The sequence below is a fragment of the Thunnus thynnus genome, chromosome 10 (assembly GCF_963924715.1).
Source record: "Thunnus thynnus chromosome 10, fThuThy2.1, whole genome shotgun sequence".
In the NCBI taxonomy this organism is placed as follows: Eukaryota; Metazoa; Chordata; class Actinopteri; order Scombriformes; family Scombridae; genus Thunnus; species Thunnus thynnus.
Window position 1 is genome coordinate 3,031,481 of NC_089526.1, and position 144,179 is coordinate 3,175,659.

The window sequence follows — 144,179 nt, forward strand, 5'->3', positions numbered from 1 at the left end:
ATGAAGATTTGACACAATGGATAATATAACAAGCTTTTAAAATACAACACATTGTTAAAGATGAAACCAGTGGTTTCCAACCTTTTTGTCTTTTGACGTCTTACAAAAAGCAGTGTGTAGTCGGGGTCACATTTCACATGTCTATGAGTTGTTAACAGCTCCACCAAATAGTGATTTTTCCCTCTAAACTTCTCACATGCTTTCATTTCAATAAATGTTCAAATGATCCAATATTTCACCAAACATCAAAGATTAGAGAAAAAGTCCAAAAACTGAAAACAGATTTGTGTATCAGAACTTTGTTTTTTCTTCTTTCCTCTCCCATTAATCATCTCACCACCCCTCAGATTTATCTGCTGACCCTTTGGAGGGGCCCGACCCCTAGGTTGGGAACCACTGGACTAAACTAGCTAACTGTATATAAAGTAGTGTAAACTAGCTCCACCTCCAGCAGCTACAACAGTAACATGCTGCTCTAACACTGATGCTTCACTATTAATAATCTAATGATGTCATATATAATAATATATCAGTCAGAGGGACCAAACCACTACTTTTACTGCAATACTTTAACTACATCAAGCTCATAATACTTATGTACTTTTACTGCAATACTTTAACTACATCAAGCTCATAATACTTATGTACTTTTACTGCAATACTTTAACTACATCAAGCTCATAATACTTATGTACTTTTACTGCAATACTTTAACTACATCAAGCTCATAATACTTATGTACTTTTACTGTAGGAGGTTTTTCATGCAGGACTTTTATGTGTAATGAAGTATTTTTATATCGCTGTATTGATGCTTTTACTGCAGTAAAGGATCTGAGTATTTCATAATCCGCTGGTGGTTACTGGAGGGAGGAGGTCAAATCAGATTCTGCTTTGTTTCCCAACAAGTCTTGAGTTGACTAATGTGGGAGTGAGCTGGTATGCAGAGCCACTGCCTTGCTCAAGGGCACAGCAACAGCAGCGGCAGCACTTTTACTGTCTCTCTGTTTGGCTTCCTGAAAAGTTTAGATTCACATATCTTGCCTGGAGCAGGAGGAAAAAAGTATTTCAGTGAAGAAAACATGATTCGAAACTAAAGATGACAAGTGATTGTTTAGAAGAAGTGACTTTGCGTTTTTTTCCCTGGTAAGCCGCAGCGTGTCCCGTCCTGTTTACTACTCTGATCCAGAGGCAGGTCTCCTCCCAACAACTCAGCTTCTGGCTCTGCTCATGATGCCTTCACTGCACTGTGGGAACAACAACCACATGAACGACTTTTCACTGTGGAAAACAAAACAACGTGGTTGGGTCACGCCACTTGTTGAAACTCGTTTGAATGCGTCAGGATGGAAGGATTGGAGATGTTAAGCTTTTTGCACACATACACGTTAAGTAATACAAAGTCATGTTCTGGCCTGAATAAAACTTATTTTTTAGGTAGTATTTACTCTTTGAAGGGTCATATGATAGATATGAAATGATGTTTACTACCTCAATGCTGAGGTGAAAGGTCTTTTCTAGTTAAATCACACAAAATCTAAATGACAAGGTATTAGTTTAATTTAGTTTAGTTCAGATTGTTTAAATAGAAAACATTACATGTCACGAACCAGAGTCAGAAAAAACAGTTTTACAGCAGTTCTCCTGTTTTCTCTGAGAGTTAACATAATAAAGAAGACAAAACAAGACAAGTCAGCAAAGATAATCATGAAAAAAGACAACAAAAATAACCAGCATCAACATACAACCCCCCCCCCCCCCCCCCCCCCCCCCCCCCCCAAGAAAAAATAACAATACGTCATTAAAAACAAACGACACGAAGACGACAGAAAAGCTCAGATGGTGCATTTAAGTATGAAAGTTCAATCCTGCCAGGAAAATATTAGAAGAAGTAGAAAAACTACTGTGGAAATTTCATGAGTATATCATAAGGCATAGAGATTAAATCAACATAAAACATGCAGAAATATATAATGAACAAAATTAAACAAACTGCAAACACACATAAAGCAAAGTATGAAACTGAAACACGACACAGGATAAAACACTAAAAGTTAAAATAACTGAGCTGTGACATGCAGATTTAATTACAGCAGATACATTATTACTTACATACATACTTTTACCTTCTATCTTCTTTTCATTTTATGAAATAAAAAGCTTTTAAAACTGTTTTAAAAACTGTAATAGATCCTGAAGATCTCATATAATCTGGTCCTCGCCAAGATTCAATATATCATGACTTAAAATCTTATAATTGTGACTTGGAAAGTCATAATTACAAGATACCAAAAGTATGTAGAAGATACTAAAACACTGTTGTAAGACACTGAGTCATAATTCATGTACACTGCAAGACACATCATCGGTTTCCTGTGCAACATGTAAATTTAGCACAGCGAAGTTACAATTACCAGATAAAATGATAACGTCATGCAATAGTGAGAGATATAGGAGAATTTTAAATACATATATATATTTATATACTTTCTTGGTCAGAATGAGCTGCAATGTTTGTTGCTCAGTCATGTGTAAATTATAAATAAGTGAGTTTATTTTACTCTGTGGTTAGCGGTGGTGGAAGTAGTATTCAAATCCTTTACTGTAAACAATAAAAGTGCTGCCGCTGCTGTTGCTGTGCCCTTGAGCAAGGCAGTGGCTCTGCATACCAGCTCACTCCCACATTAGTCAACTCAAGACTTGTTTGGAAACAAAACAGAATCTGATTTGACCTCCTCCCTCCAGTAACCACCAGCGGATTATGAAATACTCAGAACCTTTACTGAAGAAAAACTACCAATACAGCAAAATAAAAATACTCCATTACACATAAAAGTCCTGCATGAAAAACCTCCTACAGTAAAAGTACATAAGTATTATGAGCTTGATGTAGTTAAAGTATTGCAGTAAAAGTACATAAGTATTATGAGCTTGATGTAGTTAAAGTATTGCAGTAAAAGTACATAAGTATTATGAGCTTGATGTAGTTAAAGTATTGCAGTAAAAGTACATAAGTATTATGAGCTTGATGTAGTTAAAGTATTGCAGTAAAAGTACATAAGTATTATGAGCTTGATGTAGTTAAAGTATTGCAGTAAAAGTACATAAGTATTATGAGCTTGATATAGTTAAAGTATTGTAGTAAAAGTACATAAGTATTATGAACTTGATGTAGTTAAAGTATTGCAGTAAAAGTAGTGGTTTGGTCCCTCTGACTGATATATTATTATATATGACATCATTAGATTATTAATAGTGAAGCATCAGTGTTAGAGCAGCATGTTACTGTTGTAGCTGCTGGAGGTGGAGCTAGTTTACACTACTTTATATACAGTTAGCTAGTTTAGTCCAGTGGTTCCCAACCTAGGGGTCGGGCCCCTCCAAAGGGTCAGCAGATAAATCTGAGGGGTGGTGAGATGATTAATGGGAGAGGAGAGAAGAAAAAACAAAGTTCTGATACACAAATCTGTTTTCAGTTTTTGGACTTTTTCTCTAATCTTTGATTTTTGCTGAAATATTGGATCATTTGAACATTTATTGAAATGAAAGCATGTGAGAAGTTTAGAGGGAAAAATCACTATTTGGTGGAGCTGTTAACAACTCATAGACATGTGAAATGTGACCCCGACTACACACTGCTTTTTGTAAGACGTCAAAAGACAAAAAGGTTGGAAACCACTGGTTTCATCTTTAACAATGTGTTGTATTTTAAAAGCTTGTTATATTATCCATTGTGTCAAATCTTCATCTGAAAAGTAACTAAAGCTGTTAAATAAATGTAGTGGAGTAGAAAGTACAATATTTCCCTCTGAAATGTAGAAAGTAGCATCACATGGAAATACTCAAGTAAAGTACAAGTACCTCTTAATTATACATAAGTACAGTACTTGTGTAAATGTATTTCCCACCACTGTAACAAGACTAAACTTTTTGCACTTTCACTGTATTATTGACAAAAAACTCAAGGTTCACTCAGTAGCTTTTTCTGAAGCTTTCACACAGTCTTTGTGAGCAGTCTTCTTCTTCTGGGGAAACTATATGTGCAGATAAAGACTGTATGATACAGTTGAAAGCTCCGGAAAAAAGCTTGTAAGAGGACCTTGAGCTAGGATTAGTTTGTCAAACTACTAATTTCAAGGTCAGGATTGAACGTTGTAATCTTTTTTAGGTTTAAAATTACGCAAATATGCACATTGACTACATGATGAAATGACAGACAGATAGACAACATATCACTGTAAGCTCAAACTCAGGATTATTTGTATTTCTTCATCTCAGTTCAAAGTGCTACAGAGTAAAACAAACAACAAACAAACATTTCTTTGCTTTCTGAAAGGTTTGTGGATTTATGAATGTTTCAGAAGCTACGTTTCTTTTAAAGCAGTATTTAATCTTTGGCATTTTTACAAATTTATGGCCCTGAAAAAATATTTTCACCTGTAAAAAAAAAAGAAAGAAAGAAAATTAAAGGAGAGATGGATAGAAGGAGGAATTTCTGAGCAATAAACACAAACTTGATTTAGTTTTCTGACTACTTAACTGCTTATTTCTTGAGTTGAAACTGGATTTTGAAAAATTATTTTAAGGAGGATGACACTGGAAAAGATAAAGCAGGAAAAAGGGGGGAAATAAATGAATGAAAACGGGACCAATGAAGGAGAAACACACAGGCAGACAAGGGTGGATATGAAGAGGAGAACAGATGGGAGATATGATTTATAGACTGAATAGAGTGTTGGAATCATTAAAAGTACTTGTAAATAAATAATAATAATTTACTTGAGTAAACTTATTTAGTTCCCTTCTTGCAGCAGGAGTTATCCGCTGAATTGAACAACTCTATGTTCCCAACTGTCCGGTGTTCCCTGAACGCGGCGCTCCGCTGCCATATTGTTGTTGTATTTTCGGGCAGCGGCGGAGTTTCAGCTGCTTGTGAGTTGGAGACACTGCTTTGCTCACTATCTGGACTACAACCGAGCTTCAAGTCACTGTAAAAGTCTCCGGACAACGACAAGTCCCCTCGGGTATGTAGTTCAACTGATTTAAAAGTTGTCTTCTGTTGATGTTCTGTCATACTTTTGCTAGCCTAGCTGAAGCTTGCTACTTTTTTTTCTCATTCGTGCTAACGCTCGCCAGTTGGCTAACTTACTGAACAGTAGAAACTGTACTTTGACTTTCTCAAAGTCATAACTCAGCGATAAGACAGACGGCTGTTTGAAGTGTTTAACACATGCAAGCAGAGTTGTGTTAACCTCGGCAGAAGTAGCTACGAACGAGCGGTGTTTTGAAGGCTAACTTGCGAGCTAACAGGCTAAAGCTACCGACTGACTCCAGTTTGCCAAACTTGGACTATAACTTGAGAAGTCTTTGATGTATAATAGAGGAAACTTTAAGTCATGCTGCGAACAAGAAGTGTTTTAATATTAAAGGGAGAAAAGTCACTAAGCCTCTGTTGGCTCTTTGAAGCCTGTGGGATAAAGTCATTGAGCTTTATTTATTTATGTCAGGTCAGGACGGACTGGAAACGCACCATTAATCAAGTGTTCCTCAGTTATGCAACGTTAGCTGGATGTATGATTAATATATTACACATTTCCAAGTAGTAGAAAGTGTAAAAATGAGTGGGTTTTTGCCCCACCCACCTGTACGTCTGTGCACACATAACCTCTCATCAGCCAGATGTCCTGACTCAGTTTTGTGGAAGTGAATATGTGTGATCCTGACTGCCAGTGAAACTGCTTCTCCCACAAAAAAGGGGAAGTCTGCCTTCACTGTCAGGTTTGCTGCAGGGTCACACTGGTCGAAATGTGTCAGGACTCTCTAGAGCTGACTGACAGACAATTAATCAGAGGTGTGAAAATGCTAAATATATGCTGGTTTCAGCTCCTCAAATGTGAAGCTTTTCTGTAACGTAAATGACAATAAACAGAATATCTTTTAGATCAGACTAGAAAACTAGAGCTGCAATGATTAATTGATTAATCTGCAACTATTTTGATAATTTAATAATTGTTTTAGTCTTTTTTTAAAAAGCAAAACTGCTGGTTTCAGCCTCTCAAATCTGCTGATTTCATGCTTTTCGTTGTCATAAATGATAATAAACTGAATATTTTTGAGTTTTGGACTGTTGATCAGACTAGAAAACTAGAGTTGGAAAGATTCATCAATCAGTTGATTGATAGAAACTTAATTGGCAACTGTTTTGATAATCTAATTATTCTTTTAGTTATTTTTTTTAAAGCAAAAATGGTATAAATCTGCTGGTTTCAACCTATAAAATGTGACGATTTAGTGCTGTTGTTGTTGAACGTGACACTAAAATGAATATTTGAGGCTTTGATGGAAATTATAACTTTTTCACTATTTTATATTTCATAGACAAAACGATGAATGGTGTTTGTGCCTTTTTAAGGTTAAAGGTCGTTCACATGCAGTCTGCCCTGGTGGTTTTAAGCTTATTATCCATTTACATCCTGTAACATGTTCTAGTTCAACAGAGGAATTCTTCACCCTTTACCCTGTTTTCTTATTCCTGCATTGAAGCTGCCAGTTTATATCAGATCAGAGCTGCAACTACTAGTCGACTGATTGATTAGTCGTCCATCAGAAAGTCCATCTAATACTTTTGTTAACTGAATAATTGTTGTTGTCATTCTTTGAAGAGAAAAAGGCAAATATTTGTCAGTTTCAGCTGCTTGAATGTGAGGATTTGAAGCTTTTCTTTGTCATATGTGATAGTAAACTGATTATTTTTGGGCTGTCGGTCGAACAAAACAAGACATCTGAGACGTCAGCTTTGACTCTGAGAACATTTTTTACTATTTTCTGTCATTTTACAGACCAAACGATTAATTGAGGAAATAATCAGCAGGTTAATTGATAATTAAAAGAATCTTTAGTTGCAGCACATGGATTGGTTGATTTACAGAAAATTAATTGCCAACAATTTTGATGTTCAATAAACTATCTGGGTTGTTTATCAAGATGATCTCAGACTACAACTAATCATTATCTACTAATCTGCTGATCATTTTTTGATTAATCAATTCATCAATTAGTCTATAAAAAGTCAGAAAAATCCCGTCATGATTTTCCCAAAACCTTAGTTAACATATGAAAGTGTTTGATTCGTTAGAAAGTTGAAACCCCCCCTGAATACTGTGTTTATTTAGATTTATTGATAAGGAAGCCGCTGTTGGTTGCAGCTCAGGTTAAAATGACTCAACAGGAAACCTCACAAACTTACAGCCTGAAATGTGGGCGCTGCTTTTAAACCGTGATGATTCTGAGGAGTTCTGAGAGCAGAGAGACACTTTCACAAGCTGAAGTGAGACCGATACTGAAATGTTAGTTTGATAAATAACTAAACACACTGTAGGAGCACATCAGAAACAACCAAACTGATCCGTTTGAAATAAAATAGATACGACACGTCACCTGGAGGAACTGGAACACTTTAAAAAATGTCCTTTTATAAATACATAAACAGACTTTAACAACAGCTATTCATGGCTGATATGCTTTCAACAGCAACACTAAACGTTTAACGCCGACGCTGAAATTTCACATTGTTCATAATAACCATGACAAATGCAAACCAGCGGCACTTTCTGCAGCCTCCTCTCCCTGTCCTCTCTTCTGCTCCCTGTGTCTGCACACACACACACACACACACACACACACACACACACACACACAGACAGCTGCAGAGAGGCCAGTGAATCAGGTAAAAGTGAAAGATAGTTTTTAGAAGTTTTAATCAAGTTAACAACAACTATGTTCATTACTGTAAATGCAGTAAAACCTTTTGTGAGTGAAAAGCCAGTATGTTCTTTATTAAAACACCTGTTCAATGAGCAGAAACATGTAGAAAAGAGACACTTTCATCTGCTTTGCCTGCAGTTTCTGTCCACCGCCGGTATGTTTTACACAACCACGGCTAGCTGGTTAAGCTAATAGCTAATTAGAACTAAAGCTGTCTGTCTGTAGTCTGACTGTTGAGCTCAGTTTGCCACGTATCTTTAAAAAAAATCTTTTAAATTTAGCTGCTGGTTGAGACAAACCAGCAACTCCTCTCCAGTGAATCACAGCAGCATTTAGCAGCAGAGGGAGGAGGAGGAGGAGGAGGAAGATACTGACTGATGTCTGTGTTCTTCTTTCTCTCTAAACTTCAGTCAGTATTTCCATTTCCAGAAATATGATTTATTTTATTGACATGTTGTTTTTGTCTCCAGTGAGATATTATTGAGTTTATATGGTGACTTTGCTGTTGCTGCCTTGCAAACAATATTTAGTTATATTTAAAATATAAATCATTTCTAATCCTGTTCTGAATGAGGATTACTTCAGGACGTAACGTTTACTTCATCAGTGAGTGTAAAAAACTATAACCAGTGTTGTTTTTTGTCCAAAATGATGTGAAAATGCAGCGTTTTTAGTCAAATAACATCTGCTGTCAAAACTTCCTTTACATTATCACACACGGCTCGATGTATATTATTAATAAACCTAACTGGAATATTTCTGAGTTATTTCACTGCTGATGTGTGTAAATATGTCTCCTGACATCATGGACTCTGCTTGATGTCACTTTGATGTAGAAACGTTTATTATATAAAAAAAGGTCAATCATTCATATATTTTATGTATCAATATATTTCCAATTAGTCTATTTTTTATTGTATTCATGTTTTATTCTCAGTGTTTTGTTATTTTTACTTTGCGTTACAACCACTGTATGTAAAACGCTTTTCAAAGAAATAAACTTAATTAGCTGATCGACAGACAATTAATCTTCAACTATTTACTTCCAGATTCTCAAACGATGTTTTTCTTTGTCACACAGTAAACTGGATATCTTTTGAGTTTGGGACTATGAATTAAATCAAACAAGCCATCTGATCATATATAACTTATTATTTCGGGCTGCAGGTATTTTTCCCATAACTCCTGACATTTCATACATGATAGTAAACACAATATACTTCACATTCGTCTCATAAAGGTAATTATTTAGTCGTTAAATCAAAAAGTGCCTGCAGCCGCTGCCTTTTTATTACCGTCACGTTATTAACTAACATTTAGAAAGTCGACTTATTGACATTAGTGAATTGATTGAGAATCGTAAGTGATGATAAGACTCAAGATTCTTACATGAATCCATTGTTTCTTCAGCTTTAAGACATTAAAACAGACATTTTTTACTCTATTTTTTGATGTTTTTTATAGACAAAACAATTAATTGTGAAAATATTTTGCAGATTAATCAAAAATGAGAATAATTGTTAGTTGCAGTTAAGAGGCAAAGTGAGCCTCTCAGAGTCAAACTGATCACGTCCACAGGAAGAAAAGGTGAAAGGAAACGGTGGTTGAGATAAGATCTTAGAATCAAATGTTTTTACATCAAATGTCAAGTTAGTTCAAGTCAGTTCGATTTATAAAGTTACTGAATCATTACAAAAGTTATCTCATGGCACGCTTGTGTCACAGATTTGTCTTCAGGTGATCAGGTCGGCTGCATCATGAAGGGTCTTGTGTTGCAGCTGCAGTGAAAAACTAAACCTGCTTACGGTAAACGTTTGTGTTTGAGCCTTTTTAGCGATGAAGCTTTTATCCAGAGCGACTCTGAAGAGTTCAGAGGCTCTTCATGAATGTGAAACTTGTGACCTTTCTGATAAGGAGACTGTTTATGACACTGAGGTGCTGCTGCTTCATATGGCAGAGTGTCAGATCGTAATATTGAAATGTGTTATCATCATCTCACGCCCACCTATCATAGACCTGTTTTATGCTGTGTTTAGAGGAAGATAGCAGGTCTACAGTATATGTCACATAGATGTGGTTTACATTATCTGAAAGCTGGAAGCCTGAAGATTAATTAGAGTTGTTTTTCTAGTCATAAATCTGTAATAAACATGGTGTTTTGTTAGGTGCAAAGTGTATAAGGGCTTAGAACTTTATGATGAAAGTATATGATGGACATTTACATGGTTAATTATGTCTCATCAGTTGTTGCAGTAATTTTTTGGGTTGATACCATTTGTTACACATATTTGGTGCAAAATTTAACCATTTTTGACCAGTTGAGAATTGATAAAAATGGTCAAAAATCCCTCAGAACGTCACATTAAGACACCAACACCTTGAGGAACACCACAGAAAAATTCATGTTATGATTTGGTATCAAAAACTTTTGATGGTTGGAGATTTCTGTAAGAATTGCATTTTTCGATGATTGGATGGCAAGCACTTCTGGAAACTGCTCAGACACGACTCTTATTGTCAGTGTACCTATGAAAGCTATACATCCTCTGAATGCTCTCAGTCTCTAGTTTGTGGTTGTAAAGTTTCATGAGGCTGTGATTATCTTAGAGGTCACTATAGGTCATTTTATACAGTGAGGTCAAGTTTCACTACACAATGAAACGGCTACTGGGGGGACAAACCTCATCACACATGAATATAATTGGGCTCATTGAATCCACAAGAGTCTCAACTTTACAGTCAGACCAAATTTATGCAACTCCAAGACTGTTTAGGGACCCCAGTATGCAGAAATATTTAAGTACACCATTTTTAGAACAGGCGAAAATAACACATTTACATTTAACACATTTATTCTCCTTTGAAAATGACGATGCCAGTTTTTCATTCACCAAATTTTAACCTAACTGTGGAGCCTTATTTAGCCCCCTTCCTGACAAGCTAGCATGACATGGTTGGTACCAATGGGTGTCTAAGGTTGTCTAGTTTCATATGAAACCAGTATCTTCACTGTAGCTTTAAAACTTCAAAACGCTCCAACCTCTGAAAGACAGTAACGTCGCCCACGGACGCCGGTGTTCTCCGGGAGGGGAAGACGTTAATACGTCATCTTTCAATTAATTGTTTTGGTTCTAAAACTGTATAAAATTTTCCAGAGTCCAAGGTGACCTCTTCAAATGTCTTGTTTGCGCTCCAACTAATGATTATTCTCATTATTATCAATTAATCTGCCAATTATTATTTAGTTTATAAAAAGTCAGATAATCTAATCTGCTGTCATTTCTGTCTGTTTTGTCCGACCAACAGTTTAAAACTCATAGATATTCATTTTACAGTTATATAAAACACAAGACAAGCACCAAATCTCCACATTTGAGGAGCATGAACCGGAAAAATGTTGGCGTTTTTGCTTAAAAAAAAAGACTAAAACATTTATTCAATCATCAAAATAGTCGCAGGTTAAGTTCCTGTTGATGGATGAATCAACTAATCGTTGTTTTGTCCGACCAACAGTCCAAAGATTGAACGTTTTCATCAATGCAAGCAAAAAAAAGCTGCAAAGTCCCTCAGTAGAGATAACAACTCTTCACATTTCAGATAAACGACTGAAATGCGAAGCTGATGATCAAAATCGTCGTTGGTTTTAATTTTACGACAGTCGCCCGAACAGTTAACCGATGAATAACTTCAGCACTAAATGGCACCTTGTATTAAAAATGGAAAGTTTAAAGTAGGTCTGCAATGATAAGTCGATTTAATCAATCAGTTGCCAACTATTGAATTAATTGCCAACTATTTGTATAATCAATTAATCGTTTGGAGTCATTTTTCAAGATAAAAATGTCCAAATTCTCTGGTTCCAGCGTCTCAAATGTGAATATTTTCTGGTTTCTTTAGTCTTCTATGACAGTAAACTGAATATCTTTGAGTTGTGGACAAAACATGACATCTGAGGACGTCATCTCAGCTACCATTTCCTGACATTTTAAAGACCAAACAACCAATTCCAACTAAAGATAATGAAAATAATCATTAGTTGCAGCCCTAGTTGAATGTTTACTTAACCTGACACAGTTACACATATCATACGCTTATCTTATCTTATATTATCAGTATGGTGTGGAAATAGTTACAAAACCCAGGAATAGGTGCCAGTTTTTTTTTTTAATTTTTGAATTTACTCTGCTGTGTTTGGCAGCAAATCACGGTCTTCACCTAAAACTGACTCAGAAGGAGAATGAAGCGTAGTTCCCTAGAAGACCGAAAGCAGGCGGCTGGCACTCAGTCGTTTGTTCCTGGGTGGGAAATAACCTTCAGCTTACTCAGATGTAAATGAAGAACTAACAGGGAACCTCTAGATATCGACTCCAGGAAAGGAAACTTATCACTTTCCATTTCTAGTCCCTGACCAGAGCAGCTGGGACGTTACAACACACACTTTCCGGCAGATAATCAGCCGTACTTTATGATTTAACAGCCGCTTTAGCTGTCAGACGAGGCTGAGAGTTTCCCACTGACGTCTTCTTCTTCTTCTTTGTGTGTCAGCGAAGTAAAACTAGTTCTCCTAGAGCTGATGAGGGCGAGGCAGAGATAAATGAACTACTTGACAGGTATCACTCCCCACCTCCTCCACCTCCTCCTTTCACTCTCCCAGTACAGGATGTGTGGTCTGGCTTCTTGTGTAATCCAACACCAAGCCCCATAATCCAATGTCTCTGTTTATAAATGGATGCGGATTACAAGCATAAGAAGAGCAACAGCACACGTCACCTAGCTCGCAGGTAAACAGCTTACCTGTGAGTAGGGAGCGCTTGATTGATGAAGTCGTTTTTCAAGCGAAGGTGCCAAATATTCTCTGGTTTTAACGCTCCGATGTGAAGACTTTCTGCTTCTCTTTGGCACATATGTCAGTACATGGATATCTTTTGGTTTTGGACAGTAGTTCCCAACAGGTCTTGCCTCAGGGTCCAGATATCCTCTTAGACATCAGGTCATGTCCACATATTGAACTCAACACCGTCCTCCATCCATTCTACCCGTCAGAGGATTCAAACCTACGACCTTCTTGTTGTGAGGAGACGGAGCTAAACACTGCTGCTCCTATACAACATGAAGCTTCAGACTCAATAAAAGAAGCTTTGCAGCAAATGAGTGACAACCAGGCATACGAAGAACTAAGGCTGCAACTAACGATCTGTCGATCATTTTCTCAATTGATAGATTAGTTGATTGGTCTTTAAAAAGTCAGAAAATGGTGAAAAATGTCAGTCACTGTTTCCCAAAAAGTCAAGAAGACGTCCTCAAATGTCTTGTTTTGTCCATAACTCAAAGATATTCAGTTTACTGTCATAGAGGACTAAAGAAACAAGAAAATATTCACATTTAAGAAGCTGCAATCAGATAATTTGGACATTTTATCTAAAAACAAATTACTCCAAGCAATTAATGAGTTGTCAAAATAGCTGGTTATTAATTTAATAGTTGGCAGCTCATTGATTAATTGACTAATAGTTGCAGCTCTTTGAGGCAGCATTTCAGCAAGAGTGCGACATCAGGGCTTAAAAACCAATAACAGAACACGTAAACGAAAATGATAAAGAGAAGAAGAGTCAAAACTTTACAGCAATCAAAAAGTGTCTTCTTCTTTTGTTGTGTTCACTGTCAGTTTCGTTCAGCCTGTTGTGGAGTAAACTTCTTCTCCGTCTCTGGAAAGATTGCTACAGTCACCGGACATGAAAGGCGAGCAGTCACATGACCCACAAAGCCGGCATCGATACGTTACTTAAACTGTAAAGCTGCTTGTTGTCGCGGCGCTACCAACTAGGAAGCAGGAAATGGTACTAAAAATAAAATAAAAGTGTTCTTCTGGAAACTTAATTTATTTATTTGACCTACCAGTTGGGAACCACTGCTCCAAGAAACTGTGAATGACTTTTTTTTTCACAGTTTTTATTTAATCATTTTATCAACTGCAACCAATGATTATTTTCATTATTGATTCATCAGCTGATTTACTTTCACAATTAATTTCTTGGTCTATAAAACATCAGAAAATGGTGAAACGTGTTTATTACAATTTCCAATGTTTCAGATGTCGTGTTTGTCCAAACCAACACTCTAAAACCTGAAGATAAAACTTTTTAAAATAATGTAAAGAGTAGTAAAGAAAATGGCAGAAAATTCTCAAATGTAAGAAGCTAAAACCATCAAACAAAGAGTTTCCCATATATTCATTCTGCAGTGTCGCACCGCAGAAAAGTGACTGTGAACGTGAGCGAAGGAAAAGGTTAACAGGAAGTTATCAGTCAGTCAGTAAATGTACAGTTCAGATGACAGCGTGTCAGTTAATTAATGCTGCAGCTCCTCAAGACCAAGCGGTAACCTCCGGGGCTGTAAAACGAAGCCAATGTGGAAGTGCCAAAAACTGCAGTTCCTTGAATGGCCACTTGAGGCTCCAAAAGTGAGTCAATCCTCATAGACCCCCATGTTAAAATGCCCAACTTTACAGCTGAAATAAACATGTTTACAGCCTGGTGCAAAAACGGTTTTGGTCTCTGTAGCTAATTTCCTCTTTCATGACAACTGTACAGGGGGTGAATTTTTTTATAACTCACCCGTTTAAATTTTATTAAGCCGTAAAGTTCTGCATAATGAAGGACATGGCTGCTTTGAGTGACAGGTCCGCCAGCCACTAGGTGGCTTGTTTCAGCCATTCGGCCCGCCTCTTTGCCCATTTTTGATTGGCTGGAAGTTAAGCAGAGTCACGCACTGCCAAGATGGCGACGGCCAGAGCGGCTCGCTTTGAGCTTCAAAACCGCTCTTCAGAAACCAACGGGTGACGTCACGGTAACTACGTCCATATTTTTATACAGTCTATGGTCCAAACCAAGAAAAGTCTGTTGTTTCCTCAGCTGCAGGAAAAGTGAAGGGGATTAGCCTAACCTGAGGAGGCTCGCTTAAGGTGGACTGGACTTTAAGGTGGACCAGCTATTCTCATTTCAGTGTCAATCTCAGTTGCTCTTACACAGAGAACAGAGAAATGTCCGGCAGCCTCCCGTTCAGTATCTACACTTCTCTTTTTTTTTTATATCTGGTCACGTTCAGCATTACTCAACATTAATCTAAAATGCAGCATTTCATAGTATGTTAGAGTTTCATTTCTCTGTTTCTCACGTTGCCTCAGAAGAGTTTTTCTTTTGTTTTGGTTTGTTTTTGTAGCTTGCCTCCTTTCTGTTGTTTCTGCTGATGCACGCCGTGCCTGTTTCCTTTCATCGTTTCACAGCACACACTCTCTCTCTCTCTCTCTCTCTCGCTCTCGCCTATTGGCCAACATTCAGTCTGACAACGAAATGACTTTTAGCGCCTGTGTGGCTCCGCTGGATCTGCACGACTGACGAGACAACGACAAGTATAACCAGGATATGTCACAGAGCTTTCAAAGGAACAGAGAGAGAGGTTTAATGTGGAAAATGCATATTTATTAAAGAGATGGAATATATATATTTTTATATTATGCCATACATTGCCATAATGAGTCCAGTTTCTGTCCATTTGTTTGTATATATGAGGCACAAACAAAAAAAATTACCAAGTTTAAAGTGAATAAAAAGTGCTCACCTGAACATCCACTTTTTTGTAACTTTTAATCATCCAGGGAAGTTTAATTGAAATGGCATGGTCGTAACTGGAGCTGCAACAATAAGTCCATCGCCAGAATATTAATTGGCAGCTATTTTGATAATCAAAAAATCAAAACCCAAAAAAATCTGCTTTTTGCAGCTTCTTGAATGTGCAGATTTCAAGCTTTTCTGTGTCCTACGTGATCGTAAACTGAATACTAATATATGAAAACATTTTTTTTAATAGTTGACCAGACAAAACAGGACATTTGAAGACGTCACCATCAGCTCTAATAAATTATAACAGGTGTTTTTCACTTTTTTCTGATATTTTATAGGCAAAACAGTCAGTTAGTGAGATTACATCTGGAGGAGAAAGTGTTTCTAGCTGTTTGTGAGAAGGAAAAGGACACGTCTCATTCGTACGTATGAAAAGTGACTGAAGAATTAAAAAAACGTTCTCACCTCTCCCCACCTGGACAACCACTGTGTGAAGTGATCGTTAGTTGGGAAAAATTACAGCTTGTCAGATAAAGTCCCCCTCAGTTCTGACGTGTGCAGCAGGTTTTAGACACTTTCCAACCACCTGCAACCTTTAGGAGACAGTGTCGACATTTTCTGACATTTTATAGATCAAACGACTAATCGATTAATTAACAGATGAATCTATAATGAGAATAATTGTTAGCTGCAGCTCTTAGATTCATTCATGAATATCTTTGGACTGTTTCTGACATTTTTGTAAATAAAACAGTTCTTTAATTAATTGAAGAAACAATCAGTTGCAGTCCAGGTCAAATACTTTATTTGACATTTCATACGTTAAATATCATTTTAAATATCGCAATTAAAATCACATAACAGTATCACATATTTGACTATATTTAGCCAAATCTCTGGTGTCAGTTTGGTTTCCTTTTGCGCGGCGGTGATGTGTCACAGTGAAAACTTAAAAGAGCAAAATCAGAGAACAGAACCGGTTGAAGGAAGTTAAGTAACGAACTCTGATATTTCAGCCAATAGAAAGTCTTGACTGCTGAACTGGAAACATGCAGTTAACAGGAAGCTCATGTCTCACATGACTACATCTGTCTGCAATTCTATTGAATTACTTCAACCGTGACTGTGACAACTCTGGATTTGTGTCGTAAAGACTCTCTCAGGTAGGAGCTGACTGATCAGTCTATAAATTATTAAGGTTGACAGATGGAAAGAAGTCACAAACTGAACTTTATCATTGTTTAATATTTCTAAAAGTGAAGGTTTTCGGTCTATAAAACAAAAAAAATGTCCGTCACAGTGTCCAAGAGCACAAACTGATGTCTTCATGTCTTGTTTTATGTGACCAACAGTCCAAAAACGCCAAAATATTCAATTTACAACAATAAAAGCACCAAGAAAAGCAGCACATTGGGACATTTGAGAACCAGGAGCCATCAAATGTTGTTTTTGTTTGAAAAATATCTTAAATGATTATCAAAATTGTTGCCGATTAATTTTCTTTTGATTGACTAATTGATTAATTGCAGCTCTACCCAACAACTCCAGCAGAGTGATGCATCTTCTTTGTAGCAGATCGTTAATTTTAGATCTTGTTTCTCCTAAAATTAACTTTTGTCAAGTGAAGACAATCGTATTGTAAGTAGGTTGTGGTGAGAAGAAGTAGGTGTCAAACCACAGCAGCTTGACATTTATGTCCTTCTCTGGAAATGCAAAGACTTATTTTGAAAAGGTGTGAAGTGTTGTTGGTGTCTCTGGTTACAGCAGATGCAGTTTGAATATTTTTTAATGGTTTGATTGTACAACTGGAGTTAAAGTTAGAGAGAAAGTACAAAAGAAAACAGTACAAATAGTAAAAAACTGGATGTTTTACTGATTCACAGCATCAATAACATAAAGATTTGTATGATTTAGTGTTTTACACTAACATTTCCTAAACTTTTGAAGGTGAGGATTATCAAGGTAATATCATTAATCGCAGTTATTTTGGCAGGATAATCATGACATGAAATTTCAATTTCAATGTCTAACACTCACAGAACTAATAACAAGAAAGTGCAGCATGAGAGTCTAAACTGTTTTGAGGTAAATTAATCATAAAATACAGTAGATTTTCCACCAGAGAGCAAAAACAGGTTGATTTTTCATCAGTAAAATGTCACTTAGCTGCATCATGGTCGCAATTCTTTATAAAAAAAAACAAATCTAAGTGATGTATGTATGTCAGTATGAAGATTGTTTATGTATTTACATTTAAAAACAATGCTATCAGCCAATATATCGTTATCAGATGTCAAATATGTTTATCAGCATCGGCCTTAAAAACTACAGTATCAGTCAGGCTTCAGTTGTTAGATCTTCTTCTGCATTTTTAACTGTGTTAACAGATCAGCTTGTTGCAGGTTTAAATATCTTTAATCATAATTTTTATCCTTTAGCTGCTATAATTATTTCATTTTTACTGTCATATTGAAATCCAGAAGATTAGAGCTTGTTGGACTGTTGGTCAGATTAAATTAGCAGTTTGAAGACGTACCTCCAGGCTCTCGGCTCAGATGGTCACTTGTCATTACTTCTGAAATAAATAGTGAATATATGATGAAAATAATTATTAGTTGCAGAGTTAAACATAACGTTTTTTTCCCCCACTGGCCGACTTGGTCAGAAGATCAGAGTTTTACCGGCCCGGCAGTCAAAAGATGAAAATAACTCTTTTTTTTCCCATAATTTTGGTGATTTATTAGACATAATATGTACAACAGTGATAGTTATTTATATTAATTATTAAGATTTGATGTTGATATATTACACAAATATGCAAAATATAAAATCAGGCACATATTGGATCAGTAAATGAATGGTGTATAAATGTAAGTTTCTCCATATTTTGTGTACAGAATTTATGATAACATTACAGGGAGTATGTATGTCCTGGATAATAAACTCAATTAAACAAATTATTATTAACAACATTAATAATTAATAAATGCTGAGCGATCTGCAGAAATGTTCTAACAGTGAGAGAAAGAACATCATGTTTTTTGTTTGTGTTCACTCTGGGTTAAACTGCCGGTTAGTTACTTAAGGTTTAAACCTTTATTAACCACAGTTAACAGACAAACAGAGCAACAGCTGTAATATCTGCACTTCAGGAGAGATTTCAGAGCCGCAGAGATGAAATCTACACCTCAATAATGTCATAAAAACCCTCCTGATGATCAGCAGCAAACATTTCGTTAGTTTTTAACTAAACTGTACATGGTGTCATTGATAAACCTTTGTGATTAACACTTGAACAGAGAGCTGTGTGTCTCCTGCTGAGGCTCACACAGAAAACATAAACATAACTACGCAGCGAGGATGCTAACAGGCTAGCGAGTTAGCCGGCAAACTGTACAAAACAAACCACAGTCGCTGTTTTCCACCCAGGAGGAAAGTAGAAAGCATCTCTTCATTTTTGGAGCTTTTGCTGACATTTTTTTCAAGCACAGGTGTTACACCGTGTTTGGTGACCCATCAGATTCAGCGGTAAGAGGCTAGCAGGCTAAGAGTGCAGCCGTCCCCATGTGTATTTCATAGGGCAGTAGTCTCCTGGTCGACTGGTCGATTAGTTGGTCAATATGCTCCGTCCACCTGCGACTAATCGATTAGTTGAAGATTATGTACGATTTCAGTTGACCAAGATTTTCTTTGGTTGACTACAGCCCTGGTATTTCAGCGAATAACGAGGCATTTCATTGGCCCACGTGTCTTAAACACATCCACTAAAACGTGCTCATATCGCAGACTCTGATTGGCAGATTGGCGGCTAATTAGCTCGCCCTGCATAAACTTTTACTGGCTCCTGTCCATCGGGTTGTTGGTTATGTTGAACCCTGAGTTGAAGCCACTAATATAAAACACTGAACATGTTAGATCATCAGAATTCAGTTTTTGTCTGAGTTCAAAGCCTCCAGCTGTGTTTTCTCTTGTATTTGGATTGAGTGGGAGTCAACAAGCTCGAGGGATTGAGCTAAAGTGATTTTTGAAAAATATTTGTTTTCATGGTGAGTGCAGAAACACTCTGAAATGACCATAAAGTGGTGGGAAAAAATGTCCGGTCCAAACTCTCTGCTACCTGTCGGGTTATTTGCATTGGAAAGGCTCAAAGTCTGATCTGCTGCACAGAGAACGAGGGAAACAGATGGAGGCCTGTTCAGAGCGCATTCCTCTGAAACGCCACCCTGTTAGTCTCGTTTTTAACACACACTGAGCTACAAGCTGTGCCACTTTAATGTTGTTAGTCTGTGTGTGTTTTTAATCACAGACCAGGAAAACCTCTTTGCTCTGAAAGGTTACAGAGGCTGCTAAGTTTTACCGTTTACTCACTGGAATGTTTTACCAGCCAATTAGCTTCCTTTCATACCTGGAAATCACTGTGACACATCGTGTTCAGCTCTCTGATTAATATGTCAGATTAATTCTTGACTAATATGAGCATGTTTTTAGACTGAAATCTATATATTTAAACATGTAGTTACGTCATGGATTATTAAGTTTCCTCAAGCATTTTGTCAGATTGGGAACATCTGGACAGCTTGAAGCACAGATCAACAGTAAAACTCAGATTAGTAATCAGACTTCTGGGTTTAATTAGAGCTGAAACAGTTTTTCAATTAATCACCAACTATCTAGATAACTACGGATGTGCTGATCAACTCTGATCTGATTTATATTTACTTAAATGTTGATCAAATGTGTATCTAAGACATAGAAATAACTTTTTTTGTTTCAATAAAACATCAGAAAATAGTGAAAAACACACATCACAACATCCTGGAGTCCAAGGTGACGTCCTCAAATGTCAGATTTTATCCAACCAAGTAGCACCGAAAAACCCCAAAATATTACATTTACAGTAAGACCAAGAAAAGCATCACGTTCTCAGACTGAGAGCCTTTAACAACCAAATATTTGGCATTTTTGCTTGAAAAACTATTATTCAATTATCAAAATAGTTGCTGATTAACTTTCTGTCCATCTTATAATCAATTAAGCGACTAATCGTTGCAGCTCTAGCTGACACATCTTATTTTTTACGAGCTACTTGATCCACATAATGAAGAAAATGAAAACTATTACGTATATTAGTGTCAATTTGACATCACGATCCGCTAAAAAGAAGACATCTCACTCTCGTGGTGATTCAGTGATGTAACAGAGTGAAGGTTCCTCCCGCACAAACACTCTCTGACAGGTTTGAACGATGGCTTGCAAAAAGCTTAAAACTGACAACAAACACATTTTAATTCTGGCCAGTCATCAAGTTACTGATGGCATTAACATTAATGAGTGACAGCTGATATGACTCAGCTAAAAATGAGAAACTGCTACTTGTATGTTTTCTACACTAAACTAATGATTATTAGTTTTTCAACCTTTTTCACATTCACACATCAAGTTTTTAGCTCTCTACCAACTCCTGAGGGAAATATCTGGCTCTTTAGCTGTTAAATGCTCCACTATGTTCACCAGCTAGTCTACAGCTAACTGTGTCTGTTTGCCGTTTGATGCTGAGCAGGTAGTGTACAGTGGCTTTTTACAGCTTTTGCTCTGAAAACGACGCTATGAGAGCGCTGAGAGTGAACCAAAACAGTAAAGTTGCAGCCAGACAGATAAACAATGAGCTGAAACTCACTATAAAGCTCCGTAAAGCTTCAGAGAGGAGCTGCAGAGTCACTGATAATTCTCTGTAGGTTCATCACTGAATTTTTTGATAAAGGTCTTGCGAACAACAACAAAAAAAACTTGCTGCTTTCTTAATATTAGTAAGTGCTTACGTGAATTCTGACTTATAGCCCCATTTTTCCCAGAGTCTGGAAAAAATGACTCATATTGGTCACTGGATTTGTGACCAATATGAGTCATTTTTTCTATATATATATATATATATATATATATATATGTGTGTGTGTGTGTGTTGAAGGTTTTCAGTTGTTGCCCCAAAACACATACAACACACCCACACACACAGAAAGAGATCATTTTTTTGACAGCTATATTGTATTTTTCCTGACTTTCACACATAATTTGAGTCAGATTTGTTGTAATGTATTGATCTGTCATTGACTCTTTTCTTTACATGCCATCTCTAGTCAATATACTTGTCCAGGCTGCTGAAGTTTTTTCTATATCTGGGAAATAAAGGATGAAACTTTCAAGATAGAATACTCTCTGGAAAACTAGAGAACAGGAGAAATGATCCTCTGTGGTTATATTTCACCCAATCAGTCTTCCTGGGAATCCTCTACACGTTTTAACATGTTTGACCAATCAGATTGCCAGACTGCCCAGCTCATACAGTTAATCTGTTTGAACCTGTACATATGAGTGACTGATTAATCCGCCCGGCTGCTGACAGTGAAAACAGAAGCGAGAACGGGACTGAAATACTTCTTGCGCCGGCTGCAGCTTTCCCCAGACTGAACAACAATCTCAGCAAAATAAAGGACTGATACTATGGCGAGATAACTTTATCATTTTGGCTTATTTTCCCCCCACAAAACCTGCAGTCATAATGCTCAAGTGCTCAAGTTATTGTAATGATTAAGTGTCCAGAAAGCATTTATTTTGGCACCACGCCCTGAAACTGAAACTAACAGCTGCCTGCAAAATGTCCTGATTGTGATATTTGCAAATTCCTGTCACCGACAAAAAGGGTTTTCATACTAATTTTGAGCAGAAAGACAAAAAATCAGAAGCTACAGCTTGTAACCTTCATACAGTTACAGTTTGATTTGGTTGCTACAACTAACGATTCTTTTATCGATTTTAATCTGTTGATTATTTTCTCAATTAATCGATTAGTTGTTTGGTCCTTAAAATCTCAGAAAATGGTGAAAAGTCTCAATCAATGTTTCCCAAAACCCAAGATCACATCCTCAAATGTCTTGTTTTGTCCCGACCAACAGTCCAACAGCCCAAAGATATTTAATTTATTATCAAAGGAGACTAAAGAAACCAGGAAATATTCACATCAGAGAAGCTGGAATCAGAGAAATTGGACATTTTCTCAAAATGATTAATTTGTTATCAAAATAGATGTCAATTAATTTAATAGTTGGCAAATAATCAACTATTACGTGTGTTTAAAGTCATCTGAAGCCGTCATTGTCACAGTGACTCGACTCGGCTTCGGTCATGAATCATTGATTTATTTCTGTTCACATCCTTAAATGACGATGATGACAGTTTGCATCAATAAACAAGGACTTTATCGCCTCCTGGTCTCCTATTGGTCAATGATTAACCAGAAATGGACATGACAACAAAGTTATCATTAACTAGAGTTTTGTCATTTGACAACTTTCCAGCCTCTGAAATGTGAATATTTTCTGCTTTCTCTCTTTAATATCATTGTAAATTGCTTATCTTTGTGTTTTGTGCTGTTGAAGACATTTGAAAGCATCGATTAGGAAGCTGTGATGAGCATTTTCCATCATTTTCTAACATCATGTAGACTAAACAAAAAAAATAATTGACAGATTAATTAAGGAAAATAATAATATATTCCAGTTTTACTGTCTGTTGTCTAGTGTAGGAAATGGATTACATACTTAAATGATTGATTATCATCCTTAGAGTCTGCAGGCAAAAAAGTAAAATTTCGAGGAAGTACAGACAGTTGTGACCTTAGATTTCTGAGTTAGATTTTTATTCAGCCTATTGAAATGTGTCTCTTTCATCTACAAAGTCTACTTTCATGAAGAGGAAGGTGCGGATGAAGATGAGGACGTTTGTATTTAAGCTGTAAGTCAGTTTAGACAGATTTTACTGTGTGTCAGTGCAGGAAACTGGAAACAAGCGCAACATATTAAAACAGTGACTCCGAGTACTTTGTCACAGAGGGTTTGGCAACCAGATATTTCATCAAAAGTTGGTGTAAAGATTAGTCCACTTCCAGTTTCCTCATGTCTACTGGAAGTCATGGTTCTCATGAGGTCAGCGTGTGGCCTTTTTAAAAGGTGAAGGATTTCATTAGGGAGGCGTTTAATCAGGATGCTGGTCAGCGTTTAGACAGCTGAGGTCACGAAGGAGCAACTGCTCTTAACTTCTGAGAAATGTAATGTATTTTTATCCATGCAAATATATGCAACTAATGAGTGTTTTCATTATCGATTAATCTGCCACAGATCACATAATTAATTATATAATTCCTTACAGCCTAAGCTCATCGAATGTCCAACACTTCAAAACCCAAAGATAAGATATTAATTAATTAATTAGATATTAATTAATTTTAAAACCCAGAACCATCAAATGTTTGGCTTTACTTGAAAAAATGACTTAAACTATGATCTGATAGTTGCAGATTAATTTTCTATAGATCGATTAAGGGCTGCAAGCAGCCAAGTGGAACACAGACAGGTGTTCTACTGTTTTTACTGGACTGTTTCTTTTCACACTCACTTCCTGTCATAAGTATTTAGTCTGTGGCACCGCCTGAGGCTGCTGATTGGCTAGTTTTCCTCTCACAAAACCTGTAAGAGATGCACAGGGCTACATAGGAGGAAATAGTTTGGTAAACAACTGTCTACCTCAGTCGAAAACTTAACTACCTTGTCAGAGGAAGTAGGCCAGTTGTTGTTTTTGTTTTGTTTACATTTTTATTGTTATTTGCACTGCTTTGTGTTTTGTTTAGCAGGCGAGGAGAACCTGTAATTCTTCTCTATTTTAATCAGTCAGTTATTGTTGTTGAAAACTGAGGGAGCATTGTCATAGATAGGCCTATTTTTATCTGTTTTTATGAAATGTAGGCTCATCCTCATCCAGCCCAGACACCACTAATCGCTCTTGATTGATTAATAGACTACTCTTGTTGCAACTCCAGTATATTTGCAGCATTTGTTTTGTAAGAGATATTGGGAGCATTAAGGTGAAATAACTGACATGGTAATTATTCCCTTCTTAGAGCTCATATTACACTAACAACCCTGACATTTCAGAAGTAGAGAGAGCACTGATGTCTCCCTGTAGCTGAACTGTCATTTATCATGAGGTTTGGTCTGTTATTACTCTGATTATTACCCTGGACCTGCCCCACATCACTCTGGTTTTTAACCTGTGTTAGACGCCTCTGTGGACTCTTTGAGAGCAGAGTGTTAATGTGATTCGAGGTTGAGAACACCGTTTTCATTCTTCCTGCATACCAGTGCGACAAAGTATGAAAACAGGTCAGGAACTGATTAGAGTGAAGAGAAAACCTTGTGTCATTCTCAGTGCGTATATCATATCATCTCCAGATGTGTCTCTCAGATGCTCCCAGACCTGCATGAAGCCTAATATCCTCTAATTGAACCTTTCTCCCAGGTTAAAGAGTTGTCGCAACGCAAAGTAGTCATATTACACGCTGTTTAATTAAAGAGTCAAAGCTGCTTGTGAAGAAAGACGTGTGTTATTTTCCCATCCAGAGCAGGAAATTACCTCCAGCCAGATACCAGTAAATGAAATATGTCGTCCTACAGGAGGAAGAGTTAATCACCGTTATTATGAGTCCGTGTGAAACTGGACAGATGAGAAGAAACTCTCTCTCTCAACAGTCTTAGGCTGCATTTACACTACATGCCTTGATGCCTATATCCGATTTTTCTGACCGCTTGTTTACATCTACGTATACAAGCTTAACATTTGAAACAACTCGCATGTGTAAACGACGACGTGAAAATAACATTATACGTCATTAAAATGCGAAAAAGTATAAGACAGTCGCATTTTCAGTGACGTGAATATCCGATCTGTCCGTTTAGATGACAGTCGCATCGGCAGATATCCGATTACTATCAGATTTATTTCCACATATGTTTTAGGCTCGAAACGGATCTGAGAATATGTGATTCCATGTGCTTTTTCTCCTGTTTACACATTCATAATACATATCTGATCTGTGCCACACGGAGGCAAAAATGGTGGCCCAAGTGACCAAAGTGTATCAAGAGAAAGACTGCTGTAATCAAAACTCAATATGATGGTGTTTTTGATGCATAAATGTCATATTTTTGTTGGTATTCCTAATAGAAGCACTAGTAATAAGTCATAGTAATAATAATAATAAGTGCAGCAAACATCCTGTTTCCAGTAAGCAGATTTTGTGCCACTGGTTTCTGTTATTTGTTGCGTAAAACCACAATAATCTGTTTGTTTGTTTTTGTTTTTTTTAAAGAAATCCAATTTCAGCTTGGTTAACAGGTGGGAACATTGGTTCAGTTTTCATACCGTCACCTCTCACAGCAGATTAACCTCCAATCCGTTTATCTGCGCCCGTCCTCACACCGCAGCTGCGTAATCCTGTGTATAGACAGAAGATGTTGTTGACACATTGCGGCGGGGCGGTGAGTTCGGGTCGGTCACAGGCTGATAAGAGCTTCTTAAAGGAGGATCTCTTTTTATCAAGGCCTGTCCAGATTCATTTTAGTCAGATGCTGTATGTTTGTGTATCTATAAATACTTGACCAGGAGTGAGATACTTCATTATTAATCATAAAAAGTCAAGTAAAACCCCTCCGAGTAGAATAATGCTCCTTTATTCTCACTTCACAGCAGAGCAGCAACTCTAGAAATACCTGTTTTTATCCATGCTGGCAGTGTGATGTTACTCTGTTTGGCACATTTATGTTCAGAATGAACTGTAATCACTTTGATGATCCTCTGAAATTGTGACCCGATGGCCTCTAGAGGGGAAAGTCAATTTATCCAATACTCAAAACTAATGACATCCCTTTACTTAGTGTTAAATGCTAATTAGCAAATGTTAGCATAAAACCTAGAGGTTTTCATGGGTCTATTCAGTGCCGAGAAAATGAGAAAAAGGGGAATTTGAATCTCACACACATTAAATTGGTTAGAAGATTATTATCCCCAGTCTGTCACTGTGGTGACATGCATGTAAGTAACTGGTTTACAGTCAACATTCCCCAGTAAGATGACAAACCTGGTTACTGTAATCGTGGTAGAGGATTAGAGAAACCTTTTATTCCTCAGGTGGATTTCTCTGTCATGTATAACTGGGTTCCTGATCTACTTTGTACACATGTGCGTAACTAAAGACCGCAGACATCGGAGCAGCTGGTTGAAATGAGAGGTAATAGACCCAAACACAAGTGTAAATAATAAGACTAACGATTGTTCCGTTCAGTTGTTCCAGTAAACCATGTCAGTGAGTGAGCTTGCACAATAGCAGAGTCCTGGATCCGGCTCCTGATTGGAAAAGATCCATCCTTAATTAAGCAAAGCAAAGTTTATTTATATGGCAACTTTCACAGACGGCAGCCACAAAGTGCTTCTTAGTCAAAGAAATCAAACCAAATCAAATCAAAATAAAATAAATAAAAACACCAGATAAAATATACAAAGAGAACAGACATAATTAAAAACATAAAAATACCACATGCGACCCAAAGGCCTGTCTGATCAGATGAGTTTTTAGCTGCTTTTTAAAAGAGTCCACAGTATCCAAGGACCTGAAGGCTGCCGGCTGGAAGTATGATCTCCCCGAATCTTAAAATGTGTATGTGGTACACTTAGAAAGCTCTGGGTGCAGGATCTCAGAGCTCAGTTTGTGGTGTTGGGGTGCAGAAGGTCTGTAATGTTCTGTGAAAGCCATGTAGGGCTCTATAAGTGAGCACCAACATTTTAAAATGAATTGTAAAATGAACTGGAAGCCAGTGCAGAGAGGTGAAAATAGGAGTAATATGTGGCAGAGAAAAAGAGAATTACAGTCGTCTGAATGTGATGAAATAAAAGCACGTATGAACATTTCCGTTTCACTTCTTGACACAACAGACTGGAGTTTGCACCTGTGATTGTCCTGCTTTGACAAGTCAAAATGTCTGCTGTGAAGAGGTCAGATTACAAGAGTGAAGCATCCTTGTATGATAATTGCATCCGAAGTTCAGTTAAAACTGAAACTAACACAAATCAGCATTTAGAAGCCAAATAAATCATTTTCTACTGCTGAACATTTGACTGTTAAATTCAAACATCCGCTCTGAGAGAAAGCTCCGTCTGCTCCGTCTGTACTCTCACTGTGCTGTCAGTCTGCTCTGATGACTCCAAAAACAACTCAAAACAATTAATTGATTATCAAAATAGTTAATGTTCTGTTATTAACTAATGGACTTATCTCTGCAGCTGTAGATCACACTGCCTTTATCACTGTAGTTGGTTACAGAACGTTTTATTCTTGGTGCAAGAGGTGAAAACAAGACTTATCTTTATATAAATTAGCTTGAAGCATATATTGGAATTAGTTGCTATGACTTCACATTTGTTCTGAGAACATTATTATTATATTATATTGGTTTATTTCTGCTTATTTGCAGCTGCTCGTCGTTCTCACAGGTCTGTTTAGGGGTTGACCAGGTAAACCACATGTTGGATCAGGTTTAATTATCCTCAGGTTCGCTTTGGAGACTTTAGTTCAGGAAGGTTTTCTATCGTATCCAATATTTTGGACCCATGACGACTCTAGTTCTTAGTCCTCATGCAACTTGGAAAAACTTGAAAAATGTGTCCATGATAAATAAATGATGATATATCTGCACTAGATCAATTAGTAGAGATTTGTTTTCACCTTTTTAAAGTTAAGAGTCTTTGCATTGATCAGTCCCAGAGAACCAGTTTTATTACATTTTAGAAGTTTAGTTCTCTTTCTGTCTTTTATAAAATGAGAGCAGCAGCAGTTTAAACTCAGAAATGTACAGAAGAGAAAAGACCAAGAACAATGACGCTGCCTCATCCTCGACAGCATCTGCCCTCACATTACCTCCTCAGGATAAATGGGTGTCCTTGTTTTTGCGGCTGCTGTTGACAACCCACACAAACGCTCTTACTCTCTGTCATCGCCGCCGCTTTCTCCATTTGTCTTCTGACTCATTGCTTCCTTTCCTCTCCGGGCGTCCCAGTGTGGTGCTGCTGGAGGTTTCAAACGCAGGTCAAAAGTTTCTGTGATAGTAGAGCTGGATTTTCACTTTGTTTATAGGCAACAGTAGATGTTTTTCACACAGAGAAACCTTCCTGATCCTCTCTGGTCTTATTAACTTGTCGCACTTGCTGCACAATTATTAAAATTTCACACCATCATTAATATCAATGGACTAATGATTTTCACTCACACACTTTACGAACATGATGACACCCGAGTTACTGTGGCATTTAGGGCCCGACAGACTCTGGATTTTTGGGGCTGATGCTAATACCGATATTAGAGAGTTATATCAATATATTGGCTGATAATCTTATATGTACATAAACACACATTTATTGCAATGATCCCTGAAATGTGGTTATGAAACACTTAATGGAGGTCTGATATTTTACAGTTTAACAATAAACTTTATTGTATAAAACAACGTCAGTGAGCTCAGACAGTAAACATCACTGGGAATTTAATCATTATAAATTACTATGAATAAAAAAAAACACATGAAACAAACAAAACATGTATAAACAGAAGGGTCAAAAAGTCTGAGACCATTTGAATAGGAAAGTGGTCTCAGAGTTTTTGACCCTTCTGTTTATATCAAACTAAAAAAAAAAGTGAAGAGTTTATCTGTTAGTTAATAAATGCTGCAGCTTCTCAAGACCAAGAAAAGTCTCGTCTGTTGCTTCCCAGACTGCTGGAAAAGTGAAGGGGGTTAGCTCCGTAGTTAGCGACAGCAGGTTAGCCTGACTAGGCTCACTTAAGGTGGACTGACCTTTAAGGTGGACCATCTATTCTCATTTCAGCTGCTTCTAAACAGAGACGTGCTGAACTGATGAGCCTCTGGACGTAGGGGAAACACTGCGACATATTGACGGCAACAGATGTGTAATTTCAGGATGTCTGCTCGCTTTTTGAGATGTTTTCATTTTCCTGAAACTTAAAAGAATAGTTTGACTTTTTTGGGAAATTTCACTTTCTTGTAGAGAGTTAAGTGTGAAGATATTTACATCACATGTCTGTTCAGAGGATATGAAGCTGGAGCCATGAGGTGCTTAGCTTAGCTTAGTTTAGCTTAGCTTAGCATGAAGACTGGAAGCAGGGGAAAACAGCTAGCATGTCTTTCTGAAGTTCAACACTTACAAACATTTCTAAAGCTGATATATCTTGTTGGTTTAATCCACGTTAGAGTTGCAACGATTAGTCCACTGAAAATATACAGCCAACGATTGTGATAATTCTGTTCTTCTATGTCAGTAAACTGAATATCTGTGTTGTTGACTGTTGGTCGGGACAAAAAGAAAATATATTTTAGTTGCATCTTGGACTTTTGGAAATAATGACATTAACAATAACATTTTTCACCACTTTCTAACATTTTATGGACCAAACAACCAATCAATGAATGAAGAAAATAATTGAACAAATTAATTGAAGATGAAATTAATTGTTACTTGCAGCCCTAACTGTTTACAGTTCTAAATTTTAATGCTTTTCTTTCTCACACTTGACATTTAAAGACGTAACTATTGACTGATAAATTATAATGGGCATCTTCACCAAAACGATTAATCGAGAAAATGATCAGCAGATTAATAGATAATGAAAATAACTGTTAGTTGCCGCCCAAGAAATAATAAAAACCCACAACTCTTCATAAAATCACACATGAAATAAACAAACAAGCTGAAACGTCTTCCTTAATGAACTCTGGTGTTGCTGATAGGTGTCACATCTCTACTTAACATATGAGTGGTATCGATCAGCATATTTCCCAAAATGTTGAACTATTCCTTTAGTTGGAGCTGTGTCAGAAAGTTATAATGACGCCTAGAGAAGAGCTGAGACAAGACTAATAGAAATACAAGAATGAGGAACTTGTGTAAAATCAATCATAACGTTTAATTTATAGACTTTGAGATTCTTTTATTGACGTTCAGCAACCTGACTGAGGAAGACGAGCATCAATGTGGCTGCTTTAATACCACAACTCTGCAGAGAACGACCTTGAGAACGGACAGTTGATCAAATTCATGACATGTCAGCACTGTTTTAGCACCTGCAAGTAAACTGAATGTGTTGTGGGAAACATTTTTGGCCCAGCATCATCACCAGTCAATTTTTAGAAAGTCGCTGGAAGGAACTGAGTCACAGAGGTGCGTTTAGTTTCCTTTTATAACTGACTCAGGTTAACAACCTCTGTCCTCTTGTGCTAAAAGTCAAGTTATTCAAAGTGACATCTCTCTTTGTTTTTTCCTCCCTGTGCTCTAAACCTCTGTCTCGCCTGTTACGGTGAAGAAACCTTTTATCTGCAGAGGTTTTTCTTGTTTTTTGGGGGGTTTAATCTGACTCTGCTGTCCTGGCAGTAAATGACTGGACCTTGAAAGCTGTCGGCGCTCCTAATGAATTAATCATCGGGTTTATCTAAAGCCGCTGCTGTCCCTGTAACCTAAGGTAGCACAGCCAGTCGTCTGGACCGCATTAACATTCAAAACAACAAACTCCAGCTGAGCGTAACCAAAACTCCCCGCGTACAGAAATAGCCTTTCATTCTCTCTCTCTCTGATTCGTATGCAGCATTTCCTCATCATTGGTAAATAATACAGTCAGGGTCATATTTCTGTAGCAGATTAAAACAGATGAATATAAATTTGCTTATGATTAAATATATAATTTACCTTTTTTCCCTTTTGATCATGGTAACATTTATATTTTGGGGTTTTAGACTTTTGGTTGGACACAAATTTAAAGATGTCAACTTTGACTCTAAGTGACTTTCACAATTTTCTATTTTAAACAAATAGTCAAAAAAATAATTGACAGATTGATACTTGAAATAATAGTTTGTGTAATGCTTATAGTTGCAACGAATAGTCGATTAATCCATCAATTAGCTGCCAACTATTAAATTATGTGACAACTATGTTGATAATCGATTAATGGTTTGAATTCAGTTTTTAAGAAAGAAATGTCCAGATGTCTTGGAAATGAAACTCTCTTTATCATTTGTGTTTACATGTTCTGTTATTGGTTTTTATTGGTTATTGGTAAGCCCTGATGTCGCTCTCTTGCTGAAATGCTTATTTTACTGAGCTAGAAGCCTCATAGAGCTGCAACTATTAGTCAGTTAATCCATTAGCTGCCAACTATTAAATTAATTACCACCTATTTTGACAATAGATTAATAGTTTGGAGTAATTTTTTGAGATAAAAAATGTCCAGATTCTCTGATTCCAGCTTCTCAAATGTGAATATTTTCTGGTTTCTTTGACAGTAAACTGAATATTTTTGAGTTGTGGACAAAATGAGACATTTAAAGACGTCACCTTAGGCGCCTCCTATAAAAGATAATTCATCTCAAGAGACTTCCTGCTTTAATTTTAAAGAAACTAACTGTAACCCAGAGAGTATCGTTGACTTAGAGGCACACAATTCAACATATATGAAAAACTGTGATTTCAAGTATAGATGAATAATAAATAATAATTTTCTTGTCTTTAAATGAAGCAGGTCTTTAAAGGAAATGTCTCTGTAAGTCAAACATCTGCTTTTAAACAGCTAACTAGAAGTCGTCTCTGCTTTCTTTATAATTAAGCACCAAATTACCTATTTTTCTTTTCAGGAAGCTTTCAGGAAATTTTTAGGAAATTACAGACGTTTACAACAAAGCATTACAGTGAGTCGCAGCACTACGAGCAGCTCGTCCAAGACGACTTTGTGGATCAAAAGGCTGATGAATGATGTATGAAATGTTTTAGCCCTGACCTGGCTCGGTTTAGCCTACATCTGTTCGTGCGAGAGGCCACAGCTGGACGACTGCTGGTTGTTCTCTTAGATGACACAGCAGCTGGTGAAGGTTCGGTCCACACAGACTGATACTGGCACAGAGTCCAGTCCACCACTAGCCAGCTGGCTGACGAACTCTAATCTGTCCCCAAGGTGGGAAGTTGACACCAAATTAACAACCTAATACTAATAAATTATTGCTCCTGACTGAAGTTTATCTCCTAGCAGCCGGTTTTATATTTACCTGTACACCTGTCGTCAGACTGTTGAATGGCTGAAGCTGTATGGAGTCACAGTAAATACAATATTTATACCGTTTCACCACAATACTGCCTTACAGATGTCTATACCTGCATACTAAATAATGAACATCGTCAATTAATAGCCTTAAACACCTTCCCTGATCACCTGAATTACCTTCACTTACACTTAAATACACTTTAATTATAATAAAATTACCTTCAATTACACTTAAATTTACAGTTAATCTTTAAAGGATTCTAGAAATATCTCATGTTAGCATGAAAGACGTGACACAGAAGCAGAGAGCTGCATTTTCTTGCATTGTAAATCCCGCCGAGATCAGACTTAATTGTCTTAATTGTCTCATAATTGACTTCATTTCCGGAGCTCAGTAATTAGGGCTCAACTCGGAAATTACACCCATAATTAGTGTAGTATTTAAAGTTTACAATGATCTTTACATTAGCCGGTTTATTTCTGTGTGTTTGGACGTGTGCATTTGATTAGCTCAGGATCTGAATATAAGGGAAATAAAATCAGAGAATGTTTGACATTCTTACTTGATAAATGAATGTAAAGGTTATTAATTATCAGAATAGTTGCTGATTAATTTTCTGAAGTTTAACTAATTGATTAATTGACAAATCATCGCAGCTCTAGTTCTATGAAATACAACTGAATAGAGCTGCAACGATTAGTAGATTAATCACTGTGGGATCGACAGAAAATTAATCGCCAACTATTTTGATAATCAATTTATTGTTTTGAGTCATTTTTTAAAGAAAAAATGCCAAAATTCTTAAGTATGAATATTTTCTGGTTTCTTTAGTCTTCTTCTATGTTTGTATATGTGTTTGTAATATGTGGACTGTTGGTCAGGACAAAACAAGACGTTTTATGTTGCATCTTTTTTTAATTTATTAATTAATTAATTTTTTATCTATTTTATTTTACACGAACATAAAACACATATACAATACTCACACACACAAAAAACATAACTTGCATCACAAACAAAAACAACAGACAGACCACATATATAAACACAAACATACATATATGTACATACCTGTTTGTTTGATTGATTTATTGAACAGGACAGTGTGCAGCATTAAGCATAAATGATTCACTGCACCAAAGTTAGCTTGAAGCTAATTTGCATCTGTAGTCCATTACAATCAAAACATACAACAGCACAACAACAAACAGTACAAAGCAAACAAACAAACAAAAAAAAACAACAAAGAACACAGCATGCAAAATACAAAGCTACACACAACAGCACATCACATACACCCACAATGTCAATTAAAAAATTAATAATGTAATGTTTTTCAAGCACTTTATGTAATTGTGGTACAAAAACACTTTAACAGCAATTTAAATGAAATACATCATTCTATAGAAGGAACTAAATCATAGAGAATAAATAAAGCCAGATAATACGCTTAAATCTTACTGATCAACAGTGATCAACATTTTTCACCATTTTACAAACCAAACAACTAATCAATAATGAAAATAATCATCAGTTGCAGCCCTAGAGTATATATATGTAGGAAGCTGGAACCGGAAAAATGACTGTAATAATTATGGATTATCAGAATAGTTGCTGATTAATTTTCTGAGGCTGGACTGATGTAACTCTCTGCTTGTCTTTGTTCATGTCATTGCTGAATATTTCACTGCAGAGCAAAGAAATCTCAGTCATCCTGTCGTATGTTCTGTTCATTTTCAGCCTCTTTCATCCCACTCTGTCTCGTTGTGATTACTGGTTTGGGAACCTCCAGCCTGTATTTATGCCGCTCTCTGGTTCTCCTGAGCCTTTTTGCTCCTCGTGGCCTCGTCTGTGTGCTGATGGGAGCCGGTTTGCCCAGTTTTTGTCTCAGCGGTGGGCAACACGCCCTCGCTAACAGGGCTGACATGTCAGCGGCCCCTCTGTCCTCTCCAGGGCTTTCAGCAGCAGCACTCTTGACTCTCCGGGTTATTAGTGTGCAGATCACTGGGGAGCCCGGTCCAGGCTGCGCTGGCATCTGCCGGCTAATTAGCATCGTTTCTGGCTCTGTGTTTTTTTTTTTTGCAGAAGAGCAGAGAAGCGAGGGTGTAATCACACCTACGCTTTGTTTTCTTTGTGTTGTGGTCGACTTAGTTGTGGGGTTTCTTCAGTGGCAGCCCACTATTACAAACAAACAAACAAACAAACAAACAAGTGCTTGTGGACAAAAGTGACAACATGGACTCAGAAGTGGTTTGTTTATTGGACAACTTTCATCTCATGAAGGCTGGAAAGTTTGGTAATCAACAAGTTTGATAGACTTTTCTGTTCATTTTAAAATAATTGATTGTATTAGTGAAAGGATCAGTCAGTCAGTTGATTAGCTGATGACTGAATGAAATGACTGATAATTCATTTATTGTTTAAATCACTTGTTGAGCAAAAACTTTTCTCTTGTTAAAATGTGACAATTTTTTTTTTTACTATTTTCTGACATTTTATAGACAAAACAATCGATTATCAACAAAATAAAAATGAGCATTTGTGCACACTACAGTTGTTATCACGGTGATCCAGGCCTACAATGATGTTTAGCTGTTGTTGACATTTTGAGAAGTTAATAGGACTCTTATGTTTTGGTTTGTGGTGGCGGTGTATTAGATGACATTATTGTTAGATACTATCTGTCCTCCTGTTTACGGTTGAAAACCCAACCTGCTGCGGTGGATCAGTTATTCTACTCTTAGCAGAGTAGAATAAGAAAAACAGCAGAGAGAGAGAACACAAGTCAACAGTCAACCTCAGCAGCTTTAATAAATAATAGATAAAGAAGAAGAAGATGAAGAAGAATAAGAGAAGAGAAGGAATAAACTTCACCTGTGGGCTGGTTTCTCTCTCATCCTTCAGGCTTCAGTGTGTTTTCTATGTTTCACTGTGAACATCATCATGCATGTGAGCGTCACAGCTCTGCACTCGACCCTCAGGGCTCCCCGGAGAGCTCCAACACCCTTCCATCTCTATCATCGGTGACCTTTGACCTCCTCTGTTATGCTGTAGTGATAACGGATGGAGGGGAGAGGAGGTGGGGGGGAGGATGGGTGAGTGGGCGCTGCCAATGAGCTCTGCTGCCATCTGGGTCAAACATGCTGGTATTTCCTCTTCAGTCTCATAATTGTACTCTCTCTGGAAGGCTTCAGAAGGGGAGTCATTCAAACTGTGACTTTATTTATACGGAAAACACAAACAGAAAGCAAACAAAGAGGATGTAAAAGCTTGTTAAATGTTCAGGACTTTGTATTTTGTGGCTTCAGAGAAGAGATGATGAGCGATGAAGACCTTCGACTCCAAACAAACACTGACAGTTGATGCGTTTACAGTCATTTCCTCATAGAAGATAAAGTGATCTCTTGGTCTCTTTTTATCTTTGTTTTAGTTGGTGTGGCAGAAACTGGACTTGTTTACTTTGAGTGATTTTTCACAACTTTTCTGCTCATTAGCTGACTAGTTTTCAAACACTTTAAATCTCAGCATTTGTATTTTATTTGTCAGGTATTTACTGTAATAAAACAGACATTCCTCTCTGGTTGTTTTATCCATCGGCGGTTTTCTTCATTGATTTTCTAGACAGTATACCAACTAACAGTTGCCAATTATTGATCGTTTTATTTGTCAAGTGTGAGAGAATGTGCGTTATAATTTCTTAAAGTTCTAGCTGACGTCTTCAAATGTCTTGTTTTGTCAGATCAACAGTCTGAAATCCAAAGATATTCAGTTTACTGTCATGTATGACATAGTTACAATCCACTAATTGTTGCAGCTTTACGCAATAAGAAATTACATATAGCATGACCACATTTTCCATTTGTTCCATATAATGAGAAATAAATTATATTTATTTGATCCTAGAATTAAATGTAATTGACGATGAAAGAAACTGATGCTTCATGCACGTAAAGCCGACATCACGCTGCAGCTATAAGTGACTTTTTAAAAAAAAAAAAAAAAAACTCAACATGTGACAAAGATCAGACGTCCTGCGTGACATCACATCTAAAGCACTTAGATATGGTCTGTAAAATCAGGTCATGTGGCACGCAGCCATGTGACGAGTCTGGATGTTTAACATGTTTTATCATCAACCTGAGACCTGTTGTGGTGCTTCTGGCGGTTCGACTGGTTCAGTAGAAGAACAAAGTCAGACACTAGAACCAAAATGTTCTGGAAAGAGGTGAAAGAAGCGTAACAGATGAAGTAGCAGTTTATTGTTTTAGAGAGGCTGGGGGGTTCAATATCTAACGGTTTTACTTGCTTATACAAGTACAGCATCATGATCTCAAACATGAGTAGAAATGGGATTCACATCTGGCATAAAAGATTCAAACTGCATCTTATTTTTTAATTAAGTGATAAACAGGAGTTCATTATAAGGAACATTTTGCTAGAAGGAAGGAAAAGGTTCTGACTTCTAATTGGACACCAGTAGTGATCCCTGGAGTCATTTCATATTCCTGAAAGCTTTACTAGATATCCTGCTTATTTATTAATGTCTGCTCCTGATGATTTATGTAGAACTCATGTTGCAGAGATGTAGAGGTATTTGCTTTTAGTGTGAAAACATGAAATGTATGAATTCTAGTTTGTCAGCAGAACACGGAAAGCCTTGGAGTTCTTATTTATTATTACATGTAGGGGGATTATTTAACACCAGCAGGTTGTAGCAGCTGCTGTCAGGCTGCAACATACTGAGCGTCTTGGTTTCTGAAGCCAGACGAACCTCAGTGAGCTCGACTCCTCGCCGGCGGTGTTCAGTGTCTTCTGTTATCTCACTTTGATGATACGTTCGTGTCCTCAAACCTTCATCAGGCGAAATTCATACATGTTTTTATGGACAGTTTGCAGGATTCTTCACACCTGTCAGTAAAACCTGATGATGTGCAGGAACTTTTGAACATATAACCACAGAAATAAGTAAATTAAACTCAGGGAAATCAGGGAAGAGGAGCAGAAGAGTTCCATGTGTTCATCTCTGTCCTCATTCTCTCCTCTAGATGTCTGTCAACCAATCAGCAGGACATATAACCATGTGATCATCCATCTGAAGTCTAATACAACAACCCTGCAATAAAATTATATCAAAAAACTAACAAAAATATCAGAAAGTAAACAATAAACACCTTGAACTCTTCTCTGTTGATGTTGAAATGTTTGTCCTTGAGCCTGAAAACCCTCCAACGTCTTCTTCTCTTCTTTCTCTTCCAGGTGAGGTTAAGATGGTGGACCGGCTTGCGAACAGCGAGGCCAACTCCAAGCGCATTGCGGTTGTGGAGAGCTGCTTTGGCGCCGCGGGCCAGCCGCTGGCCATCCCGGGCCGCGTACTGATCGGCGAAGGCGTCCTGACTAAACTCTGCCGCAAGAAGCCCAAAGCGCGACAGTTCTTCCTCTTCAATGACATCCTGGTCTACGGCAACATCGTCATCCAGAAGAAGAAGTACAACAAGCAGCACATCATCCCACTAGAGAGCGTCACCATCGACACGGTGCCGGACGAGGGCGACCTACGCAATGGCTGGCTCATCAAGACGCCCACCAAATCCTTCGCCGTCTATGCCGCCACCGCCACCGAGAAGTCTGAGTGGATGAACCACATAGGGAAGTGTGTGGGAGACTTGCTGCAGAAGAGCGGTAAGGCTCCCACCGGCGAGCACGCCGCCGTCTGGGTGCCCGACTCGGAGGCGACGGTGTGCATGCGCTGCCAGAAGGTGAAGTTCACGCCGGTCAGCCGGCGCCACCACTGCAGGAAGTGTGGCTTCGTGGTGTGCGGGCCGTGCTCGGAGAAGAAGTACCTCCTGCCCAGCCAGTCGTCCAAGCCGGTCCGCGTCTGCGAGTACTGCTACGTGCAGCTGACGTCAGGAAGCCTCGCGCCGCGCTCAGACTCCATCAGTCGGCCGGGGTCAAAGTTCACCAACCTGTCGGACGATGAGGACGAAGACGACAGCAGTGACTGAGGGACGCACCATCCTCCCGACGGCATGTCCCCCCCCCCCCCCCTCGCCCCCCGCCGTCGTCGAGGAGGAGAAACTCTGCTGATTCTTTTTTTCATTTTGATTCCTTTTGTTTTTTCCTCGCTCCACGCTCCGCCGTGAGGATTAATTCACTTCCTGTCTCCTTCTACAAACCAAAATAATTCCAGCAGGGATAAATATTTTCCTGAACACGGTGATTAAACGATGAAACGTGTGGAATTAACGAGGGTGAGCAGCAGAACTCTGGGAAAGACTGTTCATGGCTTCCTTCTGCTCGGTCCGCCTCTTCTCTCTTGACTCTTAATTAGGCTGCAATTAGTCACTACAGAACACAACGGTGCTAAACGAGAAACGTCCCTTCTGTCCTTCTCTTAAGTTAATTCCATCTTTGAGGCTTTTTTTTTTTTTTTCCTCCCCTCCAGAGTTTTTTCTCTTCTGTCCATGAACTACACAAGGTGATTGCTTGTAATTTCTGCAGGGAAAATCAAATGTTTGGGCTCTAATCTTTTTTTATCTCCTCTGTCCTTCAGGTATTACACCAAACAGACATTTGATATTTTTCTGCCCTACTTTGAAACACGTTGGAGATTTTCATGAATAACAAAAAATGTAGAAACTAAGCTAAACTCAGAGCTTTTTTCTAGTTGACCTAATATACTGTAGTTGCTTCTGACAAATCAGCTAAAGTGAGTGTGTTTGTCGCTTGCTAACACACTTTCCTCAGCAGCCCCCCCCCCCCCCCCCCCCCAAAAAAAAAACTAACTCTACCTTTTGCCTTTACTGTCACGTAGTGCCTTGTAGAAAAAAAAAATCAAGCTTAGCCTCCAGTAAAGAAAAAAAAGGTTATTTGCTAATGAAAGAAGAGGGCAGTTCATGATAGGTTGACTCTGAAACACATTACACAGGATGGACTTGTTTGGTTTTGTGCTCGTGTGCTGCAAAACAGGAGGAGCAGAGAGGTCAGCGACCAGCCGACAGACGGACAGGAAGGCTTCCATTTGGACCTTCTTTTTTTTTTCTTGGGGAAGTTTTTCCAAGCGTTCGTCATTGACACTCAAATTAGAATATGTTTGAGTTGTTAAAAAGCCCAGGTGCTGGTTTTTTTTTTTCCAGATTTAGCTGCTAATGTTTTAGGTATTTTATTTCCATTACAGGAACTAACAACCTGTAACTTTAAGATCCTGTAAAGCTTTGGTGCTGCTGCGGTTTTTTTAGAAACCACGACTTTCATCGTCGCCTTTTAAAATGTTTTGGAAAATGTGGTTCGTTATTCCCCCGAATCCCAAGATGAGTCAGTCCACAACCCCAAAAATATGTAGTTTACTATCATAGAAGACTAAATAAACCAGGAAATATTCACATTTGAGAAGCTGGAATCAGCCTAATTTGGGCTTTTTTTTTTCTTAAACAACTCAAAATGATTAATTGATTATTAAGAAGTAGGCGTCACAGGATAAGTGGCTCTAAAACAGACGATCTTTTACGTGTAATCTCTTTTTGAAACTTCATTATCTTTAAATGAAGTGAAGCAGATGGTCGACAGAGTGGATGAGAGAGTGACGGAGACCGACTCCAGACCAAACATCCCTCAGGACCAATCGGCTGCCAGCTCGCTCTCCCTCTCTCTCTCTCTCTCTCTCTCTCTCTCTCTCTCTCCTCAATCAGAAGATGAAGATCAGCTGGAGAACAGACTGCAGGATGACGCTGTGCAATCATTTCTAAGCTTTTTTAATTTCAGAGAAAGTCAAACAGTGAGATGCAGCTGTTGGAAACATTCAAAAATTAGTTGAAAATAACCGAAAGTTGGTGGGAAATGAAACTTAATAGCTGACTCCCCAACACTCCCACACTGTGCAAACAGACTAGAGTTTACACAGATACACCAATAAATAACAAGGCAGTAAAGCACTCTTCTTCTTCGCAGCGTTTAGTTCAACAGGTTTGATTTGGCGTTTAGTTTCAGTGCCACCACTGGAGCAGCGAGTTAGTTCCAGGAACGTACCAGTGGAAACGATGTCTACACGTCAAGTAGCGGGTTTTTAAGTTCCTCTAATGGAAAAGGCTGAAATAGAGAAGGTGGAGGAAGAGTTTGAAGTTTTCTCTTTGTCTCCTTTTTTTTTTAAAACCAATCATGATGATAAAAGTCGTCTAAACGCTTCACAGAGAGCAGAGAGCAGCATTGTTCAACACTTGGCTTGAATGAATGAAATGCAATAATCAGGAAGTATTTCGGGGACCTGTTTTCTGTTTTCATTTGCAGTCACATGATTATCTGTTGCATCACAGTGTGTGTGTGTGTGTGTGTGTGTGTGTGTGTGTGTGTGTGTGTGTGTGTGTGTGTGTGTGTGTAATCCCTCCTGCAGCGTAGTTGAAGTGGTTTACTGGAATGAAAAAAAAAAAAGTCAGGAAATCAGTGCCACGCTGTCTTCCTGTCAGTGACTCTTCCTTGTGCTGCTACGAGGTCAGAGGACGACGCCGTGTCGCAAAACAAACACACACACACGCCGCCCCCCCCGCCCCCCTCCCCCCTCCTCCCGGCTGCTGGAGTTGTGTAACCTCACAGGAACACAAACTAACATGGCCGTCCTTCCTTTTCTTCTTTTACCACAACTTTCCCATTAAAAAAAAAAAAAAAAAGGCCCAGTCTGCTATCTGATCATGTGACATATATGTGACCCAAGTCATGTGATCAGTCCCTGAAGCGGGAACAGAAAAAGGGGAATAATGACGAGCTACCTGCTACCACAGCTGGCAGAGAATTCAGGTTACTCTCACAGATGTTCATGTCATCAGTTTCTCGTCTGAAGAGTTTCATTCCTTTTAAAGAGGCGGGTTTTTTTTTTTTTTTTTAAATAATTTGCAGGCAGAAGTGACTCATCACACTGTTGAAAAAAAAAAAAAGGAAAAATACTTGACCTATATTCCTAAAGTTTAAAAGTATTTTCTTAAAGCTGGTGTAGGCAGTTTCTGGAAAACACAAAAAAACGCCAGAATTTGAAAATCCTCCTCTTCCTCCTCCTGCAGCAGCAGCAGCAGATCTCCCTCCTCCTTCCCCTCCGAGTCCCAGAGCGACCAGCAGCAGCACAGCGTCTCTTTTTTTTTTTTTTCTTCTCTCCTTCTGCAGTTCATGCTGTCCCATCACTTCCTGCCCAACAGTATCTCACTGCTCATCTGGCCTCCAAACTCTCTGTTTTCTCTGCCTGGTGGAAGCAGCACAATCAGCTGGATCTTTTTCTTTAATTTTCTAGATTTATTTCTAAAATAAATTTCCCAGCCAGGCTTTAAGAATTAGAACTCTTTTTATTCTACTTATAACTTACTTTACACCCAGTAACAGATGAAAATAGAGCTCTAAGTACAGTCGGTTCCTTCTAACTGAGACCCGATCCAGGTACAAAGATCCTGTCGTATCGCTGCAGATCTCATGTCTATCAGTGAGTCAGAAGAGCGACACACACAAACATCGGCAGCATCTGTCACCAGAACATTCACTGCCTGCTTACTGCATCTTAAAAACAGTCGGTCAGACTGTAAACAGCCTGCATTAAAACAGCACGAGGGACTGCAGGCGCTCACAAACTGCAAAACACAGTTTATATTCCTCTGAGACGGGATTTCACAATTCTGGAAAGTTTTTACATCATTTTGTCATGTGATTGATTAGTTGTTCGGTTTATAAAATGTTTGAAAATGTTAATTTCTGTTTCCCCACAACCCAAAGATATTCAGTTTACTGTCAGAGAGACTAAAGAAACCAGTAAATATTCACATTTAAGAAGCTGGAATCAGAGAATTTGGACAAATCGACCAATTATTGCAGCTCTGATGTGCATCACTTGCTTTTATTTGATTGGTCGGTGCAGCAGCTGCTGGATGACGTATCGTTCCGTGTTGTTTTTCCACACTGCGTATTTCTACATTAAAGGTGCAGTGTGTAGAATTTAGTGGTGTCTGGCAGGACAGACTTGGCAGAAATGAAATGTTTTAATTAGTGTGTAATCACCTGAAAATAAGAATCATTGTGTTTTCGTTACTGTAGAATGAGTCCTTTATATCTACAGAGAGAGCAGATCCTCTTCCACAGAGCCGCCATGTTGCTACGGTAGCCCAGAAGGGACAAACCAAACACTGGCTCTAGAGAGAGGCCACCGACTGTCCTCAATCAACTGAAGGAGGCGCCTGCAGTCCCTCGTTATTGTTTACACGTGTGCTGCTATGAACTAGATGCGTTTTGATCGACACTGATATAAAATCAATGTAGTCGCATTCGTCAAAAAAAAAAAACAGACTTGAAGCATTAAAATAAGCTTCAGGTTGCGGATGCGTGTTGACGTAGATTAAAATGTGAGAGCGTCTGTTCCGTCAGTCGATTAACGGCCTTCAGAGTGTGTGAGTGAGTGAGTGAGTGAGTGAGTGAGTGAGTGAGTGAGTGAGTGAGTGAGTGAGTGTGTGTGTGAGTGTGTGTGTGTGAGTGTGTGAGCGGAGTGTGAACTGTGAACACGGCGGCTCATTAACTGTCTGAACATCACGCCGCCGCCGCTGCCTGTCGGAGTCGCTGCTGCTCTCGCTCCATTTGCTTTTGTTTGATCACATTTGGGATCAAGTTTAATTAGCTGAAAGCTTGTTTCTGACCCCGTCTGACCGTCCTTCAGTCTCTTTCGGATCAACTCTCTTTTTTTATATCTTTTGTGGGAAACTAATTAATATAAGCAGGGTGTGAGACGGTTTCCACAGATTATTTTAAAGCGAAGTCTTCAGACTTTTTCCACACGTTTGTCTCTGAGTTAAACCAACTAACTGAAGGCCAGTTCAGGTGAGGAAGTTTAATGATCTGAGAGTGTATTTCTGAACACGTCTGACTGCCTTCAGTCCCGTTCTGGATCGAATCTCTTCTTTGTCAGAAACTGATTAACCTTCCTTTTTTCTTCGCCTCAGTTAAAACAGACTAATGAACAGAGCAGAGGTCAGGTTTTTTTGGAATGAAACTCTTCAGAGGAGCACGTCTTTATAAATCTTATTTCTCTACCTGAGATCAAACAAGGAGCTCCGTCTTTACCAGGTGACTCTTCTACATTCAGACCACAGACAGTAAAAGCATTACGTTAGTTTCTGACCAGGTTTTAGCGCCGCGACGCCTCGTCTGAACTGCAACAGAACAGGGAGAAGAAAGGGATCTTTTTCTTTTTTTATGTCTTTTTTTGATTTATTTTTTTGCTGTTTAACGTCTGCGTTGCTGCAAATAGCTAAACCTAAAGTGATTAGAGGAATGAAGATGTTTAATGATCACTAATCAGCTGTCCTTTATATTTACTCCGCTGTGGCCGACGTGCGGACGGAGGAGACGACTTCCTGAAGCACAGCCTCAGGTTTGCTGTGGATTGCACTTAACAAAGTTGGCACATGGACTTTGATCCAGGTTGAGTTGTTACCACATACTGTCAGATCCACACTGACTCAGTTGGATGTTTTATAAAAAAAAATGAATCTTCATGTTTTAATCCTGTTGATTTTTGTACATTTGTACAGATTTGTTTTGGGGTTGTTTGTTTGTTGTTTTTTTTGTTGTTGTTGTACAGTTATGATCAGTTCTGAAATGACGCTGTTTCAGGTCTCCCTGTGTTTCAGCCCTTTTTCTTCCTCCCGTCTGGTTTTTCTCACCTCAAAAATGAATCTTCATGCAGCAGCCAGAACATCAGGCGGATTTGTGAAGCTTGTTGTGAACAGCTGGACACATCTGTGTGGCATCAAACCGTCAGTCAGAGACGCTTCGTTTACTCAAAATACTAAATAAACTCCAGATGTCGGTTTGATTTGACACATCGGAGGTGTGAATATTTAATTTTCCTGCTACGTCATCCAGCTGTTTGGTGGACACGCGGCTCTCTTCTGGCTGATGTTTGGAGTTCAAGCTTTTGATTACAGCTTTGATTAGAAGAATGAGTCACGTAAACAAATCTAATGTCTCATCATTTAGATTTTAATTGTCATTTGGAGGATTGAAAAAAACAATTAGCTGTGTGGTAAACTGCTGCTGATGAGGTCACATCAAAACAAAAGGAAATAAAAAGCTTTTCCTCTTCTCTCTTAAATGTTTGGAGTCTTTTTGGCTTTTTGTTGAGTTTGATGGTGAGAGAAACCGACGAGGAGCCTCCTGAGACAGCTGAAGGACATCAGTGTGCGTCTCATACATCTGTAACGTTCTCAGTGGCTGTTTGATGGTGTCATTTTTATTTCTTAGGTTTTTTTTTTTGTTTTTGTTATTTTGATTCTTTTTAAAAAGAAAAAAAAAAGGGCTTCAATCAGAATGTAACCCAGCATATCATTGTTTAATACTAATTCCTTCAGAAACCTTTAAGTATATATTATATATAAATAATGTATTGCTTAAAGTTGGCTTGTTGTCGTGTCTTGTCTTCATTCGGCTCTTCTGGAGTCTAGAAACTTTTAAAGGTGTATTTCTACTCATGTTTCTGATCTTTAGTAGCTCTGTGAAGCAGCTTTTACCTCCTCGCTGCAGCAGCAGCAGTTTTTGGTTCATTTCTGCCTGATTATACATCAATTTAACGGTTAATAACTTGTCATATAAACATCAAAGAACGACAGTTAATGGTTTAAATCCAAGAAGACACTCGCACCATTAAATTTATCAACATAAATTACTGAATGTATTCATCTTCATGAAAATACAGGACATTGAAAACACTTTTTTCTTCTGAAAAAATAAAAAAAACTTGATTTTGTACTGAACTGTTCTATAGAAGGTCAGATGTGAGAAATTTGTACTTATTTATTTACATTTGATGCTACTTTATACTTTATACCACTACATTTACATGGTAACGCTAAGTTACCATGGTAGCGTTCATAAGCAGTTTTAAACATTTAAAGATCCCTGCAGACATATTTTAAGACATATTCAGTAAATATCTTCTGATTGGAACAATAAATTGTGTCTGATAATCTCCTTTATTGAGAAATTCAGAGCTGTGAATATTTAAAGTTTTCCTGCTGGACACCAGATGTCTCCTCCATTCAGGAGGCTTCAAGTCTCCACATCACACTGGTGTGAGTTGAATACTGGATCACGATTGGTTCCAAACTAGCAGTGATGTCATAAATCCTGCTCGTAGGTTCACGTGTTAAACTGGGATTTAAGGTGAACTCAGAGAAACTTTCCTCCTTCAGCAGATAAACGTGAAAACAAACTGAACAAACGTCCAACCAAAGGAACAAGAAGAAGAAAAACATGTTTTTTGAGTATAAATATAAATGTGGGTTTTTGCAGCATCACTTAAATGAGTCACAGTCTGCTGCAGCTGTTTAAAATAAACAAATTGATGAGTAAGTCACAATACAATGTGACACTGCAACTAAAAGGATGAACAATCAGTTCATTCATGTGTCTCCATCCGTCTGATCACTGGTTTATCTTGTAAATGTCATCAATAACAATAATAGAACATTTTTATTGATCAGCTCTACAAACAACAAGATAAGAACAGTCTGTTCTTTACAGCCGATTATACTGATATGATGAAACATCAGCAGGCAGTGGTAGAAAGTAACTAAGTAGTTAAGTACAGTTTTGAGGTACTTGTACTTTACTTGAGTATTTCCATGTGATGCTACTTTCTACATTTCAGAGGGAAATATTGTACTTTCTACTCCACTACATTTATTTGACAGCTTTAGTTACTTTTCAGATGAAGATTTGACACAATGGATAATATAACAAGCTTTTAAAATACAACACATTGTTAAAGATGAAACCAGTGGTTTCCAACCTTTTTGTCTTTTGACGTCTTACAAAAAGCAGTGTGTAGTCGGGGTCACATTTCACATGTCTATGAGTTGTTAACAGCTCCACCAAATAGTGATTTTTCCCTCTAAACTTCTCACATGCTTTCATTTCAATAAATGTTCAAATGATCCAATATTTCAGCAAAAATCAAAGATTAGAGAAAAAGTCCAAAAACTGAAAACAGATTTGTGTATCAGAACTTTGTTTTTTCTTCTTTCCTCTCCCATTAATCATCTCACCACCCCTCAGATTTATCTGCTGACCCTTTGGAGGGGCCCGACCCCTAGGTTGGGAACCACTGGACTAAACTAGCTAACTGTATATAAAGTAGTGTAAACTAGCTCCACCTCCAGCAGCTACAACAGTAACATGCTGCTCTAACACTGATGCTTCACTATTAATAATCTAATGATGTCATATATAATAATATATCAGTCAGAGGGACCAAACCACTACTTTTACTGCAATACTTTAACTACATCAAGCTCATAATACTTATGTACTTTTACTGTAGTAGGATTTTTCATGTAGGACTTTTACTTGTAATAAAGTATTTTTATATTGCTGTATTGGTACTTTTACTGCAGTAAAGTATCTGAGTATTTCTTCTCTGTAAGAGCTACAAGACGTCTCATGTTGCTTTGTATTAAAATCTTTTTAATTGTGTTTTCTTCTTGATTTTAATGATAGAAAACTCTCAATAATACATGATTTCAGAGGTATCATGGAATAATCGTGAAGGCGTTGGTGCTGATTAATCTGTTCATTCATCCTCTTTAATGAGATTTTCATTTAGTGTTAATTAATGTGCATATTAAGCAACATCACAACAGGATCCAATCAGCTGCTTTATATAAGAAACCTGGAAGGCGTCGAGGCTGCGGGCTTCACACAGAGATTCATTTCAATTAGAACATCAATCCTGGAGAAATTCAAAGAAGAAAATGAATTTTTCATCAAAACCCACCGATCACAGTGTCACACGCTATCGGCAGAGTAACCACGTCACATGATAATGAATAAATTATTCTGTGTTGAAAGATGTTGGATACCTTTATCAAAACAAATCCCAGATGCAACAAACACACCATGAAGCTATTGAATATTAATATTATATTAATTATATACAATCATGTCTGTCAAACACCTTCCTCCCTGGAATCTCATGAAGGTGGAGTTCAAAGTCTTTAAATGTCTAATTTAAGAAATATAATTATCAGCAGAGACAAAAAGCATCTTCTGAGGCCTGTAAAGCCTAAAACTATTATTTATGTCATTCCTGTCTGGACCACAGTTGGAGACGAGAGGATTTGTTGTTAACAATTGTGGATCAACTTTATGTTGTTTTCATGACTTTTGTAAGAAGTGAAGGGGTCAAAACTCCAACAACACCTCGGTCTCACAATAAACCAGATTTTTATATTATTAGACCACATTATTATTATATGGTTGGAGTCTTCAGACTTCTTTCCTTCTCCGTGCAGCTCAGAAGCAGGTGAAACTGAGCCAGAAATCCCAACACGACTTTGCAAGTGGAAATTTTCTGAAAGCTCCAAAATTCACAAGTTGAGACGTGTGCAGATTTGTACATTTACTCAAGTCATGCACATTAGTATTATATTATATTACTGTTGTAATTCCTGCTCTCTGGCATCAGTTAGTTAATCAGTTATTAGACCACAGACCCCCATCTGAAAAGACTTTTAGATGTTTTATTACACGGAGTGTATGAAACTTCATTCATACATTCTGTCATTATGTTACTTATAAATTGAATTATAGTGAAAATAAATCCCCCTGGACCCCTCTCAGAGACCCCTGGGGGTCCCCGGACCCTACTTTGAGAACCACCGGCTTAGTGAGTGTAATTGTCGACGTGTGCTCAAATTCACGAGTTGTACTTGAAGGCAGCACCGCATGAACACGTAATGACTCGCGCCGCCGCGTGGAGGCGCTGCTGCTCGCACGGAGATAAATCAGGTATGACGCGTTTCGGCGTCGACGAAAAAGGTTTGAAATGGCGGGAAACAACTTCAGATGTGACACTTTAAGAGTTAAAAACACACAAATACTTTAAAAAAGAGGGTGAAGATGTAGATTAAGAACAAGTCAGAGAGTTAAAACAGGATGTGACGTCACCCAACTGCTGCCACGTGAAGCTAATGAAAGAATCAATCAACTCACCTGTCGGCCGCCAGTTTAACGTGTTTAAAGTCGTCAGGTGACGTGTTGGATCCTGCTGATGAAGGTGAGACAGATTCTTAATGTTCACTGTTGGTTTGATTAGAAGCTCTGCAGCCTGTCAGCTCTGATCAGATCAATATCTTACTGATCGATAATCACTTAGTTTCAGTGTGTGACTTGTAGCTGCCAGGTTACTTCTACTGATGGAAGTAAATCACAAATATTTAATATGGATTTATCAGAGAAAATAAACAGATAAATGATGAAAGTCTGATGACTTTACATAATATTTAATTTGACTAATGTTACTCAGATGATCCTGTATTGATCAGTTCAGATGTAGGAATGTTAATTTACTGATGTACTAATAAAAACACATTAATCTAATATGAGTTTTGCATAAAATATACAGTAATTATTGTAGCTGCTACTAATGATTATTTTCATTATCGATTAGCTGCTTAGTTGATAAGTTGTCAACTATTAAATTAATCTCCAGATATTCTGATAATCGATTAATCATTTTAAGTCTTTTTTTTTTTTTTTTTTTTTTTAGAGAAAAAAGTAAAAATTCTCTGATTCCAGCTCCTCAAATGTGAATATTTCCTGGTTTCTTTAGTCTCTGTGACAGTAAACTGAATATTTTTGAGTTGTAGACAAAACAAGACATTTGAAGACGTCATCTTGAGTTTTGGAAAACGTGTGATCAACACTTTTCTGGACCAAACAACTAATCGACAAATTGCAAAAATAATCAACAGATTAATCGATAATGAAATTAATAGTTAGTTGCAGCCCCAATTAGTGGTTTGCTCTATAAAAGTTTCCCAAAGATGCAACATGAAATGTCTTGTTTTGTCTACAATCTAAAAAATATTCAGTTTACTGTCACAGAGACTAAAGAAACCAGAAAATATTCACATTTGAGAGGCTAGAATCAGAGAATGTGGACTTTTTTTTCTTAAAAAATGACTCAAAACAATAAAATACCCATATCTATCCATCTATCTATCTATCTATCCATCCATCCATCTATCCAAATATCCATCTATCCATCTATCTATATATATATCTATCTATAAAATACCCAACAATAATAAAAGATGAAAGCTGAACGGTGAGTCTGAGCTCACAGCTGCAGGTGGTTTTGCTTGGATTGCTGTGATATATATTTGGCCGTTCTGCATGAAGAGGCCGAGCTGCTGAGGTTTGTTGTTTTTGAAGAAAGTTCAAGACTAAAGAAGCAATTTGAATTTCTGACAGTGAGGGACGGAGATATTGTAGAGAAGTGTGAAGATGAGACATGAGTGTCAGCTCAGCTTATCTCAGACGATCACTGCTGATGATGTGTGATGACATTTAAATGAACTTCTTTTCTTCTGCAATTGAAAAAACACCAGATAAACGTTCATTTCTCTCTCTGGGCTTCAGCTTTGGCCCTCGGCGCCGCTTTAAAGTTCAACCTCTCTCCGTTGTGTCCTGATGAGCGACAGGTAATGAGAGCATCACCGGCCATTAGTAAGCTGATAATGGAGGATAATAGCAGTAATCACGACGCTTATTTTAACGGGATACTAATCGTACGTTACACCAGTGTTGGATGATGACGCTCCGGGTCAGACCGAGGCCTCAGGATCTGATTATTATCTGCTGCTTTCAAGTTTTAAAAAAGGCAAATCATGTCGTTTTCTTTGTAGTTTTTAACCAACTTACTACAAATTGCTTGTACTTTACATAACTGCAGATCATTTCTAAAGCAGTTTGTAACTCTCGTGTGGCAAAATATCTTGACTAGAGCTGCAACGATTAATCGATTAGTTGCCAACTATTAAACTAACTCGATTATTTTGATAATCGATTAATGTTTGAGTCACTTTTTTAGAAAAAAATGTAATATTGTGTGAATATTTTCTGGTTTCTTTAGTCTCTATGACAGTAAATTGAATATCTTTGGGTTGTGGACAAAACATTTGAAGACGTCACCTTTTTTTTTTTTTTGACATTTTATGAACCAAACAACTAATAGATTAATTGAAAAAATAATAAAGTTTAATCAATAATAATAATAATCAATGATTACTGTTCAGATTGTCTTTGAATTTGTTGTATTTTTTTTATATGTTTTATAATTCCTAGTGGATTATAATGGTTTTCTTCAAGCTAAAATCCCCTCTGAACCAATAATTACTTATTATTATAAACTATCCTGAGATATCTCTGAAATTAACGGACAGATTGTCATAAAATCTGCTGTTTGTTCCCCAGAAGATGATTTCTAATTATTCCAGTGACCTCATGACTGTTCCTCTGCAAAGTTTCTACTTGTACACTAGAAATATTGGATTTGTGATGGCAGTTTTTCAGTTTTTTGATATTAGCTTTTTATAGAGCAGCAGCTAACGATTATCTTCATCGTCAATTAATCTGTCGATGATTTTCTCGATTAATCGATTAGTTATTTGGTCCATAAAATGTCAGAAAATGGTGAAAAATGTTGATTACCCCCTAAGGTGACGTCATCAAATGTCTTGTTTTGTCCACAACCCAAAGATAATCAGTTTACTGTCATAAAGGACTAAATAAACCAGAAAATATTCACATTTTAGAAGCTGTAAGAAGAGAATTTTATTATTTTTTCTTTAGAAAATGACTCACTGATTAATTGATTGTCTAAATAGTTAGCAACTTATCTACTAAGGCCTTATTTAGACCAAATCAGGTGGTGCGGCCACTGCAGGTTCGAGCGGAGGTGTGTGGGGGGGGTTGTGGGTCTATTTGTGCTCTAGAACGTAACTGCTGTGAAACAATCAGAAAGCTGACAGCAAAGTCTAACTTTACTTTTAGCATTATCATATGAAGAGAAATGTCCTCCCCTCATCCATGTAACGTCTTTGTGCTCCCTCATGGCAGAGTTTACTACTCTGATCAGTCTGATGTCCAGCTGTGATTGGCCACCGCAGCCTTCAGCCGCAGTGACGTCGGGTTGCGTTTCTCCAAAAGTTGACTCTGGCTCAACTTTCTGGCCACAGTCCGGTGCGGCGCCGCAGCAGCCTAAACAGCCACAGCTGAAATGCACTACCCCCATTCAAATGAATGGGAGGACTGGTGTTTTCACCGCACCGCCTGATTTGGTCTGAATATGACTTAATCATTGCAGTGCTCTATAGGGCCCAACCGATATGTCGGTCAGCCGATATTATCAACCAGTATTGACCTATCACAGATGTGTCTTAGCTGGAATCAGAGAATTTGGACTTTTTCTTAAAAAAAAATGACTCAAAACAATGAAGCGATTATCAAAATAGTTGGCGATTAATTGCTTAATCGACTAATAGTTGCAGCTCTATTTCAGACTGTTGCTCAGACAAAACAACACCTTTAATGACATTCTGGATAATCTTGTGCTCCTGCATGTTGTGATGAGTATTTATTACTGTTCTCTGATGTTTTATAGACTAAAAGGTTGGTCTATGGGAGAAAATAACTGGCAGATTAATCAATAATGAGAATAATTGTTAGTAGCAGCTCTATTGGAGACTTATTACAGGTACTATTAGTCTCAGTATAGATATTTACATAAAATAATAAAATAGTTTAACTTTCCAAACAATACCTCTGATGAAGTAAGTAATTCTAACTTTATAATAACAATCCAATATTTTCTGTTTTCTAATCTTCTCTCACTCTGAGTCAAATTAATCTTTGTCACAGTGTTCTGCCGACTTATAAAAAGTTAAACTCGATAATTATAATGAATAAAATCTTCTCAGTGCTGAGTTTAAACAGCCAAATTAGAGGAGCTGCTCCTCTAATTTAAATGATTTAAAGCTGCTGAGTGGAGAGTTTCCATCAGTTCAGTAGCCTGGAAGAAGAAGAAGAAGAAGAAGAGACACCACAGTGACCAGAGGACGTATAAAACATCATGAATTATTACAAGATACAGCACAAACACTGGCCTTTATAGTTTCTTTGCTTGACTTTTCCTAGAAGTGATGAAGCAGCTTCATTTTCTACTCATCAGTAACAATAACACTTTGTTTTACAGGTCCTGTTATTTTATACTGATTTTATAGTAATTTGCAAGTATTGAACAGTTAATTTTTAGGCCATTTTACAGAGACTGTGGTGCAATTTGGTATAAATTATAAGAAAAAAAGTGTGAAGTTGGTTTAGTTGGTAAGTGCCAATTCATTCTTAATAAATTCTTCATAAATTAGATTCTTTAACTGAACTAAAGTAAGTAAAATTTATTCGTAAAGCGCTTTTCACAGACGTGCTTTACAAGAGTTTTATACAACATACAAAAGAGAAAACATAGAAGATGAAACAACTGTGGACGGGAAACAGCTGCATCGTTTAGGCAAGTAAATAATGATGTTTCGTGTTGGGCGTCAGTGGTCCGAGGTGACACTGTTAGAAATATGATCAGGGCCAATAAACGGGACACCAGTCTAATCTGTGTTCAGTGGCAGGAAGTTGGAAGCCATCCAGTCCTTAATGGCAGCAGTGCAGAGAATACAGATCGTTATGATTTTAAGGGCTGAACGAGACAAACAACTGGTAATCATCAGGGTACCAACGGTAGGATGCAGCGGTGAAACAGCGAATACAAACTGAACAAAAGAGGACCAAGGACGGAGCCCTGTGGGACACCACCTTACATGAGAGCAGTTAAAGAAGTAAAGTTGTGAACAGATACTCTGTTTGATAAGTTAGATGAAAAGCAGTTAAGAGCAGTTTCACAGAGGCCAACCCAGTTCCTGAGTCTGAGTAGAATAGTAGGTTTGGTTCATAACACAACACACTGAAAACTATTTTCTGTCAGTTAGAGAAATGTCAAGAGTCACAAGTATGAGCCCAAATATATTGAGTGGATGTTTACCAACTAAACCAACTTCACTGTTTTCCTGTTTGTGCCAAATTGCAAAATCGACCATTAAATACCTGCAAATTACTATATATTACTACTAAATCTGTGTAAAGTTAAGGTACCTGTAAAATAAAGCATTACCACAGCAATTAACCTCTTAAAAATGATTAAATCTATACTGAGTCTTGTTAAAGTCAGATGAGACTTCGACTGCAGTACGAGGTTTCATTCAAATTATTGAATGTCGTCAAAGTTGGTGAAATTGAAAACTGGTGCTGCTGCTTAAATGCAAAATCTCATCAATATTCAGTCAGACAAAAAAAGGAGAAAACAGAGACTGAGAGAAAAATCATTTTTTTAAGATTCAGAGCTACAATTTAGATGTTTTTCTCACTGATGACTGGATGAGTGATGCTGCTGCTGCTGCTGAGTCACTGCAGCAAAACAAATAGAGAGAAACAGTTTTAATGGTATTGTGGCTCTTTCGGGGTCAGAAATGTGAACTGATATCGATGTTGCTTCTTATTATTTTACATGATTGTTCTAATGGGGAGCCACAACTGGTCCAATTTTCATAAGGAAACTGGAAGGAAAGTACATTTAATCACCTCTATTGAGGAGCAAACTGGAGGAAGTTACTTTTGGCAAAAACAACTAAATAAAGCCGAACCAACAATGAACTGATCTACGAACAAGTATTGTGATATATCTTATTCCTCCATTGTTGTCCAGAAACTATTAAAAACACATCAGTGAGTCACACTGCTGCACTGGCTGACATGTTCCTTCATTATGAAGAGTTTGATCACATTAGTTTGTTCAGAAACGGCTCCAAAGACTAATAACAGTGATAAGATTGCAACCGTCAGTCACTGAGCATGTGCAGGAACATGGTTCTGTTTACAGCTTCGCTAGCTTGTTGTGCTACATATCACAATCTCCTGACTTTGTACTACATTGAACATTGTTAATAACTAGGGATGCACAATGTTATCGGCACGTCATCGGTATCTGCCAATAAAAGCTCTAAAATGAAATATCGATATTGGCCATTTCTGCCGATTATGAGAGGGCGATTTGTTGCTGGAGCTCGGTGCTCTGGTTGGAGAGCCGGGGCTAATGTTAGCTGAGAGGCTAGCGGAGTGTTAGCTGCAGCATGGCCGGAGGGAAGCGCAGCCAGCTAGCCTCCCAGCTAACGTTAGCCCCAGCTCTCCATGTGGATCCAACCAGAGCTCCAGTTTGTGATTCAGGTTAAAGTGGGAAGAAGCAGCGAGTCTGACGGACAGCTGAGTGAAGTGGAGCCTGCGGAGGAAGCACCGGGACCGTCGTGGTGAAACAATCCGTGGAAGAGCTGCTCTGTTCGGCTGCACAGATCGGAAACATCTCGGCTGACAGGATGTATCACAAATATGTGCATATATCGGTATCAGCATCGGCAATAGGCCACAATGAGTTGGAAATATCGGCATATCGGATATTGGCAAAAAATCCAATATCGTGCATCCCTATTAATAACTTCAGATATGATATGTAGCACAACGATATAGCTTGAAAACAGTTTCCTAAAGCCAACGCTGACGTCTTCAGATTGCCTGATTTGTTCAACCAGCTGACATGTAAAATTTACTATCACACAAGACCAAGAACAGCAGCAAATCCTCTCAAATGACTTAAACGATTAATTGATTATCAAAATAGCTGCCAATTATTTATCTGTAGATTGATCAATCAGTTAAGCATCTAATCATTGAAGCTGTAATTGCCTCACTTTTTAAGTACACATCATTTTCTGTGTGATATACTGCCTCTGCTTGTTTTTCCTGAAAGTAATATTATATTTCATATAAGTGTAATAATTTCTCCTGAATTTTGTGGAGGAACAAACACAAACTGCTGCCACACTGTTGTCTAAAATATCACTTTACAGTTCAGGATGTTATAGCATTTAAACCTCCCTCAACTGGAACTAAGAAACAAAACTCTCTAAAACTGTCCACATATTTTTGGCCATAAGTGTTGTTGTCTGTTAACAGACACCTGTCAGACAATCAGAAACTAGTATATTCTTTGCAGAGTGATGAAAGCTTGTCGGTTGCAGGTTACATCATGTTACATCCGTGTTTGTGGTTCTGACTTTCTTGGTCTTGTCTTAACTTGTTTATTTATCGTACGTGAGCCAGAATTGCAGCCTGAGATCCTCGGGCGAAGGTCTTTTGATCTGTTCCAGAGGCGCCGCTGAAAACGAGAGGCGACGGATCATCTGCAGTCAGAGCCCCGAAGCTACAGAACGAGCTGCCCGAGGAAATCAGGTCAGCAGAACCACTGACCTGTTTCTAAATCTCTTCTTCTTCTCTTTTTATCGGAGAGCTTTTCCTTATTTTACCTGATTTTTATTGACTGACCTTTTGCTGGCGACTGTTATTGGTTTTGTTTGTTTTATCTGCCTTTTTAGAAGGTTTAGAAACATGTTGTATGTTATTATTTTTCATTCATTGGACTCGTGTTTCTCTCAGCTTTCTGGTCTCACTCACAGCTTCGATCATGAAGCTGCAGCTGCTGAATGTAAAATCCCAAACCTGACAGATAAACATCACGAGCGTCGTGGGGTCGATATGTTGTTAATATATCAATCCTACATCAGGAGCACGTTGTTCTCCCCCAGAGAGCATCTTCAAACCTGAAAATGATGAATTATTCTTTAAACTTTTTTTTTTTTCACTCACCAACTCATACCAACCCTGAACCAAGTTTAGAAGGTTAAATGTGTTTTTTCTGACCAGTATAGATGTGTTTAGATGTGTATATATGTGGTATTAAAGAAAATTAAGATTTTTAACCAGGTCATCTTTGTTCAGACTATTTTTCTGTCAGCAGCAAAAGACAAGATGTGCCACTGAAGTCATAATACATACTCATTCTAAACAGTTTAGTGTCTTTACACTGAAAATATTACTCCAAAAAGTCATCTTTGATGTTTGAGTGGGCTGCTGATGGACAATATTTTCCCACAAAGCAGAATGGAAATGGAGATGCTGCTCACAGATGGAAAAATGTAAACTAATTGACTAAACTAATCCATTTCTGTTTGTGAAGTTTATATTCGGCACATTTCCAGGTCTATATTCATATTCTGGGGCTCTACTGGAATATCTTTTGTATGATTCACAGTTAAAAACTCCTTATTTATCTTCTACTGGTCCTTTATGCAGCCCCTCAGTTCAGCCTCTGTCTGAAACAGGCCGTTTTAGCTCCTGTCTCTTTAAGGCCCCGCCCTCCCGATGAGCCCACTCTGTTCTGATTGGTCAGCTTCAGGAAGCTTCCTCCGGCTCCGGAGGCTACGTAAACAAACTATAGTAGCAGGATTTCACTTCTTTTTCTCCTTCTTTACTTCTGTTGGAGCCTGAATCAGATCTGAAATATGTGAACAATGTGAACAACCTCAGCAACAAAAACTACAGAACATACGGCTGTTTGTCGGCACGTGTGAGCAATCTGATGTCACCAGGAGGAGGCAGTAGAGGCAACTTTTGCAAAAAAAAAGCGTTCAGAGGAGGCTGAAGCCCTGACTTTTGACTTGCAGGTGATATTTTTTAACATACGTTCACCTCAAGTTTTAGAACTTTCAGCAACCGACATTAAAACAGTATATAAAATCACAAAAAGCATGACATGTCCCCTTTAAATTTTCAGACGCAATTGCCTTAAAATACATACTGCATGAGCTCAAACACTCAGTTTCTAGTGGTGACACTTATCTTTTGACTTCCATGTGGCCATTTAGTAAGTGTGGCAATTTGGCTGTTTAGTGTCTTAAAAGAGGCAGTAAATCTTTTGTGAGTATCCTCAGTTGAGTCTAAAAGTTAAAAACTGCAGGAGAGTGACTGGAGAAGAAGCTGCTTTTAAACTAAATTGGGGTCAAACTGAGAAAAGTGCAGCCAAGGACAGAGAGAGAAAGTGACTCATGCAGCAAAAACACCACAAAAGAAGAAGAAGAAGAAGAAGAAGAGCTTGTGGTCCCGTCTGTGAATGAGCTCCTGATTAGACTCCATTCTGCAGGGTGTGAAGAGGAGAACTAAGCTGTGTTGAGTAATAAGCGGTTATCACACAGCTTTCATACAATTATCAATAATAATTTCAGCCTCGTGTCATCACGCTTTAATATGAATATGAATGTTTGCTGGAGGAACCGCTGCGTGCGCTCCCAGAGTTCACAGTTTGCTTCCGCCTCGGTAACGACTCATTGTTTGTCCGTCAACGTCGTCGTTCCCCAGAGAGAATAATCTCAATTCAGGACGTTATTTTGGCGGAGTAGGCGTCTGCTTTCTTCTTCAGAGGCTTTTATGTGAGTGTATTGTGTCTTGAAGGGGAGTCTTGCCCAGTTTCATATCATTTTATATTTTTCTCTGCTTTCTGATTGTTCAATAAAAAAAAAGGTTGCAGTTTGAAACATTTTACTTTTATCCAGTAGTTTATCAACTTTTGCCATTTAAGACTAATATCATCTAAAAGTTACACCTGTGAGCTGCTTCAGTTGCTCCAGGAAACTAAAACTATAAGTCACATTATAGTGACGTCATCCAAAATGCGTCACTTCCAACATAACGGCGTGAAATGACATGTTTAGTGAGAACACGCAAAATGACAAGAACTTGGCGTGTTATTCATTGGTGAGACCAGGCTGCATTATTACTGTATGAACATTTTCTTGTCTACTAGTTTTTCAAGGTTTTGTTTTTATTAATGTTAGTGTGTAGTAGTACAAATAGACACAACTTGCACAAGTTACTTTTTTTTCCCCCATTGACCCGACTTCAAACACCCCGCTGATATACGACAAACACAAGCGTACAACTTAAACCTCCACAAGCAAACAGATATTAACCCACAAATGACAATGACCAAGAGAGGTTGTATATAGAAGTTAAAAATCAGAAAAAAGAGATCCGCATACTGTACTAGTAGCTCCCAAAAAAAATGTTTAAATGAGCAACATTTCGATCTACCACTACCTGGATTTGATAATACCTGATGAAGATCTCTGGTAGAGCTGGTTTGGGAGCTACTGGTACAGTGTGTGGATCTCTTTTTTCTGATTTTTACCTCCTATGTGATTTTTGATCAAGCACCTGTGAAAGTTTTTTGGATGTACGTACTCTCACCCCTTTTTGTTTATGAAAGTTGCCAACAGAAATTAATTAAAAAGACAAACAAAAAGCCAAAAGAAACAAAAGAGAAAAAAATAATAATTTGTGGTCAAGTAATAATGATAATAATGATGATGATGATAATGATAATAATGATGATGATGATAATGATAATAATGATGATAATAGGAGCAATTACTCAGAGGTCTCAGGTTTCTCATAAAAGGATAGGAAAAGGCCTCATACTCTATTAGTAGTAAAGAGTAGTAAAGTGCGTCAGGCCAATAAGGAAGTGAAGGCCAGCAGTGGGGGGAATACCAAACTCAGCAGTCAAAGGGTTAAGCTCAAGTTTGAAACACTAATTTCCAAAATCCAGCCAGACAAGGGCATGACCTAAACATATGGAAAAGTGAGGCTGGGGCACGTTTACATCTGTCACATATAGAATCTACCTCAGAGTTCATTTTAGCTGGTTTTATTTTGAAAATATGAATACGATGCACTACTTTGAACTGTATAAGACACACATGTGTATGACACGCATAAAGAGAGGAACAGTTTTTAATGAAACAAGCCACATCCTTCCATGTGTGGCGCTTGTCTTTTTACTTTTACTACATCTGTTGTTATTGGGTGAAGGCCAGTACACCTTGTTTAGTTTTGGGCAACGACAGCGGAGGAATACCGAAGACAGCAGTCAAAGGGTTAAGCTCGAGTTTGAAACACTAATTTCCAAAATCTAGCCAGACAAGGGCATGACCTAAACATATGAACAAGTGAGGCTGGGGCACGTTTACATCTGTCACATATAGAATCTACCTCAGGGTTCATTTTAGCTAGTTTTATTTTGAAAATATGAATACGATGTACAACTTTGAACTATATTAGAGCATGACACGCATAAATAGAGGAACAGTTTTTAATGAAACAAGCCACATCCTTCCATGTGTGGTGGCACTTTGTCTTTTTACTTTTACTACATCTGTTGTTATTGTGTGAAGGCCAGTACACCTTGTTTAGTTTCGGGCAACGACAGCGGAGGAATACCGAAGACAGCAGTCAAAGGTTTAAGCTCGATGGAACATTGTAAAATTTCAGAGAGAGGTTGAAACACTAATTTCCAAAATCCAGCCAGGCAAGGACATGACCTAAACATATGAAAAAGTGAGGCTGAGGCACGTTTACATCTGTCACATAGAGAATCTACCTCAGGGTTCATTTTAGCTAGTTTTATTTTGAAAATATGAATACGATGTACGACTTTGAACTGTATAAGAGCATGACACACATAAATAGAGGAACAGTTTTTAATGAAACAAGCCACATCCTTCCATGTATGGCAGCACTTTTTACTTTTACTGCATCTGTTGTTATTGTGGACACTGTTTCACTGAAGGAACACGATTTCAGAATGACAGTAAATTCTGCTGTTTACCTTGAATAAAGAAGAACAGAAATGCAACAACTTCTTATTTTTCACACATCTTCACCTCGTCTGTTTCTCTCAGCAGCCTCCTGATTATTTGTCTTAACTTTTAATGGATCACAGCACTTTGTCTGTTTGTAATATGACTGAAGCAGCAGTAATTTGTTTTAAATCAATATATGTATTGTTTATTGACTAAGGCACACACATAAGTAGAAGAAGTACAGCTGTGTAAACAGAAGTAGACATTTTAAAACAAACAAAAAGAAACCAAGAAGACTGAGAACAAGTTGCTTCTCAGACACCAAACAGTTGTTGGTACATCGATAATCTTTTAAAAGAAATAAAAAGAAAACACATTTCCAAATAGATTATCAAATAATCAATCAATAACTACTTATTATAAGAGCTCAAAACATTCTACAAAGTTTACATCAGGAACATTCATTCCTTTATTCTCTTGATCCTCTAACAGGTTTATACACTAAAAAATAAAAAGTGATAAATGATCCCCAAACATTTTCATACATATCCTGTTTTCCTTTTAATATATAAGTATTTTAATATATAAGCAGTGGGACCATATAAGTGTATATGTCTTCCTACTCCTTCTCAGACATTATTTATTTATGTTTATGAGAATTTAATTGATAGTTTGCTGTATATGTTTTGTTTTTGGTTTTTATTTGTTACATGTTAAAAATAAAGAGGTTTTCCTCGCTGTAATCATTCCTCCTGTTCATACTGGATATTAAAAGATCCTTCAAATGTGCTTTCAATGGAAGTGATGGAGGCTGAAATCCACAGTGTGTCCACACAGTCATTTAAAAGTCTCTGTGAAGCTTCTATTCAGCTTCATCAGTCTGAGTTAGTCATATCAAGTGGATATCTGACACATTTACAGTCTTTTTAGCATCAAATTCCCTCTTTGTGTTTCCTCGGACAGTGTTTCCCTGTTGAGCTGCAGGTGGAAGTATAGTAACAAAAAGAGGGACTTTGGCACTAAAAAGACTGTAACGTTGAAAGATATCTACTTGATTTGACTCATCTGGACGCTGAAGCTTCATATTAGCTTCAGACAAACTTTTAAATACATTTTTTTGCACAGAAGGAGGACTGTGGATTTTGTCCTTCATCACTTCCATTGTAAGGTTATTATGAAGGGATCTTCTAATGGTCAGTATGAACAGGAGGAATGATTACAGCAAGAAAAACATGTTTCACTGTTCATTTGGGCTCCTGACTGTTGTTTTAAGACAAACTTTAAAACTGTGACCCGTCCTTTAATACCTGGTCAGTCAGTCCTTTTCCAGACAGTGCAATCAGTCTTTTGTTGTGCAGAAAACAGATCTATCACTATTTGTTCCACTTTATATAATTGTGTTCTTCTGGACACAACCTTAATATTAAAAACTTGGATCCATCAGAATACTTTTAGATAATCTTAATCTTCTCCACTGTACCTCATTTCTTTCCTGCATTGCCAAATACAGTGAGCCAGTAGTTCTCATTAGATAAGCTGAAATATTATTTTTTTATCTGTTGAAAGAAGAAATCTAGTCAAAGGAGATAAAGTTTCCCAAAAGTTTCTCAAAAGTCTCCCACACTGATTTTATTTCACTAGCTGTCACCAGCTGTCATATGCAGAATAGCGAGAAACAGGCAGCAGGTATTTGTGCTGCGTCGCCCACGTGCACGTGACTGTGCAAAGAAATGCAAACAAAACAGGGAGCGACTCATGAAGACAGAGCTCTGCAAGGCTGCAAGTGTTTAAAAACTCCACAGAGGAACTTTGAATCATACTTTTTGCCAATTTCAGACTGTATTACATTTAGAAAAAGTTCTTGACTTGTGTTTAGACAACATTTAAAATTCAATAATATCTTTTGTTTCTAAAAAAGTATCATCTTTGTGTGTCAGAACTGTAGGGCTGCAACTATTGATCATTTTCTAGATTAATCATTTTGTCTATGAAATGTCAGAAAATAGTGAATAATGCCTGCTGTAATTTATAGTTTGCTATGAAAAGAGGTCATAGTGAAGTCTTGTTTTGTCTGATCAACAGTCAAGAATCCAAAGATTTTCAGTTTACTGTCAATTACGACAGAAAAACCTCAAATCATATTTGAGAAGCTGCAACCTGCAAATATATAATACATGTTTGGTATTTTTCCTTCAAAAACAATTGTTTGATTATCAAAATTGTTGCTTCTTCTGTCAATCAACTAATCGTCGCAGCTCTAATGTCAGAAAATTGATCAGGTTTGCCAAAGTAGAGATGTAACGATTAATCAATTAATTCTTATCTTCTTCTTTCTCTTCTATTCTTGTCTTTTTTCCCAGCTTCTCAAACGTGAATAATTTCTGGTTCTTTAGTTGTCTGTGACAGTAAACTGAGTATTTTTGGGTTGTGGACAAAACAAGACATTTGAGGAAGCATCTTATGAGTGATCACCATTTTTTTTTCGTTTTGACCAAACAACAGATTAATCAACAGATTAATCAATAATGAAAAAAATCGTTAGTTGCAGCTGTTTCCCAAAGTCCAGTATGCTTCCTTCAATGTCTTATTTTGTCCACAACCCAAAAATATTCCCGCGGCAGGGTCGAACGGAGGTGTGTGGGGGGGGTGTGGGCGTGTTTATTTGTGCTCTAGAGTGTAACCGCTGTGAAACAATCAGAAAGCTGACAGCAAAGTCTAACTTTACTTTTAGCATTATCAAATGAAGAGAAATATCCTCCCCTCATCCTTGTAACGTCTTTGTGCTCCCTCATGGCAGAGTTCACTACTCTGATCAGTCTGATCTCTGGCTGTGATTGACGTCGGGTTGCATTTCTCCAAAAGTTGACTCTGGCTCAACTTTCCAGCTGCAGTCCGGTGCGGCGCCGCAGCGACCAAAACGGCTGCAGCCGAGCCGCACTATATCTATCTATATATATATATATATATATATATTAATTCAAGTCAAAGTCAAGTTAAAGCCTCCATTTACACATCTTTGTCACAAGTGTTTGATAACCACATTTGAGTGATCGTTGCAAAAAATGTGTGTTAATGTATATAATCTGTGTATATAAGATTATCGGCTAATATATTAAAATCTTTTTACTCCCAAATATTGGTATCAATCCCAAAAGTCCAGTATCGGCTCGGCCCTGGTGCTGTAATATATATCAGTTCTAGCCAACAGAACCAGAGAGAATCACAGTGTTGCTTCTGTGTTTTAGACACTAAACAACCATCAGCGTGATGAACAGGATCATGTGAATCTGGTCTTGACTGTAGATATAAGAAAAGTTCTCAAACAGTCTTTCAGCTTGCAGTTGCTTTAATTCATAATGTGACGTAACTCAGATGAAAAAGATGAATAAACTTAAACTGTCTCTGCAATGTCTATTGTACAGAAATCAAGTGAAACTAGCGGCTCTGAAAACTCATAGACAGTTTGGAAAATAGTCTGCGTTTATGTGAAGTATGTGATTTGTAGTTAATGGACTGAAGTGTTGAGAAAAGCAGCGCTACGGTCCGTTTAATAGTAATTTTAAAGTTGTCAGTCATCTTCTGCCTCCTCAGCAGAGCCACCGGTCGCCTCTCCAACATAGTCGTCACATTTCCATTTATACTGGTGTTCACAAACAGATGGTCTGATGCTTCGGAGGCAGTTTTTTTGATGCATCACAGAGCAGAGTGCGGTCCTGACTCATTCAGATCAGCTGAGTGAGGATCAGTTATAATGGCTCCGCCGTCATTAGGCCATGAGAGAGTTCAGCCTCGGAGCTCAGTGTTCTGTCAGTCAATATAATTACAGTCTCTTGTGTCCTTTCAAAAGCTTCTTTGCTTTCATCCTTTGCAGTTTAGCCTGCAAATCTCTCCCAGACACACACACACACACACACACACACACACACACACACACACACACACACACACACACACACACACACACACACAGTTTCAGAAGTTTTCATCATGTCTTGTTTTTGTTTACATTCCTGTTCATGTGAAAAACTGGGCAACAGCATAGTTTATTCCCAGAGCTGAAATTCACATTCTGCTATGAAATTCAAGTAAATCTCTTTGGTTCTTATTTTACAGAGTTTTTATCTGATTAGGTCAAAAAAAAAGGCAACAATTAGATAATTTCACACTTGAAAACACCAAACAAAAGCATCAATCTCACATTGTGTGGTTTGTCCATGTTGTCCGATGTTGTGTTCAAGTTACACGTTACATATTACTCATTAAAAAGTAATTACATGTCTTTACTAAATACTCAACACCAAACCTAATTAGTTACATTACTTGTTATTAGCGCTGAAACTACAGATTATTTCCTGGATTTGTTCGTTTAGGGGTCAGTAATTAGGTTCAACCAGTTCTTCTCAGCCGACACAAGCGCCAAAAATGTTTTAAATGTATTTTTGTTTGTTTATTCATTTTTGTTTCATTCAAGAATAACATTTATAAACCTGTTTCAGGGTTTTATCTGGGTGCAGACCATGACAGCAGCTCCTGTTAATACTCATTTTGTCTCCGTTCGCCACGGTGACGTCTTCAAACTGCTTGTTTTGTCAGACGATATTCAATAAACTGTCATGTATGAAAAGGAAAAAACAGCAAATCTTCACATTTGTGAAGCTGCATCATCAAATATTTGTCATTTAGCTCGACTCTAAATGTCGCAATGAAGGAATTAATTGATTATCAAGATAACTGTAGTTTCATTTTCTGACAAACGACTAATCGGTTAATCAACTAATCATTGCAGCTCTATTTGTTACTCAGCTTTAAAGCCTCCACAGCCGAACTGTCTGAGTAACTGAGCGTTACTGGGATTAGTAACTATAATATGATTAATTCAAATTGTACTGGAAAAAGTAATCAGATTACTGTTACTGGTGTTTTCTAACATGTGTGTTTACGAGAAGGAAGGATTTATGGATGAACTGGTTGATGTGGTAAATGTGTGTTTAGGATATATAATGTAAATACGCAAAATAGCTGCAGTATTATTATAGTTTATATGTCATTACACACACTCACAACATCTACTTCAGGTTGTCTTTAAACCTGCAGTAACTTGTCCACTTGTTTTCAGCAGAATCGCCTCTAAACATGACTTCTGTCATATTATCAGTTTATAGAGCAGTTGTGGCTAACATGTTAGCAAACAGTTGTTTATTTCCACATCCAGCAGTTACGGAGCAACATTATCATTCATGTGGAGTCGTGTTTCTGTCCACCTGGTGAATGTAAGTCCAATATTCTCTCTCTTTTAGCTCTGTTTTTGCTCTCTACCAACTCCTGAGGGAAATATCTGGCCGCTAAATGCTCCACTATGTTCACCAGCTAGTCTACAGCTAACTGTGTCTGTTGAGCAGGTAGTGTACAGCGGCTTTTTACAGCTTCTTCTCTGAAAACGTCGCTATGAGAGACGCTGACAGTGAACCAGAACAGTAAAGTTGCAGTCGGACAGATAAACAATGAGCTGAAACTCACTATAAAGCTCCGTAAAGCCGAGAGGAGCTGCAGAGTCTCTGATAATTCTCTGTAGGTTCATCACTGAATTTTTTAATAAAGCTCTTAGGAACAACAACAAAAAAACTTGCTTCTCTCTTAAAGTTATTAAGTTCTCAAGTGAGTTCTGACTTATTAAAAAAGTCTGGTTTCTATGGAAACTAGCCTCATCTTTCCAGAGAGTCTTCTTCTCTTGGAAAAACCAGACTTGTGACCAATATGAGTCTCGTCTCTTTTTTCTCAACTTCCTTTCAAAGTTTTTTAAGCGTTGAGTAACTTTCATAAACTTTGGGCCCGTCGCCTGTGAAATGTGTTTGTTTTTTTTTTTTTTACAAGAGCTCCTGTAAGAAAAATATTTTCTTCAGAATTTTTTTGAAAATCTGTGTTGTGTCTGATAAGATAATGAAGTGAAACTATTCTGTAGGCTGCGGCTACACAAACAGCCCCTCAGGTTTAATTAAATGGTTGAACAGACTTTGTAACAGCCCGTCTTCTGCTCGGTCCCACAGCTGATCTGCTGCTACGCTCACGTAGCTTTTTCATGTCTTTGTTCTTCACTCTGACTGTCCTTCAGCCTGCCGCTCTGTGCCCACAGATATTCTACATTTAGTTTACTGGAATCACTTAACAGATTTTTGTTCATGAGTTACATAAAGAGTTATATAAATTCCCAACTGAGTGTGTCTGTTATTAGTCAGCTTTCCTAATTTGGGTTTGACAGACTAATTTAAGTGTCATTTACAGTAAAAAACAACAACATGTAAATATTAATTGTGTTGAATCTGGCAGCTCAACATCATGATTATATTTCCTACAATACAACAAGTATTTATGGAGCTGCAGCGATTGTCAGAAATGATTAATGTGATTTTACATTTAATAGTTGTTTAATAGTTGGCGAAACAAAACAAACAATTTTAGGATGTCAGATATCAGAACTTTGTTTTTTCTTCTTTCCTCTCCCATTAATCATCTCACGACCCCTCAGATTTATCTGCTGACCCTTTTGGAGGGGCCCGACCCCTAGGTTGGGAACCACTGGACTAAACTAGCTAACTGTATATAAAGTAGTGTAAACTAGCTCCACCTCCAGCAGCTACAACAGTAACATGCTGCTCTAACACTGATGCTTCACTATTAATAATCTAATGATGTCATATATAATAATATATCAGTCAGAGGGACCAAACCACTACTTTTACTGCAATACTTTAACTACATCAAGCTCATAATACTTATGTACTTTTACTGCAATACTTTAACTACATCAAGCTCATAATACTTATGTACTTTTACTGCAATACTTTAACTACATCAAGCTCATAATACTTATGTACTTTTACTGCAATACTTTAACTACATCAAGCTCATAATACTTATGTACTTTTACTGCAATACTTTAACTACATCAAGCTCATAATACTTATGTACTTTTACTGCAATACTTTAACTACATCAAGCTCATAATACTTATGTACTTTTACTGCAATACTTTAACTACATCAAGCTCATAATACTTATGTACTTTTACTGTAGTAGGGGGTTTCATGCAGGACTTTTACTTGTAATAAAGTATTTTTACATTGCTGTATTGGTACTTGTCAGGGTCTCAGAGCCAAAGTTAAAGTCTTTAAATGTCTTTCGTCTGAACAACAGTCCAAAACCCAAAAATTTACAACGCTGTAAAACAGACAAAACAGAACAGAAAAGCAGTAAATCATCACAGTGGAGAAGCTGGAACCAGCAAAGTTGTTCTGTGGAAACTGCAGAAAGAAGAAAATAAATAGAAAACAGTGAAATTTAATGAAGCAGCAGCAACAAAGGATTCTACGTCTGTATCTCCGTCCTGTCGCCTTCAGACGTCCCACAGCGTCGGTGATAATTGTCATTCCTCACGCTTCACACAAGACGCTGAGACAGTGAAAATCCTCCCAACATGCATTTCTTCCAGCAGCTTATGAAACCATGATGAGCTCAGGAGCTGCTGGGAAAAATCTTAGAGGGACTTTGGGTCATCTCAGAGCGCTGACAGACAGTTAAGACCTGCCGCTTGAGACAGAAACACTTCAGTTCCCTCACAGGGAAAAGGTGTGAAAATCAGGTGTGAAATGAAACTGTCACGGGTGCAGCAAACATCCAGAACTGACGGGTGTTCAGTACAATCCTGCAGGCAGGAAGTAAAGAAATGTTTTATTTTGACGTCTTTGTGTCACACGGGAGTGTTTCTTCTGCACGGAGACACAGTTTCTCGAAGGAACAACTCGACCTGACATAAATGTGTAGAAGTTGATGTAAAAGGCGTCAGGTGCGAGATGAGTTGTCAGACAAGAAAAAGCCGGTGGTGCATAGAAAGAAGATTGCAGAGGTGGAGGGTTGGAGGGTTTTCAGGTTGCAGCTGTGTGTGCATTTTAACAGCAGAGTGTCTGAATGAAGGATATTTGCTCAGCTGGGTCAGAGAGCTCCGCCAACATACCGACTGTAAAATGGAAAACTTGGTTTAATAAGCAGAGGCAGACTTGAATGTCATTTTTGGTGACTTTAGTGTTTTGAGTGAAGTCTAATGATGCGTCCAAGAGGTGAGAAAAGAGCCAGCAAAGTATGAAATTGAGTTTTTTTCCCCTTTTTTTTTGTGTTCGATTTCTGGAAATCAAAGAGCCAGGAGGAAGGAGACACAATACTGTATGGAAATGTACATGTTTTCAGGCCTTTATCGTCCTGCCAGGTTCACACAGGTTCAATATTTTAACAGCATTAAAGGTGTCATATGTAAGAATTGTTTTTGAGTATAATAACATAATATATCCCACTATAACATGAAGGGGGCAACAGATTTGAAACATTCCAGTTAAGTCCGATACTAATAACGATCTGTCAAAACACAATTGAGAACAGCACAGACAATTTTTAGGGATTTTTCAAGCAATTAAGATAAACGAAAGTTGCATTCAGATTGAATACATATCTTCATAATTCATGATAATAAACTGTTAGATGATACCGATACCATTCAACTTAACAGTTAGGAGATTGCTTGAACATTTACTGTACATTTACTCATTCAATTAGTTTGCTGAAAAATCCATTATTGGACTGGATGTTTGAGATACTTATCACCCTGTAGCTAACAAAGGCTAATCCCTCCCCTCCCAACCCACAATAGTTCATTGATACATGCTGGAGAAATGCATATAATTACAACATTACATCAACTTACAATTGCATATCTTATAATGTCACATGAAAACATATTCAAACCAACATCTTTGCCATTGCAGAGGTCCATGACTGGACAGTCCATTCTTTAGCTCCGTGTATTCTAGCTATGGATTGTTCCATGTATAAAATACTTAGAAAAGACATCATCCATTGAGTATTGAGGGAATGAGGAGGTTTCCATCTAAGAGCTACCTTTTTTTTTGCTGCAGTAATACCCGCAAATAAGATAAAAAATTTGGTAGATGGCAGGTTAAGTGTTGAAGTATCGTTCAGAGTCAACAATCTGGGACAACATGGAATATGCTCCCTCAGAAGATTAGATAATGCAGAAGTTACTACTTTCCAGAATGCAGCCACACCAGGGCACTCCCAGTACATCTGCACAAATGAGCCCACACAGCCTAGAGTACATAGATGACAAAACAGAGAGGGTGAGAGTTTCATAAGATGGAATTTTCTAGGGGTAATATGTAAGAATTGTGAAGAAAGCTAGCTGCCGGCTAACCATCCCAGTTATCACCGTTTCTGGATACAGAACCTCTCATGGGGGGGATGAGACGGCTTGATGCCTCCATTGAACACCACACATTTCACAATAAAACCACAGCATGTTGCTCCCCATTGTTGACTTTTTTTTTAATTAAAAAATGACTCAAAACGATTAATTATCAAAATAGTTAATAGGCAATATAATTTAATGGTTGATAACTAATCGTTGCAGCTCAACTTAATTGAATATCTTTGACTTGTTGCAGCAGCAGGAAGTTTTAACAGCTGCTTGTTTTTAATGAACTGTATGAATGATGCAGAGCAGCTTCAACAACAGTCAGAATAGAATAAAAATGTGCTTTTTAGTTGTTTTTATTGCTGGCGGAGAAACAAGAAATTGGAAAAAAAAAAAAAAATGTTGCCAAATACCAAGAAGAAGAAAAAAACCCACATTTGACAGAACAAACATGTCTTATTAGATCAGGCAGGCAGCTTGAACAAGAAGAAGAAGGTATAAAAACACTTTTGTGATATTCCAACTGTGACAGGACTAAGATCAGGTGAAAGACAGTAGGCAGGTCGGGGAAACAGAGATTTACCAATTTGTAAATCTTGCTGACAGAAAACACAGCAGCTTCCTCAGAAAATGTGTTTGATCCTGATCTAAAATTGCAAGAACTTCTGACAAAAAAATAAATTCACCAAAATTGTTTTTTTTATCGTCTTGGGAATATTGCAAGACTGCAGCAAACTCACAGCCAGACACTGAAGGATCACAGCATGTTTTTATGAATATTCTGTTATCCTGCAATGTCCCTTTTTTGAAGGCTATAATCTCAAAAATTTAAATGTGGACTAGTTTAAAAAATACATTAATAAACAACTATAAATACCTAAATAACAATCTAAAAAGACACAAAGTGATGAGACTGTACAAGCATAAAAAGCACTGAAACAATTTACAAATACAAAGATCAGAAATTAAGTGAAGTGCCTCTACATACAGTAAAATCACAAAAGTCTCCGTACACTTTACAAGAAGGAGAAGGAAGGAAAATAGAGGTTTTACAATCAGGGACTGAGAGGTTCTGCCAGGCAGGATGGTGCCGGTCCATGAAGGTGATAAGGAGTGAAATGGGAGCCAGTGAAGTGAGGACAGATACACTGTTATGTGCTCAAATGTTTGAATCCCTGTAAGAGATCTGGCGGCTGCATTTTGGACTAGCTGGAGTTTTTTTTGTGCTGCAGTGTGGAAGACCTGAGAACAGTGTGTTACTCTGAGTCTGGAGGGGATAAATGCATGAATGGGAATCTCTGTGTCCGACTGTGTTAGAAATGCACAAAGCAGAGTAAGTGTCTCTGGCACAACTTCACCTACTTCCAAGGTTCACAGAGAGGGGAAAGAAGTCTTGAAAGATGAGAACTCCAGCAACACCTGTAGTATGAAGAACAACTTTATTAGTTGACCGACGCGTTTCGGCTTGTGGCCTTCATCAGGGTCATCATAAAACACATTACAAACAACGTTTAAATAAAGTAAGTTGGGTATGAAAAAGTTAAAAAAATATATATATAAAAGACAACCAATCATATACATCCAGACACATGTCAGCCAATGGGGCGTCTACAGAGATGGGTTGGATATATGGTCATGTGACTTCAGGCCAATCGTTGTCAAAGAAGGGACATGGGTGACGCCATATTTGGTCCATTAACTAGAAAGGTGCAACTAGGGGGTGGTACTTGGGTTGTTTGTTAATCCAAAAATGTGCCTATTAGATATGACATACATTAGAAACACTTTGATTAGGATAATAACAATAATAATAGTAGTAATAGTAAAGATAAAAGGCTTTATAAAGTGCTGTGTATAGAGAGAGCAGAAAGATGCATAATACAACAATATAAATTGATAAAAAATAATAAAAAGACTTCCAAACCCAAGTACCACCCCCTAGTTGCACCTTTCTAGTTAATGAACCAAATATGGTGTCACCCATGTCCCTTCTTGGACAACGATTGGCCTGAAGTCACATGACCATACATCCAACCCAATTTTATAGATGTCCCATTGGCTGATAGTGTCTGGATGTATATGATTGGTTGTCTTTTATATTTTTTTTAACTTTTTTTTTTTTAACTTTTTTCATACCCAGCTTACTTTAAGTGGTGTTTGTAATGTGTTTGATGATGACCCTGATGAAGGCCACTTCATACTACAAGTGTTGCTGGAGTTCTCATCTCCTTAGAAATGCACAAACTCAGGCAGTCTGGTGGAGTTGGAGTAAAGCGACTTTTGTGACGTCATTGATGTGTTTTTAAATTAAAAGTGATGACTCGAAAGTGACACTTAGATTTTTGAGCAATGAATTAGGAAGAATGTTTCTGTCATCAAGGCTGACGGATATATCTGACGTATTTTGGTGGAGATTTTTTTTGGCCCAACAATCAAGATTTTGATTTTGTCTTTTACATGTAGAAAGTTCTTTAGACTACGTCTGCATTAAGTCGGCTAAATTCTAAAATGCTGTTTTCAAGCTAAAATGACATTTTCTGCAAATACCTCCATCCACATTAAAACCCCCAAACAGGTCATTCTCCTCCTACTGGGCATGTGCAGAGTACAGACGAACAAGTCAGCTATAGAAAACCATCGAAGAGGAAACTGTGTACTATTTCCGTTTCCATGGCAGCTTCCTGACATTTAGTTTATTGTGAGCAGATTCCAACAGTTTGAGCACAGAAAGGTGGTAGATATCTACGTTTAACTCTAAACAAGCTGTCAAAGTAGACGATAAAGAGAACAACACTTGCATGAAGCCGTCTGACGTTGTTGTTGTTGTCGTGTTCCTTCTTCTTCCTCTTCCAATGGATGTTATGACAGCGTTTCTACAAAGCTCTGTTTTCCCCCATACACACTACAACGCCAAGCAGGCGTTTTCACATTTACACACTCTGGAGGCTGTTTTGGAAAAGCTCTGTTTTCAGGTGAGAAAAACACTTTTTTAGTCTAGATGGAGGAACGTTAAGCCGGCTTAGTGTGGACATGGTCTCAGTCAGCCAAGATCTAACAGTAGACAAGTCTGGGGAGATGACCAGGATCCTCTGGCAACATGGGAATATAAATCTAAGTGTCATCTGTATCTGTAAAGTAAATTAATATGCAATTTTATGGAGGATGTTGCCAAGTGGGAGCATTTATAATGAGAAGAGCAGTGGTCCTAATACAGAGCCTTGGGGAACCCCACAGGAGAGAATGATGGTTGAAAATGGAGTTGTTGTCATCAACGGTATGCATTCATTTTTGTTTTCCAGGTAAAACTTCCAATTTGCAAAAGTACAATGTTAAGGAGAAGGTTAAATGGGTTTTCTTTACTTTGTAGTGATGTTTTATAGCTGCATGTATCCTGTTTAGTGGAGTAAAGTTTCAGGTTCACAGTTTTTCAGTCTTGAGAGTACACAAACATGAAACACTCGATGAGAGTGTTTATGCTTCCACAACTGACGTATGACGCACTTCAATGCATGAAAAATGTCCTTCAGTATAGGCTGTAATATAAGTGAATGGTTGGAAGGTCAAAGGTCAAGGCGACAGTGTTGTTCCATGACATGAAACATTCTCTTGTGGGAGGTAAACTGTCAAAGAGAAAGTAAAGTTGTTGTGGTTTTTTGTACAGTGAAAGCCTCAGAAATGATTGTACTTTGATAATTAAACTTTTTTTGCTTTTGTAGTCGGCGTCTGGAGGCTGGAAAGAAGAAACCAAGGTCAGGCAGGCTGTTAGTGAATGAAGCAGAGCTGCAGTTCTTTCACACGTCTTTCGACTGGTCAGGTTGTAACGTTCTGTTCAGTCTCTGGGTGGTTTGAGTTTGCAGTCACAGTTTGATTCATTCATGCATCGACCTCTCTCACCTCACTGTCTGTTTACACACAGCGAGAGAGGAGAGAAGAGGGCAATTTGGGCTGCAACTAACATTATCAGTGAATCTGCCGGGTCATTTCCTTTATTAATCGATTAATCGTTTGGTCTATAAAACATCAGAAAACAGTGAAAAATGGCCATCACACTTTCCCAAAGCCCAATTTTGTCTGATCAACAGTCCAAAACCCCCAAATGTTCTAGTTACTATCATAGAAGACCCAGAAATGCAGCCAAATTCTTACATTGAGAACCTGGAACCATCAAATTTTTAGATTTTTTTTTGCTCAAAAATTTGTTTAACGATTATTCAACCATCAAAATAGTTAATATATTTTCTGTCAACTGACTAATCGATTAATTAACTAATCGTTGCAGGTCTAATGATGATAAATACAAGCTAACAGAAAGGTTTAATTTAACTGCAACTGTCCTTTAGTTGTATGACATGCATGGACGCTTGTCATATAGTGCTGAGTAGTAAACTTTTATATTGTAAAAATGCAAACTTTTGCAATTAATATATTGTATAAACATGAAAAGACACGACTCCCTGTTTTTCTTCTCTTCTCCAAAAACAAGTCTCCACTTCTTTCTCCCTTAGGTGCCTCTCTCTGTTTGTCCCTATCACACCTGTACAGAGTCCTGCTGCTGTCAGGTGGGTGTTTTGATACCAGTTTTTTCTTCTTCTTCTCTTTGTTTTTTTTTTACATTATTCCCTTAAATTAAGTTGAAGTGAAGTGAAATTATTATTATTATTATTATTATTAATCGGTTTATGTCAAATGTAAAAAGCAAAAAGAAAGGTCGTAGGAGCTTTGAGGACATTCTCTGGTGTATGAATATCAGAAAAGTAAATAAACTGGCAGAAAGAGAAGATTAGGCAGCAAACTGGTGATTTCAGACATGAACATGTGTCTCCTTACAGGACCCCAGAATGAAGACTGTTAATGAAGACCTGAGGAAACTCTGGAGCCTACAGCAGCAGTCAGAAGGTAAAGAATTTATTTAATAAATCATCTTCTAGAATTAGTAAATAATTTGTAACGCTCCAAGCGCTCATTTCCTTCTTTTAGTTTAGTAATTTTACCCTTAAATTACCTCCTTTGTGCCTTCAAATTACATAAATGACTCATCTCACCTTCATCATCAGCGTATTTCCATTTATCCTCAACACCCTCTCTGTGTATCTTATCATGATAGTCAGCATGAATTGGCTCTTAAACATAATGTTGTGTTATATTTGACATAACTCAGATGTGTCTTATAGTCTTTCTGTAAATGTAAATACTGTGTAAATCATAAAGAGCTTCAGGATTGAGGAGAATTTCACACTTACTGTACAGATTGTTGAATTATCTGCTCATTTTGACTCGTGTTTGTTATTTTGGCTGCATACTAACCTTCAAACAAACAGATACTAATAATGCTGAAAAGAATTAAACAAACAAACAAACAGGGATCTCACAAAATCCCAAACCTCTACATCTGTTAGAAGCATCATCTGCATCAGACCGACAAGAAACCAGCAGCTACTGCCAGAACTAATAAAACTGTCAAACGTCTGCATTTACAAACCAAAAAGATTAAATAGGGAGGAAAGAGAGAGAGAAAGAGAGAGAGAGATGTAGTAATAATGTAAATAGTAAATACAGTCAATAAGCACATTTGAGGTAAACAAGCGAAGTAAAATAAGTCTGACTGAGTCTGATGGAGTTTTAAATTTAAAAGCACATCTCCCAGTTTCTTCAGGAATTCTCGGTACAAAAAAGAAAATTTTAATATTTTATTCTGTTTTTTTCCTTTTTTAATAAATTATGTAAAGCAAGAAATAAAAAGTCTATAGTCAAACAGCAGAGGAGAATTTCACTCAGCAGCATCCCGGCTATAAATTAAACCCTGTAGACGTTCAGATGGAGGTCGGGTCACGTTCACACCACAATCCGGATCGAGACCACTTCCTCTAAAGTGTCTCTGTACGGTCGCTGCGTTCAGATCTGCCCAAACGAATCGGATCAAGGAGGAAAACCAACCAAAGATGGATTTGGTGCAAAAATGTCAGAACATATGATGACACACAGTAATGATGCTGTTTACATTTTTAAACAATGAGCTTTAAATATGCACTGTTGGAGTTTTTTATTTTTTAAAAAGCATTTTATTTATTTTCTCTTATAACATTCAGTCATTGTTGTTAAAAGTACAAAATCACATTTCCAACAGAATTAAAATGTCTCAAATGTTCTAATAGTCCAGGTGAAAATTATGTTCACTTTTTATAATAAATAAAAGCATGAAACTGGGCACACTTGTACAGTTTGGGGCCTTGAACATTTTCAGACATGGAGCCATAAACGTGGCCACTACGAGGTGTTTTTGCGATGGCTCCATGTCTGGTACAAGTGTGCCCAGTTTCATGCTTTTATTTATTATAAAAAGTGAACATATGACCTGGACTATAAACTAAACTAACAAACCCTGTGAAAACACAATGACAAAGACCAAATATCACATGTTTGGAATATTTTATTTCACGTGAAAACTCTTCTGCAGTCTGACTCCACTTCTCAGGTCAGCGAGTCCTCACGTGTGAGACGTTCGTTCATTTCAAATCACACAAATCTGGTTTTTTTTGCTGCATCACTGCGTCAACAGATGTGTCATGTTGCCACACAGATGTTTTCATGCGTCATGTACTTAAAGGGGGTCGGGGTCACCCTAATCTCCTGCCCCCCTCAAAAATAAACTACCTCACTTACCTCTAGTGGTATTTAATTTAATAAGCTTGGTCCTGATGTGCCGATGTGTTTGAAACATCCACCTCGATACAACTGTGTTTGTTATACTCAGTTTTGAAAAATGACCTCACTGTGGACTCGTTTTCTTCATTTCTGTGGACAGTTGCTGTCCGACCGCGTCAGAAATCACTCAAAGCCGACAGTCACAGAGAAGCGTCGTTTAAACTCGGAGCTTAAAGGTGCATATTTTCAGAGAGTCTCTCCTGGAAGGCAGACATACCGTTGCACTCGGCTGTTCACATGAAAAGTGACTAATAGTCGTGTCATGAATGAAAAAAGGAGAAACTGGAACAAGAGGGTTGAGACCTCGGCTCCTTTCTCACCTCCTCAAAGCTGACGAATCACCGCGTGAAGTTGGGAGTGAATGTCAGGTAGTCCGAGAAACGGCCGAACTCAGCTGGAGAGGAGCTTTAATGGGCTGAAGTCTGATACGGCCGCCATTAGAGACGAGGAGGGTTAACCCTTTCAGCGTGTGATCCGACACCTGCTGCACACACACACACACACACACACACACACACACACACACACACACACACACACACAGACACAGACCTCTATAATGATGTAACTGCTGCTGGCTTTTGATTTGCAAACCTGGAATCAGCAAACGTTGCTCAAACGGTGATTTAAATGATTAATCGACTATCAGAATAGTTGCCGATTATAAAAACTTTAGCTAAGATGGTTCATTAAACCTGCCAAACATCGACATGTTGGTATTTATCTGCAGCCTCACAGAGCTGCACCACAGATGTTTCAATTTGAAGAGAAAAAGCAAGATAAATGTGTTTTTTTTAAATTTACACACAGTTATCCATGTGTCTGATTTAAATGTGTTATTACCTCAGACTGTACCAGGAACAGCTGAATAGATCATTTTATGTGTAATTTGTAAAGTCAGAACTGTTTATTTTTCCAACCTTTTCACAGGATGCACACAGAATTTGATCTGGAACATCATCTTCTACTTTCTGAAATTGTTTTTAAGGCGTCAAGAAACAACTTCTCTTTCTCGCTCCGTTTATGTTTGTTTGTTCTTTTCAGTAAATTGTTTCTTTAATCACATTCAGACGGATCTTTCATCTCTTCATCCACACAGGAAGCCGCGTCGGACTCAGCGGTTCTACTGACCCACATCAGCTGGCGGCCGATTGGTCGACCCAGTCCCACACGTGGACGGAGCCGTCCGAGGCGGCGGACAGCAGCGTCCGCGGCCGCTCGGGATGCCAGACGTGGGAGGTGACGAAGACGGGGACGCCGTCATTGGACTGTTGGGATGAAACCGTGTGACCGCGGTGCTCGAACAGCGGCTGAGCTTCCTGCAGCGCCGCCGTCCAGACGGACGTGTTGTAGATCTGAACCGCTGCGCTGAAACCTGCGAGAGGAAGAGACGAAGTAACTGAAGGTAAACAAAAGTTCTTATTTTTGTCATATTAACTAAAAGTCTATTAATTATGTCAGAAATACCAGAACCAACACCAGTACCCTTAAAGTGATACCAGTACCAACACCAGTACCCTTAAAGTGATACCAGTACCAACACCAGTACCCTTAAAGTGATACCAGTACCAACACCAGTACCCTTAAAGTGATACCAGTACCAACACCAGTTCCCTTAAAGTAATACCAGTACCAACACCAATACCCTTAAAGTGATACCAGTATCAACACCAGTTCCCTTAAAGTAATACCAGTACCAACACCAATACCCTTAAAGTGATACCAGTACCAACACCAGTTCCCTTAAAGTAATACCAGTACCCTTAAAGTGATACCAGTACCAACACCAATACCCTTAAAGTGATACCAGTACCAACACCAGTTCCCTTAAAGTAATACCAGTACCCTTAAAGTGATACCAGTACCAACACCAGTACCCTTAAAGTGATACCAGTACCAACACCAGTTCCCTTAAAGTAATACCAGTACCAACACCAATACCCTTAAAGTGATACCAGTGCCAATACCAGTACCCTTAAAGTGATACCAGTACCAACACCAGTACCCTTAAAGTGACACCAGTACCCTTAAAGTGATACCAGTACCAACACCAGTACCCTTAAAGTGACACCAATACCCTTAAAGTAATACCAGTACCAACACCAATACCCTTAAAGTGACACCAGTACCCTTAAAGTAATACCAGTACCAACACCAATACCCTTAAAGTAATACCAGTACCAACACCAGTACCCTTAAAGTGATACCAGTACCAACACCAGTACCCTTAAAGTGATACCAGTACCAATACCAGTACCCTTAAAGTCATACCAGTACCAACACCAATACCCTTAAAGTGATACCAGTACTAATACCAGTACCCTTAAAGTGATACCAGTACTAATACCAGTACCCTTAAAGTGATACCAGTACCAATACCAGTTCCCTTAAAGTGATACCAGTACTAATACCAGTACCCTTAAAGTGACACCAGTACCCTTAAAGTGATACCAGTACTAATACCAGTACCCTTAAAGTGATACCAGTACTAATACCAGTACCCTTAAAGTGATACCAGTACCAATACCAGTTCCCTTAAAGTGATACCAGTACCAATAGAGAACTTCATTCGATACCAGTCATGTGAAGCATTCAGTTGCTGGTACTCGTCTTCATCCAAATGATTTTTAAATACATTTTGTGTTCAGATTATTTAAATATTTATTAAATAACTGTACGGTGAAGTTTTATCACCTCAGACTGTTTTGGGTCGTAGCTGCTGCGTTTGTGGACCAATCACATCGCATTAAATCGACCGAAGCTTACAGTGATTGGCTGTGAGAAAAAAAACATACAAATAGTCTTTTTTTTCTACATCTGGATACAAAAAGGATCGAATGCAGGTATCAAACTACTCGTTACTGCGTTATTTCAGTCAATATTGATACCTGGAACTGTTTGATTATGACTTAAATATTAATTACATAAAGGTTCCGTGTCATTGTTTATATTACACTTATGTGGATAATTATAATGCTATTGTGGAATTCTTTTGTCATTTTCAAGTTTATATTATCATTTTAATATTGTCCCCTGTAGGCTTCCATACACTGTGTGTGTGTAAACTGACCCGACACTGAGACGCAGTCGTCCAGCGCCGGCGCCCACGACACTCTGACATCATCCGGGCTGCAGCGACGCGTCGGTACATCCAGCTGAGCCTGACACACGGCTCCTCGCAGACTCCTCAGGTCTGAAACCAGCGCCCGTCCGGACGAGGAGAGTCGAACCAGCCTGCAGCCGGACGGGTCCGGACGGGACGGACCCGCAGTGGCGTCCGTCCACCAGAGGACGGATTCACCCGAGGACGCGGGCGGAGCTGAAAGCTGAGGAGCAGCGGCGGCAGCAGCGGACGTCCGGGTGTCTGCGATGTAAACGCTGCCGTTACAGCAGCCGGCGAGGAAAACGTCGTCACTCAGAAACTGTAGAGAACTCAGAGGATCCGCTGAGTCCGACGCTGTTGGGACAAAATAATAAAAACACACAAGTGATGATTCTGAAATAACTGAAACATCATAATGTGTTGAAACAACTGGAATGTTACTGGTTTGAATGTGAAGGCCAGCTGGGAAATCTAAGTAGAAGAATTAACTCTGTTAGTTTGAGTGGCAGGTTGGTGTCAGTGTTTGTTCTCAGGCTGTAACAGACTCCAGTCAGTGATGTCTGCTGGGTAATGTGGTTAACTGGAAATGTGGAAAAATAGCTGAAATATAAATGTGAAGTTCTGAATCACCGTTAACTCATCTACTCTGTAACTCAGACGCAGCTGAGCGACTTCTGACGGGAAGAGAAGGTCAGACAGTCAAGTCTTAAAGATTCAGAAGACATTGTTATGTCTTATTTATTAAAGGACGAGTTCACAGTTTTTGAAGTGTGTCTTAAACCAACAGTCAGGAGGGAGCTGTGTAAATCTGATAAATTACCTCAAGTGATGTTGCGTTAGAAAGAAGTGATATTAGCAGTTAGTGTAGCTCCTCATCTCTGCTGGAGGCTACATTAGCTACTACTAGCATAATACTGCACTCACGTCATGTCCCATCTACGTTAAAGGGCGGGTTCACAATTTTTTCAAGTGTGTCTTAAAACAACAGTCAGGAGCCCAAATGAACATTAAACCTGTTTTTCTTGCTGTAATCATTCCTCCTGTTCATACTGACCAGTAGAAGATCCCTTCATAATGACCTTACAATGGAAGTGATGAAGGACAAAAATGTATTTAAAAGTTTATCTGAAGCTAATATGAAGCTTCAGTGTCCAAATGAGTCAAAACAAGTAGATATCTTTCAACGTTACAGTCTTTTTAGTGCCAAAGTTCCTCTTTTTGTTACTATACTTCCACCTGCAGCTCAACAGGGAAACACTGTCCGAGGAAACACAAAGAGGGAATTTGATGCTAAAAAGACTGTAAATGTGTCAGATATCCACTTGATATGACTAACTCAGACTGATGAAACTCCATCACTTCCATTGAAAGCACATTTGAAGGATCTTTTAATATCCAGTATGAACAGGAGGAATGATTACAGCGAGGAAAACCTCTTTCACTGTTACTATGGACACCTGACTGTTGTTTTAAGACACTGGAAATATTGTGAACTTGTCCTTTAATTTAAACGTCTGTTGGAAATTAGTTTTTTAGAGGAGACGAGAGACAAAATTCACCCTGAAGCTTCAGTGTGTTTAAGAATTATATCGACCCACAGATCATTATACATGAAGACTTTGAGTTTAATCTTTAATATGCAGATTAAATAGTTTCTGTTCATCTATATTCTCTCCCTGTTCTGTATCAGAGATTTTACTCCACATCTCCGACCCAGTGCATGAAGGGAAAATCAGGTTATATTGTTCATGCTGCATTTTAATTTTCAAATTTGAATTAATATTTGAATATCATTAAAACTATATTTTATCTGAGTGTGAAATTTATTCTCTACACAGAACCAGTTAAAAGTGTCTGTTACATTTAACAGCTAAAGTTTCCTGGATGTAAAACTGATCGATTATAATCAATCACTGACGGTATTGATCAGTGTTTAAACTGCAGGAGAAGAAGAGTAGATCTCTCGGTGTTACCTAGTTTATAAAGAGTCCGTCCTGAGCTGATCTGCGTCAGCCGGACGTCGCTGCTCTGAGCTCCGTGAAGAACATTCGGCTCCGACGAGAAACGAGCTGCGATCCTGCCGCCGCCGCCGCTCTGCGAATCGCTCCTCGTCCCCTCGATACTTCCTGTTCTCCTGATCACATCTGTCATTGGACGACAAGACGACCACAAAGGATGTAGAAGAAGGTTGAGAAGATGTTTCAGTTCAATCAATTTAACTTTTTAAGATGTATATCTCATGTGCAACATTTTATCTCTGCAATCTATAAGATTTCTTATACTGTTTAAATTATATGGATGTTACTGTAGAGATTAATGATGAATTGGTCTTATTGATGCTTTGCATATCTTTGACTTATGTCAATTTGGTGCCATTCAGAGGCAGATATAATGTTTAATGTGTGATAATAATAATAATAATTTATCTTCTCTTTTGACTGGTTTACTGTGGTATTTTTGCTGCAATATGTTTAATAATAAGATTTATTTATTTATATATCAGCACTTTTGCTCTTAATTCACTTGTTACTTTCTATTTTGGACCTTTGGAGAGTTTTGGTGTTATATAGATGTTGCTATAATGTTAGATTTATTGTCATTGTTGTGTTATTTTCTATTTTTCTGACTAACCTGGATGATGACGTGTATATTTGAGATTAGTTCAATCTCTGCAGTCCTCTGATTGGACGATGCTGCAGCTCTTATGTTTATATATGGAAGTGTTGTGATGAAGGTCGGACAGACTGAAACGTTTAATGATTTAATAAATATTCCAGCAGTGAGTCTGTGTTCAGGTTCTTATTGTTTTCATCTGTCACATGATCAGCTGTGCAACGTTTGTTTTCTAAAAATTTATGTCCAAAAACTAAGTTGTAAAAGTTCAAATTAACAACAAAAAGATACTTAAATAATACGTCACATAGAGCTTTTTATGCTTTTATTGCTCAATTAATTTTTAATTATTATCATTTTACTCTTATTATCTATTTATTTTATAACTTTAGTTTGACTTTTGTCTTTTATTGCTCATAATTTATTTTATTATTTTAACTGTTCTCTTAACATTTACTTAACATTAACAAGGGGGGGGGGTTTAACTTGTGATGTCACACGGTTGCAGGTAAACGTAACTCACCGCTGTCGTCTCCTCCGAGGTCCCACAGCTGCAGGTCAGAGGTCACCCCGTCGTTGGAAACGACACATCTTCAAAAAAAAACAGGACAGAAGATAAAAACAGAAACATCAACTTCTGTCTGTTTGACTGAAGCTCATCTGAACATCTGATATATAAACACACGTCAGTACGATGAGAAGCTCCAGAATAAACCAGCTGGGTTTGTATTGATCCTCGTCAGTCAGGTTGATGTTTGCAGCGTCTGCGTCGTCTTTTTTAATCTGGATTTTAATTTGAGGGTTTTTTGTTTGTTTTGTTTTGTTTTGTAATGTTTTAATTCATTTATTATTCTAAATGTCTTTTCATTTATTCATCTTTCTATTTCTTAATAGCATTAAACTTCTTCTAATGTGTAATAGCTGCTGTTTATTCTCTGTTTTTATGTCTGAAGCACTTAGTCAAATTGCTTTTGAAAAGTGTTACATATATATATATATATATATATATATATAAAAGGTTATTATTATTTATGTGATAATACACAACAATTAACATAAATACAATTACTTTACTTTAAAAGTTTTAACTATTGATAAAATATTCAATAATTATTGATGAATGTTAGTTGCAGCTTGAGAAGAACAATCAGATCATTTATTTCATTTATTTTGCTCTTTTCATGTTCTTCTTTAAAGAGGTTTCACTGCCTTCATGTTTTTCACACCTGCGTTAATCACTTTATTTCAACTTCAGTGACGTAACGTTCATGAAAGAAGCTTCAGAAAAGACAGAGAAGAGTTTCTCAGTGGGAAATAAATCATAATGAATGAACTGACCTGGTTCCTGGGACGTGTCTGAGGCAGCGAACTGGACCGTCTGAGAAGCCGCCGTGGACAACTTTAAAATCCCGTTCTGCACAGAGACCCTGAACACATCAACACACACACACACACAGCAGAGGTTCTGAGTGGCGTTTAATGTCGCGGTAATAAAAAAAAGAACCTCAAAGTCTCGACTTGTTTGTCATTTATTACCTTATTTTCATCAGCGAAGAGTTTTAGTGGCAAACGAAGCTCCAAGATTTCATTTTTGGACGGACGGTGACCTGCGACGCAGACGGCTGCAGACGCAACAAACAAACATGTAAACAAACATGAAAAATCTGATTATTTCCCAACACAAAGTTTAGCTGCTGTGGAAAATAACCACACAGCTTTAACATATAATGTTCATCTGTTACATGATAACAGAGAATAATAAACAGCCCTGAAGCGTTTTGTTTCATGGTGTGTGTGTGTTGTGTGTGTTGTGTGTGTTGTGTGTTTTGTGTGTATTAGTCAGTTTATCTCGTCTGGCTGCAACTAACAATTATTTTCATTATCATTTAATCTGCCCATTACGGAGGCCAGGAGGCGCCATGAAGAAAAAAAAACAACAACTAATTCCTGCTTTTGATTTAATGAGATTCAGCCTCATGTTATTATCTGGACCAGTGTTCCCAGTCACTACAGATCACTGGGCTTTAATAAGGTTTTATTATTAGGTTGGACTAAAGATGTGTAGATGCTTTATAATATCCTGTAGAATACAGATAACAGAGACGTTCATGCTCCTGTTGATGTCGTCCATTCATAAAAACTCAGCTGCATGGATGTACAATTATTAATAATAATAATATAATTATTAAATCAGGAGCACAAAGTAGTTATTTTGTTATTTTGGCAGCCCCTCCAGATCTCTGTAGACAATTATTTTCTCAATTAATTAATTAATTCATTTTTTTAGTCTATAAAAGGTCGATTTAACAAATTGAAAAGTGTTTTTATTCGTCCTGAACGACAAACAAAAGCATCAAACAGTCTCATTAACAGACAATAAACAGTTATTCAATTATCAAAACAGTTGTCAATTAATTTTCTGACGATCAACTAATTGATTCATTGATTCTTTATTTCAGTTCTAGTCAGGTTGTATTAAAATTATCAATTAATCTGTAAATTATTTACTCAATTAGTGTATAAAATAGTGAAAAACTATCATTCACTGTGATGTTTTCAGCTTGTTTTATCTGATTAAAAGTCAAAAATGTTAAAACAGTCAATTAACTGTCATGAAAAGTTCAAACAGCAGCTGGAAACATCAAATATTTGACTTTTTTGCTTGAAAAATGATTAAAATGATGATTATCAGAATAGTTTCTGATGACTGATGGTTGCAGCTCTAACAGGTTGTATAATATAATCAATAGTATCCTGTTGTTGTTGTTGTTGTTTGTTTATCTCTGGTGCAGGAGAGGATGATGATGATGTTCTGTATTCTCCTTTTCTTTGTGTCGTGTTTTTCCAACAAAAAAAACTGAATAAATAATAATAATAACCGATTTGGATGAGACGTTTTCAGAGATTCAGACACTATTTCAATGATGTGAAGCTGCAACGCATCAACAAAGACAGAGAAGAAGAAGAAAACTGCAACTGCAAGATTCAAATGTTTAATAAAAATCAGCTTTTGCAAATGTTTTATGAGAGAAGAAATGGATTTTACAATTCTTTTAGACCTCCAGGAAATAAACAATGAGCTTTGTTTGTTTACAAAGAAACTCTTTAAACCACCAAACTAATTCACTGCACAGAACATTTAAATGTGCTTCTCTGTGAGGTTTGAAACTTGTCTTAACTCGCTGGTTTTAGCCTGATAGATGTCACATGTTCATGAGGAGCTGATTTCATCATCGACGCCATTAAAATGTCCATATAAGGCGACCTGTTCTGCTCCGTTTGTGGGCGAGTTTCATTCACAAAAACGTTAATAAAAAGAGTGAAAAGACGTTGCACATTGATCAGAGTCAATCAGCAGCTGTGATAGAAGATATGAGAGGAGTCATGTGACCATCAGAGATATCAGAGGAGAGAATATTACAACTACAGCAGCTGATGTTACACTGTCAGAAACACCCTGAACCAGCTGTTTACTGATATAAATATCATCATTTGTCTATAAAATGTCATAAAAAAGTGAAATATTCCCATCATAATAATTCTAGAGCTCATCTTCAAATCCAAACATATTCAGTTTCATATGATGTCAGAAAAGCTTCAAATCTTCACATTTGAGACCTGCAAATATTGTGTGTTATTCGATTATCAAATTAGCAGCTAATTAAGTTTCTGTTGATGGACAAATGTCTGTGAATCAACACCAACACTATTCTAATGTGATTTAATAAAACCAGCTGTCATTAATTGTCTCGATATTCGAATGTAAGTTTGCCTTGATGGTCAAAACTGCAATATTCAGTCAATGTTCTGGTGTTAATGAGTCAGCCAGATGATGATGATGATGATGATGATGATGATATTATCAAATAAATTGACTCACTCTTCCCTGACGTCCACTCGATGACCTGCGTGGGAACTTCCAGCTGAAACACATGAAGATCTTTGTACCTGAAGGAAACCAGACAGACGAGTTTTACAAGTTACAGCGACACCAAATTATAAACAGTGTGATATTATTTAGAAAAACTAGAAAAGTGGGTGTGTTTATTTGTGCTCTAGAATGTAACAGCTGTCAAAGAGACTGAAGAAACCAGAAAATATTCACATTTGAGAAGCTGGAATCAGAAAATTTTGATTTTTTTTCTTCAAAGAATGTCTCAAAACGATTCACTGATTATCAAAACAGTTAGCGATTAATTTAACAGATTGATTTATCGACTAATCATTGCAGCTCCACATATTACTAATATAAATATGTGGCTTTGACTAGCCTCTCATAAAGCAATATGTGTGTTCACATTCTTACAGTTAAAATGTATTTTTTGTTCTTCAAACCTTTTCTTATTTTTTTTTTTTTACTAGCGTTTTTACACCAGACTCCTTTCAAAAATGTAGATATTTAATATTCATTATTTCAGCAACAAGCACAAAAAGCTTTGCTATCAAAGATGATTTAATTTATTTTATCAAAAGGAGTCCAACCTTCAATTCGGCATTAAAATAACTCTCCGAGCTTTTGTTTATTTATTCATTTTTTCTCACATTACTGTATTAAGTTTTGTCATCCGGAGATTTTCTGACACCGAGCTGCAGTTCAGCTCATGTTCTCACGTTTTAAATTTAGCATTTTAGCGAAAAAGAAGCTGCTAAATGAAATAAAAAGCGAGCTGAGTTGAAAAACAGCTGAATTTGAAGGATAAAAATACTTTGTGATGTTATTTAACAGTAATTTACACCTGCTGGTAAACACGAGGACATCAAACTTAAGAGATTTTTAAGCGTTAAAAGTTCACAGCAGCTTTATTTTCCTGCTTTCAGCTCGATCAAAAAACTTAACTGTTCAAACGAAAAGTGAAAAGTTTTCTCACGTTTTCAGGGACTCGATGAACCAGTCATCTAAAACATCATCAAACTCTGATTCTTCCATCTTTCCATCATCCATGCTCTCATCCGCGCACTGTTTACTTCCTGTTTCTCACTCCTCTCTCCTATTGGTGGATCATTAAACTGATGTTTACGTCACAGCGACGCCTGTCGGCCTGGAGCCTCTACTGGCGTCTACTGCACGGATCAATAATCAGAGGAGGATATTGAAGAGGTTTATTGTACGTTAATTTATTTTTATAATATGAAAAAAACAGAAATATCAGAGGAAACAGTTTCTGTTTTTATATTAACAAAACTTTATTTAAAAATGTCAACAAACTTTATTTAAATAACTTCTTAAAACCTATCTTTAAAAAAGCCTTTTATTAATGTTTCCAGTTCCATCTATGTTTTACTTGTTTATTTTAATGTTTTTATCTTATTTTATTCTATTTTTATATATTTTATTGTATTTTATTCTCGATATCTATACCTTTAATTTTTGTTTAAGGTCATATAAGCTTCAGATGAGCTTTTTTTTTTTTGCACATAATAATAATAATCAGCGTTGAGTTGTTTAAAGGCAACTCTGACGCAGCTGAAAGCTGAGTAACAAAGTAAAGTGACGACTAATGTAACGCATTACTTTTGCTGCTGAGTAATAAGTAATGTAATTGCTCTTTACAGTTTTCAAGCAACTTGTCCAAAACTGTGTGGACACACTGTGGATTTTGGCCTCCATCACTTCCACTGAAAGCACATTTGAAGGATCTTTTAATATCCAGTATGAACAGTGAGGAAAACCTTTTTCTTGAAAAATTGTGAACCTAAATCAATCTTACAAAGAATGACAGGTGACAGTACATGTTTTTGCAACAACAAATGTGGGTTAAATAAGTGATTACACAACTTGAGCTGCCGTGAAAATAATTCAAAGGTTTTCCAGATACGACTTCCCTCCATTGTTTTTCTGCATCATGAAACCACATGTTTTATTCCCCAAATGTTCTCAGTTATCTGACCTCCACCGTCCTAATGAAGGCAAGAACATGTGTTTTCTGAAAGTGTTTATTCCCGAGTGTAAATAAAGGATGGTGAGCTGTGCAACTTGCTTAATTGTGATGCACTTGTGTTAAAACACACACTGGTCCGCACTTCTTCTCATTACACACTCAAAGAAACAAAGGGAAGGATTGTTTAGGTAATTAAAGGACGGGTTCACAATTTTCCACGTCAGCTGAAGCTTCATATTAGCTTCAAATAAACTTTTAAATACATTTTTTGCACAGAAGGAGGACTGTGGATTTTGTCCTCCATCACTAACATTGTAAGGTCATTATGAAGGGATCTTCTAATGGTCAGTATGAACAGGAGGAATGATTACAGCAAGAAAAATAGCTTTAATGTTCATTTGGGCTCCTGACTGTTGTTTTAAGACACACTTGAAAAATTGTGACCCCGTCCTTTAAAGATCAAAATCCTCCGCTTGGAATAATAATTGTGTCTGATGTAATATACTTATAACCAGGAGGCTTTTATAACAAAAAACTTTTTTTATCATCTTTTTCACAGACTCCAAACCGCAGATATTTCTCCTCACAGCAGACACTAATTATAACGTAGGCTCACATTGTTAAATATATCTCTTATTCAATCTGAAATAGAGAAATTAATTTGCAGCTGCTAAGTCGGAGCATTAAGGAGCTGTATCAGCGCTGTAGCTGAGAACACTTAAACCGTAATTATTCAAGATCTCCTCCAGACATGTTTTAGGACGTAAAAGTTCAATTATCTTGTTTCAAATTTCCAAAACAACCTCCTTCTCTCTCTTATGTAAAAACTCAGAATCTGTGAATATGTAAATATTTGTTCATTTCTAAAGTTTTCCTGCTGGTCTCTTCTCAGTGTTTGTGCACTGGAGGCTCCAACTTTCCACATTCTGTCATTTTTTTATTCCATGGATTCTTCTTCCCTGTCAAAACCTGTCGCCTACATTACCCACAATGCAACATGACCCCCCCACAGTTCAGTGTACTATGCAAGCAGCAGCTTCACGACTTAAGGCTGAAGCACTCTGAAGTATCACAGATGGCCGCTAGCTGCTCCAACTGACTCTTGTTCAAAAAGCCTCAACTTCTCTCTGGAAATACTGAGTCAATCATTTATTTCAACGAGTCATTCTGGTCTCAATCTATAAATTCAGACCCTCTAATAAGTGTCATTTTGGAAATTATTGCTCTGTTAATAAGATTTGAAGACTTATAGTAGCTTTGAAGTCTGCTGTGTGGGCGTTGATTGACAGCTGTGATTGACAGCTGTGATTGACGGTTGGCTCACCTGCTGCTCTCATGATTATTATTCCTTTCAAAGACAGATATCGTATGTTCATCAAAGTATACGACTTATTTTTAAGGTCCATAATCATGTAAGACATTTTGCACATTTTGCAGCATATATATCATTTATAAAGTTCTTTTTCATCCGGGTGTTGAGGGTTGTACTGAAATTAACTGAACCTGGTGGACGATCAATCTAAAAACCTGCTGGTATCATTTGTAAAACTCTGTATGAGTCACAGTGAGAAAAGTAAAACAAGCAGAACAGCATCCGCTACGTTGCTTTATGTTCTGCAGTTTTCTCCAGGACAGACAGGTTGAGTCTGGCAGGTGGTGACAACAGCTGATGCTTCATCCTTCCCCGTCTCTCCGGCTGTTGTTTTCCCTCCTCTTCTTCCTCCTCCTCCTCCTCCTCCTCCTCCTCCTCACCTTCAGCAGCTCTGTTGTTCTGCTCTTCCTGCTGACAGAAGAACGAATGAGTCACACTTCTGTCAGTGTGTCTTCCTCTCTCAGTCCATCACTCCTCATTTTCAGGGACGGTAACAGGGACTCCAGCCATGAGTCAGTACGGACATGTAGAGTACATGCATGGAAGCTACAACTGTTTGCTCTAATTGATTAAATCATTGACTGATTCATTCATTCATTGACAAATTCAAAAATAAAAAAAATCAACATATTTAAAGGACCAGTGTGTAGGATTTAGTGCCATCTAGTGGTGAGGTTGCAGAACCGACTGAACACACCTCCCCTTCCAGGTGTTTAGGAGAACCTACGGTGGCTGCGAAACTCTCAAAAAAAACAAAACTCAACTCTAGATCCAGTGTTTGGTTTGTCTGTTCTGGGCTACTGTAGAAACATGGCGGTGCAAGATGGCGACCTCCGTGGAAGAGGACCCGCTCCCTCTGTAGATATGAAAGGCTCATTTTAAGCTAACGAAAACACGAGTCCGTTCTGCTAGATGCAATATTACATAAAGCCGAAGATCTTTTAAGGCAAGGCAAGTTTATTTGTACAGCACATTTCAACAACAAGACAATTCAAAGTGCTTTACATAGAGCATAAAAGGCATTAAAACAGAATATAAAAGCAACACAAGTAAAAAGACATAAAAACAATTAAAAAGTGTTAAATTTGGAAATAAAAAGAAGCAAAAAGGGAATAAGACAGATAAAACAAGAGAATAAATATTTACAGTGTAAATATATTAACCCTCAAATTTGGTTTAATAAAAGGAAACAGAAAAGTCTTCAGCTGTGATTTAAAAGACTTGAGAGTTGCAGCAGACCTGCAGTTTTCTGGGAGTTTGTTCCAGATTTCTGGAGCATAAAAACTGAACTCTGCTTCTCCAGGTTTAGTTTTGACTCTGGGGACAAAAAACAGACCTGATCCAGATGACCTGAGAGGTCTGGATGGTTCATAACGTAGCAGCAGATCAGAGATGTATTTTGGTCCTAAACCATTTAGTGCTTTATAAACCAACAATACAATAAATCAAGCTTTGTTATAAACCGTACACTGTTCCTTTATACTCTCATATATAACTTACTGTGTGGAAGTGTTGAGAATTACATATAAAACAAACACTAATCCAGTCTTCATCCTTCAAAAAAGAGCCATAAGAATCATAAACAAAACTACATATAGAGAACCAAGAAATCCACTAATTATTAAATTAAACTGATTGATAGTTGGCTCACCTGCTGCTCCAGGACTCACACTGTCGCAATATTTCACTAAGTTTAACGTTACTTGATTATGATACCTGCCCTGTTAGCACAATTTAAGCTGCAACTATAGGCAATGTTCTATGTTATCTTTACTTTAAGTCTCAGTATTTAGCATGTATCAGCAGCATATAAACAGATAATAAATGGTTTATGAAGTAAAAAATCTCCTGAAACTGAACACCACCTGTTAAAATACTCCAGCACTCTGATTTCAAAAACACACACACACATTGAACAAGTTATCAGAAACAAACCAGCACTCATCTCTGGCGGAGTCAAAGCGACAGAACAAACAGCGGCGTGTTTCATACCAGATGTCACACCTGAGTTTATAACATAACAGAGATCTGACGGTCTCCTTCACGCTGCTGCTGTTTCACCCTCGCAGCAGGAAAGCCAGTGTTTTCTCCTCACATATGATAATTGTCGAACTATCTGTCAGATAGAGCCAAAGCGGAGCATCAATAGGATCCCAGCAGGTAGGCCTACTAATATTTCCTGACTAAAAGCAAAGAGAACAAACAGCATGTAGACGTCCTCACGCCGCCTGTGGTGAGAGGATGAAGTGGGGTTTTTTGTCAGTATTCGCTAACAGGAATATAAATATGATTCACATTGACTGTCTACAGCTGTTACAACTCAACTCAAGTGATTATAATAATATTGATTTCTGTGGAAAGTGTTTAATTGTTACACTATGTTTGCTTTACATCATAAAGACTGAGGAGTTGTGGATGTGGCACAGATGCAAATAAAGACAAGAATGCAATAAAAGCAAATTGTGCTAAACAAACTTGCTTATCTTGATGCTTTATGACTCATAAATATAAAAGGAACATAACAAAAACAACATGAATTCCTGGTCTGAGCTGTCACACACACACACACACACACACATCTGGACAGTTGGTACAGTCGACTGTTTGGTGCCAATAAACACAGCGGTTTAATTTGAATAAATAAAACTTTGTGCTGTCCAGACTAAACCAACTACATTTCATCTTTGTCTCTTTGTTTTGGCCGTTGATTCACACTAAGATTTACAACCCAAAATGGAGCTTTTTAACCCTCCTGTTGTCTTCCCGTCGACCGTGCAACAAATGCTATACATTTTGATAAAACACCCAAAATTCACTGAAAGTAGTGATCATTACTTTTACTTGCAAAGTGTGTGGTATGGAACCATCCATGTGATTATCAGGCAATAAGATGAAAGAAATCCATATTTCTGATATAAAAACATTTGAAAACGGGTCAAATTTGACCCGAGAACAACAGGAGGGCTAAAAATGGTTTCCAGTAAATCTGGATAAGGCTGAAAACACCAGCCACCAGAAAAACACACAAAAAAACGACGTAAATCTGTCAAATTTCTGTCGTCTTTAACCCTTTTTGTTATTGCTTGTTTAGATTAATCCGCCACTGAAAATAGTCCCCAACAAATGCACAATTTCCTCGTTTTTGTTGGTTAAAAACTACGGAAACCGGCTGTTTTCGGAAATTATTGAGCCGCGTCAATTAATGAAACTATATGCAGCGTATTATCACAAACCGGCTCAATGAATGTGACAAAGAGGGGAAACAGGTCAGGTTCAGGTGCCGATTATTTGAAACTAAAACATAAAGATATACAACAGGCGTGAGGTGTGGAGAGTAACTGCATCAGTCGTGTATGTAGTGTGTGGATGAGTGAGATGAGTAGCTTCTGTTGAATGCAAAAGAAAAATACCAAAACCGGGAGAGATGTGGATCCAAGAAAAGAGAGAGGGATCCAGGTGTCCCTGCATTACCCTAACGACCCCCCCTGACTACCAGCTCCTGCAGGAAGCGGCCAGGTAAACCGAAGGGGGGAGGGGGGGGGGTTGCAACAATATTCATGACCTGTTTTTAAAGATTTACATGTTCAGTAATCTTCTCTCAGTGGTCTTGGAGATAATGTAGGTTTTGGTCTTTTCATGGGATTTGTTGACAATAATAAAAAATATAATACCAGCTCTGACACTTATCTTTCAACACAGAGGTTTTAGGGATAAAATCTGGTAAAGATTAGGATTAAAACCGACTGTGAACAAAGAAAAAGGACCACACACTGTGAAGGAAGGAAAGGAAGTTTTGATATTATTCCACTGAGTGTGAGGTTCGGTGGTTTACCTCAAACCTTCACTTGTGTTCAGCATCGTAAACTACTGGTTAAAAATGAAAAAAAAAAGTGATTTAATCGACCGCAGTGTTATCGACCCTCAGCAGAGAGGCTGAAAACACATCTCTCTCTCTCTCTCTCTCTCTCTCTCTCCCGCTCATCATTTACTGGGTAATTACACAGCTGCTGGTGTGTTTGTGTTTGGAGTTAAACGGCCAGTTTTAATCTCACTAAACTGTGACTTGACTTCAGAGAGCTGAATGAAACCACGACAGTTCAGCCGATGTCACTGAAAATCCACAAAAATACAAACACAAACAACTAATCATCAGCGAGTCTGTTCTGTTTAACAGCAGGTCAGTTTACTGCATGAGAGGAAATACACAATGTAAATATAAAATATCTCTAAATGCACCAACAGGCTGAATCACTTGGTTCAATATATCATGTGACAAATAAAACAGTAGAAACTTTTAATAACAGACTTTGAGAGAACTGTGATCAAGATCACTGGAGTCAAGTCACAGACGAGTCCAAACGGGTCCGAGACCGAGTAAAAAAACTCAAAGTGAAACAATATTAGATAAAGATTAACGGACGATCGTTTGTGGGCACGCGCGAATGATCTGACGTCAGAGGTAACGAAACCCTGACCTTTGACTTGCAGGCGGCATTTTTACAGATGTTCACCTCAAGTTTTGGAACTTTGACCATGTTAAACATCAGATATTATAACAGTGTATAAATGACAGAAAAGCATGATATGTCTCCTTTAATTCATATTACTTCACAAACACAATTTGTAAATCTGCCCAAATGTTAAAAAAAAAACAAAACATAACTATATTAGACACAAAATGTACATGTAGGGCTGCAACTAATTTATTATTTTTATATTAATTAATCTTCTGCTTATTCTTCTGATTAATCAATTAATTTTGCTTTACATAGCACCAAAACAGTGAAAAATGTTTCCTAGAGTTCACAGTGACGTCATCAAATCACTTATTTTGTCCAAACAAACCAAAACCCATTTTACATTTTTCTGTAATGTAAGACAAGGAAATGCAGCAAAAAACATAAATTTGAGGACCTGAAACCATCAAATTTTGGGGCATTTTTGCTTAAAAAAAAAAGGACCTAAATGATAATTTGATTATCAAAATAGTTGCTGATTCATTTTCTGTCGGACAACTAATCGTCTAATCATAGCAGCTCGTTATTCTTAACTCTGACATCTTTGCAGACATTTTCCCGTAAAGCTCCACATCTAAAATTGATGTCTGGTTGTTACATAAAGGACACGCTGTGGACAGAAAGCAGCACCTGTTCTTGTAAATTACAGAACAGAACAGTCGGTGACGTGAAGTTGAAGACTTCTGCGTCTCTGTGGGGAACAAACAGCTGACTGACAGCTGAGCAGCTTCTTCTTCTTCTGCTGCTGTGAGAGAAGCAGAAAAAAAAACACCAAACACTAGAATACAGTCTGGTGGCTGAGTTACATAAAACTACACTACAGAGTCATAAAATGTTCAACAAAATATATATATATATATGTTAAAAACATTCCCTAATACATTTCAGATCTTCTCTACACAGTTTTGAATTAGTTTCATTATTAAAGTTAATAATTTAACAGATTTTCTCAGATAAACACTGATTATTTTTTAAAAAGGAGCTGATCAAGTTGTTTTCCTGCAGCAAGAAGACACACAAATGAGACGACGCAGCGTCTCAGTTAAAGCTTAAACAACAATAAACTGTCCTTTCATAGAAATCTGATTTTATAGCATATCTGTGATTTGACCAGGATGGTCAGCTGTGTTTCTGGCATTCAGAGGTGTTTGACATTTAAAAAACATTCAGTTGATAATTTCAGGGTCTGACACTGAAAATCAAACCTAACTGCATATTAGAGATAATGAAGAGGTTATAAGTGATGCTGTTTAGTGTAATCAGTGTATATGACCATGATGAAAGGACAGCTGTCTGCAGAAACCTCGAGGTAAAAACCTTCCTTGAAGTCCGTTTCACTGCAGGTATTTATGTCCAACAGTCTCCTTGACTTGACGTGAAACCAGCTACGAGTTTCTCTGTCTGTCACATTTGTGCTTTGCTTATCCAGACTGATCAGAAGTTTGTGACGGCTGTGTAGCAGCGGTGAGGAGCGAATGTCAGTCCTGGTGTTTGCCGCAGACCCATCTGAGCTGAGGTTGGTCCCGGAGGTCTGTCGGCTCCAACGTGGAGAACCAGCTGCACTGGCAGGCGTACGCTCGTAAACCTCTCCTCTTCTTCAGCTTGGCTCGGAGCTTCTGACGGTCCGGCACGTTGTTCCTGCACAGACAGAAAAACAGAGACAGACAGGATGGAGTAAAGCTTTAAAGACACCTTCTTCTTCTTCTTGTTCCTTCAGCTGGATGTTGTTCTTCTTCATCTGCGGAGGGAGGAAAGTTTCTCTTGAGTTCACCTTAAATCTCAGTTTAACACGTGAACCTACGAGCTGGATTTGTGACATCACAGCTAGTTTGGAGCCAATCGTGGTTCAGTATTCGGCTTACACAAGTGTGACGTGGAACCTTGAAGCCTCCAGTGCACAAACTTCTGGATTTTTAAAAGAGAGAGAAGGAGGAGATGTAATTTTAATTGAACTTTTTTTTGTAGAAAAACCACATCAGATACCGATTATTATTATTCAGCACAGAGTATTTTTATGTGTCCTAAAACACGTCTAGACGAGATCTTGAATAACTACCCTGGAGATGATTGAAGTGTTCTCAGCTACAGCGCTGATACAGCTCCTTAATGCTCCGACTCAGCAGCTGCAAATTAATTTCTCTATTTCAGATTGAATAAGAGATATATTTAACAATGTGAGCCTACATGATAATTAGTGTCTGCTGTGAGGAGAAATATCTGTGGTGTGGAGATTCTCTTCAGTCTGTGAAAAAAGATGATATAAAAGAAGTTTTTTGTTATAAAAGCCTCCTGGTTATAAGTATATTTGGAAGCATCCAAAATCTGTACTTAGTATCAGCTGGTCCACTTAAAGCTGTATTAATCATCTCACCAACTCTGCAGCTGTACGGAGCCTTTTAGCCTCTTTTAGCTCCTTGTTTTGGCTTTCTGGCACATTTTCCCTGTCTGGTTCAGTCTCAGCTGTTTTCTGATAAACCCGACTGTCAGCAAACAGCAGACTGAGAAAGTTAAAGAGTAACTGGTGAAGAAAGTGGAACATCGAGAAGCTAAAGAGACATTAGACATTAGATATTTATCTCAGGAGTTGGTTGTTCTCTAACATGTTCATTATAACAAGTTTATCAGCTCATCATTTGGTTCCCAGGTGGACAAAAAAATAAATTAATGCAGCCTTAAATGATGTATTATTGATTTTAAAAAACACATTTAAAATTGTCCTTTCTGTAATTCCATTCACAAACTTCTCCTAGTTAAATATATTCCTTCTCGCAGCTCATTTGTCTCAAGTTTAAAGGTCAATTTTCACACTTTGCATCACAGATCTTGAACTTTAACCTCTTACAGTTGAATGTTGCTGCTCTAAAAAATTAAATGAGGCTCCTCGGCTGCTCCGCACAGCCGGTTTAATGAGCGGAGATAGCAGGGATAAAGGTAATGTCTGTCCTCCAGAAACTCAACCTTTTCTAAAAGATTGATGCTTTTTGTTTGTTTGTTTGTTTGTTTCCAGTTTCCTGGTCTCTCCACGGTGGGAAAAATGTTTGAAACAGACGTTCACTGGATGGATCACTAACAATAAGTGTGAGAAAACTCATAAAAGTCATATAGAGTATGTGTGTAATCGCTCTGTAAAAACCTTTTAGGGTCTTTGATCACATTACAACAACATTAATAATCTACAGCCAGGCTAGCGGTGCTGTGAGGACGTACTGCAGCGGTGCTGTGAGCTGAATTCAATCTGATTAAAATTTGATTTGTATAGAACCATTTCATACTAAAGCGTTATTTGGAAAAACTAACCATATATCGCCTGAAAAAAATATTAAAACTTAATAAAGTGACACTGACAGTCCTAGAATGATAATTACAACAGTCTGGCTCAAAATCTCCATCGTCGCCCTCGGGTATCTTCATCAGACAGGAAGGCTTACTGGCTGTGATCTCTCTCTCTCTCTCTCTCTCTCTCTCTCTCTCTCTCTCTCTCTCTCTACACCACAACACTGACAGAAAGTTAAAAACCAGTGACACTGGAAAAAAAAACTGTCACCGAAAAAAGAGACATGAAGAAAAAATCTGAATATTGACATTGAAAAACATCATAATGCAAAAAATATCAAAATAAAATATGCCTGTGTTTTATTTTTCAGTGGAACTTGTTTCAATGCCAACGTTTCCTTTTTCAGTTCAGGTTTTGTTTTCAATGCTGAATTTAATTTGCGATGCCAAAATTTAACCATCTCTGTTCTGACTGCTTTGATGCTAAAAAGACTGTAAATGTGTCAGATATCCACTTGATATGATTAACTCAGACTGATGAAGCTGAATAGAAGCTTCACAGAGACTTTTAAATGACTGTGTGGACACACTGTGGATTTTGGCCTCCATCACTTCCACTGAAAGCACATTTGAAGGATCTTTTAATATCCAGTATGAACAGGAGGAATGATTACAGCGAGGAAAACATCTTTCACTGTTCATATGGACACCTGACTGTTGTTTTAAGACACACTGGAAACATTATGAACCCTCCTTTAAGAACTTGGGAGTGTTCATGTTATCTGACGACTCAGGTTGGTCATATGATAGTTTACTGTGCGCTGACAAAACTATATTTCACTTAAATTTGCTAGATTTTCAGGCACTTCCTGCTGTATTATTAAGTGCTAAGTCAGATATATCTGAGCGTTCAGAAAAATCCTAATTCTCCAGTCGAGGTTGGAGTTGGACTTGGAGGTTGACGTGAATCTCGAATCTCCAAACCTAACAGTCAGAGGTGGAGTTGCACTGTGGGTAATGTAGGCGCCAGGTTTTGTCATGGAAGAAGAATGCAGGGAATAAAAAAAGACGACATCTCTGCTTCTGCTGCTCTGTCCATCATGAGTCTGATAATATAATTATCAGACTCATCATTGCACTTATCATAAGTAATTCTAATAAGTGCAATGATAAATCAGTGTAGTACTATTTTAAATGTGCATTTATCAATATTTGTATTTATCTGCTGACTCATGGTAGATGAACTGGACCTGTACGGTTCACTCTCAGCACGCTCATCAGCCTCATTTCCAGCAGCAGCAGCAGGCAGCTGTTTTCATCAAACAAGCTGTAATAAACCTGCTGTGCACTGCTTCCCCAGCATCAAACAGCAGACAGAAACACTTAAAGCCCCTGGAAAGGCAAATCCATGATTGGCTATTAATAATGTAATCTGGGATCTAATGTGCATTTAGTAAACACCTAAAAAGTATGAGAACAGCCTTTGACATAGTCTATGTAGTTCTTTAGAAAGTTTCTCTCCCTTCCCTTTTTACTGGGTTGCAGTTGGGCTAAACTAGGGAATTTATTACGTAATAAATACCTGCCCAATCATATTTAAGAGAAAGATGATTGACGTGGCTATCTGGTCGAGCTGACTTCACAACACTTACTCTCATCTCCCCCATGAGAAAACAATGCAGTGCACTTTTCTTTTAGCTAGAATGAGAATTCACATTAGCCTGACATGGTTTGAAAGTTACTGTGTTAAGCTAACTAGCAGACTCAGGTACACCATCCAAATCTGTATTCATCACGGAGTGGATAAATAGCTCAAAAGTGTAGCATAGCAATGCTAATGCTAACCGTTTCATGTAAGTGAATGAAAGATGCTAAAACACTTAGCTACGTAGTCTGGAAGGTATAGTTCAATAAAAACAGATATGTGTGCTCGCTGGGGAAGAAAGCGGAACATGTAGCAGCTATAAGAGCCAGATGTCCCACAGGAGTTGGTGTTGACCAAACCAGAGCTAAAAGGAGAGCGAATATTGGACTCAGATGGACACAAACATGTTGTTTCATGTCTGTTGGATGTGTAAATCAGTAACTGCTTACTAACATGTTTGCCACAACTTTTTAAACCTGTATTGTTATTTTTCTGCCCTCTAGTGGCTAAAAATGTGTCAATGCAGCTTTCATTAACTGCTCAGGTCTAAAACAGGATTAATATATCAGGGATTGTCAACAGACTAAAACCATCACCAGTGGAACTTCATACTTTGGAGCCACCATATCGAAAATAATTAAAAAATTATTGTCCAGTCATGGCTTCATCCATATGAATTATTATGATCTTTAGCATTTAAAACACATGGTAGTGAAAAGCAAATTAACAAGCACACACAGGGTGAAACGTTAAGTGCACTCAACATGCATTCAGTGTTAAACACAGAGCGTTCCTCCTGGTTTAAATACTGTTTGAGGTCGCAGCTTTCTGCAGGAAATAAAAGCTGAGTCACTTCACACTTTCACAGTGAAAAAGGTTTTTTTTTTAAAAAGCGTCTTTCTTGAGCAGTGAAGAGCTGCATTTCACACCTACGTCGTCAACAACTGTAAGAGCAATTATAAATTCATCTACACCATTTATAATTGCTTTTACGCTCCATGCACACGCACTTTTGATAATAAATTACAGGCTACAACACCTGTACTTCTATCAGCTCAATGCTTTCAGTCTCGGGTAAGGCTCTTAATTAAAAATATAAAAGAATAAAACAAGCGTGTGGGTATCCTCGGTAATGAATGTTCACTTCCCATTGAGATGGTAAAATCCAGTGTGAAAAGAAACCTGATCAATTGCTTAAAGAATAATATGAACCATGATATTCTTTAATGAACAAACTATGGATAAACTGCTAAATCTATTATTCAGACAGTTTAACCTCCAGTTAAATGTGTTTCAATGGAACGACACAAAGATTATTTAAAATCTGTATTCATCAAAGAGAAGACTTGGACATAAAGCAGTAAAATAACAGATGTCAGTATAGTTACAGTGAAAATCTTGCAGTTGACAGGTGAAAGCTCTGCTGCTGAAGGGACTGAATCTTTTTGGATGTCAGTCCATGATGTGACGACTTAAAGGACAAACTCATCACCCTGAGTTCTCCTGAGTGCTCTGAACTTAACACGATCAGTCTAAAAGTACACACTCCAGGAAACAGAATGATGCTTAGTGTTGAAATGTCAACGGACTGAGGTCCTGGGTTCCATATGTGTGAAATGTTGAGTTATGTTGTTGTGCAGAAATGTGGATATTTATAGGTTTTTCGCCATGCTAGTGATGTAACTAACGATTGGATGGATTGATGTGAAATTTGCTACAGATATTCAAAGTCTCCAGAGGATGAAGTCAAACCACTTTGGTGCCTTAAACCAGCAGTCAGGTGCCCATGTGAGCAGTGAAAGAGGTTTTACTCGCTGTAATCATTCCTCCTGTTCATACTGGATATTAAAAGATCCTTCAAATGTGCTTTCAATGGAAGTGATGGAGGCCAAAATCCACAGTGTGTCCACACAGTCATTTAAGTCTCTGTGAAGCTTCTATTCAGCTTCATCAGTCTGAGTTAGTCATATCAAGTGGATATCTGACACATTTACAGTCTTTTTAGCATCAAATTCCCTCTTTGTGTTTCCTCGGACAGTGTTTCCCTGTTGAGCTGCAGGTGGAAGTATAGTAACAAAAAGAGGGACTTTGGCACTAAAAAGACTGTAACGTTGAAACATATCTATGGAGTCAGAACAGAGATGGTTTCATATTAGCTTCAGATAAACTTTTAAATACATTTTTTGCACAGAAGGAGGACTGTGGGTTTTGTCCTCCATCACTTCCATTGTAAGGTCATTATGAAGGGATCTTCTAATGGTCAGTATGAACAGGAGGAATGATTACAGCAAGAAAAACAGGTTTCAATGTTCATTTTGGCTCCTGACTGTTGTTTTAAGACACGCTTGAAAAATTGTGAACCCGCCCTTTAACGTAGATGGGACATGACGTGAGTACGGTATCATGCTAATAGTAGCTAATGTAGCCTCCAGCAGAGATGAGGAGCTACACTAACTGCTAATATCACTTCTTTCTAACGCAACATCACTTGAGGTAATTTATCAGATTTACACAGCTCCCTCTGGAGGCACAAAAGGCTTTCAACTACTTTTTACACAACAGTAATTCCCCTTTAAGACCAGAATAATTGAGTAATTACCAAGCGGCAACCTCCGGGGCTGAAAAATTAAGCCAATGCGGAAGTGCCAAAAACTGCAGTTTGAGGCTCCAAAAGCGAGTCAATCCCCATAGACCCCCATGTTAAAATGTCCAACTTTACAGCAGAAATAAACATGTTTACAGCCTGGTACAAAAAACGGTTTTGGTCTCTGTAGCTAATTTCCTCTTTCATGACAACTGTACGGGGGGTGAATTTGTTTATAACTCACCTGTTTAAATTTTATTAAGCCTTAAAGTTATGCATAATGAAGGACATGGCTGCTTTGAGTGACAGGTCTGCCAGCCGCTAGGTGGATTGTTTCAGCCATTTGGCCCCGCCTCTTTGCCCATTTTTGATTGGCTGGGAGTTAGGCAGCGTCACGCACTGCCAAGATGGCGACGGCCGGAGCGGCTCACTTTGAGCTTCAAAACCGCTCTTCAGAAACCAACGAGTGATGTCACGGTAACTATGACCATATTTTTATACAGTCTATGGTAATTACATTTATTTATCACTTCATTACTTTTTTGTTGATGGTATTTAATTGCAGGTTTGATAAATCACTAAAAATGTCTTCCTAAATGTAGAATTAATTGATTATAATAACTCATCCCAGTCAGCTCCATTTTAAGTACTTTACTTCTATGTGTTCTTACTGAAAATAAAGATAAAACTTGACTAAACTTCTGCGATTTCTGTCACTTTCACACGGTATCGTATCAGCAGACGTGTTGATCAGCAGGAAGACAACGACCCCTCAGAGGATGATGTAAGATAACATCCAGACCAACCCGCCACACACACACACACACACACACACAACGTCATCATCCCAGTGTTTCTTTGTTTTTCTGCTGCGGCCTGTCAGCTGCTGTTACTGTAACAAATGACACAGTGTCACCAGGAATTAGTCTGTGTCCCTCCTGCTGCTGCACGTACACACAAAAAGGGGATTTTAACATGAAACGAAAGTCGTTGTGTGTACACCTGTGTGTGGTGACATAATCCCATAATCACAGAAGCTGTGTAATATTGTGCTGGGAATTAAATGATGTTTGTAACAGACGGAGGTAGGGGGGGAGTAACAAAATGAACTGAACAAGTTGTGCTCGCCAAATTATACCAGAAACTGAACAGAAGACCAAGTCAGATTCTTATTATTAAAAGGTTGTTTGTTCGTTTTTTTTAATATTGTGTTTATAGTCAGTAAAGTATCAAAAACTTTCAAATGATACCCAGCTGTACCATTTTTAATAAAGTACATTTATAGTAAATTCTTGTCTCCTTGTCACATTCCTGAGCCAGTTTCTGAAAAATGGGGGCTCGTCCAGGATCTAAATCCTGCCTGGTAAGGTTAAATCTAGGCTTAGTGTGAGAAATGAGGGCTCGTTTGGTTTAATTGGACAGTCAAATTTGGTTCGGGATCAATTTAAGAATGCTAAATTGAATTTAGGTGCTTGTAAACAGTGTTGATTAAAGTGTCTTTAGTATTTAGCGTTGCAGTTCAGATATTTGCGAGCACCATGCACGGTTTGATTATGTTTGTATTGTTTGTTTTAGTGGATATTGGAGAGGAGCAGCATTAATCCCAATTTTGTTTAGCTTAAAAAACAATTTGTTTAAAATTTATGAATACAAGGATGCGACAAGAAGGGATTCCATGCAAGAGTTATCCATAAAACAAATTTAATAAATTATTGAAACTATATGTAACACCAATAAGCAATAGTGTGAGTACAACAAGGTGCACATGGGCCGGCTTTTAAAGTCTGGCAGGTCAAACCGTCTGACGACCCTCCGCTGTCAGCCAGATGTCGGGATGGTCTCCGGGACAGCGGGGGGGGGGGGGGGCGTCACACAAATAAAACTGAATTTAAAAACCAACTAATGAAATATTCTTCAAGAGCGAAGAGAAAGTTTTTTGGATTTTATTGTTTTTATTCGGCATTACGAAGTAAGTGGTTCAATTTAACTGACAAATTCAATTTATTAAAAACCTTTTTAAAAATTAATATCTGTTTTTCTTCACTCTTCACCGCTGATTGCTCTAACACTAAAATGATGTGACTATTATCCACAATCCACTTCACTTCTGAAGCTTTTCCATTCGTGTTTTTAAAGCTCTCCGTCGCCGTTGAAGCTCCTCTGTTCCACACAGGAAGTGATCCATTTGATGTTTCCAGTTTGGAACAAACAGAACATGAAGAAGCAGCAATAGACACAGAAACTGCATCACAGATGGAGAATGAATAGAAACCTCATATTATGTCTATATTTATGTTGACACACTTATGATGCTCATCAGGAAGTGAATCAATGTGTTTGCCTGTAATCTGTCGGTTTAGGCTCTTACATAGTGGTTTAACCAGTTTAAGTGGAATCTATTAACCTGTATCAACTGATTTTTTGGCCATTTTGGAAACAACTAGTGAACACAACTCTGACATATCATCACATTTTAAGTTGATATGTTGAACTTGTTAGCAAACAGTTGTTTATTTCCACATCCAGCAGTTACAGAGCAACATAATCATTCATTTGGAGTCGTGTTTCTGTCCATCTGGTGAATGTGAGTCCAATATTCACTCTCTTTTAGCTCTGTTTTTGCTCTCTACCAACTCCTGAGGGAAATATCTGGCTCTTTAGCTGCTAAATGCTCCACTATGTTCACCAGCTAGTCTACAGCTAACTGTGTCTGTTGAGCAGGTAGTGTACAGTGGGTTTTTACAGCTTTTTCTCTGAAAACAGCTGCCTGCTGCAACCAAAATGACGCTATGAGACGCTGAGAGTGAACCAGAACAGTAAAGTTGCAGCCAGACAGATAAACAATGAGCTGAAACTCACTATAAAGCTCCGTAAAGCCGAGAGGAGCTGCAGAGTCACTGTTAATTCTCTGTAGGTTCATCACCACGGCCCAAACACATTACTCACTGACATCTTATACATCGTTATTATTAAAAATATTGATTGTAGCCACTTAAAAGTGATTGAATACCTTCATTACTACACTGACATTTGTTTTGCATTGAGTGAGTCTGGCTTTAAAATAACAACGCCTCTACTTGTTTCTATTCCAGTCACACTGATAATCAGCAGATGCATAATTGTTCAGACAGACAAAAACACTCTTATATGTTTTGTCTGGTTGTCAGGATTGTGGGAGATAAACACACCTGAATGTGATGATATGACTAAAACACTTGTCTCATTTGAAGAGTCTTTAAGTTTGAAATGACTCAAAAGGTCACGAAACATAAACAACTCTGGGGTAAAATGAGTAATTTTCACTTCTAAAAACCACCACGCTACGTCTAAGAGGTAACACATGTTAATATATGCGTCTACACTTGTTACTCAAGATGCTGTTTTAGTGGATGTTAAGCAGAGAAATTAATGTGTGAAGAAGAGGCGGGTGGCAAACAAGCTCAGCTTCACAGCTCATTACTGCCACCTTCTGACCAAACTAAGAAACATCATCTATAACCAAACATCTAACAAATCTAGCAAGAAAGGTTGACACTTTGATAAATATTCGATGTTGTTTTATCTTGTAGTGTGAAGAACTGAGATTTTTATGTAATTTCAGGCACTAAAGAGCTTTTACAGATTACTTTCTGCACACACGGAGGACTATTAAGTATTTTCTGTCTGACTTTTTATTTTAGGGATTGAGTGGATGTGCTTTTTTTTACAAACAATTACGCCCCCAGACAGACTCACAGGAGACCATAGAGGGTCACACACCCAACTAACACCACTTCAGCAACAAACGGAGCCAGTTTGCCACATTACAGATTACACACAGCATAATATCAGCCAGTCAACTGACAGCTTCGCACCTTCAATATGTTGTCAAATAAAGTCAAAGAATAATGTGAAGAGTAATGTGCGGCATGTCAACAGCTGCCCAATAAAAACTCCTGTGGATTATTATTTTTAATGTAGCAGAATGATTCCCAACCTAAGGGTCGGGACCCCCAGATGGAATCAAAAGATAGATTTAATGTTGAAAGGAAGAAAAATGCATATTTTTTTCAGACTTTCCTCTAATCTTTGCTTTTGTCTTGTAATTTACTGGATAATTTTACTTCTTTAGGAACAAAACAGGGAAAAACTATTAGCTTTTGGATGAACTGGTCACAACTGATAAACATATCCAACCAGCAATTTTATATACCTGCACAATAGATTATAAACCAACTTGCACTTTTTATTATTGTCCTTGTGATTCGGCCTGTTCCTACAAATTGATCTATTTTTCTTGTCAGATTTATTTGAGTTGAGAACAGTTAGACGGTTGGCTGACTGTTATTCCCCTGCAGAAGTTCTTCACTGAGGATCTCTGGCACACATTAACCTACCACCTGGCAGTCTGTCTGTTGTGGAGATTCGCTGATCAACGGCCAACTCATCAATGAAGAAAGCGTCCGGGAGCCTTTGATGTCTTATGCTGAGAATATTTATTGAAACTTGGCCGAGCAGAATTGAAACTTTATCTGTGCTCGATGCCGTCTCAACTCTGATCACCACAAACACTACACGCCCAGAAATGGTCACACTCAATGCATCTACAGCGTGCAAAGTTTAGCCTCTTGGCTCATTAGTTTCTAAACAGGGAAATGTTTTTTTACCCGTGTTAGTTCAGTCACGTTGCATTGCATTCTGGTCTGCAGCCGCTGTTGTCTGATTATGCCGATGGAATCTGTGCAATCAACCTATCTGTGGTGTCTGGGGAGTCTCGGGGGCCATCTCCTCTGACCTTGGTAACCGTGACAACGCCGGTTCAGTCTTTATCAGAGTGGCTCCTGTCTTCTCCAAACATCCGCAGACAGCTGCTGAGCGCCACAGGACACAGTGTCTCTCTCTGTAAGATTTACCGCTGTCTTCACTGTGACCTCGAGGTCCGCGTGCTTGAACCAGCGTAACCCAATTTGTATCCCCTAAAGTTAGAATTTTCCATAACACTGTCATACCCACAGATTTCAGACCTACTGCTGGATGCCTCACATGGAGACAGGAGTTACTGGAAAACATTACCGAGAATGAAAACAGAAAGAAATCCGCACAACAGCAAATACCAGAGATTTACAGGAATAGTTAGCCTCATTTAATTTCTGCTCACTCTCACGGCAGGAGAATAGAGCTGCAACAATTAGTCCATTAATCAATTAATTGCCAACTATTAAATGAATCCTCAACTATTTTAATAATGGATTATTTTATCATTTTGCTAATGAAAAATTCAGGCACCCATCGGTTAAAGTGTTTAATTGTTCTGTATTTTTGTGTTCTAAAGTGAGAACCACAGACTCACCTGAGGAACAGGTAATCGCAGGACGGATCCCACTCACAGTCATCGAACATCAGCACCCGGAAGTCACAGGACGTACACCTCAACTGGTCACATGACCTGCTGATACAGATTGCTGATCAGTTATTATTAGTCACAGAAGCTTATTTTAAGATTCCAAGTAAAAAAAATAAATAAATAAAATTGATAATCAGTCATGTTTACGCATCAGTGTGTCAAAGTGCTCGTTTAGTGTCGTTACTGTCAACAGTATCAACTGTCCAGTGTTATCATAAACCAATTTAAGGCGAGACTTGACAGATATTTGAAGTTTGGGATGTTGTTGTCGCACCTCTTGGATGTGGCTGTTCCGACACCGTTTGTGACGGAGCTCCCGCCAACGAACACAGGACAGCACCTGGATGCAGAACAAGCAGTAAGACATGTGGTCTGGTTAAATAACCCTCCAGACCGTCTCCACACAGTATCCACGTCAAAGAAAAACAAAAGAGCCGACAGCACAATATGAACACTGCTATTCAACATACAAGGAACTGGTAAACTTACTGTTAGAAATATGATAATGTAGTTCTCACTTTCATAAATACATTTAACAAATGTGCCTCTATTACCAAAAGAAAATCTTCTAAACCTACTTTTAATAGTTGACTGACTGTCTTCTAGCACTGATTGAGTCAAAATGTCTTTTTACTTTGCTGAACACGTCTTCACAAATTCCCTTTGAGATGGCTGAGTGCATTTTCTTCCTCTGTTTGTACCCTGTAATTATTATTCCCACCTGCATGTTTTTTTTTGTTGTTGTTCTGAATGAACTCATTCACTTACTTCCTGCCTCCAGACTGAGACGACAGCTTCTTCTCCACTTGTGGTCCTTTAGGAAAATGTTCAGTCTGAAATTAAAGGTAAAAGAGTAGATTACGGATAAAAAAGTGTCAATTAATTTAAACCTGAACAGATGTATTACAGCACCACGTGTGACTCACCATGCGTCTGATAGCCTCTAATAAAACATTCATATGGATTTAGTCATATTTACAAACCCAGGTGCCAGTTCTTTCATAATGAAGATACAGAGTTGGAGATGAGGCAGCTGCATGATAACGATGAAGAGGTGAGAAGTAAATGAGTGCATTTATGAGCCGAGTACTTCCATTTCAAATTAAAAAAAAGTTAAATGTGAATACGCTAAACTTCCTTTCAAATATTGTTGTTTTGCTCTGCTGAATTTACCAAGTTGTTTGAACTCGCTTGTTTGGATTTACATGCTAAATACAGGCTATGTTAATGACATTTTTCTATACATTTATTTCATTATTATATGTTTACTTATTTGGATAATTATGTATACCTGTATATGCATCTTAACTGGATATTTTTATGCTCGTTTCTGGGGTGTGACAGTTGTTTTAATGTATTTATGTTGTTCATGCTGCCTTCTTGGCCATGACTCCCTTGAAAAAAATATTTTAATCTCAATTATATATTTAATACTTGGTTAAATAAGAGAAAAAAGAAAAGGTTGTGTTGCTGAAGTTCAGACAAGGCAACTAGAGCTGCAACTAACGATTATTTCCTTATTTTGTCCATAAAAGGTCACAAAACAATTAAAACTTCTTAAATCCCATGGTGACACCTTCAAATATCTTGTTTTTTGTCCGATCAACAGTCCAAAATCTTTAAATATTCAGTTAACTATCATGTATGAAAGTTTAAAAGTTTAAAATCCTCACATTTGAGATGCTGCAAACAGCAAATGTTTTGCATTTTTCCTTTAAAAAAAAAAAAAAATCACTAAAAATATTATTTATCAAAATAGTTGCTGGTTAATTTTCTGACAATCGACTAATTGTTGCAGCTCTAAAGTCAAGAATATATTTGGAGTAGTTATACCGAATATAACATGTAAGTACTGGTAGTGCATTATTCAGTGTAGATACTTTAGAAAATGTTAGTGGTAACACTTACTCTACTCGTCATTTAGCTGCAGCATATTAACCAAGACTGTTTCCCTTGGTTTTGAATGTTTAAACATTTGCAAATTTAATAGAGGTCAACCAGTGCTGGTTCTTTTAATTAACACTATCATCTTTGAGAGGAGTTTGGGCATGTTCACCTTTGGTTTGGTGGAATCACTGTAGTCTTCCTCCAGCAGTTCCTCCAGGAGGGCGTCAATATCTTCAGTGATGCTGCTTATTGGTTTTTCAGGTTTAGCAGCACTAAATCAGAGGAAACCAAAACATTAGTTAGTTCCTTTGCATTGTAGTAGCTACAAGGCCAGAGAGTAGTGACAAACATCAACAAATACCGTTGACAACACACCTCAGTGTTCGTGATTTTTAAGTGTTTAGAGATGATGAAGTACCAATACAGCGATATAAAAATACTCCATTACAACTAAAAGTCCTGGAGGAAAAATCCTACTACAGTAAAAGTACATAAGTATTATGAGCTTGATGTAGTTAAAGTATTGCAGTAAAAGTAGTGGTTTGGTCCCTCTGACTGATATATTATTATATATGATATAATATATAAAATCACTATTTGATGGAGCTGTTAACAACTCATAGACATGTGAAATGTGACCCCGACTACACACTGCTTTTTGTAAGACGTCAAAAGCCAAAAAGGTTGGAAACCACTGGTTTCATCTTTAACAATGTGTTGTATTTTAAAAGCTTGTTATATTATCCAGTGTGTCAAATCTACGTCTGAAAAGTAACTAAAGCTGTCAAATAAATGTAGTGGAGTAGAAAGTACAATATTTCCCTCTCAAATGTAGTGGAGTGGAAGTATAAAGTAGTATCACATGGAAATACTCAAGTACAAGTACCTCAATCTACTTTCCCCCACTGACTTAGCTTGTAGCATACCTATAGCTAACGTTTAAGTCAGTTGTGGCCCAGAACATGTCGGTTTGCTCATTAGAAGCACGGACATTTAAAACGTACAGAGACATTTTAACCTGCAAACTGTTTCACATAAGCTTTATAAGTCGACAGCTAACATCGACGAGCTAATATTAGCTTTGTTTACCTGTGTTTTCTCTGTCCGTCATTGTCTTTCCCGTGTTTTCCAGCCTCGTTCGAGTCCGCGCGAGCTGAAGATGCGACAGAGACGTTGCGGCAAAACTTTTTTTCGATTTCATCCAACAGTTCATCCAGGTCATCATCATCATCAGCCATGTTTGATTAGCTTACCTCGTTACCTCGCTAACCAGCCCACAGTCTACGCTTTCGTCGTTGCTAAGTAACACCAGTGCAAGGCGGATGTTGGGCACCCCCGCCTTCAAAATAAATGTTGCTCCAAGGAAAAAATTCTGCCCGAAAAAGATTCGAAGAAGTTGTTCTCAGATCCTTTACTTAAGTAAAAGTAGAAATACCACAATGGAAAAATACTCCAGTAAAAGTCCTGCGTTTAAAACCCTACTCAAGTAAATATATAACAACATTAACTAACTATAGTTAGTTAGTTACAACTAACCAACTAACTAACTAACTAACTAACCCAGTGGACAGCAGAGCACAGGTTGATTTTCTTTTTCAGTTCAAGGAAAAATGAACTAAAAAGGCTTTAAAAACACTTCATATACTGTAATAGAATCAATACAGGTTCCATGTGAGGATGAGCAGTAAATCCCTGCTTCTCTTATCTTTACTGTCAAAGAGCAAATCTAGGCTGAATCATGAAGATACGGCTGTAGATGTATATTCTGTTATACAGTGAGTAGTGGGGGCAGAAAATCACACACACACAAACACACACTGAAAACCTGTTGTCACTGCACCCTAAACACTCTCTCTGTTCATTTTGACTGAGTGGTACTGTGTGACGCCAGTGTTAACAGATAATTGCCTGTCCTCAAAAAGATAAGTGCAGCTTTTTCCTCACCCCCAAAATATTTGAGTGCGTCAATTTCCCACTATGGTCCCTGTTGACTGTGTGGCTCTGATCCCAGTGCACTTTCAGAGGATCAAGTGTGGACTCAGTGAGCAGCAGGGCAGCTACTGACATGGTTACAGCAAGGAGAGTGATGTAAATGGAGAGAAAAAGCTATTATGGAAATACATTTTCCCAATCCCACTCTGTACTGTGTCTTTATATACCAGACTTTCAGCTGACACAATGAGCTCTGTGGAGGCCTTCAGCTGCTGTAGTTTCTCTAACTTTACCTAAAAAGAAGAGTTTGTAGAGGATGAGATTAGATAAGACAAGGCAGAACTTTACTGCCCTCCACTATAGGGAGAACTACGTTGGGCAACCATTATGTTGATTGCCTGGTAATTGATGGGTTTGATTTGTTACAAAGTATAGGCTTGTTTGCAGGTGCAGATGCATCAACAGTGTCAAGGCATCTCATGACCATATGTCTCTACTATATGTACACCATATATGATGCTTTATTCGTTCACTGTTTCAAGATTCCCCTCACAACACCTCAAAGATCTACAGGATCCCACCTTGGTGGGAAACATAGACTGTATATACTGTAAATATGGACGTCATAACAGCTCCCTAAAAGTGAAGCCAAAACATCTCGATCGCCCCCGGTGGCTGGCACAAGTCCCGCCCCCTTCCATGTTAGCAGATGGGACATGAACTAAATTTTTCCCAAAGATGGTTTCTGTCATTTTAGATAGTTCTTATTACGCTCATATTGCTCACTTTTCTGATAAGTTTGTTTTTAATTAGTTATTTGACGATATTAAAAGGGAGTGTGACGTGATTGATCACAGCTTGAAACTTGAAAGTTTTCCCACATTGTTTACAGCTGTACGGTTTCTCTCCAGTGTGAATTCTCTGATGAATCTTTTTGATGTCCTGAAGACTTTGTCACAGTGCTGACAACAGTGATGTTTGTGTCCCTTTCTTCCTGTTTGTTTCTATGACAAAAGACCAACATACAGAGAAAGAGAAAGATTGAGATGATGTGGTAGAGCGAGTGATCTAAAACCACAAATAAAGTTGCAATATGGGAAATGTGGGATCCAAAGTTATTTAAGCTTGACCCTGAACACAGACTAAGTCAGGATATGTAGACCTCTTCTGACATTTGTATGAACACTTTTATTAGTTTTAGTTTTTATTAGAAAGGCAGGAAGGGGTTTTAATTTGTGTGGTGTCTGTTACAACAAAATATTCTAAATTAATTACAAAATGTCCTAAATAAATACCAATGTTGAAAGTGAAGTTTATTTTTTACTGAAATTACATTCTTGTTATTACAAAGAGAGTACAGTACCAAAAAAAGATACTGTTGGGAACCACATTCCAGGTACTAGTGCTTTAGTCTACTAGTCTTTAATCAGCAGGTCGCAAGCAAGACACAGGAACTTGGCTTGGGTCTTGAGGAGTTATAGCATTTATTCTCTGCCTAAACCTAAACTAGCCTTAACTGTACACACTGTTCATTCTTGCCAGCCTCGCCACACAAACACGCTTTCTCTCTCTCTCAACCGCACACTCACTACTTTCCATCTTAACGGAAGACTAATACTCGCTATTTTGGCCTGGGGACGGTTAAACAAAACACCTTAAGATTTTCATTAAAGACTGAGTTGATTTCCTTAAAATAAAATCGGTTGCACAAAACAGAGTTTGGACCAGTGCCCTAAAATGTTTTGAAGAAGTTCTCAGATCTTTTACTTCAGTAAAAGTAGAAACACCACAGTGCTCACAATACTCTATTACAAGTAAAAGTCCTGCATTTAAAACCCTACCTAAGTAAAAGGACATAAGTATTAGCAGGTAAATTTACTTAAAGATCACCTCCAGACAAGCAGCAACCTCCAGGGCTGCTCCAGGGCTCCAAAATTACATTTACTCTTCTCCTTCATTAAAAATTCCAGAATCTTTAAATATGTAAATATTGTTGATTTCCAAAGTTTTCTTGTTGGACATAAGATGTCTCCTCCTTCACTGTAAAGTCCACTCTCAGTGTTTGTACATTGGAAGCTTCAAGTTTCCACATCACACTTGCATAAGTTGTGTACTGGACCATGATTGGCTCCAAATTAGTTGTGATGTCATGAAACCTTCTCATAAGTCCACCCCTTAAAGTCAGATTTTCAGTGAGCACAGAGAAACTTTTCACTATCAGCAGATTAATGTGAAAACAAACTTTGCACATACATCATTCTGCACAGTAAAGCTCAAACATCCAACTGTAGGCAGCTGGATGCAGCAGCACCAGGCTCTCTCTTATAAGACGTGAGAAAACATATACAGAACAGTTTAAATGAAGTGAAATAACATACGGAGTTAAATTAATGTCATTTGGAAGCTACATACATTATTTATACTTAGCCTAAATGAATTTTGAAAATACCCATGCAAATGGGCCTATGCATGTGCAAAATTAATTAATAATGAGTTTTTTAATATGCTGCTTTGTATGTTGTTTGTCTTTTATTTCCAACTGCAACTATAAGTCAATTAATCAATTAGTTGCCAAAATTAAATTAATCGTATGGTAGTTAAATTAATCGACAACTATTTTGATCAATCATTTTGAATAATTTTTTTAAAATAAAAAAGTCCAAACTCTGCAGTTCCAGCTTCTCAAATGTGAATATTTTCTGTTTTTTTAGTCCCCTGTGACAGTAAACTTAATCATATATGGGTTGTAAACTATTGGTCGGGAAAATAAACAAGACATTTGAGGACATCACCTTCAGCTTTGGGAAACAGTGATTGACATTTTTCACCATTTTCTGACATCTTATAGATCAAAGAACTAATCAATTGAGAAAACAATCAACAGATTAATCAATAATGAAAATAATTGTTAGTTGCATCCTTAGTATTGATTAAGATATACCGAACAATAAAAACTGGTAGGGCTTTTTTTACACCCCACTTTACATTATGGTTTTAACACTTTTACATAAGGACTGATCCTTATTAATAAGGATTTTATTTTGAAAATGTGAAAGGAAGTATTATCAGTTCTCAATTCCGTCAGCCTTACATGAGCACAACACAGACCGAAATGCTAACATATAATACCGCTAAGGTACATGCTTTAATGCGAATAAAGGTGAAGTTAAACTGTAAAGAATTTGGAGTCACCAAAAAAAATATTACGTTGTCGGCAGGATTCGAACCTGCGCGGGGAGACCCCAATGGATTTCTAGTCCATCGCCTTAACCACTCGGCCACGACAACCAGCTATCAATGCTTTTGAAATATACGTACTTAAAGAATAAAATACATCCATCATAGTGAAATAACTCTTTGGCGTTGCCTCCATTGATGCAGTGGCAGAATGGAATTGAACACATTTACACCATGGATGTATAATAAGAGCTCTTATAATACATCTATGAATTACACCGATAGTGGAAGCAGAGATGTCTGGATTAATCACGGTTGAAGTCGCATACTGCCTACTAAATGAACGATTAAGAATGCCATTATCGGCAGAATGTTCACGCATTTTCCTGTATTTATACAATCAATGGTTCACACTGAAGTATGCTCAAGCAAGACAGTCATGTGACTGCATCTCATGTGACCACATCACGTGACTGATGACCGGCCGGTTGGTGACTTTTATTTTCCTAGGATGGCGAAGTCATGACCTGCCCTACTCTGCCTCTATATACAATCAAACTTTGTATATTTGTATAGCACCTTTCATACAGGTCAGTGCTTCACAGATGACTGACAAGCTGATAACAATATTCAATGGATTCAAAACCTATCATAATAATAAAAAAGTGAAATAAAAATTAGATTAAAAAAGGTAAATACATTTGATAAGAGGGAAAATAATAATATTGATCCAATAAAAAAATATATTGCAACATGAATACAATAAAATAAATTAATAAAATAAAGTAAATAATGTCTATAAATCATTCTTAATCAAAAGCCATGCTGAAGAGGTTTGAAGTTTAAAGATATCAACACTTCCAGCTGCTCTCAGATCCTCATAAAAGCAGAGTTGAAGGTCTTTTGTGAATCAGCGTTTGTTGTTTCACTGTTTTGCTGAAGATGCAGAAAAATTCTGACGTCATAATACAGACAAGTTCATCAAGGATGCCCGGAGTTGACCTTTTTTTTTTGCGTTACCTTGATTGGAAATACAACAAATGATAACACAATATCAGTATGTTACAGAGTAGCTGACGAGCTATGTATATTAATAAAATTCAGTTATAAATAAAATATATTGTAAAAACTAAAGACACAACAATATGATACACTGTAGACACATCAGCTCCTATTAGTGACAAAATAATCTGATAATCTTAGATTATACATTTCTGCTTGCCACGTCTCTGTTTACAAGAAGTGTTATTCTTAAAAAGTCCTGCTGAATTCATATAATTACTCATGGGTATTTTATGTGTACAGTTAAATGTTAAGTATGTGGGATGGAAAGTACAAATTTAGCAAAGCATAGCTGGATGTGTTAGTGCCTGAGGAAATGAAACAGATGTAGGCCGAAAGCTTTCGTTTCTCTTTACGGAAGATGCAAAAAAAAAAAAAAAAAAAAAAAAAGCTTGTGCTGCTTTTGCACACCTGTGCTGCAAAGAGAGCACAACAGCAGCACAGGTGTGCAAACCTTGGTCTCATTTTTAACCAAAGGGAGTCCCCATGAAGGCACCATGAGAGACACAATGATGTCAGGAAGGTTCGGTTTTTGTGCTTGAAGCTCATTTCAATGTATGTCAGTCTGATTTAATTATAGGGAAACTCCAACTCCAACATTTTACATATGGAGGTCAGATTTCTAGAAATTAATGCGACTCCTGCTTAAAAGATGCTATCGAGTTGCATTATGGGAAGTGTAGGATCCGGGGGTTTTGGAGTTTGAGCCTGACTAGAGACTAAAAGTCTGGATATCTTGACCTCTGCTGCATCAGTTTTGACCTTTCTTTTTTCTGTGTATGTCATGAGGCCCAAAACTTTATGAAAGTAAAATGCTTAATCATTGGAGTACCACTTTAAAAGTTATTATGTAATTAAAACATTTTAAACTTTGACAGGTCATAAATGCAACAAACCTGGTCTGATTTGGATGAAACTTGATGAAGATGATGCAGCTCAGCTGACTTACAAACAACATGAAAACAAGGATGAGAAGACACACAAATCCATATTGTTTAATCAGTTTTATTAAATGCACAAGTATCACAAGCCATAGTGCAGCCACAGTAGTGATATTTAAGTATAAAGTATTGTCATCATAACAGTGATGTTTTTTGTGCTAAAACACGTGCAAAACGAGCTCAGGATTCCTTTGTTAAGCAAAGATTTTTATTTTTATATCAAACCCCACTTTGATAGTGTTGATTGTTAATTATTGAATAGCATTCTGTGATTATTAATTACATACGATTTCTATGAGCTTTATTCTCTATGTTTATACCATTATGTGATATTAACACTGTATTACAACTATACGATCTTACAACAACACATAATTGCTACTGTAAATCTTTTCTGCATATATGAAATGGACACAACAGAAATGCTCCAAATCAAAGCTGTAATATTTTCTGTTTTTCTATTACTGTGTGGAGATTATTTTTCCTTTTTTCCTTCCTGTTTTCTGTTTTATAAGTTTTATTTTATTTTATTTAGTTATTTTTTGTTTTGTTCAATTTAGTTCTGACTGCAAACGTTATCATTTCTTACACACTGCCAGAGCGTTTCACACAATTTACAGATTAAGGAACTTAATTTTGACAACAACAGCAACACTTTAGACTGAGTTCCCCTATGAAACGTCACTTCTGCTGACATTCCGCCTACATGGCTTTCCTTTCATAACTTTTTTCGTTTGGAGTCATTCTTGAAGAAGAAAAAAAAGTCAAAATTCTCTTCATCCAGCATCTCAAATGGGAATATTTTCTGGTTTCTGTGACAGTAAAGTTAACATCTTTGGGTTGTGGACAAAACAAGACATTTGAGGACGTCATCTTGATCGTCATTTTTCAACATTTACTGACAACTGATCGATTAGTTCAGAAAATAATCCAAAGATTAACGGATAATGAAAATACACATTAGTTGCATCCCTAAACCGAACATCAGGAACCCAGAAGCCTACATGTATTATACTTAAAACAAACTTTAAGGGAACACTTTTTCAAAAATAGAAACTAGTGCTCAGACCTTCGACCTACTTAAAGATAATTATCTCAGACCAATGATAATATATATATATATATATATATATATATATATATATATATATATATATATATATATATATATATATATATATATATATATATATATATATATATGATACATCAGCAGCTTTTCATCAAACTTCTTCAACTTACTCTTCTCATTTCAAAACTGACTGACAAGATCCATTTCCTCACAACTTTATTGGCTCAAACACTAAAACAAGACCGGCAAACCATCTGTGATCATAACGTCAACAGACCAACAACATCATACATATAACACACATCACTACATCCACAGACTCATAATTACGTTTTCATTCATTCCTTTGGGCTCAATACCTCGCCTCTGTCCACTGACTGTATATGAATATTTTAGGTTGTTCTTATCACGCTGTTAGTCCAAGCGCTCATTTTTCTGTTAAGTTTGCTTTTAATTAGTCATTTGACAATATAAAAAGGGGGTGTGACGTCATGATTAACAGCATGATTGACGTTACACAAGCTGGCAGCTCCCAGAAAGGAGAAATTTTGACTTCACTTTTACATAGCGGTAGGAAGTGGAGACGCATTGTCCGTATTTATATACAACGAATAGCTCATGGCCTAAAAAACATGTGACGTACCATATATTCCAGTGCATGACCTCAATGCTTTCAAAAGAGAAGTGCTACATTGTAAATAAAAAAAAACACAGTCGAGACTGATTCTCAGGTTTTCCCCAGTGGGTTAAAGTAAAGAGCACAGAGGCGTCTTATCTCGTTTTTCTTTTTTCACTTCCTGTTTTGAAAGGGCACAAGTTAAAGTTACTACAGCTACATGTGCCCTAATTCTGAATTTCCCTGCACCAGCATTTGATGTAGGTCTGAGATTTTCAAGGATAGAAAAATCAGTGTCAATCTGTTCAGACGATGTTCAGACTCACGGTACCGTAAATTTGTAATCGGATCTCTACCGTAGGTTCTTCTATAAATGAGGTCTGATTTTCCGCAGTTCAACAACAACACAATCAGATACAGATCGACAGTCTGAATATAGTCTTTCTTATAAAATACTATGCAAGTCTAAAATAGAACTTCCTCTCGCCAAGAATAAACAAAAGAAAATGAGAACTTAAAAATCACATTTGTGTTCAAAATGAAATACAAAAAAAAAGACCTGTTTGAAAAAAAAAAACAGCTGGCCTCTGTTGTGGATCATAAAGCAGAGGGGTTTTCCTGACGCCACTTTATCTGTCACATCTGGATACACTAACCTTCACCCGTGTCCGTTTCCGATCATAGTAACTGACAAATACGATAAGCAGTCAGGACACGGATGATTTTTAATTTCCTTGTTAATTTCCTGATGGCGTTTTTAACTCTACAATGCAGTTCGACATTCAGCATTTTTATTTTTAACTTTGGGATCTTGACAAGAACGTAGAATAAAGTGACGTGAGCAATCAGGCAAAGTGGGCGTCTCACTAAAGCACAATAACTGTAATGAAAGTTGAATTAATTAGCGATAAAACACTTCAGTACATTCAGAGGTGTCACTAATGTTCACACATTTTATAATGCTCTGTAACTGACATGATGTTTCCGGTTTTTATGAGTCTGCAGCGTAAATTAACTAAATTCTTGACCCTGGAAAAAGTAGGAGTAGTGCACTTTTTTTTTTTTTTTTAGCTTTTTCAAATATCAGATTTCCATTTTCAGATTTTGCTCAGTTGTTAGTTCCAGTTGAAAGCTCAGGAGAAACTTAGTTAAGATCATTTTGTCCAATTTCAGACTCTACTGCACTACATTTTCAAATTAGCCATTGTCCCAACTGAAGAAAGGATTATATTTGGCAGGCAGGATTGTGTTTGACAGCACAACCTGTTTTGTTTTCTCCCCTCTCCTCACTCTTTGTCTGAGCTTCTGTGGTGTTTCAATTAGTTTTGTGTTCAATTGTTGAGAAAATTAATTTTTTAAAGAAAGTTGTCAAGTGAGATGCTATCAGGTGTCTTTGGCTACAAAAAAACCAAGTCTTTTATTTGAGTGCAATCAACATTTTAAGCTTTAAAAAAAGCTGCAATAAGAGCTACAAATGTTACACAGTATTTTGTTATTTTGTTTCCACATTTGTATTAAAGATGACTTTTAGTCACAAAGTCATATATTCCTCCAAATAAAATTGACTTGCTTGATAAAATGATCACAAAGCAAATCTCTGATAAAAACTGTTCATATTACGAAGGGAGGGGGACGAACAGCAGGCTATTGGGGGCCCAGCGTCTCGTCTCTGCCCCCCGGGGCCCCTCGCAGGTTAGTCCGTCCATGACGCCGGCCCCAACGCCGGCCCCTCCATGATGACTCTGAGTCGGCGTCCAGCTCGTCAGTACTGCCTGACTGTCTTGGGCGGAGGATCCCTCTCTGTGTCCACATTTGCTTTAACGATTAAAGAGTTCAGGAGTTGCTTCTTGTCCTTTTTGTTTTTGAGGATTTAAGGTCCGTTGTTGTGTTTAAGGGTCGTACAGTCACTCTTCATATCCGCATAAAAGCTCATAAAAATATTATTCTTTGTTGCTGTGGTAAGAACACTACAGGTGATGATGTAAACAAGTTTGAAGGTGACGGTCTTCTTGCTCCAAAGCTATACATCCATGTTTTCCTTTCACTATAAATGATTAATAGAAGTGACACCAACTAAGGACAAGTAAAAGATACTATAATGTCAAATCAATGTGGATCAGATGGTCTTCCTGCCTGTGCTTCCACAGGAACTCCTCCTCTTGCTGTGTTTTCGTTCCAGAACTAACTTTAAACACATATGTGCTTCATTGTAGGTTTTTTAGACACATTTGGACCTAAAGTATAAATCAACTTTAAGTCCTTTTTTTGAAGTGGCTTAAGCGGTGCGTCCAATAAAGTTTCTTTTAGTATTGTCTTGCTTCTGTCTTTGAGAATATTCTTAAGACTGCCCTGTGGTGGAGACACAAGAAAATGCTTTTAGATTTAGATGAATACAGATGAAATATGCAATAATTATAGTTTTGTGTTGTGGCTATAGATTAAAGTACAACAAACTGATCATTAAATGAATCCATGTTAGCTGAGTTGTTAAAGAAGCTGTGTTACATTAAACTGTGTGAATGTTGTAATGGAAGAAAATGAATAAAGCATTTATTTGTGTGTGTGTAAGCATATTCAACTACTTACATAGCTTATTAGGAAAGTCACGAGTGCAAACATCAGCACTGCAGTGGCTAAAATGACCAAATAAGTATCGGTCATCAGTTCTTCTGTGGAGTTGTCAGCACAATCTGAAAATGAAAATTATAAGGTTATTCGAGTTTGAACCTGAATGAAATGCATCAAACCCTGAGTGACTCAGGTCATGATACCAACGATGCTCACGTTTCATTTAGGACTTTCTGCTTGAATTCACCAGAGGGAACATCCAGAGTGGTGTAATTTTAGTAAACAAGGTTTTAGTTTCATAGGTTGAGGCACATTTAGACTCGTAAAAAGCTTCCGAAACACAAGACGAAATAGAGCCCAGCAGCTGTAAAACAAACCGAATCAGTGAACCACAGTAGATGATGAGTAGTGCTGTATTTGGAGCTCTTTCCTGCCTCTTGAGCCTCATAAACAACTCATTAAACTAGGCGTTGTACATCTAAAATAAACATAAATGATTTCTCACTCCACACATTCATCCGGTGACTGGTTTTTTGGTTAAATAGATGTGGTTGAATTTCAGCTTTTCCCAGGGATTAAAGCAGGAAAAAGATTTGTGAGCCTGAAAAGTTGAATTAAGTATTATATGAATTTAAAACTGCTCTGTGCCTGAAATCAGACATGGTTTTTACAGTTAGAAAAGGATGATTTTTCAGCAAAGCAGGGCAGTAATGGCCAGAAATCACCTGCTAGATAATTTGGATCAAAGGTCGAAACCTATTGATGGGCTGACTTGGCAAACTAAACATTACTTGCTGTGGGTTCGATGGATGGATGCTGTCAAAATGAATCAATGGTAGCTTTGATAACAAATTAAACAAATAAATGTAATTTGGCCTGTTATGTTACAAGCTGTGGACTCAGTGTCACCTGGACTCTAGTTTCTTTCTTTTCTGCCTTTTTATGATGGTTTTGGTGAAAAGTGACAATGACAACAGCGTACTTTTTAGTACTGATGGCTGTTTTTTTAATGCATTTTTTGTATTTCTGCAATTGACTGCTTGCTGCAAGCCAAACTGCTCCACAGGAACATTATAGCTTTACTCTAACAGTAGACTAATTGTGTCTAAAAATCAAGCATGAATCTGCTAAATCGTGGAGGCGTCTTAAGTTTCTCTAATGACCAATAGTTGATGTGTCCACCACAGAAAGTGGGAAAAACTTTCAAACATGTCTCTCTAGCACCACCTTCAGGTCAAAGCTTCTTCGCTGTACTCAGGATGGCGAACATGGTGACATTATACCTGCTAAACATCTTGTCAAGTCTTGCTTTCCTACAAGAGTCTAAATACTTAATTCGGCTTCCCTTAAAGTGTTTTTTTGATGGTTACTTTACAAAAAGCGACGCTCCGTTAAGAAGTTAGTAATGTTTAAAGAGCAGGTGTGCTTGCATGACTAACAGGTGATTCAACCTCTTGCACACATGCTCCAACCCTTAAGCCAAAGATCCAAGTGCTTCTACAGTCGATGTTCAGAATATGATAGCTCACTTGAGTCTGGAAGTTCCCTTCTTTAAATTTAAAAGTCTGCGATGCCTCAGGGGGTCTTTTTATTCGTTTCCCCTCAGAGAACTAGGAAAGTTTGGAAAATCTGCTTGTGGAATCCGAGCAACAAATGATCAAACACATGAGACATCCAAGGACTTTACCGTACCTGCCAGAATGAGGAGAATCTGCCCCTCCTGGTTCTGTTCTCCCACAGGTGCTTCCAGGCGACACATGTACACGCCGCTGTCACTGCAAGTCACGTTGGGCAGGAGGATATTGCGGGTCTCGTCCAGCAGCTCCACCTCCCTGTCCAAGCCTAAGTACCATCTGGTGGTGCCGTTGGGAAGATCTTTGGTCAAGAGTCCGCTGAGACGAGGTGATGGAGGCTCTCCGACCTGTACAGATCAGACCCACCGGCTTCTCATCAATAACATGATCCTTACAACACGACTGAGTACTACTTCCGATACTACTACTACTACTACTACTACTACTACTACTACTACACCACCATTACCATAATTACCACTGCTACCTACATTTTTCGATTCTGACAGTTGTGAAATCTCACAACTAGATTTCTATTGATATTTGTAGTTTTTTCTTAAAAAGAACTGGAAAACACTGAAGAGATGCAATATTTTAACAGGGATTAACTAATGAAACATTGATCACAGCAACAGAACTGTCATATGCTCATTTTATCGTTCTACTTTCTGTGAGCAGCCTTGAAACAGTTCCTGTGAGGCACAAAACACAGGTGCACCTTGTATTTGTTACTATACACCTGTGTTTTCTCAGCAGAATGGCTGCTTACATCTATTAACAAATATTAACTTTTTATACTGTGCCAATACATTGTTTTTTTATGTCAAAACTGAATTTTCATGATATAAATAGACTTGCTGAGGGACCATTGTAATGGAAAATGACTTTTAAAAGAATCCTGTATCTAAACATGTTGTGCTGTTAGATATATAATGCTTAATATAACACTTCCAATGCTTAAATATTATGTTTAACACATCAAATGTAGAAATGAATGTTTAAAGATATATATAATGCTGTTATGAAAGTATTTCTAAAGCTCTGACGTACTGGAGGCATGGCATTTTTCAAACGTCAACCAACTGGGCCATACTTGCATCTGATTGGTTACCATATAACCAATCAGAAGACAGTTATATAAGTGATACATTCACATATTACATTTGATCTCGTTTTAGGCAAACTGAGAGCAACGACAGCCTTTAATATTAAGTCTCCAGTAAATCAGACAGTTTCCCTTCCATGTATTCTGATGAAGTATTTTAGTCTTCTGATAATAACCAATGACATTATGACAATATGAGCTGCAGTCTTCATGAAAACACCTTGAAATAAGTTAATTTTTACCTTGTACCACCTCACTGCTCTGTACTGGACTCCAGGCTTGTATCTAGCAGTGCACTGCAGAGGAGCGTCTGAACCTGAATAGGAGACAACCTCCATCATGTCCTTGCTGACAGACATCCCCACAGCAAGGCACACACCTGAGGAACACAATAACACAGAGATTAGGTGTAAACCCTCAGGACAAGATGTTTCAGCTTAGATTCTGTTTCATTTGATCAAGGTTAGTTTCACTTTGTATCATGATAATAACAGAAATCACATAAAAATGCAGTCAGCTTTTGTTAGTTTTCACAAATATCATGTATGCCTGACAATACCTATATCAAAAAGTAAATTAAAAAGTACTTACAGTGTGACAACAGCAGAGCACAGTTCAGTAAATGTGGAGTCATGATGATATAAACGGCTGCAGGAGTTCACCAAGAACGTTGATAAAGCTGTGAGAGAGACACAGACAGAGTCTTCCGACAGAAAGACAGTTTGCTCTTATATACTCACACCCAGTCACAAGGAAATTAGTTTCACTACTGTCGAAACGGAATAAAGATCATTGTCACTCTCCAGTCCCGCCTCTCACTCATACGGAAGAAGGCGGAGGGGGGAACTCCTGCTGCAAACCTAACAGAACAATAATAACAACTCAGCATAAGATGAAAATATACCTTTCTCCGCTTATCATTTTAGGTGAGTATGGTTTAGGATTTAATGACAAAGCTGAGATTGTTTTTTTTTGTGTGTTTAGTAAACGTTATGATGATGTAAAACGGCTTTAATCCAACGCACGTGGTTTGACGCACTATCGAACCAAACCGCATGAAAGAAATCATGATCACACACACAAACATCAAACATCACGTAGCCTATTTAACACTTAGCACACTTTAGCACTTTATTAATAACTTGCATGTAAAATGTCGTATGCCGGTTGCACCCAAAATTGTCGTAAATTTAGAAAATATGTCCACGAGTTCCTGTACTCGGTAAACTGACAGATATTGAAAAGACGGATTATCGTGTTTATAGTGTGAATACCTGCCTAGAAATATTAGTTATGTCTTGTGCATGTTTATGGTTTGTGATCGCTGTTAACCTTTCGTTTGGTTAATATTAGCCTACAGAATCGCTTTATCATAAAAATGTTATGCAAAGCTAATGTTAACGATTTAACTATGTGATAAGATATTATGTTAATAAAGTGTAAAGTGAGAGCAGGCTGCCTCTGGGATTTCCCCGTGCTTTCCCTGGACAGTTTTACAGAAACAAGAAGCCGGTTTATTATCGTTTTAGGAAGTCCCCGCCATCACGTCACTGTCAGTGACGTGTTATGTATTCATCAATCATGAACCTGTCTGGATAAAAATAAGTCAAAAGAAAACCAACAAAACCCAAACAAACCATGTCTTGTATGTGCTAAATATATATATATCTCTTTCTATATATAGATATGTCCTGTCACTGAACACAGGTTAGACTGAAGTCCTGGTTATTGGTCCTGATCATATTTCTAACAGTGTCGCCCCTCCCGCCCACCCACCCACCCACCTTAGACCACTAACAACTAACATGAAACACTAGAAACGTGGGAGTTGTTTTTGATCGGTACCTCAACTTCAATCAGCACACTTACAGTCTTGTTCAGTCCTGCTATTTACAAATCAGACATACTACCAGCGTCAAATATCGCCAGTGCTCCCCAAAAAACATCCACACCCTCATTTCCTCCCAGCCAGACTACTGCAGTTCATCATCCACTTGTCTAAACGATGCAGCAATTGTCCATTTACAGATGATGCAGAAAGGTACGCATCACTCAAGTCCTGGCTGAACTACACTGGCTCCCCATCTGTCACAGAATTCAATTTAAGATTCTGTTGATTACTTTTAAATCCCTACATTGTCCGGCTCTGCTTTACATTTCAGAACTGTTAACGCCTTTATTCTGTTTATTCTGCACCGACACCCCTCAGTATCAGATCAGCGCCTCCATTTAACAAACTTTGAAAAACCCACCTGTACAGACTGATGCTTGTATATTTTTATAATGTTTATTCAAAGGTTTTTATGTTGTTCTTTTCATGTTTTGTTTTACATCTATCAGATGTTTGACCACTTATTGAAATCCCTGTTTTTATTGCATTTTCTGTGTGTGATATTGTTTTAATATTTTTGTTTTATCTCTTCATGTTTGCTATCTTTGCACCTTTATATTATGGTATTGTAATTTGTGAAGCACTGTGTAACTGTGGTTTTGAAAGGAGCTATAGAAATAAAGTTCATTATTATTATTATTATTATTATTATTATTGTATGAGAAAAGCTAAGTTCTGGGGATTTAAATATAATGAAAAAAATGGGAGAAGCTGGTTTTACATTCACAAGCCTAACGTACTTCTTCGTTGTATTTATCAGCTGCTGTGTGGTGCCTCAGTGACACCTCAGAAGTGATGGAGACCAACTCTTCTTACTTCTGCTGTGGAACCCCAAGAATCAAGTTCGACTCACGCTGTGAGACAACCTGGAGCATCAACGACAAGGTAAAAATAACCCTGCGTGCAGTAGTCAACAAAAAGCTGTGTTCCAAAAATTAGTAACATCAGTTCTCGACAACAGACAGGAAGCCAGTGTAAAGATCTGAGTACTGGAGTGATATGATCCACTTTCTTGGTCTTAGTGAGGACTCGAGCACCAGCTTTCTGAATCAGCTGCAGAACACGGCAGCGCGTCTAGTCTTCAATCAGCCCAAAACAGCACATGTCACCCCACTGTTCATATCCCTCCATTGGCTCCCAGTTGCTGCCCGCATCAAATTCAAAACCCTGACACTTGCTTACAAAACAGCAACTAAAGCAGCTCCTGCCTACCTGAACTCCCTCATTCAGGTCTATACTCCCTCCCGCCCACTACGCTCTACCAACGAAAGGCGTCTGGTACCACAACAGGGTCCAGCAAGTCACCAGCAAGACTCTTCTCCTCTGTAGTTCCCCGGTGGTGGAACGAGTTACCAAACTCTGTTCGATCTGCAGAGTCCCTCTCAATCTTTAAGAAAAGACTAAAGACCAAGCTCTTTCACAAACACCTCTGCACTTGATGAACTGTAGGGAGAAAAAAACCCCAAAAAACAAAAAAAAAAACCACCAACAAAAAAAAACATGCTTCTATGCACTCTGTGGACTCTAATCATTGCCTTGTTGCACTGCCTGTTGGCATCTACGTCCTATTGGGCCCAAACTTAAGCTTTATGGCACTTACCGGTGTTGTTGTCTCCTGACTAGATCCCTGCTTGTGTTGTATTAGTCTCATATGTACGTCACTTTGGATAAAAGCGTCTGCTAAATGTAATGTAATGTAATGTAATCTTTTAAAGGACCAGTGTGTAGGATCTAGTGGTATCTAGCAGTGAGGTTTTCACTGTATTGTGTTTTCATCAAACAAAAAGGTGCTATCATTACAAAAATACTACATACTTGTTGTTTTCTATGATAGCCCTGAAATTCTATATCCGCCAAAAGGGTGACTCCATTCAAAGTGTTTACAGACCAGTCAGCGTCATCCTCACTGCTGGTGGTGCAGGCCAGCTGAATTGGAGCTGACTTGGTCCATTCATGTCACTTGTGTTAAACCGGCTGTGATTTGGATGAGTTTAAACAAAATGAATCCATCACAGTCTTTGCCTCCTCTTCTCCTAAATGAATGTGTTGCCTCACAGGTGTGAAAATCTGTGAAATTTTGTTTCGCTTCACAGTCTGAGTCGGCACCCTGAGTAACTTAAACGCCTCATTTACTGTTCATGAAGTGACTTTTGTTTGTTTCTTTTTTGCAGCCATTCGCCGCGTCCAATGGAAAGTACGTTTCTCCATGCAAAGAGATTGAAGGAGGACAGATGATGCTGGACTCCTGCGTTGACGTTAATGCCACCATCGTGTGCAAAGATGTATGTCACCAACATTTTGATATTTAAGCTAACTTTGTATGTGTACCTTAACACTGCCAGTATTTCCAATTTTCCAACTTTTTTTTTTTTAGATTTTTAGATTTAAAATAGGTCAGAGAAAGATGTGAGAAGTTTTCTACCTGTAAGACTAGTAGAGCTAGATAAGTAGGGATGATGCCTTGGAACAGTATTATGATGATACTGGTTTGTATTGGTTAAACATTCACAAACAGAAAAGTAAAATAATCTAATCCAGGCACTTTTACTGTGATTCTCAAAGTGTGATTTCATCGTATTTGGCCAAATGAATCCATCTGACACGCTTAAATAAAAGCAATAAAAGCATAATTTGTCTTTTGTTCAGCTCTAATCTTCACTCGTCTATTTACAGGGGACGGGTGTGATTCAGGAGAAAAGGATCCACTACCGCAGTCAACCATGTCCTGCTTCTACACTAAACCATGCTGGAAGTCAGGGTGAGTTTTACATACGTATACCAACAGGTTGACTTCTAAAAGTGTGTTTAAATTAAATTTTAGATTTGAAACATGGACTCAGGAAGCAGTGGCGGATAGTAACTAAGTACATTAAACGGTACATTTTAAAAAAAAACATGTTGACATTACTTTTGACTCCAAAAAGTAATGACTAATTGTGATATCAGTTGTCTGAGTCATGTTTTCAGACTCAGCTGTTAACTGTACTGTGTTTGAAAACATAAAAAGAGCTGGGAGGAAATGTAAGCGCCACAACAAGATCAGGGAATTTACCTTTTTAAAGCTTCACTCGATGACTTTTTCTTAGTAAAATGTTTTGTTATGAGATTAGCTGAGGCTAAATTTAGTGTCATGGGTAATATATACAGGAAAGTCTGACCTGTTTTCTTCTCCGTCCACTGCAGGGTTTGATGGTTTGCTGCTGCTGGCGGCGGTGATCTGTGGACTCTTTGAGCTGTATTGAGAGAGGGAGGATCTGTTAAGTCAGATGAAATATCACCAGAAGTTTAAAGCTCGAAGACCGTTTGCTGCTAATCATGGCGCTGTGCTCTTGCTTCCTGTCTTCCGCACTTTATTAGTAAGTCGCTGTTTTTATGACACATAGCTGGCAGCAGAAGTAATATATATTCATACGTTAGGAATTCACTGACTCGCCATGCAGTGTCTTGCAGACAGTGTTAGGAAATATAATAATATAAAATATGTTTAATTATATTTTTATATTTATAGTGTGAATATCTATTTACAAGAGAATGTTATGACTAATAACTTTTATAACCTGCAATTACTGACGTCATGCACATAAGTTTTTGTCTCTTCAACACGTGCTTTCATTTAATTTCACGTATTTATTTTTTTTGCCTCATTAGTTCCCTTGATATTATTTCACTTGTGCATCTTTCAGGGCTAAACACACTAAATGTTTGAGTTTATACTGCAGCATGCTTAAACACTTTGTTCCAAGTATTGTAACTTCAAACTTCAACTTAAAACAAAAGTTGTTAAAGTTGCAGCAACCTATATGCCCAGGTATAAAAGGTATCAGGGAAGAAGAAAAAGGATTTTTTTGTGTCAGGTAGCAATTAGAAAAAGGGATTTTTAAACTTTAAATGTTTACATAGATATAGTCAGATACTTTGCCAATTTTATATTTATAAGCCACCGATGTTAGGTGTCCAAATATTACGGTTATCTACCTGACAAACCAAAATCTGAAGCCAAAATTAATCAGATGATTGATTAATTACAGTCAATAAAAGCTCACAAAATTGTCCACATATATTCTGTATTCTGTTGACTGACAATCAGTTTACAGCCCCAACATGGCTGCCGTGAAGAACATTCAAGTGCTGGAGGTGCTGTTTCTCAGATTCAGTCTCAACTGTCTCTCTTATGAGCAAAATTAATGAAGGAAGTGAAAAAAAAATGGAAGTTTTTCTCACGTAAGCACACTGGACAGTCCACTAATTAGTATTTGTACAGGTACACTGTCAGCCAACATATGGCTGATAAATAATAATAAACCTGTATAGCACTGAACATTATTTTTGCACTGTAAAATGTCCCAATCAGTACATATCTTGGTCACAATTCCTTAAAAATCAAACTGAATGAATGTTAAAAATGTGTGTGTTTAAATACTTGAAGGAGGTCCAAGAGTGTTGGAGCAGGAAAGTGCATCAGATCATGAGATGATGTGGGAGAGCAAATAAATACCAATTCAGTGACAGTAGTCGAGACCAACTAGTATAAGATTATAATTGCTTCTATTGCTTCTTCTTCTTGTCTGTCGCAGCTGGACATTCTGCTGTCAGGCAAACTACAGAGAAGATATCTATTTTAAAACCAGTTTTTACCCAACTGACATTATCTGAGCTGCAAAGGGATGTTTAAGCTCATTCCCTTTAAGCTAAAGCTGAAACAATTAGTCGACAGAAAATTATATGACAGCTTTAAAAAAACAAAACAAAAAAAAAAAGGTTAATCGTTAAAGCTATTTAAAAAAACCAAAAAACCAAAACAAAAGTGCCAAAAATTCTTTTGCCTTCTCTTCTGCAGTGTGAATATTCACTGGTCTTCTTTATTTTCTATGATCTGAGTTTTGGGCTCTTTGTCTGACAAAACAACTTGAGCTTTGGGAAATATTGATGGGCATTTTTAAACTTATTTTTCTGACAGTTTATCATTAATTGGCTGATTAATTGATAATGAAATTAATGTTGATTGCAGCTTTATTTCACAGGTCATAAGTGATGCTTCATAGCCAAAGGATGACCAGTGAATGAACACTGATGGCTTATTGTTATAGATTAGCCAATGAATTACCATCCATGAATAATTCACCATAATTTGGGGCTGATGGCTCGTGGCAGCTGCCTGCAGACTTCGTTTTTCCATTCAGATAATGTCGCTCCTCACTCCCCTCACTTGCATCTCTCTTTCTTGCTTAACTTCTCGTTAAGCAAAAAGAGAGATGCGAGGACGGAGGAACAGGTTTTTCTAATCTACAGTATTACAATCACGCAATATTATTAATATTATTAGTGAATATCAGTGATGGTGAACCTCGATCGATTGCAAACAGTTCAGTATTAACAAGTTAACATCCAATTATCTCACCAATCTTACCAAGTAAGTGTAAGTATTAAAACATTTTTTGGGTCAGAGCAGATGTATACATTATATAATATACATGTAATGTTTATAATATAATGTATACATCTTCTTCACTACATGTAAAACACTGTCTATGCACTTTCAATAGGCCCAAAATTAATCTTTTTTTAATCTATTTTTCTTCTTTAAATTAAATTGTATGTAAAACTGAAACTTAACTTGCACTTTCATAACACTATATTTTCTACCTCACAATTTTCTGATAGTTTATCTCCAGTTAAAATAAAATAATCCCTTAACAAATGGTCTGAATATCTAATTAAACAGAAAAGCATTTAGCCAAGCAATCAGCACAGTTTAACCTAATATAACATATATTTAGCTAGTCTGACAAGTTTTTGCATGAAATAATGATGATAATGATGCTCTTTCCTGCTTTTACGACTGTTTTAGACCTTTAAAAAAATCTGGCTTGTGGAATTTACTGACAAGGTACTCCACTAATTTCTTTTTCTTTTTTGGGCATTAATGTTCTCACCACTATTGATTTTTGCATTAACACTGACAGATAATAATAGTAAAGCTCCAATAAAAAACACAGTGACTGACTTGATCACTGATGGGACATTTTCTCAAAATGAGCCAAATAAGATCACAAATCTGCAGCGTTATTGTGAATGCTACTGGAATAATAATGGTGCTATCATTGTTTCTGGGTTTTAATCATTAAAATGTGCCTTTTTATATTTGAAAATAGATTTTCTTTGTTGCCTGTAACCAGTTTTAGCCCATTAACATAGTAAATTGCAATAATGTGAATTTTCAGTCCAAAATCTCAGCTGTTTGTTGAAAAATGTGAAACCTGGCTGGAAAAATGAACTATTGAACCATTTTCTTTTTATCCCATTTGATCGTTTTTTTTTTTTTTTTTTTTTTTTTTTTATCCCTGTACTGTATCTTGCTGTCATTCCTGTTTGACCACTGCCAAATCCTGAGAGACAATTTCATCTGACAGTGGAGACCAAAATGTATGTGCAATCTTTTCTATTTGTTGCTGCTGTCATGTTGTCTGTAAGACAGAGGAAATAAAAAAAATTTTTACGCTTTTTTGCAATCTGTCTCATAATTTATTGAAAGTATGGAGATTCTGATATGAATATTTATCCATTACTATTCAAATGTTTATTTGTGAATGTCAAGATGTTTTCAGAAATGTACACTGAAGAAATTAAATTATTCTTAAGCATAACATTTTCTGTTACTATTGGCAGATTTAACAATTTGTAAAGTTAAAATCAAAGATACTAAACATTATGTACACCCTTTGTGTCATTGGGCTTAATTATATCAGAGAAAGTTTTTGGTCAACGTTTCCCCCCTTCTGCAGGTCAGATGTCAGATTCACATTGTTGCTACATGTTTTGAACATTTATTAAAACATTTAAAAATATAGTAAATCTGTGTTTTCAGCCAACTATAGCTAACGACTGATCTCAGGAAAATGTGCAAGATGATTAAAATTCACAATAATGTGAAATGTGGGGTTGACATTCAAAGTGAAGGACTGAAGGACTCGGATTAAAAAAAACAGACAGTTTATCTGAAACATATTTCAGAGCACAGTACATGTATTTGAGATACTTTACAAAATATTTACACAGCATTATTTATTTTTGTTCATTTTTTATAGTCACTTTGGGGTACCAAAGAAAACAAAGACTAAAGCAAAATGAAGAATTCAGTGGGGAATCATTTAGTGTTTTTTTCTTTGTTTTTTTTTTTAAATCAAATTACAACACATCAGACTTAATTGTTTCTGGTAAAAATTGACAGAGTTTGGATCTTTATGTCTTTATGAAGTAAAAAAAAAAACTTTAAAATGTCAAAAGCTCACTTGAAGGCTTGTCTGGCTCAGATGGAAAAGTCTTTGCTGGTTTCATTCAGCTCAATATTTCTTGGCGGAGTTCCCCATGGTACTATACTTGGCCCACTGACATTTTCAACAACAGTCAACGTTATGATAGAATCAGTCACCGTTTTTAAATGAACCATTGTCATAAATCTAATAAAAATTTTCCTCTTTGTACCCAGCTCCCATGTCAGCTGGCATATTAATGAGATAAAACTTGAAGTTGCCACGAAGTGAATCCCAGACCCTCTAATCTCACAGAGGTCCTCGCCGCTCATGTTCATGTTCAGATTTTGGAACTGGCAGGTCCTTTCACCAGGCCCTGCTCTTTGCGCATCACCGGTGCATGAATGCTGCAGTCCCGTGCCTCACAAAATCCTGGCACGCCAGCGACCCCGACCATGCCAGACGTACCCATCGGACCAGAGAAGCCGCGGGGACCTTGGGGACCCTCCATGCCATTTTTGGGTTCTGCTGGGTGACCTGGAAAACCTGGAAGAGGAATTTATAACATGTATAAACCCGCAGAGTAACTTGAAGAAAGTCTGGTCACTTATTCACTAGGAATCAAGATGAGAAACAGGCACAAAATGTCACATTCATTTTAATATAAAAGTAAATTTTACACTTAATTAGATAAATAGAACAAACAGAAGATTACTGCAGTATCTTATATATTTTCTAAAGAGGAGTTCTACATGTGATATGTGATATTGCACAATTTGTAGACTATATTACATTTTTTTACGATTGATTTCATGCAAGGTTCAATACTGAGTCCACATCTTCAAAACTATTCACACAGTTGACACAGCAGTGACAATTATGACGCAAATTGTGACACATTTGCGTTGTTTTCACACAGAAAGCAAACACAAACAACCAACAAAACATCCTCACTTGAGGATGAAACTCTTCAGTTTATGTTCAGAAACTAACATGTTCATACGGACAGCAATCTGCCAAATCATAACCACACCTAAATACATCTATATTCAACTAAAAACAAGACAAACTAGACCTATATCAAATCTTTCTTTTTAAGCAAGGTACTTGAAAAAGGTTTTTGAAATGTTTCAATCAGGTTTCAGAGCTAACCACAACACAGTCAAAGTTGTCAGTGACATCAGAATTAGCACTGATGCCTTTTTGGATTCAAGTGATGCATTCAACACAGTCGACTATGATATGCTTATAGATCGCCTTGAGAACTGGGTTGGGCTCTCCTGAACTGTTTTAAACTGGTTCTGATCTTACTTCTCAGGAAGAAAATGTTTGGTATTGCTATTGGAGATCATGCATCAGGAAAACATGATTTGCCCTTCAGTGTTGCTCCGGGAAGCTGTGTTGGTCCACTCCTTTTTTTCACTATATATGCTCCCTCTAGGTAATATCATCAGGGAATATTATAATTTTCATAGATATGCAGATGACACACAGCTGTATATTTCACTTGAGCCTGACAATGACAGTTAAAAATTGGATAAGCAATAACTACTTGGAACTAAATGAAGATAAAACTGAAAGTAGCATGCGTGGGCATTGTTCTGGATTCAGAATTACTTTTTAACTGTATAGAAAGTGACCAAAAAAGCTTTTTATCACTTAAGAAACATTGCCAAAGTATGGCCGTTCCTATCCTATAAAGACGCTGAGAGAGAGCATTTTACCCTGTTATTAGCTACACTCCGTTGGCTCCTGGTATCTTTTAGAATAGATTTTAAGGTTCTTTGTTTTTAAAGCTCTCAATGGTTTGGGACTGGCCTACACTGCAGGCTCTCTATCGTTTTTTAATCTTCACAAGCTCTCTGATCTTCTACTGCTGGGTTTTTAAATACACACAAATACACACAAGAGAATGGGTATCACAGCTTTTTTTTTTTTTTTTTAACTATACTCCAAAATTATGGAATTATGGAATACCCTCACTTTCACTTCCACTTGTATATTTTATCATCTACTTTTTTGACTTTTTAATGTGTTCATTTAAAAAAATATATTTTAGTTTATTGTAAAGCACTTTGATTTACACCTCTTGTATGTAAAGTGCTCTATAAATAAAGTTTATTATTATTATTATTATGGAGAACTACAGATATTACTATATTTACACAATATACACATTTCTGACACTATCAGCCATTTAAAAAAACAACATATACAAGCTTTTGTGTGTAAAATGAGCTGCTGTAAATGATGTAAAAGTTTGTGGGGAAAAACTGATAAAAATGCCAAAGCCAAATATTAAAAGTTTGATTTCCACCTACCAGCAAGCTACTGTAAAGCACTAACACTCTATCAGCAGGATAGATATATTTTATAGACTATGTTTATTGTTGTTTTGTTTACAGATAAATAAAACAAGACACTTCTAATCATCCAGAAAAAGACCTCTAGTCCCTTCACCAATGTTCCCAGCCCAAAAAATACACAAAAACATAGCAACAGGGCTTCCTTCAATAGTTACATTTTACATTTTATGTTTAGCAAACACTAAACTGTGATGAATCATTATGATACAGATTGTGTCTCCAGCTGCTGTTTATTGATTGGTGTATAAATGATTGTGTGGAGATCAACTGTGTCGTACCTCTGAGGCCCTGTGGTCCATCAAGTCCTGGCAGGCCTGTACCTGGATCACCGGCAGCACCTTTAGGTCCCTTTTTACCTTTTGAGAACAAACACAAAGAGCTTCTGGGAAAAGCCCATAAAACACAAAACCACAGAGCTCCATTCATCTTTTCCAGATAACTATCTTGTCAGGGTAAGTTTCTCTGAGTTCACCTTAAATTTCAGTTTAATACGTGTAGCTACAAGCAGGATTTGTGACATCACCACCAGTTTGGAGCCAATTGTGGTCAAATATGCAACTTAGACCAGTGTGATGTGGAAACTTGAAGTCTCCAGTGCACAAAAACTGAAAATTAACTTTACAGTGAAATAGTAGACATCTTGTGTCCAACAGCTTTTGCTTTTAAAATGAAAAACATTTGCATATTAATAGATTTGGAAATTTTTAATAAGGGAGAAAAAATAGATGTCAATTTAAGGATTTTAATGAGATAATTTAACTTTTTTTTGTAGAAAAATCATATCAGACACAAAGTATTATTTAAAGTAGAGCATTTTATATACATCTTAAAACACGTCTGGAGGGGATCTGTGAATATATTAACAAATATCAGCCCATAGTGAAAGATTCAAGGTGAAAAAGGCCAGATGAAGTGAAAGGAGGTGAGAATTCTGTTACAGTAATTTGCGGACATGATTTAGGATCTCTAGGGCACGACACCTTTCACACCCAGTACCCTTTATCCACAATTCCTCTGGATTGTATTTGCAATGGAAATTTTTACGAATATAAACTAATCTACATGGAGGCTTTCTGTATGTATGAAAAAGGAAATAGAATAAAAAGCTGATCTTACCAAAAATAACCAAATTCTGGGAAACAGTATGTACAACAATGAAAGGAATATGAAGGTACAATATTCCTATGGATATTTCTCTGCTTTATTTTTGTATTTTTACAACTGGTCCTGTACAGCCAGAGGATGAATATCTGGTTAAAATATTAATAGTGGCTCGTAAAAAGGCTTCGACATGGAAATGGGGCAAAGCTGAACCACCAACTCTGGATCAGTGGACACAGATTGTCCAGGAAATCTATTTGATGGAAAAACTGACACACATTGTGTGACTGCAGTGGGAGAAATGGACATTATCCCAAAGGAAGAAAGTGACTGCAAAATAAATGGAGAAGACAAACACAGCACCAGTCAAAAGTTTGGACATACTTACTTATTCAAGTGAATGGGAAAGTGTGTCCAATTTCTGATTTGATTTCAAGATGTTTTCCCTAAGTTCATGTGTTTGTTTTTATTTTGCATATAAAAATAATAAAGTAAAAAAAACAAAAAAAACCTTACCTCTGTCACCCTGCGCTCCTTTGTCTCCCTCCAGTCCTCTGTCGCCCTGAGCACCTCTGGCTCCCTTCGCTCCGGCTTTTCCTGCTTTACCCTGATAGATGGAGGCAGAAATGGTGTTGAATTAGTCCTGAAGCAGACACTTATGATATTATAGTATCAGGATTGTCATGGTTCTGCTCTATGAGATACACTATGAGATGATAATTTAACATTTCTATCAAAATCTGTGTAATTAAAGAGAAATACAGTACGTAAAATGTTTTTTTCAAAAAGCAGAAATTTGTTTATTCGCTCCATTACAATATGCTTTCAGATTTTTATAGACAGCTGAAATTAAATAATTTAACACAGTGCAGTCTTTTTTTTTTTTTTTTTTTTTTTTTTTTTTACATATGTGCATGTTTACATCACTAAAATGTGTAAAAGTATAAAGGAGGAATTTTTTTGTGTAGATTTTTATTGTATTACACCTCACTTTCTCTAATCATCTGAGCAGATTTTCTGAGTTATACTCCTCATCTGCACCTTGTTTGGTGTAAACTATGTAAACATTTTACAACAGGAAATAAAATAAATGTGGAGACATGAACCCCACGTGAAAATCGGGTTAAAGCAATCTCCTTTTTTTTAAAGATTTTTTCAGTAAAAAATTGTTAAAAAATTTAAAAAGATCATTTCTAATTATTCACACTTCCAAGGTCGGCATTGAATATTCAGGTGTTTATAAAATCACAACACAGAGATCGTTATCCACATGTTTTTCCAGGAAATCTGGGGAGTTTAAAAAGCCACATTTTCCACCATTGTGGTCGTGAGGTACAGTAGAAGTAAGATTTACAGGTTTGCCTGCTGATCCTGTTGGCCCTCGGCCTCCTGGGGGCCCGATCAGTGTCCGGTTGTTGATGGGGCAGCCTTGGGAGCACTTGGCCCGTATGGAGGAGGCGTACTGGGAGATCTGGGCTGTGACCACACCTCTGCAGAGCTGCAGGACCTGCTCATCAGTCAGACCAGGACCCTGCAGGACAGAAACCACTCGGTTTATCCTCCCTCTATCACTGCTACATAACACTCATCGTTTAATCCTCTAACGAGTCTTAAAATCAAGTTCTGAGAAAATATGCAAGTAGCCAAGGACTCTGCAGCCTCAAAATAGCAATGCGTCAACAATGCGCCTGACCACACCTCATTTTAAGACCAACACGCCCATGGGCGCTCTGATGGGCAGAAGGGCATTTGCTATTTCAACAACGTGGGGGCTGGACGGGAAAATGAAACTTGCATCTGTCTTAAACTAACAGAGACACTTGGCGCCAGTTTGTGCTGAGCCAAAGATATATTTATAAGGTAAGATAAGATAAGACCTTATTGTTCCAGAGGGAAATTTCCCCTGGACACAATGCTGCTGTTGTATAGTACCATAATTGAACAGTACAATATATCATACATCTCATAAATATTGTGATAAAACGTACAATAGATTACTCAGGATAAAAACTACTTTGATGGTCTTTTCTTGGAGTTACAGAGTCAACACAGAGTTCGATGTAATCAGTGATATTCAGGTCCAGTTCCTCTGAAAACAGGTTCCAGTTCATAGGAAGCAGCCTTTTAAGGTTTCTATGCTCTCTTCTTTTTAATACTTTGATTATTCTTTCAGATTAACTTTAAGATCTTTAGAAACAATATGACTTTAAATTAAAGGTAATTTTTGGTGAAAGTTGAGGAATCAAAAATGTTTTGGGTGGATGGAAAGGACAAAATTGTTGTGTCATCATCTTCTTGTTCATTTTATTATTTTTTTATTATTTAACTGCTGTTTCTTTGAGTGCAGTTTTTACAAAATGACATATGTTTTTGTGTGTCTGACTGTTACTCACAGAGGGACCTTGCACTCCTTTGGGTCCTGCTTGGCCTTTGACTCCTGGGTCTCCGATCGGGCCTCGCTCTCCTCTGGTTCCCGGGAAGCCAGGCGGACCCACAGGGCCGGGGACGCCGTTACGACCGACCGCGCCTTTCGGTCCACGCTGTCAGTAAAGAGAGAGACTTTTTGTGATGATATGGTCATTGTTGCCCAAATTTAAAATTTCAAGCAAATTGTAATTAAAAACTCACCAAAGTGGTTTCAAAGTTTTGATTTTACTTATTTGCAGCAGAATTTTGTTTCCATTTCAGCTGATTTCCTGTTATTCGATCCCAACATCATAAATATATTAGATTGATGTTAATTTCCGAGTTAATGAGGAAAATAATTATTATATTTTTTGCATAATAATATGCCACTGATTGAACTGTAAGAAAGGACAAACAGCTGTAGAGTTAATCCATATCTCTGATCTGCAATTCCTTCATGCAATCACCTGAGAATTGCTCTTAAATTTTCTTTAACAGTTTTCTGTAGCGCATTTTCAAGTGTAATACTTATAGAAGTTTGATAAAAATGGGCCCTGAAGTTCATCATTTAAAGGTTGGGTTCACAATTTTTCAAGTCTGTCTTAAAACAACAGGCAGGAGCTCAAGTGAACAGTGAAACCTGTTTTTCTTGGAGACAAAATCCACAGTCCTCCTTCTGTGCAAAAAAAAATGTATTTAAAAGTTTATCTGAAGCTAATATGAAGCTTCAGCATCCAAATGAGTCAAATCAAGTAGATATCTTTCAACGTTACAGTCTTTTTAGTGCCAAAGTCCCTCTTTTTGTTACTATACTTCCACCTGCAGCTCAACAGGGAAACACTGTCCGAGGAAACACAAAGAGGGAATTTGATGCTAAAAAGACTGTAAATGTGTCAGATATCCACTTGATATGACTAACTCAGACTGCTGAAGCTGAATAGAAGCTTCACATCAACTTTTAAATGACTGTGTGGACACACTGTGGATTTTGGGCTCCATCACTTCCATTGAAAGCACATTTGAAGGATCTTTTAATATCCAGTATGAACAGGAGGAATGATTACAGCGAGGAAAACCTCTTTCACTGTTCATATGGACACCTGGCTGTTGTTTTAAGACACACTTGAAAAATTGTGAACCTGTCCTTTAATATTATATATGCCTACTATTGTTAAAAAATGACTAGAAATTGGTAATTGTATATATTTTTGATCTTTGTATCATGGAACATTTTCTTAAGAATTCTCTAAAGAGTCAATTTATGAGTAAAACAATTATCTGCTTTATTCTTTTTAAAACATCCTCAGTTTACTTGGTTGTTGTTATTCTGAAAAACATAAAACATAATTTACTGAAAAGTTCATTTCATTTGTGTGAAATCTATAAATCTGCAGGAATAATCATCATGTGAAACGAACAACAATCTAATAAAAGTTTTTGAGCCTACTGTATTTATAATTTAATAATATATAAATAAAAAGGATGAAATAACAGGAAGTTGACTGAAATGGAAACCAATTGTGCTGTTGGTAGTCAAAGTACGTCAGAGAAGTCACATAATAATGAGAATTTAGTTCCACACTGACGAGTGCAGACGATGAAGATGATTAGACATTTGTTGTTAATGTTTGTTGCATTCCTGGTAAATGTAAAAGAAAAAAGAAAAAAAAAAAAAGGAAAAAGCAGCGTAACATCCGATCATATGTTCAAATACAAAAATCAGACGACTGTATTCTTACTGACGCTGCTTCAGCAATGTTATATTGATCCTGAATGATTTGAACCAGCTGATCACACATCTGGAGCTGTCTTAAATTTTGGGGGATTTTTAAGTTTTCCAAAGTTTGTGAGTAAAAGTGAAAGATTTTGACTTTTAGGTTTCACTTAAGTCCACATTTTTTTACTTAAGCAGTTTGATGAATTGTGTGCGTGTGTTTGTGTGTTTCTATGATGTAATGGTAAAATATTGAAAATAAATAATCACCTGTCCTTTGTCTCCACCGTCACCTTTGCTTCCCTGAAAGATAAGGAGAAGGAGGAACAAACTAATCTGTTAGTAAAATCCAGCAGATGTAGGAAGAAGAAGTAAAATGGAAAGTACAGTTTCATCATCCAACTGTAAACAAAGATATTTCACCTTCTGTCCTTGATCACCTTTAATGCCTTTCTTCCCTGCTGCACCCTGCAGGAAGAAAACAACACACATTGTGACGAAAGAGGAAGTTGCAGTTACTGTCAGCAGCGATTCTTCAAGTTACACAGCTTCACAGGCTCAGTAAAGGGCTCTCTTAAAGTAAACAATTCAAAACAGGAAAGACGTGCACAAAAGAAGAAGTCGCTAGGGTAAAGGGAAACTCCTGTCTGTTTTATTTGTAGGAAACATTTTCATGCTGTTTGTTTTGAAGATGACATTTATGAGAATTTATTTTATTCTACAACCACAAAAGAAGACTCGCTGTGCTTCGCCTCTTACTTTACTCCCATAAATCAAAAGGAAATGAACACAAATGAAACTATGAAGCTGTTAAAAGGCTGCAGGGAGATTTGTAGGGTTCTAATGAAAGAAACACTTTCTGCATTTACATTTGTTGTTCCAAACACTCACAGGTGCATGAGATTGTTTGAAATAAACATGATTACCTGAAGTAACTGAATACATTTCTGAATCTCGGGGAAATGCAGCTCTGACTCACTACAGAAACAGGCTGCATCTCATCAGCCTCCACTTTAAGGTTTTTTAAACTTTTTGTCAGAACAGAGAACTCTTGACTCCTCGTTGATTTTTGCATCCATGTTAAGATGTGTTTAGACCAAGCGGCAACCTCTGGGGCTGTAAAATGAAGCCAATGCGGAAGTGCAGTTCCTTGAATGGCCACTTGAGGCTCCAAAAGCGAGTCAATCCCCATAGACCCCCATGTTAAAATGCCCAACTTTACAGCAGAAATAAACATGTTTACAGCCTGGTACAAAAAACGGTTTTGGTCTCTGTAGCTAATTTCCTCTTTCATGACAACTGTACGGGGGCTGAATTTTTTTATAACTAACTCGTTTAAATTTTATTAAGCCGTAAAGTTATGCATAATGAAGGACATGGCTGCTTTGAGTGACAGGTCCGCCAGCCGCTAGGTGGCTTGTTTCAGCCGTTTGGCCCGCCACTTTGCCCATTTTTGATTGGCTGGGAGTTAGGCAGCGTCACACACTGCCAAGATGGCGACGGCTGGAGCGGCTCACTTTGAGCTTCAAAACCGCTCTTCAGAAACCAACGGGTGACGTCACGGTAACTACGTCCATATTTTTATACAGTCTATGGTTTAGACGTGTTAAATTTTTATTTTTTGTGTGTTTATTTTGTTTTTGCCTTATGTTTTAATGGCTTGTGAGTTTGTGTCTCTGTGTGTTGGCCAGTCCTCCAAATGTTTGAAAACCCAATTAAAAAACATTTAATTAATACATTTTTGAGTTTTGAGGGCTAAAAAAGTGATCAAAAAACACCCAAAGTCACAGTAAGTTATAATTAAACTTTAACTACTAAACTGCAAACAAGAAAAAGAAGTTATCCTTAGCTTATTACAAAACTCCCCCTGAGACATTTACTTAAGGCGTCAAAAAGAGGAATAATCATTTGAACAAACACAAAAGCTGCTGACTTAAAAATGACTAATAAGACTGTAAAAGTGAATCAGGTCTCCACCCTTGTGATAAAGTATCATCTACTTTTTCTCTATTTTTACACGGACTTTAGATTTTACAGTGTGTTTTAAATTTCATGTAATTCCAGTTTTAGTTCAGGGTATGTTAATAATTTCAGATTATATTTAATGTTGTGTTTATGCCAAAAACTGCAGTACCTTGAATGGCCACTTGAGGCTCCAAAAGCGAGTCAATCCCCATAGACCCCCATGTTAAAATGCCCAACTTTACAGCAGAAATAAACATGTTTACAGCCTGGTACAAAAAACGGTTTTGGTCTCTGTAGCTAATTTCTCCTTTCATGACAACTGTACGGGGGGTGAATTTTTTTTATAACTCACCCGTTTAAATTGTATGAAGCCGTAAAGTTATGCATAATGAAGGACATGGCTGCTTTGAGTGACAGGTCCACCAGCCGCTAGGTGGCTTGTTTCAGCCATTCGGCCTGCCTCTTTGCCCATTTTTGATTGGCTGGGAGTTAAGCAGCGTCACGCACTGCCAAGATGGCGACGGCCGGAGCGGCTCACTTTGAGCTTCAAAACCGCTCTTCAGAAACCAACGGGTGACGTCACGGTAACAACATCCATATTTTTATACAGTCTATGGTTTAGACGTGTTTCACAGTGATGTTGAGTAACTCACCTTCTCACCATCAGGTCCCGTCTCCCCTTTGGCCCCCTGGAGGCAAAACAAACAGCATGAACTCCATCACTCAACATGAGCTAAAAATGCAACCTAATGATGCAATGTCACTTTAAATTTGACTCCATTTAATGATACTATAATAACATCTATATGGCAAGAAATATAACTTAATGCTTGTTACTGATAACTACAACCTTGTAGAATCACTGCAGTATATATGTTTTTAAATGTAATTGAATTAATTAATATATTAATAGTTTTGTTTTTATTATTATTATTATTATTAATCTACTTAAATTTTTGTTTTTTGTGTCTGTTTATTTTGTATTTACCTTATGTTTTAATGGCTTGTGAGTGTGTGTCTCTGTGTGTTGGCCAGTCCTCCAAATGTTTGAAAACCCAATTAAAAAACATTTAATTAATACATTTTTGAGTTTTGAGGGCTAAAAAAGTGATCAAAAAACACCCAAAGTCACAGTAAGTTACAATTAAACTTTAACTACTAAACTGCAAACAAGAAAAAGAAGTTATCCTTAGCTTATTACAAAACTCCCCCTGAGACATTTACTCAAGCCGTCAAAAAGAGGAATAATCATTTGAACAAACACAAAAGCTGCTGACTTAAAAATGACTAATTAGACTGTAAAAGTGAATCAGGTCTCCACCCTTGTGAAAAAGTATTATCTACTTTTTCTCTATTTTTACACAGACTTTAGATTTTACAGTGTGTTTTAAATTTCATGTAATTCCAGTTTCAGTTCAGGGTATGTTAATAATTTCAGATTATATTTAATGTTGTGTTTATGGGCAGAGAAGCCTCTGATGATGTCAGATACATGAGTATCAGGCTAGATGTTGCTCATCTGCAGGTTATATTGTGTGTTTGTATTGAATATTGTATTGACTGATGTTGTGTTTACACACTTTCGGGCCCTGCAGGCCCTTTGGTCCTTGTTTTCCTGGTACTCCAGCGTCTCCTTGCTCTCCTACAGGTCCCTGTTGGAAAGACACAATTAATCAAGCAATGTGAGTAATCCACGATGAAGAAATGAAATTCACAATAGGGCTGCAACAAATCATTATTTTCTCAAGTTATTGATTATCGTTTGTTCCTATAAAACATCAGAAGACAAACAAATGACAAATGACGATCACAGTATCCTACAGCACAAGTTGACGTCATCCAACGTCTTTAAAATATGTCAAAAATATCACAAACCATTCAATTTAGGTAAGTCAGCAAATTTTTATTTAGCAAATTTTTCTCCTTTTATCTCTTTTCATAGAACGTTCAGTCATGAATTCTGAGAAATATATATATGTATTACATATTTAGTTTTTTTTACCCAAAATAATCGCGCTATAATAATGTTTACAGTAATATGCTGATTATGACTCTCGATCCTGATGAGCTTCTTCTCTTTCTCTGCAGCAAGTTGTAAATGTACAGAAATGATAATATATTTAGAAAAAGAAATTACAACAACAAAAAAGAGACATTATTCTCTTAGACACAACTTAGTAAAGGCAGAGAGAAGTTAACATAAAAAGATATGAGGAAGTTTAAAACACTTGAGGGGGAAACCCTGAATCTCTAAAATGTCAAATTTTAGAGGAACTGAGAACAAAAGCTTTGTCTTTACTGCGATGGTGAGACATTCTGGGTTTTTTTTGATTGAGTTCATCAATGCAAATAAACTGATGTGATATCTCAGCAAGACTTGACTGTTACATGAGTTTTGAAGACACAAAAGTAAAAGGCCATCATGAAACTGTTCTCTTTGTGAATCTAACCGTCTAATCTCTTTTTAGTGGCTAAAGTTAAAGTGTTTGAACGGTTTGACTGTTAAAACCATTCAACTACTGAGGAATCTCACTATCGAAATTATATATACATATATATATATTTAACGGGTGAGAACGAGGACAAGTGTACTTTCTTATTTCTCTCAGTCATTGTCACTCGACCACATCAATGTAAAATAAAAAAGCTTGAAACTTCTGAGAATTCAACTTAGGGAAATTTCCCAACTGCAGAGGAACCGCAGATGGTTTTCAATTATCAGAAATTACTTTCAATTTTAGATTTACGACCACAACTGACTTCTTCAGAAATAAATGTATAAATGTAATAAAAAACATTCTTGTTATTTCTTGTTTTGCTCCCATTTCATGATTTGTTTCCTCATTGATTTCTGATCGGCTGATCTGTATCACAGCCTCTGGTTTGATTGCTCATGTTTGAGGCTGGATCATTTTCTGCCCGCTGGATCATGAACAGTAGAATGAAAAACATCATGAAAGTGTCCTGAACTGAGTATGAAGTTTCATATTCAAGGAAAGATAAGATGATTCTCAGCCTTAATTTGCATTTGTGAGTAAGATCAGTCCGCACCTGATCACAAAACCTGAGGTGGCAAAAAAAAAAAAAGATTCAGAATGTATTTGTCTGTTTCTTTCTGAATTTTTCTGAATATTTCTCAATTTCTTTTGGTATTTTATTTACTACTTTGTGTATTTACTTAATGAATTTCAGTTTTTCTTAATCTGTTTGACAATTTGCTTAATTGGTTAATTAATTAATTAATTTATCTGCTGATAAGTCAGATTTGGTCCTCCTCAGAAATCTCTTTAGTGCTTTATTTAACGGGCCCATTTTATAACAAATTTCTGGAAATTTTCGATGTAATTTTCTGATATTTAACAGTTAATTTCCAGGATATTTAGTGTAGAATTATAAGAAAAATGATAAAAAGTGTTAAGTAGGTTTAGTTGGT

At 37.5% G+C, this 144,179-nt stretch overlaps 5 protein-coding genes, 1 long non-coding RNA gene and 1 other non-coding gene across 11 annotated transcripts in view; 2 read left to right on the top strand and 5 right to left on the bottom strand.

Annotated features, from left to right (window-relative positions):
- The first annotated feature begins 4,844 nt into the window (after positions 1-4,844).
- On the top strand, positions 4,845-44,777 carry plekhf2 (pleckstrin homology domain containing, family F (with FYVE domain) member 2). 2 transcript variants are annotated; one of them, XM_067600411.1, is made up of 3 exons: positions 4,845-5,023; positions 37,621-42,817; positions 42,865-44,777. In XM_067600411.1, the coding sequence occupies exon 2, from the start codon at positions 37,632-37,634 to the stop codon at positions 38,364-38,366; it is 735 nt and encodes a 244-aa protein (XP_067456512.1). In that variant the 5' UTR covers positions 4,845-5,023; positions 37,621-37,631; the 3' UTR covers positions 38,367-42,817; positions 42,865-44,777. The 2 variants fall into 2 exon arrangements, with proteins under 2 accessions (XP_067456512.1, XP_067456514.1); XM_067600413.1 differs by having other exon boundaries at positions 37,621-42,793; positions 42,870-44,777.
- A 10,952-nt stretch (positions 44,778-55,729) lies between these two features.
- Positions 55,730-73,912, top strand: LOC137190789 (uncharacterized). The gene is made up of 3 exons (XR_010930287.1): positions 55,730-56,819; positions 73,554-73,607; positions 73,878-73,912. It is a non-coding gene; the product is annotated as an uncharacterized lncRNA (long non-coding RNA).
- Positions 73,913-75,071: 1,159 nt separating this feature from the next.
- On the bottom strand, positions 75,072-86,454 carry wdr73 (WD repeat domain 73). Of its 3 annotated transcripts, none has more exons than XM_067600415.1 (9): positions 86,335-86,454; positions 85,347-85,414; positions 83,003-83,088; positions 82,805-82,893; positions 81,990-82,057; positions 80,827-80,997; positions 78,821-79,207; positions 76,882-77,125; positions 75,072-76,231 (listed from the first exon to the last, which is right to left on the bottom strand). In XM_067600415.1, exons 1-8 carry the CDS (start codon positions 86,406-86,408, stop codon positions 76,887-76,889), a joined length of 1,182 nt encoding a protein of 393 aa, XP_067456516.1. In that variant the 5' UTR covers positions 86,409-86,454; the 3' UTR covers positions 75,072-76,231; positions 76,882-76,886. The 3 variants fall into 3 exon arrangements, with proteins under 3 accessions (XP_067456516.1, XP_067456517.1, XP_067456515.1); XM_067600416.1 differs by having other exon boundaries at positions 75,072-76,234; XM_067600414.1 differs by lacking the exon at positions 75,072-76,231 and having other exon boundaries at positions 76,671-77,125.
- A 6,841-nt stretch (positions 86,455-93,295) lies between these two features.
- Positions 93,296-109,307, bottom strand: cfap418 (cilia and flagella associated protein 418). Of its 2 annotated transcripts, none has more exons than XM_067600417.1 (6): positions 109,096-109,307; positions 108,176-108,278; positions 106,888-106,952; positions 106,394-106,459; positions 106,066-106,164; positions 93,296-94,872 (listed from the first exon to the last, which is right to left on the bottom strand). In XM_067600417.1, the coding sequence occupies exons 1-6, from the start codon at positions 109,242-109,244 to the stop codon at positions 94,713-94,715; spliced, it is 642 nt and encodes a 213-aa protein (XP_067456518.1). In that variant the 5' UTR covers positions 109,245-109,307; the 3' UTR covers positions 93,296-94,712. The 2 variants fall into 2 exon arrangements, with proteins under 2 accessions (XP_067456518.1, XP_067456519.1); XM_067600418.1 differs by having other exon boundaries at positions 106,066-106,161; positions 109,096-109,306.
- Positions 109,308-113,144: 3,837 nt separating this feature from the next.
- On the bottom strand, positions 113,145-113,226 carry trnas-aga (transfer RNA serine (anticodon AGA)). The gene has a single exon. It is a non-coding gene; the product is annotated as a tRNA-Ser (tRNA).
- Positions 113,227-117,134: 3,908 nt separating this feature from the next.
- cd83 (CD83 molecule) lies at positions 117,135-127,220 on the bottom strand. Its single transcript, XM_067600420.1, has 6 exons — positions 127,103-127,220; positions 122,645-122,756; positions 122,296-122,432; positions 121,067-121,295; positions 119,393-119,496; positions 117,135-119,155 (listed from the first exon to the last, which is right to left on the bottom strand). The coding sequence occupies exons 2-6, from the start codon at positions 122,685-122,687 to the stop codon at positions 118,994-118,996; spliced, it is 675 nt and encodes a 224-aa protein (XP_067456521.1). The 5' UTR covers positions 122,688-122,756; positions 127,103-127,220; the 3' UTR covers positions 117,135-118,993.
- Positions 127,221-130,919: 3,699 nt separating this feature from the next.
- zgc:113232 (uncharacterized protein LOC541546 homolog) overlaps positions 130,920-144,179 on the bottom strand; it is a 42,878-nt gene continuing 29,618 nt past the window's right edge. Inside the window, exons 18-26 of the mRNA XM_067600419.1 lie at positions 142,327-142,398; positions 141,400-141,435; positions 139,205-139,249; positions 139,052-139,084; positions 137,055-137,201; positions 136,016-136,192; positions 135,178-135,268; positions 133,839-133,916; positions 130,920-131,740 (exon numbers count right to left, since the gene is read on the bottom strand). Of these exons, the coding sequence (XP_067456520.1) occupies positions 131,535-131,740; positions 133,839-133,916; positions 135,178-135,268; positions 136,016-136,192; positions 137,055-137,201; positions 139,052-139,084; positions 139,205-139,249; positions 141,400-141,435; positions 142,327-142,398 (885 nt within the window). The 3' untranslated portion in view covers positions 130,920-131,534. The remainder of the gene's footprint in view (positions 131,741-133,838; positions 133,917-135,177; positions 135,269-136,015; positions 136,193-137,054; positions 137,202-139,051; positions 139,085-139,204; positions 139,250-141,399; positions 141,436-142,326; positions 142,399-144,179) is intronic.

Bases quoted from the DNA above. Each gene is read 5' to 3' on its own strand.
- plekhf2 (XM_067600411.1), top strand. From the start codon at position 37,632: ATGGTGGACCGGCTTGCGAACAGCGAGGCCAACTCCAAGCGCATTGCG.
- wdr73 (XM_067600415.1), bottom strand. From the start codon at position 86,408: ATGGATGATGGAAAGATGGAAGAATCAGAGTTTGATGATGTTTTAGAT. The intron at 85,415-86,334 runs GTGAGAAAACTT...GGTTTCCTTCAG, and splicing joins TTCATCGAGTCCCTGAAAAC to GTACAAAGATCTTCATGTGT. The intron at 82,894-83,002 runs GTAATAAATGAC...TGATGTGTTCAG, and splicing joins TCTTCGCTGATGAAAATAAG to GGTCTCTGTGCAGAACGGGA.
- cfap418 (XM_067600417.1), bottom strand. From the start codon at position 109,244: ATGGCTGATGATGATGATGACCTGGATGAACTGTTGGATGAAATCGAA. The intron at 106,953-108,175 runs GTGAACATGCCC...CTTTAATTTCAG, and splicing joins GTGATTCCACCAAACCAAAG to ACTGAACATTTTCCTAAAGG. The intron at 106,165-106,393 runs GTGCGACAACAA...AATCTGTATCAG, and splicing joins GGAACAGCCACATCCAAGAG to CAGGTCATGTGACCAGTTGA.
- cd83 (XM_067600420.1), bottom strand. From the start codon at position 122,687: ATGACTCCACATTTACTGAACTGTGCTCTGCTGTTGTCACACT. The intron at 121,296-122,295 runs GTAAAAATTAAC...TGATCTGTACAG, and splicing joins GAGCAGTGAGGTGGTACAAG to GTCGGAGAGCCTCCATCACC. The intron at 119,156-119,392 runs GTAAGTAGTTGA...TCTCCACCACAG, and splicing joins TGACTTTCCTAATAAGCTAT to GGCAGTCTTAAGAATATTCT.